The following is a 144,179-nucleotide window of genomic DNA, read 5'->3' as shown; positions in this document are numbered from 1 at the left end:
GGTTCACTGATGGAGCGAAATGAACGCTAAATTAAACAACACTACTGATTCATTAAAGTAAAAATGAACTGCATATGTCATTTAATGGGTGGATTATGTAAATGTATACGTACATGTATTGAAAGGTCTTGCAGGTTCTCAATTCTAAGTTTTGTATATCTTCTGCCAGATGTTAATTGATGCATGTAGCATTACAGATAAGCTACAGATACACAAGTAGGATGGGACTGGAATCAAATGATTGATTCTCTTTAATGCTGAAATTAAAAGTCGATTAGTCAGAGCCGACAGAAAATAAGACAGTTCTGATAACTATCTCTAAGAATTGTCATTTATTAGGAAAAAAATTACAAACTGATTCCAGCTTCTCAAATGTGATGATTTTCTGGGAAGTCTGTGATAGCCACTTTTCCCCAGTTTATAGACTGAACGATTAATCAATTATTGAAAACAATTATAAAGATCAATTGTAAATTAAAAAAACATTTGTAGCCCCAATAATCCAGTCATTTTTGCTCAATAGTTCAACTGGAAGCCTGGAAGAACTAGTCCCCTACTGCCAAGCAGTCTGTTGTTGGGTTTGACGTTTTATAGATATCAAATGCTGTTTCACTTCTAAGGCTCATTCTCTTTGTTTTATATCTCTGTTTGTCTGCTATAATCAACAAACCATAAACTCCACATGTTTATGGAGAGTAGGAAACCCACCCACCACCCACACAGCCAGCCACCCAGCCACCCAGCCTCCCAGCCTCCAAGCCTGTACATGTACTGTAGGGCCTGGGGCAAGTGGCGTGTGAGTTGGCATTTTTTCCAGGCGCATGTATGTGTTTGCTTACATTACATTTGTTCATTAGGAATGCATGTTCATCATTTTCTTTTGTGTTTTCTGTGTGTGTGTGTGTGATTGTGAATGATCCCTTGTGGATCGTCATGGTGCTGGGGTCTAGTTAAGCCCTTTTTTAGACAGCTGCGCTATCTGTCTTGTCTCGGTGGATTCCACCCCTGATTTCTGTGAAATGAGACAATATGAGGGACCAGCCGACATCTCATTTGAAGACTAATTAGGTTATTTGGAGGGCGGGGGCGAGGGCGTGCATTGCATTAATGGTTTAATATGTGCTCTTTGAGACAATGAATATTGAGTCACATTTATGCTGCATGGGTGAGTGAAAATACACATGTTCCATTCAGGTCCTGGTGGAAGCAGTCTGCATATCTCAGCTCTAAAATTCTCACAGTATAATTGGTGGGATAGACAGTATATTACACAGCACCGTGTTTGCTGACACACAGTTGAGTTCTCAAAGACAAAACTAAAAACTGTTAAGACAACAGAGGCAGAAACATCTGAAGTCAGGAGTGTGAAGATGAGATGTCTCTCCTTTCCAGCCCCTCTCACATATACACATGACAAAAAAAGCTGTACTATAATGTGATGGCTGACATGAATATGTGACATGCTGGTGAAGTTTTTTCCAGTTGATGCGTGGGGTGTTAAAATGGCAGCCACATGAGGGACCATGCCATACATGTTATCCCCACTCAGCATGCCCCTTTACCACAGATTTTCTCTTCTCCAAAGAAGCAGCACTAGAGGGGGCTTGACTTGTGTCAACACATAGAGAAAGATAGAGAGAGAGCATAAATCAAAAAGATAGAGAGAAAGAAAGAAACCCCTGAAGAGGAAGAAGGGTAGCGGGAGAGAAGGCAGATCCTTCACATGACCTCCATGTACATCCTATGGTGCTACCTGGAGCACAAACATTGGCATGGCATTCGGGGGATATGGAAATTCACTCATGTCAGCCATTATCATTTATGGCAGCCCATTGATTCGATATTTCGTGGCAGCTGAGTTGGTCTACTCATCCATGAGCACCCTGTGGAGAAGCCGAAAAAAGCCTGAAATAAAGACAAAAAGGGAAAAAGTGGGGGAATAATGGATAAAGAGAGAGAGTCGGACAGTGTTAACCTCATCTTATAACCTTCTCTGTTAAGCCATCAGTCTTTCTGATCCTTGTAATTAGCACACAAAGCACAGGGATGGAAAGAGCTAGCTTCAATTGGTCCCTGTGAGACTCTACAAATAAGATATTGCCGCATAGACAGTATTTTACTGAAAGCAGAGAATAGATTTGTCTCCTGGCAGACACAGCAAATATTTCATCCAGGGTATGCCTGCGGCTTGGAGCCTTGTTGGTATTAGTGCACCTAAAAGTTGTTGGGAGCTTAAAGTCCACATAGGAATACTTTCACAATATCAATTACTTCAAACACACACAGGCACTCACAGGGATTTACACACATTCACCGCAAGACACCAGAAGACAAATAAACAGAGAAAACAGGTTGGCGGCATGAAATTAGGCAAATGAGATGACACCTGAGTCTTGTTTATCTAATTGGCTAAATCGGAGCTAACTCTGTTCTATTGGTGTGGGAAATGAGCATGATTCTGTAGGGTGTCCTCCCGCTCCCCCGCAGGGAGCAGGCAGCTCCACACAGGACAGCACACCCAGTACCCCCCACCAGCAGCCCCTGGGCGTGGAGGCCGGCCGGGTGAAATAATTGAATAACTAACAGCAGATCACTATTTGGCTGACTCCAGCTCATTGGATAGGCAGAAATGCTTAGACAGCGCTGCCTGGCAGGCTGGCAAACAGCGGAATGTATGGAAGCTCACTGGCGAAAGCCGGAGCTGAAGACTGGAGCAGACTGTGGGTCGTACTTGTAGACTAAGCTACAGTACAGACAGTATAAGAGCAGCGGATAAGGCAAGAGGCGGTATAATCTCGCAGAGGGGCCGATTTACCACCATTTCTGAGTTCTTCTTATCGTGTAGCTTAATGACTTTAATGACTTGTAGAAAAAATTCTGAAAGCAGTTAAAAGGCTTTGAGAATCAAAGAGGTCAGGGAATATTTTTTTATGGGGCAAGAGAAGTGAAAGCCTGTTCAGTCTGGTTTTTGTGGAGTCCACTCAGGGCTGTGACTGCAGCACTGCATCCAAGCGCTTTGTCTTTGTTCCTGTGAAAAGGACAGGAAGTGTGTGGCAGCGTGGAGGAACTAGTTTACTTATTCATCAGGTTTTCAAGTCCTAACGGACGCAGGGTTTCTCAGGGATGATAAATGGCATCCGATGGCCCAGGTGGAGGGGGAAGAGGAGGAGGTAAATAATGGAACAGACTGACAAACAAAAGAGGCTCCATGATGCATTGTCTGAATGTAAAACAAAGCCACAGGTGTGTGTGTGTGTGTGTGTGTGTGTGTGTGTGTGTGTGTGTGTGTGTGTGTGTGTGTGTGTGTGTGTGTGTGTGTGCGCGCGTGCGTGTGCGTGAGAGCAGGGCTGATGGTTGCTGAAACTTTCCTTGTCTCTCCATCGTTGCCAAACCCATTGCAGGAGTGTTTAGGTGGCTTTTGAAGTGAGCCTTGCAGCACCACCTCTGTGAAGTGACTGCGTGGAAGGAGCCATTGCATTCGGACAGAGATAGAAAATAGAATAAATAAATATATAAAAGAAGGAACGTCCCCCCAGAGTGGAAATGTAACTCTAATGCAGCAGGAGGTGGACAGGAAAGCTATTAAGGCTAAGCGAGGGCCTGGGGTCCACTCAAGTTTAACACTCCTACTCAGGGCTGCACAAAATGTATCCCTGATACACACTCACCCACACACACACACACATACATCCTCTCAACCTCCTGTTCCAGCTCCGTTCCGTCTGAACTCTCTCTCAGCGCTGAGCTGAGCAGACTCAAGGAAACGGTTCATTTAAATGTACATAATTTGCTCTCGGAGGCTCACTCTTGGTCTCACTGTTCCCCTGTGGCGCCAGAGAGAAACAGCCCAGGAGAGACAGACAGAGAGAAAAGATTTTATCCTGGAAAAATCCAGTGGCCTGGACAGAAACACAGGCTGGTAAAAGCCAGGCAGAGTGAGAGCTTCAGGTACACTGGACATTTATCCCCTAGAGACTTTGATGCCAACACGCTTTCATCTTGTTTCTCTACCAGATTCCTTATACTGGATAAGCCCATACAAAGCTGTGCATTGACCACAGTAAGGTGCAAAGATATAAGGATCTAATAAGAAAATATAGCATCTAATATACATCGCCCCTATTTATTTTTTTTAAACCTTTTTATGACAATACATTAGAGCTGTAACATTTACCAACAATTTTGATAATTGATTAATGATTTAGGTAATTTTTCAACCAAAAACGCAAAAGCATAGCTCTTTTCAGCTTTTAAAATATGAAAATGTCTTTACTAGGGTTGTCCTTGACTAAAAAACATTCTTAGCCGACTAACACTCTTGATTTTGTCGACTAATCAATAGTTGATTTCATCAACAGATGTGTAAAACTGAGTTTCTCCACAAAGAATCATGCAAAAGCACCACTTTAAATATTGTGTTTACCAGAGATGTGCTCATAAGTTTCTTGGAAATAAGTCATTCAGCTTGAAAAAGCATAAAAAATGACTATCTGATTAAAGGTCCCATGACATGGTGCTCTTTGGATGCTTTTATATAGACCTTAGTTGTCCCCTAATACTGTATCTGAAGTCTCTTTCCCGAAATTCAGCCTTGGTGCAGAATTACAGCCACTAGAGCCAGTCCCACAATGAGCTTTCCTTAGTATGTGCCATTTCTGTGTCTGTAGCTATTGAGGAGGAGAGAGGGGGGAGCAAGGTGGAGGGTGGGGGTGTGGCTTTGACCAACTGCCACTTTGCTCGTTTGAAAGCCATGATGTCTCTCTCTCATGGGTGGGCCAAATTCTCTGTGTGGGCAAAGCAGAGAAAGGGGAGGTAACCTTGCTCCTTATGACCTCATAAGGAGAAGATTCCAGATCGGCCCATCTGAGCTTTCATTTTCTCAAAGGCAGAGCAGGATACCCAGGACTCGGTTTACACCTATCACCATTTCTAGCCACTGGGGGACCATAGGCAGGCTGGGGGAATGCATATTAATGTTAAAAAACCTCATGAAGTGAAATTTTCATGCCATGGGACCTTTGAAGAAATCTAAGTCCAAAACGACAGATTATTTGACTAATCGGCTAAAAGGGGGCAGCCCTATGCTTTTCTCTGTTATATATCTGTTATGTCATTATGAATGAAGATATTTGGGACGTGACTTTGGTCTCCTGGGAACTGAAATGGACATTTTTCACAATTTTTTGACATTTTATAAAGTGAATGATTAATCGACTAAATGAGTAAATAATCTAAAATGAATTGACAATTGTTAGTTTCAGCCTTACATTACACCATCGGGAATTAGCACATTTGCACACACACTTATACAAATGAAAAAGGAAAACCCAATAGGTTATACAGGGAACAAGGTTAAAAGAGGAAGACAGGAAAGAGGGGAATTAGAAGAGCGTGAGAAGCGATTTGGCCTTTGTCAAAGTCAACACTTGGCCTTTTGCGGATCAGGAGGTGATTGCGTTGACTGTGTTGCACAAGCTAATGTGTTGTCAGAGTGTGTGAGACGCTGTGTCAGAACTACTGCTAGACGTCAGAATATCAGTCGTCTGTTTGCTTGTTTCTGTGTGTGAGGGTTTTCGTAACCTCTGGATTTATACAGGCTCAGTCTTTACACTAACACTGACCCGCATTAGCAAGGGGAGTGGAGGAGCTTCAAGCATTTGTCTGTTCTCCAAGAACGAAGTAAACAAAGCAAATCCTCATAATTGATTCTATTTGGGCTGAGTCAACTTATATGAAATAATGAGTAAAAACAAACAAGAGGAATTTGAGGGATAAAAGACATGCTTTTTGTACATTTTGTCAGCATGACTTTGTGTCATTGTGATAGGATATAAAAAAAAAAATCCAACGATACAAGCAAAATTGTGGCCAAATGAACTGGTGGAAATGGACCACACCAAGTAGGTTTGTGGGACTTAAGAACCAAGGAAGTGAGGGTAAAAAATACACGTTTGCTTAAGGGAAAAGGTTCAAGAGTTAATGTGCTGGTTCGTTGCTCACAACTTTGCAAGGTATGACCGAAATCAAAACAGGAGAAAAATAACCTCCCTTTTCTGTCAAACATTCAGACTTCTCTCCCCTGAGCAGAAAGAAAAATATATAGCCCACTCTCTCTGTTTGGACTAGTGAGAGGTTGCTATTTAAAAAGGAAAACTCACTGTGGTTTTCTATCGCTCCTATGTAACGTACCTATCACTGTTCCATGCTATACTTTAGCTGTAAGGAAGTGTTGATGTGCTGACTGTGCAAACTCATCACCTCCTGAGGATGCTTATTACTAAACGTCTTCAGAACGACTTTTCATATGAAGCCCCTGAATGGTAAATGTTGACTGAATCATGGAGCAGCAACTGGGCTACATTTGTTTTGGATATTTCAATGAAGAAATTTAAATAAGGTACTTATTCCAGTTTGGACCACAAACCCTTTTAACATGCGTTAACCTGAATATAAATGTCCCTTGATTGCAGAGTGAGGAGTGTTTTTAAAAATGATTAAAGAAATAACTGCTCCATTACGTCTTTCATTGAACGCCTTACATTTTTAAGCTGTTTACATTATTTATTGCAAATTTTTGAAAAAGCTTGTGGTTAGCTGCAGAACGAGGTTAGTCCACACTCTCTCAGGACTTACTTGTACCTGAACAATAAAGGAGCAAATAAGTTACAGAGTGGGGCTTTGATAGTGTTATCACTTGATCTTTATGCAAACAAAGAGGACAGTGCAAAAGCGGTAACCTTTTCTACATGTGCAGATAATTTTGTGACACACAGTATACTACTGTAAAAGACGTTTGGCCAATTAATGAAGATTCATTACCTGCAGCTTTAGGCCCCCACTTCTGAGAAACATGGCTGTTCTCTCTGTAATGATGATACATGATAATAATAAAAATTTTGACGTAATTGAACCAAGCTCTCTTTATTATTAAATTGGTGGAGGTAAAAAGTAAAAGTTCACACATCAGTGTTGAAGAGCATACATTGGGTGAGAGGTGGGGTATCCTCTGGACAGGTCTATTACAGTACTAACACATATAGAAAGATAACAGACACACAGAAAAATCCCACAGCTTTCCACTGAGCCACCGTGCCGCTCGCATTAAAGACTATGACTAAGAATGTTTATGAAGCATTCCTTAAGCAACCAGATGGCGTACATGTGTAAATGTGTGATACAGTTAAGGGCTCAGTTTTAATCAAAGCTGCAATAAGCAAATCGGACTACAAAGCAGCTCTGATGTTCATCCATCTATTATGACCGTTTTACCTGATTGCTGTTGCTATGACCTCCCTGCAGTTTGACTATTGACTTGTCTTTGATATCGCATTAATACACTCATTACTGTAAATGGTATAGGTCGCTTAAAAACTCTTAACTATCACGTATTGTGTATGTTGACCTTAACCTAAAACACAACAGCAAATGAATACCCAAAACTAAGCTTCAGCATTTTAAAAACTTGTCTTTATGCTTTCAAATTATGGAAGTGATATCACTTTTAAGTACACTGACTTTAACATTTGTAACTTTGGCAACTGCAAGGTTTTAGCCAAGTATAGTCATTTATAAGACAAGAAACTTTGTCATTATATTGCTTTGCAACACAACAATACACTTAAATGATCAGATTTCCATAATAATTAGTCAACTGTTCATACTGTACCCGCCTCCAGGAACACAGACAGCAGCTGCTTCACACAGCCAGAGAGCACCAGAAAAACAATGGCGATTGTGACTTCAAAGTACAACTTATCATTTGGAAAAAGAAAGATTATAAGAGTTATACAATATCATCATTTCTATTTTTATTTACAACAGATTCTCCTTTTTTTGTAATACTCAGGAAAGAAATAGACAGGTGTCCGTTCCTGCAGTTCAAATTTTGCATGATCACTTAGAGTTGATATGTTCATACATTGTGTACATTTGGCTGCAATTGCACACAGCGTTTATGAATGATTTGGCAACAAGTTATCTGAAAACCATATTCAGATAGGGTGAAGATGAAATTTGTCTTGTGAGTGTCTTGTTTTGCAAAGAATGTATAATTTTTTATGTATGTATGTATGTGTGTATGTGTGTGTGTGTGTGTGTGTGTGTGTGTGTGTGTATATATATATATATATATATATATATATATATATATATATATATATATATATATACACACACATACATACATACATACATATATATATGGAGTTATATTCCTATCTTTAATCAAGAGCGCATTCTTTCAATTTGAGAGCATTTCTCACTGATATTACGTTCAGATTTTGTAATAATTTCCCTCAAAACCTTGCTCTCACACTCAAATAGTCACTGCTGGCGCTTGGATTTGCTCTGCTTGTGCTCAAAGTTTGTGCTCGCGCTTGGATTTTCTCTGCTTGTGCTCAAAGTTTGTGCTTTCAGCGCTTGGATTTGCTCTGCTTGCACTCAAACTTTCTGCTTGGACTCAGATATGTTGTTGTTTGGACAGATTTCCTGCTCTCAGCTTTGAACCTTCTCCTCGCACTCAGGCTGATTCTGCTCACTTGCAAAGTTTCTGTCTCCGAGTTTCTCCTGCGCGCTTGGATTTTTTGTGTGTTATAACCCTATCAAAAGTCAACAACCAATAGAATGCCAGCTGTAGTGTTGACCAATGAAATGATCCCAACCCTGTTGAGGGTGCGTTCACTTTACTTTAGAACGTCTGTTGAGGCGGCTGCACTGTAACCTGACTGTAACCAAGTTTATATATCCCGCGCCCGTTTATAGCTTTATTATAAGTATATGTCAACAATGTGCACAGAATGGTCGGCGCCTTTCACCTGCACCCGTAGGAAGCGGGAGAAAGCTTTGAAGTGGGACGTATGAAGTTATGTCCACAACTTCGAGGGTGAGTAACATAGCAAGAACCTAGCTAGCTAGCTAGCATATGGCGCTAGCATATAGCCTAGCTTGATGTCCAGAAACAAATATATGTTCTTTATTGTATAGCTAGCTAGATTGAACGACATATGACGGACAGTGTGTGTATATGTGATGACCCTACTTTGTATTTTTTCCTCGTTTGGTTAACCATTGTTCCTGGGATTTGGCTAATTTCATGTTAGAGCCAGTAGTAAAACATAAACTGTAATATAACTGAAAGAACACAAGAAACTGGATTGTTTGTGTCAGTTTTTGCATCACTGTTGTTTGTTGTTCATCAGAATTTAGTCTTCATTCCTTCATATAACATTAGTTTGAAAATAGATTCATAGCAATCTGTATAAAACGTAATGTTAAGTTCAATTTTATCACTATAATAAAAACAGATCTAGAAATGATATGGTTTCTTATTTGCTCCTTAAATAGCAGTTATTTGTTTAATTGATACAAAGCAAACTGAACTGAAAAAACAAAGTATTTTGTTTTACTTTCTTTTCATCCAGGTGGGGCTGAGGGGTTTGACCCCTGTTGATCTGTGTGTCATATCACCAACCCATGATAGCTAGAATTCACCCTGCTACTCCAGATCTACCTGCTGTATGTCTGGCTACAGACTACAACCATCTGCTCCTGATCTACCTACTTATGCGACTGGCTACAGACTACAACCATCTGCTCCAGATCTACCTACTGTATGACTGGCTACAGACTACAACCATCTGCAAGTTTTGTTTGTAGTGAACATCATCAACAGCTGCACTTAAAGTCTCTTGGGTTCATATGGGACTTGGTTGTTCTCCATACTGCATCAAACACTGTATTATTTTTTGTGTTATATTAGTACAGACAACAGTAAGTATCATTACTTAATCACAGTATATATTATTCTGGTGTACACTGTTGACTTGACTCCATGCTATTGACTATACTTTAGCTTGCCACCTCAAAACTTTACCTTAATTGCTCTTGTATAGTTAATTTATCTTCTACTAGTTGTACATACCTCCTATTTAATTGAATTATTCTTAATTTGTGTTGCCATACCTGAATCATCCCTCTTGTGAACACTAGGCCTATCTTATCTTTATTCATAACCCTGCTCACAAACTCACCTGAACCTGGGTCATCTGTTTGCCAATATCAATGTTCCTGCTACAGTAAATCCTATAGGCACATTGTACTGCTTCACCGTAGTATGAACCATATACTTTTAAGGTTTTTGTGTCAAATATTGTGCAATTTGTTATGAATTACTCATTGTTTTGACAAGGTAAATTAAAGCTATTTACCAAGTGTCAGCTCTGGTAAATTATTTACTGTATTTTTTTTTTATAAATGTTATGGAACATGAAAAAACAATTTGCCTTGATCAGGGTTTTAATTTGTTGCAAATGTGAACATGGTTTTAATAATCTGTATCTTATTGCTCTGGAAAAACTACAATGATTTAAGAAATAGCAGTGATACTTATCAACATTTATTGAATTGATTGAATATATGGACAGACATTACAGGCACCTATTCATGTCAACAGAGAAAACAATAATTTGTTCTCTCTTTTATCACTTTGATTATACGCTGATGGTGCAGAAAGAGTGGAAGTCCTTGTAGATCTCTGGCACTTTGAGGACAGACCGATCCAGGAACTCTCCACTGTTGTCTTTGTATAGTATGCTCCTATTAAAGACAGATTCATAGACATCAACAGCATAATATATTAGGTGTACATAGCTTGCTTTAACATCATTACTATCTTACCTTACCTTCTCTGATTTGGTTTTGTGGACATCAGTAATTTTTCTCTCCCAGGCCTGGTTGTGCACCCTGTGAATTTAAGCAAGAAACATAAGTGTATGTAACATGATTTTACTATTATATTATTATTATTTTTACAATTGCATTATTATCAGACTTGCCAACCTTCTTGGTTTGTGCTACTGCTGCCTGTCCTCTGCACACAGGTGAGTGATGTGCTGACTGGCACAGGTCCATGCACATAGTGCAGCTGTGATGCAGCTCAACGGGTACTTAAGTCACACCTGGAAGAAGAGAAACAAACCAACAAAATACTTGTTCTTTCTGCTCAGTTTGCTTTGTATTAATTAAAAAATTACATTTAAGTTGCAAATAAAGCATATCATCTCTAGATCTGTTTTATTAGTGGTGAAATTGTACTTAACAGACTGGGTCCGTGTACTTTTCGTTCATTTGATTTTCATTTCATAAACAGGTATTAAAAACAAATGGTTATTTGATTTTTCGTTTTAAATCATGGGGATCAGACCTCCGGTGCTGGGTCTAATATTCTAATATTAGCTGCTGCAGCTAGCTAGCAGCTAGCTACCAGCCCTGTAAGCTTGGTCCCGCGGTTCCTCCCGGTGCTGACTGACTCTGGTCCGTCTGCAGAGCTGCGTTACCCGCTCTAGCTGACCTGGGAATCTACCGCGCTCGTGATTTATTCATATTTTATTTACTTTGCAGTGATATGCTATGCACTGATGTCAGGCAGGCTTGCTGCTGCTTTTAGTCTGAGCCTGTGAGATAACTAAACTTCCTTTGAATATAACGTGCATATAAATAGGCCGGAATAAATAAAAGTCCCGGAAATAAATATAAAGTAAAACATATGTATTTAGGCTATTGAACTATAATGACTAATGCCTATATATGTATTGCCTCATTTATGTATTTCATGTTCCATTTCATAGCCATATTTATTATGTAAAGGGGCAAAAATGGACGATCAGTCGCTCAGGAAGTTATAGACTACAGTTTCCCTCAACAGCAGCCGGGACATTCTAAGCGCTTAACGTTGAAAAGCTTAGACGTGGTAACTTAATGTACCTAAACAATGATCAATCAGATATCAATCAGTTATCAGTCACATAACGTCCATAATAATTGGACTTTGGGTTAGATTTTTTGACAGTTTTCAGTGGTTATGAGGAGCAATATGAGAGAAATTTGGTAATCATTGATCATTGTTTAGGTACATTAAACCACCTCTATTTGTTTCTGGACATCAAGCTAGGCCATATGCTAGCTAGCTAGCTAGGTGCTTATAGTTATGTTACTCACCCTGGTAGTTGTGGACATAACTTCATACGTCCACTTCAAAGCTTTCTCCCGTTTCCTGGCCGGGTGCAGGTGAAAGTGCGTCGACCATTCTGTGCACATTGTTGACATATACTTATAATAAAGCTATAAGCGGCGGGGATATATAAACTTGGTTACAGTCAGGTTACAGTGCAGCCGCCCTCAACAGACGTTCTAAAGTAAAGTGACGCCACCCTCAACGGGGTTGGGATCATTTCATTGGTCAACACTACAGCTGGCATTCTATTGGTTGTTGACTTTTGATAGGGTTATAACACAAAAAATCCAAGCGCAGGAGAAATCCGAGAGCAGAAACTTTGCAAGTGAGCAGAATCAGCCTGAGTGCGAGGAGAAGGTTCAAAGCTGAGAGCAGGAAATCTGTCAAACAACAACATATCTGAGTCAAGCAGAAAGTTTGAGTGCAAGCAGAGCAAATCAAACAAGCTTGAGCACAAACTTTGAGCACAAGCAGAGCAAATCCAAGCGCGAGCAGTGACTATTTGAGTGTGAGAGCAAGGTTTTGAGGGAAATTATTACAAAATCTGAACGTAATATCAGTGAGAAATGCTCTCAAATTGAAAGAATGCGCTCTTGATTAAAGATAGGAATATAACTCCATATATATATGTGTGTGTGTATATATGTATATATATGTATATATGTATATATATATGTATTTATGTGTATATATATATATGTGTGTATATATATATATGTGTATATATATATGTTTGGACAATTTATCCAGAAAAATAAATGAAAACCTTCTACATGTAATTTAATTCGTAATTAATTCTTGATTGATTGACATCTGTTGGTGGAGAGCATGATATATTGTCATAAGCTCCAGAACAAGCAAGTAAGTGGACACTTAGTTAAGATAGTTTTGTCAACTAATCAATTGGCTTCTTACCTATAACTTTTCACCAAATGTCACTAAAATCTGTTTTTGAGATATCCTGCAAACTAGAAACCCCCTTACATTAAACAGTATTTTTAACAAAACCTCAAGCTAGTAGTTCTTGGCTCTTGTATTGCATAATATCATACACATGTTTCTATAATTCTGGTCACTCAGCATATGAGGTATTATACTGTACAATGTCATGAACTTAACTGCACCAGGTTTAAGTAGTTTCAACTTTTCTACAGTTTCAATAGTACTTCTTTGTTTGACCACCAAGCTGCATTAAAAGGTTTAACATGTAACGGCAGCCTTAGGGTGGGCTTACTGATGACTGATCAACAGTAAGGACCACAGAGACCTCACATGTTCCCTTATAGCTTTCACGTCCTTCCATCTGCCCACTTCCCTCAGTTTACTTTCTAAACAACTCTTGAATCCTCACCAGCAGCACCATGGTTCTGAAGTAGGTTTCAGACTGTTTGCTTAGTTTGGTGTCTCTGACTCATATTTTCTGAATGATAACTGTCACTGGCAGAGTCTAATTAAGTGTTCTTTTCTTAGTTTTTATTTGTATAAATACAGAAAAGGGCATATGTTTGCTTGTTTCTGTGTGTGAGGGTTTTCGTAACCTCTGGATTTATACAGGCTCAGTCTTTACACTAACACTGACCCGCATTAGCAAGGGGAGTGGAGGAGCTTCAAGCATTTGTCTGTTCTCCAAGAACGAAGTAAACAAAGCCTCATAATTGATTCTATTTGGGCTGAGTCAACTTATATGAAATAATGAGGGATTTAAGGGATAAAAGACATGCATTTTCCAGCATTTGTTTTCCAGCACACACCTGTATATATTCATACTAGAAATCACAGGCTCACTTAAGCAATATTACCTCTAGTGTAAGATTGTGGTTATACATACAATGTTTACCAACAAAATAAAAGAAATAATCAAACTGCATTCATATTGTGGGGCAATTTGCTCACAAACAAACAAAAAAAAGAACAGAGAGGATTTGTAGTCCTTGCTTAGTCAACCTTAGCCAGCTTACTTAAGCTAACGTTATCTTTTTAGAGATCGTAGGATTTCCTAAGCTGAATAAATACTGCACATAAAAACATAAAACTGCTTTGCATTGCTTTGTGTTAACTATATATCTGCTGAAATTGGATGGATTGTTTGCGAACTTCACATGTAGGCTATACTGTGTCACCTACTCACCGGCACAGCTGATTTGATCCAAATATTTTCAATAACTCCAAAGCATTGTATAATAAGACTCATTTATTGAATCCAATGAATCACGTTATATAAATATGTTGGAACGCTTCTGTGTGTTCCACTGTGTTTTGTGATGTATTTCCATGGATACAAATGTTTCAAAAACAGTTTGGAATTTATTTCTGGGATGTTGACATTAAAATGGCGGCCTAATATTTTTAGTGATGGGCATGGTGTGCTATCATGCTGATTTGAACTCGTTCTGAATGTCTAGTTGGCCAATCAGGTTGCCTGGTTGAATCTACTTGTTGTTTAATTAGCTGTAGCAAATAATCTGGCCTTTGGCTGAAGTACTCTAGTCCTTGCCAAACTTTGCCGGCTGTCATGGCAACGGGTGACACTCTGACATTTTCAGTCGGGTGCGTTTATCACCTCACACCCTTTCTGTTATGTACGTCTCTGACATTTTAGAAGGGATGTAGCTGGCACTAGTTACTGAAGCAGCTCTGCTGCTGGCTTAAAAGTCTCTGTTGGTTTCTTTATGTGTTTGTTAATTAACAGAACTTAATATATGTTTGTTTGCTCATGTATATGCATGTATGTATATCAATGTGTGTTTTCCCTTCAGGAGCTGATTTCTCACTTAAGCTGTTGCATCTCAACACTGTGCATCTCCATGCCAAATGTTGAATAAAAAAAAAATCCAAACAAGTAGTTGTACCATGTAAGTTATCCATTATGGAAACATTATGAATAACTCAGCCTTGTTTGCATGATTCATCTTATCTCATATTGGATGCATGTGTGAAAGAAATATATTTTCTATTAATATGTCTATGTGTTCAAATGCATGTATACAGACCTTGTGCTTAAGCCTCTAGCCCAGTAATTGAAAATTGAATAGAACAGTGAAGTTGTGGGCTCATGGCTCATGGCCTAATTTGGCAGATGGCTCACTGAATCTCTCCGTGGAACCATTCCTGCGTGTGTGTGTGTGTGTGTGTGTGTGTGTATTTCTGCTTGTGTAACTCCTCTGAGACAAAAACTCCTCAAAGCGTCCTCTTAACGATTCAAGTTTACATCAGGACCAGCACTGGAAGTTGGAAGCGAGATACAGGTGAGGGGTTGTTGTTGGTTTAGTTTCTTGTTCCTCTGTCCTCCCTTGTGGTCTCCTTCACCTTGCAGGAGCTCATTACCTCGTCTGTTTATCTGAAATGTTATCTTATTCCCAGCCAATCACCAGGTTAATGTATTCAGTTAAGGAGATGCCATCTTTAACACGTGTTGTTGCCTCTGCAATTGTACATGTGTTTAGTGTCTGTGCATCCAGCAGCCATCGAGTCAGATTATCCCCAGTTAGCAAGTAGTTCAACCTTGTCCACTTGTACAGGTGTGCTTTGGTATTTATTGTATTGTGAATCAGAGTTTTAGACCTTGTGAGGTCAGAATTACTGTAGGTTTGGGTTAGGCATGTAACTGGAATAATTTTGGTATATTACAACTTGGTTCTTTGTTTTGTAGTCTTGGTCATCATTTCTATTGGTTATTAATGCACGTGCTGAGACCTGGAACATGCTGACAACATAGTCCTACAGGGAAGGAAACATGAGCCATCAGATGATCAGACAGGTTTTAAACGAGCCAACAACTTGGCCAGATTATCTAAACCGCTTTATTTGGAGGTCAAACCGAAAGTTAATGAAATGTCTGTGATAGATGGATGTTTACAGCTGACATTTTGGGGCAATAATTGTACCATTCACCCTACTTTTTCACTTCGAAATGGGGTTTGTCTAAAACCCGTGTGCTCATCTGACTGCTTGTTTTTCTTCTTGCCGTCGCTTTTCCAGAACTCAGCAATTAACTTGTTGAGAGAGAGAGAGAGAAAGAGAGAGAGATAGAGCACAGTGTGTAATCTGAACATATGGTATTAGAAAAGAATAATGGAATTGTCGTTCCAAACCCCCAAACCGTCTTAAGTTGGCACATCTCCAGAGGCTCTTTCATGTCTCTAAATAACACTACAAACAGTTCATTGTAATAGCACATGCCAAATGAAGGTGTGTGTGTGTGTGTGTGTGTGTGTGTGTGTGTGTGTGTGTGTGTGTGTGTGTGTGTGTGTGTGTGTGTGTGTGTGTGTGTGTGTGTGTGTACGAGTGAATGTTTGTACACATGCACCTGTGGAGACAGCTGCCTTTCACTTCAGCCTGAAATTTTTTTTTTTAAAAAAAAATTATTTTTTTTTTTTTTTTTTTTTTTTTGTTGTTTTTTTTTATGTGAATGTGTTGGAGGGCTCATAGCAGCCTCCCCACATTTTCTCCTCCTCTTATCTGTGTCTTTATTTAGGCAAACGTCTGCTGTGTGGAGCAGGTTGTGTGTGAGCGTCTCCCAGCGCGCCTCCCAGCGAATGCTCCACACTGACACGTTTCTGTATGTGTTAATCACAGATGTCTGTTTCTCCCCCTCTCTGGCCTCCTCCAGACCTCCCATGGCTCTCTCCCTGTCTCCCTGCCCGGAGCGAGCGCCACACAGGTGACACAAGGCGGCATGACTAGCATGCCACTCATCCATCAGGCTGCAAGAAGCAGCAGGAGAGAGCAAACTGAGCTAAATTTGGGGAGTTATTACTCAGTACAAGCAGACTGCACAAAGTTATGCAGGAATCTGGTGGCTTTTATATTTCATCAGAAGTTTGGCATGATTATTTATTTCCTGGTTGCACTTCTCCCTCAGACATCTTAGAGAGGTTTTTGTGTATTATTCACAATATCTTAATTTTCCATCTAAGGTGACTACTTCTCTTGCTTGTCAATATCTATTTTATCTGCATGCTAATGTTTGAAATGCACCATGTAATGGCCTATCCTGGTTGAGTGGGTATGTGGAGGGTAATATCTCCTCTTTGACATCTGCCCTCTGCATTTCTGACCTCATCCACCTCCCACCAGTGCTGTAGGCCTTGTAGCTCTGTCTGATGTCCGCTCACGCAAACACCACTGCACTTAACACACATAAGCACAAACGCGCACAGATACAGATTCACTGCAATTAGAGTCATATGGTGTGAGCTTACTGCCTCCCACGATTATAACCAATAAGGTCATTCTGTAGATGAAGAAAACAAATACTTCAATTTCTACGAGTTGCCTATTTCGAGTGCACTCCACAACCCTGTCTTTTCCTTGAAACAAACAGTGAATTTAATCAGTTTTATACTTTTGTCGCTCTTGTTTCTTCAGAATCCTGGCCTTTTATTTCCCATTTGTATGAGAAATGAAATGTGAAGCAGGTGAATGCAAAGACATGGATGTTGTTGGAGTTGAGATGGTGGAATAGATCTACACAGCAGCACTTAATACTGTATATAAAAAGCAAAACAGCATTTTTACATATTTGTGCTCCTCATTCTGCACAAACTTTTATCCATTTGGCTGTTTGCCTACAAAGATGTTTGTTTGTCTTGGCCACATTTTTGAATACCATTAATGTAGCAAGCACTGCCTCACAGCCAAGAAATGGTTTGATCTTTTTTTAAAGTGTGTCAGTTTTTTAGCCCTATTAGTAGTTTGTTCTTCTTTGGGGTGTGTGCAAAGCACCAGGGAGGCAGCACTTTTAAAGGTCACTAATGCACTTCGCCTGCTGAAGGGAAAAAAGCCATGTTGGATGTTTGTTTGTGCTTTTTTTTATCTATCTTTACAGTGAGTTCTCTGGAGATGCGGCACTACAACATGAGGATACCATTGGTGTTTTGACTGTGAGGGAGGAGGAGATGGAGAATGTGAGAAACATTTACCGCATTGCATCCTGTCTGTTCCTGCCTGCAGTGTGTAAGGGCCAGTGCAGGCCGTGATCAGACATTTACAAAACAACAAGCACAAGTCGCGTAGAGCGCGAAACCGCAGTTGTGGCGAGTTAAAGTCAGAAAAAAAGAATGAGTGTCAGAGGTGTCTGAAGTTCTGTGAGTTAACTTTCATTTTGTTGTGGCCAGGAATATGTTGTTGCGGTGTTAAACAAGTGTATACAAGGCAGTGGAGCGGCGAGGCGGGGTCACTGTGTCACACAGTCCGAGTCAGAGCCTGCAGATCGGAGCCTGGGCGCTCGGCTCGGCCGGCTCCCCCGGCACAGGGAGTGACTGCAGAGTACACCTGGCCTGGCAGCTTCAGACCATCCAGGGACAACTGGGAAAGGCTTCCTCCTCAGCCGCAACCCAAACTGACAGAGGGAATCGTGTGCGACCGTAGAAGCAAACAGAGCGAGGTTGACAGTGTTAATGTGTGACTGTGCTATCATGCAGAGGTTTTCTGTGTGTATATACGCTCTATACGCTTATGCTTGTGTTTGTGCGTATAGGAGAGGCTCTGGGGCGGCAGGAGGAGGTCGGTCTACTAACAGCTGTCTGCTTTTCTAACCTTTGTGTTTGTCATACCAGGTTAAAGGCAGGGCACGGTAAGGAGAAAAGAAAATAGGTGAAAAAAAAGTGAGAGGACAAAAGGTCAGGCTTGAACATAGAAAGAAAATAATAGTGCTAGAGTGCATGCTTTAATTATAAAGTTATCACTGTTGATGGAAATTGGCTGCCAAAGTACTCTTAAGCAAAGCCACTCCAACATTTTCTGCCCACACGGACATTTTTAACAGTAGGGGAAACCTTGCTGTTAAAGATGCGTAATAAAATATAACCATCAAGATCACATTAATCAACACCTTAATTTGAATTAGCATAACAAATGAGATACCAGAATGGAGAGGTTTTTTTTTCTTCTCACACCTCACTTGATTTAACTAAGAATACAGAACAGAATAAGACATGCAGTGTGTTAAAAATAAAAAATAAATAAGTACATTATATTGAGCATTAAATTGAGATTTTAGGCACTCAGAATCATCATTTCAAGGTGATATCATGACTTCGCATAAACATACACGCCCACTTTCTTAAGCCAAGTGGCGTGTTATCTGTACGCATTTTGAGCTATCCGCGTGTATGTCTATGCTGTATACAGCGGACGTAAACATACGCAAAAGAAAGCGACGGTTGAGTTTAGGAAACGTCACACACGGGTTGGGTTGGGTTTAGGAAAAGAATAATGGTTGAGTTTAGGAAAAGAACAACGGGGTTGGATTTACTAAAAGAACAAAGCGACAGTTGAGTTAAGGAACCGTGACACGCGGATTTTCGCACTTTCATCGCAAGGTAATGTAAGTCAATGGAGACCAAACGGCATTGATATAAGCGCCAAAAAGCTAGTATGCACCTTTATAACACGCCAATAATGGCATACAAATTGGCGTGTCATACATATGCCATTTCATGAGACCCAGTCTGATCATTTTGTTTCATCAGTAACAGGTCTAGAGTTCACACACCTGCGCCCAGTTTTCTATCATAAGGATATGCAGGTGACATAAATACCCAGATGTCACCACAGTTGCTCCTTTCTTGAGTGGCAAACAGGCAAACGTTCAACATCTGCCAGGTGCATTCACAGGAAAAACACTGCCAAAAATGTTCTGGAGCTGTTGTGCAATTGGCTGCACAAATAGCATTAGAAAGAATTTAGGCATGAGGTTTGATTGACTGCCAAAGGTTTAAAGACAAGAAAAGCAAATGGATCACCCCATTAGTGAGACAATTCTGTCCTTCCGTTACATAAACTTGTCAGGGATGAATACCCTTTTGGAATACGCCAGCCTCTGTATTGGATGCCTTTAAACTCTTCCTTGGCTTTTTTGTGATAGGAAAGTTGTTTCATTTCAACTTCTACAGACCACCAACTGCCATCCTGATCATAATCAATTGTGTTTTACTTTTCCTCATTACATCCATTGTGAGTTTGCTTTGCCACACAGTGGTGTCAAGGGGGGTTGTACTGCATGAACATGTAATGTCAACTCATAAACTTTGTGTAAGACTGGGTCAGCATTCAGGTCAATACAGATCTCCTCTCGACACACACTCATGAGTACTTGTGTCTGGTCATTTTGGCACTGCTAAGACCACAGCACATTCTTACATATACACACACACTCTTTATTCAAAGAGCCGAGGCTGCGACAATGCAAGACCCACAGCTGATTTTTTTTTTTTTTGCCAAAAGACTAAGATTAACAGGAAATACATTTTCCTTTTGCCCCTTCTTTTACCATCTGTGTTTGCAAGCTCTGAGCTCTGACAGGTCTGTTTGTGTTGAGGAGCAGCCACTTCCCACGTTGTGCTGGTTTGTGTAAAGCAGAACATTTCAAACAGATTCTGACCTTATGTCAAATACTCAGAGCTGGTAGATGCTTCTTTTCAGCGATGGTCCTTTTTTTTATAATGTCTTCAAAATGAACATGTGGAAACGATTTACAGATGTTAGTGCCATTAAACCAGACGTTCTCATTCTCACCAGCGCGCGTTAGCTTGTTATATGCTAGAGGGAAATGGATGAAATGATACAGAGTGGGGCGACTGGCTCTCTTAAGAGCAAAGTAGTGCAGACCAACATAGCAGCTGGTGTCACATCCCATTCCTGCCAGGTCTGAGGAATGTCCAATCCTTGACACTTGTCCAATCCGAGCTATCTCAAGCTTTCTCCTGCAGCTTCAAGCCGGCTAATCTATCCTGACACCTCGCACAGCCCCGACAGGGAATCACTCTACCCAGAAAACAATCCATCCCTCCTCTCTCTCCACCCCAAATCGGCACCAGCCCCCCTCTCCTTCTGTCTGTCTTCCTTATATTTCTCTTTACCCTCTCCCTCCCTATCTATCCCTTCCACATTACTTCTCTTCATGGGCCTACTCTTTCTCTCTTGTCTCCATCTGTCTTTGTCTAACCATATACTCCTCTTCTATCACGCTCAATCCCCCCTCCCTGCCTGTTCTCCTCCGTCCACACTTGCTTGCTGGGTATATCATGCCTCTGTTGATGAGAATCTGTGAAAAGATGCTGTGATTGCCGATTGAGAAATAGCCTGCATTTCCTTAAGGACTCATCAGCATTCAAGAACGGCGTTTTACTCCACTGGTGGATGTTGCTAAAGTTGGAGGGTCTTTATCTCCGAGCGCACCTTTACAGATGGAGAGAAGCTCCACAGGATCACTTTAGGATGGGACGGAAGAAGCGTAAACACAGACATCCTTCCCTCTACACCCATCTCCCTAAATATACTTTAGTTTTTGGAGAGAAAAGAGAGATGAGGGACTTGCTGATAAAAAATATTTTTTAATGTTTGCACTAACAGGCCATTGTTAAAATTCAGAACAGAACAAGAAACACACATTTCCAGTCATGTTGTTTGCACGGTAGTTAGTTATTCTCACAGAACAAATGACATCTTTAACAGATCTTTTTCCCTAATTAGCGTATTTGGGATTCAAGAATTCTCGTGAGACAAGTCACTCAAAAAATCCCATTTATTATTTAAATGTATTCAACAATTCCAAAAGATAAGATAGACAAACATGTCATAGATTTCATTTACAAGCTGTTTGTACTCCTCTTCGTATCTAGAGAGGCTCCCCACCCTACAGAGCACAATCTCATTGGCTGCTGAGGAAAATATCTGTCATTGGCTGTGGCACATAATAACTCTGAAAAAGAACGATGTAGCTATGGCACGGCACATGCTAAAATGCAGACACTCAATAGTATGCACAGATACATACATACTCACATGTCAAACGCACACACCACACACACATACACACAAACAAACGTGCAGTCATGATTGACCAAGTCACTCACCCAATCAATTTCATTCTCAAGCAAGCTGTCAGGCCGCCATGTTGAGTAAATATTACCATAATGCCTGTGTGACAGTGAGTATGCAGCTAATGAATGGATGACATCCAGTGAATCTCAGACACACTGAAACAGAACAATTGCCCACTCACTGTTACTGTGCCTAAACGCCCCCTCCACCTCCCCACCATCTCACTCACTTCTGACTTTCTCTCTCCGTCTTTGTAACTTTCTACCCCCCCCTCGCCCTCCTCTTCATAAGCCACTTTTTGTTTTCTTACAGTGCAAGAAGGTTTGGAGGTCAGCACAGCAAAGAAGAAGAAAGAACTCTTCAACTAGGTTACCTGTGAATCTGAAGATTTGAGTAGAGCATCTACATAAAACATTGAGGAGACGATTTGACAACTTTTAATCCAAAGAGCAGCAGGACATTGTGTGTGTGCGAACAGTGTGAGGTGGTTCATGGTAAGGATATTGTCTCTATGAGATGTTTCCTTTTTCAGATTCATTGGAAGGTACAGTGCAGAATGCATTGCTATTCTCCACATGCACAATATTTAGTTACCTTGCTGTACCCAATGATGAAGAAAAACACCCACTGCCATGAAATACTGATTTAAAGATTTCTTTTCCAGCTGTTAGATGTCTGAACTGCATCACAAATAACATCTCACAAACCCGTTCTCTCAGTCAAACAGGATATCTTCACAAGGAACAAATATATTCTTTTTTTTCCCTTAAATCTCATTTGTGTAGAATATTATGCATGTCTACAAAATAAAAACACACTAAGAAAAAATTGCACGGAACAACACTACGGGGTTTCAGTCAATTGAGTCCACTGACAGCACAGGCGACTGTTGCCATGGTGGAGAGAAGAGGTGAGATCATCAGGGTTTTAATTTTGGTTGTTGATCATTTCTGTGCAATGGAGCAGGGCTGAAGAGGAGAGACACTGAAAGCAAGGAGCTTCTGACACGTCGGCATTGTGGCGAGGAGTGTAGAGAAACCAGCCCACCTCCACCCCACGTCCCACTCCTCCCGCCCGGCCCCTCTCAGTGTGTCCTCAGGAGCTTTGCATCCAGGCGCGGCTACAGAGCCTGGATGTCTTGGCTGATGGGTACGAAGCAGAGGTGTCTGTGATGATGGAGAGAATTAGGAAAACTAGAAAGCATTCCAGCTTTTAACACACACGCGCGCACACACACACACACACACACCACCCCCATCTCTTTCTCTCACTCTCTTCCTGTCTGACTGTCTCTGTGTCTGTCTGTTCTCAGTCTGCGTAGAGGATAAAGCCAGAGAAGGTGCTGTACTTGTTGTTGTTTCCTCCATGGGCTTTGCCTCCGTCCAGTTTGATGTAAACCTCGTCCCCCGCGTCCAGATGGAGGATGACGCTGTTGGAGGCGTAGTCATAGTTCTGGTCAGCGTCTTGGGCAATGGCGCTGGCCCGAACCTGGAAGGACATGGACAGACGAACATGTAGGAGAACGGGTAGGCTTGTTAGCTACAGTACACATTAAGATGTTGCCTTTACTCATTTAGAAAATTCCCCAAATAGGTTGTCATTTTCTCATACTACTTACACAGCTAGACTGATATTGTATTCACCGTTGCCAGTCTCCATTATTGTAAATCAGAAGTTAAAACACTCACAACTTGCAAAACTCAAACTCACAAAATTTGTTATTTTAATGACAAAAAATTATCAGATTTTTCTAACATCACGATCTGCAGGAAAATACAATGGTTGGAAATCATGACATATAAGTGACAGAGTTTTTATTGATTGATTTTGTCTGTTCAAGAAAGTGCAGGAGTTTATGGTAAAACGGTAAAAGTATTCGATAATGCCCTATTTTACAATGATTTAAAAAAAAAAATGTCTTTCGTGGCCTAAATATCACCACATTTGTATTGATATCTATTGATAAGGTTTTGAGATATTCTGCAAATTAACTAGCAAACATCCAAACAAGACCAAAATGGTTTAAACAAAATGTAAAACCGTAATTTCTTCTGGCAGTAATAAAGAGGAAACAAAGAAAAGATCTAAAAAACTCACTAGTCTGAAAAACCACTGTGCTGCTGCTCGACCAGAGAGTAACATTTGTTGCACAAAGAATGTACCACTTACCCAAATAAAACAAACAAACAAAATAAAAACATATTTCAGTTATTTTTTGAAATACTAACAAAAGTTTATCATTTTGAAGTTCAATTATTACTGGACACAACAATGGCAAAAAAACAGTTGTTCATATTGATATTAAACCTACAGGACCCAACAGGGGGTCAGGCAGACCTCAGGCCTTTCTGTCAAGCAGATTTATGGCTTCAATCAAGCCAGTGTTCTTCCACAGAAGACCTAACATTGAACCTTGGAACAAAATGTCCACAGAAAGAGAAAGTTTCAGAAACTCAACCACAAGGCTGGCTCTATGGGCTTGTCACTGTGGTGGAAATTACTGAGAAATATAATAAAAGAGACATGAAGGATGCCCACTGAATGTACGCAGAAATATTTCATTACGCATAGAGAGTGAGGACAAGAAACTTTGGAATGAGTTCATATATCACACAGGAATTTTTATCACTATATTTGCGTGTGTTGTGTGTGTGTGTGTGTGTGTGTGTGTGTGTGTGTGTGTGTGTGTGTGTGTGTGTGTGTGTGTGTGTGTGTGTGCACACGCAGTAGTCTTGCTATTGGACATTTGGAGAGGTTTCTAAATAACCTTTCCTGGCTAATTAATACCTCCACCACAAACATGCTCTCTCTCTGGGGAGGAAAGTGTAGCAGCAGTGCCAAACAATAGCTGTGCTTTCAAGCGTGAGTGTGTTAGTGTGACAGAGAGACTAAAATTGTAATGTTATCATTAGGAATGAATGAGTACAATAACATGCTGTATCTCAAGTTGCAATCAAGTTGCAGAGAAACTAGCAAGGACATACAATGAAGGTCAAAGACTGGACGTTTTGTGTTTTGTGTGGTGTGTGCCTTTGTCTGCTGAGGTCTAATTAATTATAATCCTCCACAACATGTAAACCTTATTCTGTAAAGTGCGGCGTTTAGTATTTAAGCAGGCACAAAGAATACTGAAAATGATCCATTTATAGAGCAGAACCAGAGATATCGTCTGTAGTCAAATTGTTAGGAGGGTCCGTAACTGAGGGAAATGACCCGGAAGGATCTACTGTAAGTGGCAGCCTTGATAAGAGCTGGTCAAATTCTCTAAATGATAAGGAAAGGTGCTTCAATGTTTCCTTACTTCTCTCCTATAGCATAGGGTACACTGGACCATCCTTCACGAAAGGTAAGGAGATCATGCCGTCCCACAATTCCTTGCAGCAGCAACATTTAAAGTGATGCACCATTTGGCCGATAACCAAACAAATGATTAACATGACCGACAAGGGACGTAGATCATCTTGTAAGTTACCGTTGCTTATTAAGCATTTTCCATCTTGTCATAACTGGTAGCCTATATTCCTTTTTCCTTTCACCACGGCAGACCCACGTCAATAACATCCGCTGTCGCATAATTACGGAGGTAAGTGCGGTCAGATTCTCTTAGCCCTGCAGTTCTCTTTTCTTAAGTTCTTATGAATTCTCCTTCTCATCCTTTCTTGACCTCATAACGTTTTCCATCGTGGTCAAGGAAATGCGGTTAGGAAAAGGTCTTCATTTTTTTTTTTTTACTATTCAACCTTTTTTATTCCATTCATTCTCCTTCCTTGTCAAAACCTTGTGCCTACATTACCCACAATACAACAAAACCTCAGCAGCGGGCTACATACAGTGCCTTCGAAAGTATTCGCCCCTTGAACTTTTCGCCTTTTGCCACATTTCAGGCCTCAAACATAAAGATATAAAACTGTAATTTTTGTGAAGAATCAACAACAAGTGGGACACAATCATGAAGTGGAACGAAATTTCTTTGATATTTCAACCTTTTAAACAAATAAAAACTGAAATATTGGGCGTGCAAAATTATTCAGCCCCTAGTTAATACTTTGTAGCGCCACCTTTGCTGCGATTACAGCTGTAAGTCGCTTGGGTATGTCTCTATCAGTTTGCACATCGAGAGACTGACATTTTTGCCCATTCCTCCTTGCAAAACAGTCTGGAGCTCAGTGAGGTTGGATGGAGAGCATTTGTGAACAGCAGTTCAGTTCTTTCCACAGATTCTCGATTGGATTCAGGTCTGGACTTTGACTTGGCCATTCTAACACCTGGATATGTTTATTTGTGAACCATTCCATTGTAGATTTTGCTTTATGTTTTGGATCATTGTCTTGTTGGAAGACAAAGCTCCGTCCCAGTCTCAGGTCTTTTGCAGACTCCATCAGGTTTTCTTCCAGAATGGTCCTGTATTTGGCTCCATCCATCTCCCATCAATTTTAACCATCTTCCCTGTCCCTGCTGAAGAAAAGCAGGCCCAAACCATGATGCTGCCACCACCATGTTTGACAGTGGGGATGGTGTGTTCAGGGTGATGAGCTGTGTTGCCTTTACGCCAAACATAACGTTTTGCATTGTTGCCAAAAGTTTGATTTTGGTTTCATCTGACCACAGCACCTTCTTCCACATGTTTGGTGTGTCTCCCAGGTGGCTTTTGGCAAACTTTAAACGACACTTTTAATGGATATCTTTAAGAAATGGCTTTCTTCTTGCCACTCTTCCATAAAGGCCAGATTTGTACAGTATACAACTGATTGTTGTCCTATGGACAGAGTCTCCCACCTCAGCTGTAGATCTCTGAGTTCATCCAGAGTGATCATGGGCCTCTTGGCTGCATCTCTGATCAGTCTTCTCCTTGTATGAGCTGAAAGTTTAGAGGGATGGCCGGGTCTTCGTGAGATTTGCAGTGGTCTGACACTCCTTCCATTTCAATATTATCGCTTGCACAGTGCTCCTTGGGATGTTTAAAACTTGGGAAATCTTTTTGTATCCAAATCCGCTTTAAACTTCCACAACAGTATCTCGGACCTGCCTGGTGTGTTCCTTGTTCTTCATGATGCTCTCTGCTTTACACGGCCTCTGAGACTATCACAGAACAGATGCATTTATACGGAGATTGATTACACACAGCTGGATTCTATTTATCATCATTAGTCATTTAGGTCAACATTGGATCACAGAGATCCTCACTGAACTTCTGAGAGAGTTTGCTGCACTGAAAGTAAGGGGCTGAATAATTTTGCACGCCCACTTTTTCATTTTATTTGTTAAAAAAGTTTGAAATAGCCAATGAATTTCGTTCCACTTCATAATTGGGACCCACTTGTTGTTGATTCTTCACAAAAAATTACAGTTTTATATCTTTATGTTTGAGGCCTGAAATGTGGCAAAAGGTCGAAACGTTCAAGGGGCGAATACTTTGCAAGGACTGTAGGTTTGGTAACCTCACTTCCTTCCCTCAACTGACCTCACTAGAGGCAATTTATCAGATTGTGTGCAGCTCCATGTGGAGCATTAATGGCTTTATACAACTTTTTTATCATATGTAGTAGTACTCCCCAAGACCTGAAAATAGAACCCCCAAGCAGGGGATGACCCTAAACATTAGACAACCAACGTGTTTTATGGCCAGTGTTCTTTATCAACTTGATACCAATCCAACTTATCATGTGCATCAGTGGGCAGGGACCATACATAAAGCAAAAGCCCCCAAAACATTACTCATAGTAATGGACTTCATTGTCTTTATTTACATTAATGTTAATCTGTCAGGTAACTTTGGTCAACTAAACTGACTATAAAAAGGGTCATAATTCCTAAACTGTCCACCCAATATAGATGCTAAATTAAAACTTAAAGTTGGTACTTTAACCTAATACAGTAGACATTGTTTCAGAGCAAAACAACTGACAATGTCCCACTCTCCAAATGCTTACAGTCTGCACAGTATCTCAGTGCTATTGAACAGTTACTAACAAGGAGAACTGCATCAATTGTAACTTAAATAGTTTAGAATCGAACAAAAAGATCATTATTCTCTCTTGAGATGAAAAAAGAAAGCACTGTACATCTTTTAAAGTATCCATTGGTTAAATAAGCCAATTAGTCACTTAGATTGGTCAGTAAGGTTGAATCAAAATCAATAGTTTACGTGCATTTGAAGTATTTTCTTGTGGCTCATTATCAGGTCTCCAGAGATCACGCTGTCCCCTACTTTGACTCAGTGTTTGTCCACGCAGCTTTAAATCATGGTTTTTCGAGCAGGTTTCGACAAGCTGGCCCAACAGGCGGCATACAGGATGCCCAATAATTAGTGGCCCTATTTAAGGAGTACACACAACAGGCGTATTGACAAATGTTAGAAGAGGCCAGCTACTGACCGAGATCTCCTGCACAGAAAGCATCATTGCCAAACCTAACAGGGAACTTGGAACAGGTTCCCCTGACATTTAGATATAGTACAATCCTAAATTATATATATTTTTGTGCAATTCAAATGAGTGATTTAAAGATTTATTTAAAAAATCCAAAGGTTTGTTTGTTTTTTAATTATTTTGGGGTTTTTACACTTCCCAGATGTGACTCTTCAGTCAATCACTGTGTTTAGTCTTTTTTCTATGGATTCTGTTCATGAAGCTTAGTTTCATTAAGGACGTTCTTCATATTGTCTTTTCTGTCATAATACTGTAGCTATCACTGTTAATGCTAAACCCTCAGCTCGTACTCGAGCGATTTTTAACAACCTGCTGTTGGAAACATACAGTAAGTGTGCAAAGGTGTGCAAAGTCTTATTAAAATAGAAAATGTAAAGCTTGAACTGGATATTTAGTAGTTGAGTCACTGTTGCAGTACATGGAGACTAAACAGAACATTATTCCTTTCATTTGTATATTTTCAAGCTGTAAATAATACAATAATTAAAAGCTTGTGATAGAAACTACAGCATTTCATAAGAGAAGTATGTAAGACTTGCAGTGAATGCTTTTCTCCTGAGAAACACAACAGCAAACAGAGGAGGTTAGAGTGAGTCTATCCTGCACCACTAAAGTATTTAAGTGGTAAAGTGCCATATCTGTGACACCTTATATTGAACCTGGCCAAACCAGGCTGCCTGCTCCGGTATGTTGGTAACGTGTACAAAACATCTCTTCACAACACTCCATCTTAAGGCGCTGACACACCAACCCGATTATCGGCCGTCGGGCAGTCTGGCGAGGTCAGTGACTCGAGTCTGTTCGGTGTGTTCCATGCCATCGTCAGTCGGAGAATCAATGATCAATTATTGGTGGTGCATTCAACTTACTAATTCGAATCAGTGCAAAAAAACTAACACCAGTATCTTTTTATTACTAGCCATCATATTTTCTTCCATACAGCGAGTAATGATGACAATGATCCTTCTTGACTACTATCAACGCTCTCTGATGAAAACAATGACTGATGACCGTGTGCTCTGTGTTTACTTTAGAGAGATGTTCCGTCATTTCCGGTTTTCATTTTTTGTGCGACAATACAGATTAGCGCCGCCTGCTGTTATGGAGACGTATTGCGTCTCGCGCACGTGCAGAACGTACGCTCAAGACGGCGTCGCTTCGGTGTGTTCCGAGGCACTTTTTTGAGAGACGGGAGACGACTGATCAGTCCGACGGTCGGCCGTCGGGTTGGTGTGTCAGAGCCTTTAGGTACAGTAGGACTGAGTGGGACAACATATCTGCTAATATCCCCACCTAAATCAACATTGTTAGTGCTGCCACAGTGTTTCTCTGTGTCGCTGGGTGAACTATTTTATAAAAATAAAAATATTTCTCAAAAGTTTCACCGGAATAAAAATGTACAATTTGAATTACTTGCAGATAGCTGTGCCCTCAAATCATCAATACTTTTTTTAGTCATAGGCTGGATATTGGCTGAACATTCTGCTGGATTTCTTGTGAAGTCCTCTTGCAATCCTTCAGACATTCTCTGAATGATTTTCAAAGATTATTTTTGCGTCGCCTTCAGTTCACCACATTGAGTTGTGAAGAAGAGGGGAGCAAGGTTGAAACCCTCAATGTATAATGGAAGGTGACCAAGAAAAGGGATGCGCAAAACTTTTAAAGTGAGCCAGATTAATTTAAAAGAGGATCAAGCGTTGGCACAGCACTTCAATCATTTGTTTACAGCTACATTTCAGTCCTAATGACCTTCCTCAGGCTGCATAAGACAAAGACTTTATCTTCCAAATCACCTCTTTATTTTTAAAGAAGGTTAGGAAGGTGCCTTAAACTTTTTAACAACATGCCATGGACAGTGAAAGTCACGTTGTATAAAATGTATAAAATGTATGTGTTCTGAGGAGAGGTTTTAAGATGCATGAGTAATATATGGAATATTGTACTTTTTTTATTGTTTATCCTCCTGATTAAATCTGGCACAGCTCATATCGATGTGCAAACAAAGCCCCCTGTTCTGATTCTGAGATGCCGGCGTCCAGAGCATATTAATATGATATGATGTGCCCTGAGCGTGCAAAGTCAACACCATCCTATTAGAGGGTTACCGCCTTGGAAGGGTGAGGGAGCGAGTGATGATGGCTCAGGAAGATTTGTCAGTTGGGATTTTAATTAAACTTTATCAAAATATTTGCTTTCCAGGTGTTCACACAGAACCTGGGGACAGCTGGCAATGTCCCAGATGTGTAATACCTTTAAATTATTCTCTTCATTTGCTCTTTAAGGAGTTACATTTTAGTCATCTTCATGTGCATGATTTCTGGTTTTTGTGGAGAGGAGAGGGACAATATAAATGTAACGTTTTCCTTCAGCAGAGACGGAATGAGGAAAGCCCTGGTGAAAGCAAACTTCCCTAAAATCTCTCTAGTTCTTCCACGATTATATTTTTATTTTTTTTGCTCTAATGGTTTTTATCCCCTTCTGAGACAAACTGCTGCAGTCTTTCAATGATAAGCACGCATTAATAAAGCCTCTCACTACTTTTGAAATAATGATCAGGGAGCTCCTATTGGAGCTATTTTTCTTTCTGTCTTCAGTGCACAGATGAACTTGTTAGGGATATGAGGTTTAAATGCAGGGTATGGCAGATATAGTATATCGAGAGATGAGCAGGACAAACAGCCAACTGGCAGTGCGTGACCTTGGCGCGGAATATGTAGAGGAACTCTGACAAGACAAACAAAGCATGAGGCTGTAAGCCCCGGCTCCAGCGATGGTAAATGAGGTGTCAGGCGATGTTGTCTTCCTTGTGGCTGCTCGTGCGTGTTTGCATCCGTCATATCTTCAACGTGATGGCCTTGATTGAATAATATTCTGAGTGGAGACACAGAAAATTCCAGGCCTAATAGATAATGCGTGCAGGGAAGAGTGAAGCGTGGATTCTCTTAACTTGTGCGCTACTGTATGTAACTGTAATTATGAACATTACATTTATCAATAATACAGGTGTTTACTAGGGGTGGGAATCACTAGAGGCCTCACAATACGATATTATTGCGATTTTAAACATATTGCATTATTCTGCGATATATTGCAATTTGTTACCTTTTTTCCAACTTCAAATTATGTCCCCAAAAGGAAACTTTGTCAACATATATTTGATCTAAAAAGATACATTTCTCTGTTTGTTCATCTCACTTCAATTTTATTGCTGAAAATTGGGATTGTCAAGCAGAAAATCTGACCAACGCATATTAATAAAAGTTCGATACTTAGCGATTTTTTTTCCCCCACCCCTAGTGTTTATGTGAGGAATTGGAGATGAATTTGTGGCACATTTTAAAATACTGTCATTGCTCCACAATGAAGTGGTATGTCTTTTACAGTCAGCCTCTATTGAAAAGGCATTTTACATTTTTTTCATTCAGCATCTGTATTGTGCTTCTATTCTAAACCCTCATTAGAATACTGTTCCTAAAAATCATGACAACTTGAAGTTTTATCTGTTGTGTCTGTTGCAGGAGGGGCCAGTAAAGTACCACTGGGACGTCTTACGAGAGGCTTTCTCACTTTGACAAGGACATGTCTCGTGGATTCTCTGACACGGATTTGTTGACTTGATGTTGAGCCCCCATTTTGGATCAACGAGTCTATTGGTCCTTCTTAAATCAAAGTGTACTGCCGTCTAATTGTGTTTGAACATTCCAGCCGTGAACTGCATGCTTAATAGCAGCTTAGATACCTCGCCACCGCTATTGAGCCAGGTCCAACATTTCACTGCACCGCACACACAAACACACACAGAGTGAAGGAGAGACACTAACACACACACACAAGATGCAATTTTACTGAAATAATGAGAACAGGAAATTACGATGGTTTGCAAGAGAATTGTGGTGTCAGAAAACGCCGGGTCTCCCATGTGTTACAGGTTTATTTGTCTAAGGAACCTAAGTGAAAACATGATAAGAGGAATAAAATGGTAAAAGGAGATTTGCCATCTGTCAGACGAGAGAAGGAAAAAGCATCCTGAATTAATTTCACCAGCTGTTCTCTTTGTACCTGGTCGCCTCCTTTGAAACAGAATGACTTTGCTGCACAAACCTCTCGCTGTTTATGAAATTGCTTAAGCTAATGCCCAAGGTGAGTCTGGTGTCAGGCATTAGTTCATTAGTTTATCCAGCCCTGTCCCTTAAAAATTACCTTCCCCTACAACTAATTTGCATTCTCAATTACACTTTGAGGGAATTGTATTTTCTCCTGGATTAGGTTTATATTTGATGTAGGCTATCACAAATTATACGTTTCCAATCAAAGTCCATGAAAGGAGGAGATCGGGCTGGAGGTATGAGTCAAACTAAAACAGCACTTTCACCCAGGAGGCCGCTGTTCGTACCCTGTGTCAAACCAAAAGTCAACGTTGGCTTATTTTATGTTACGTACTTAAATTACGTCACAAACATAATTTAAGTCACGTAACAAATGTACTTGTTTTAACCATGCATGATCTTTTTTCTGAACCTAACCAAGTAGTTTTGTTTCAATACACAACGTTAACCATGTGTTTAAAACTGCAACCAGTCTGGTACGAGGATTTGACACAAACATAATCCGGGAGAAAATAAGGTTCCCCCCCCGAAACCTAATTGAGAATGCAGTTTAGTTGTATGGGAATGCAACTTTTAGGAGAGACACGGTTGCACCACTGATATGTGATCCAAATGTTGTAGAAACATTCTAGAGGCCAGAATAACAGTATCACAATTGTAGCTGTGGTGACAAAGAGGATGAAATCAAGACCGCTTCTGTTGAAAGAGCCACTGAAACAGGCTTGTCTAAGGAAACCGTGGTGGGACGAAGAGGCATCAACTTTGACCTGCAATCCAGCCACTCTTTTCTCTCCGGTGTCTGACTCATCACACTCAGTTAATTACTGAGATAGGCCGCACTGTCTGCCTCTCGCCCCAACACCGAAACCACAATCACTGCTCCAAGCATTGTCTGAAAAGAGACTTTTACTGCAACATTTTCAACCTTTGTTCACACTAAGCCTATTTTTCCAGTGTGCTTCCTAGTAACCCTGAGGCACTGAGATTTTCCCTTTTTTCTTAAATGAAAAACAACTCCTCTAAAATGAGGCAGAGTTTCTCTGTAAGTGTTGGATGAGAGGCAGACTGACAGCTTTGCTATGACATGCATTTTTCATACAGTAGCCGTTTTATCCTCTCTTACTGGGCAATTGTTGATGTCTTACCCATATTCATTTTAAGGGGGGGGGCAGAATGTGTTAAACACACCGATTTATGTAGCAGACTGTGAGTCATTTGAGCCATTGACTTGCTGCAATCCCGTGAAGAGGGAAAGGATAATTGTGGGTATCACTGAAGACTGAATTCGGGGGGGGCGGCTAAATGTCAGGGGCGTGGGGAGAGACGGAGAGAGAGATGTTTGCATAAGAGGGCCAGGGGCACTTGTCTATCTCCCATATGGCCCTCATTATAATGAACAAGTCTTGTGAGTCAACACCATACTGTAGCATCCTTGAGTCAGCCAGCCACAGGAGACAATCCATAGCCTTTTTTAGACCGTATGTTTTTGCCTTTTACGGATACATGAGACATAGCAGTATTTCATGAGTTATTCAATCTGAGATGCCAGCCCAGCGAGTGTGTGCACTGCTGTGCTCTAATGGCTCTCTATTTAAGGAGCTCAGTGTAAAATGTTTTAGTAATAAAATTATTACAGACAAGAGGTGGGCAGTTTTCGAGCAAGTTTTGAAACTTCACCAATAAATGAAAGATTTTCTTCCCAGTGCTTGCAGATGACAGCCCGATGTCATCTTGACATTTCCAATCTGTGTGGTATTTCCTAACAACATGGGCCAATCTTCATTTGATAGCCCTCACACATAATTAGACCTGCTCTAATGTTCCACTCGGCAGAGTGTCAAATCCAATGTCCAATTACACAGCAGATCAAGGCCAAAGGTCCGCCTCCACTACCTCTCTGGCTGATTATAAAAGATATTCCATGGTATACATCACACAGAAAGAAATGGATCTGTCAGAAGAAGGAAAGAGACACGTACATGCATGCATGCACACACACACACACACACACACACACACACACACACACACACACACACACACACACACAGGGATCAATACCACAGGCAAAGACTCTTAGGGACTGAGGGTGGCTCTCTCAAACCCTGTCTGTCTATTTCAGACAGAGTCTCTCTGTTACACCAGGCAGACACACAGAGGCCTCTCAGTGCTGAAGTCAGACCACGATGAAGAATAGCAGGTCTGAACATTACCAGAATGTTAAAATCAATGAAGTCTAAGTATTGCGGTATGTGTGTGTGTAGATAACTTAGGTGTCTAGTGGTTGCAATCACATGTTTTCTTTAATTTTTGTACGGAAAAAAACAAAACATTTAACCTTGTAAAAAAAAAGATTAAAGACCCCTACCCATCTTGAGTGACAAGCTATTGAATGGAATCTCTTTTTATTATTCACACCTTTCTTGCATGTAACCTAATCAAACCAGACCCTCATCCAGATGACCCAGCTCCTATGTTTAATGTCGGGATTGGCACCACGTGCTAAACACAATTCGTGGGTTTCACCTGAATACACAACAACAGGATAAACAGGCCAGGATGTGTTCATGTGAAGCAGAGCTGGAGCCCCCCCCCCTTGGAGGTGTCAATGATGGACTGAGGGGAATGGTGTGAGAGGGAAATGACACACGACTGAATTTAAGCAACACTTTGAGGTAAAAAAAAAAAAAAAAGAATCTCTTTCCTTTGAAGCGAGCACAAAAACAAAATCTAAGAAAAGGATGGTACACTCTTGCTTATATTGCTATAGTGCAATGCATCACTTGAGAGCAAAGAAGAATATTGATGGCATTGTGTGTTAGCAAATCGATTCTGTGATGCCGCAATCTGGATTCTGTTTTGCTGCTTTTTTTAAAAGAAGTTTTCCTTTTAAGATGAAAACTTTCTGCTTCTTTGGAAAAGTAAGTTCCTGTAGACCTGACATAGAGGAGAGATGGAGGGCAGTGCACAGTTGGGGTGGGTTGAGGCAGTGGGTTATGAGGGTGGGGTGGAGAAGACGGTGGGGGGGGGGGCAAACATACGCGTAAATGTGTGTGTGTGTGTGCGCATGCATGTGTGTGAGCATGTGTGAATGTGAGGAGGAGACTGCAGCGGTAATTGCTAAGGAAGAGCAATGTGCACGAAAGGACGTTGAAGCTTATTAAAGGAGGAGACAGAATGATTATTCACTATGGTCCTCTTGAGAGACTGATGCTGAAGTCATTGCTTTTAATTAACTCTGAAACGGTTTTGCGGATTAATAACAATATTAAGAAGGGAATGGAGAGGAGAAGCGCAAACACATCCTGGATCTAGTTCAAGCTTTTTAATTACAACTAAATAGACTCAATAGCACAATAACGATGTCTTTTCTGTCCTCCTGTCTTTCTCCCCCTTCAACTGCATTCATTGTATTTGCCTTCATTGTCACTTCTGGGTCTCTTAGGATGTGTCCAAGACAAGTAATATAGAAGAGCATTGATTTACTAGAGAGAGTTTAGGATTGGCTGGAATATTTGGCACTTGAGTAAAAGAACAAGCGATGAAAAAGCCAAAAGAGTGCGGCGCGGAGAGAAACTTGCAAAGCGGATAAAGTGTGCTGTGCTGAAAATAGATTTCTTATTTGTTTGTTTACCAGGAAGCTCACTTTTTGGTCTAGCTTGAAATGTGTCTAAGTTGGGGGGACAGTGTTGGGATTCTTGTGTTGAACTCTGGAAGTGGAAGAAGAGGAGAAAAATAAAGTAACCCATAGATGCTGATGTTAGACACAGCTTGTAAGAACCCCTGGAGTGGGAGGAGCACATGCTGGAATGAAACAGCACTGCAGGGCCTGGGAACCCGCTGCTTCACTAAAGCCAAAAGATGATAAAATACTAGCATTGTCTGCAATTCCCTGGCCTCCCCTGTCCCAACTCACAGTGTAGCATTTTGCAGCCTTAATGAGCTGAGGAAAGCACCATTGTGACTGTAGGAGCTTCAGTTTGACTCTCAGCGCTTCATCAATGATGTAGCATAACTTGGCCCAACATTTACAGTATAACCATTCACAGTCATTTACAGAGAGTAAGGCTCTGGGGTCTTCTCCATCAGCCAAACACACAACCTAATAAAAACCACAGCAAGAGGACAGCGTGTTTTATGTATACGCTGTGCATAGGACAGGGGAAGACAGAGAAAGAAACGCACGTACCACTTTATAAACATAACGCGGGTCTCTGGAGATGCACACTGTGCGTCTAACTTAAGTACCTCCACACCCTCCTCTTGGGAGCACAACGAAGCGAGAACAGAAGGCGTTTTATAGGAACATATGTTCTTCTTCCCCTATTATATATCAATGCTTTTACACCCACCCATAAACATTACTGTTGAGTGAGACATTATATATAGAAGGCGAATTGCTGTAACTCTTTTTATTTCTTGCTGGGTGTGAACTTGGCGAGGGTAAAGGAATTAACCTCTGGCTACCTTGGTGAGACTGCAGGTTCACCCTAGAGCGATGCCAGCTGTTATTTTAGCTCCATGCTTCACTTATAAACGTATACTGTACTGTATTGTACTGTACTCATAATGTGAGACCCCAATAGATTTCTGCTTTAATCTTACTTCATTATTTGAACATGATTTTTTTTTTATATTCCACTTGGCAGAAATGATTAAAAATTTAAGAAAATAAAATGATTTCACAGTCAGCAGACGTGAAACAGGTCAGAGGCTGCTAGGAAATGATGTACAATGACAGTTGGAGGATCAGATTTGGTGTACTTTAACTTATATTTATTATTTATCTCATCTTATTGCAGGGCTCTGTGTTTCTGACTGCTGACAGTAACTCAGAAGCTCCAAATGTTCGTGAAAAAGACTACACATTATGCATTTCCTATGCCCTGTGGTAAGTGTGATCTTGTTTATTGTGTGTACAATAAGAAAAATGTCTGTCACTAGCTGCATATCTGCATCCATGTGTACAATTCACTTTGAGTACAAAGTTATGGTGGGAGGAACTAAAGTGCAGCTTAGCATGCAGTTAAAAGAGACTCATGACAATGTGTGAAATGTAATGCAGGCCACCTCTTAACTTCTACTTTTTCTAATGATTTCTCCTAATTGTGTATGTTTTTGTCACTGAAATTGTTTTTGCAGGACCAAATGTGAAAGGATAAAACCGTCTTTTTTACATGACAGGTTGCTTCTTAGCAGATTTTTGAATAACTTTTCCTTTTTCGTGTTTGTTATAATACTGGCAACAAACTTTATGAACGAGACGCAGTTGCAGCCTGAGCAAACAAAGCAAACAATATCTGCAATATCTGCAGCCTAACATCTATCTTTTTACAGGCAAAACGTATTACAGAGCCACTTTGAAGATAAGGGATCTGACAGCTGATCGGAAGGCTGCAAACTACACTGGCACACACGCAAGATCCTCCGGGGCGCAAAATAAAATTAGAGCCCCATTAAAATGATGCATCAAGAAGCCGAGAATAGATCATGGAGACGTCCTAATGCATTTAACACGACTGCAAAGACAGATGGGTGCAGCGGTGGACAGACTGCACAATCTGGTAGGCTTGCACAGGTATGTGGTTCAAATATTGTAAGCGAATTTTCTAATATTCCCCCTCCCCTCTTTACACTTACAGCGCAAACAAGCCACTATAAAGCCCACATAGTTTAAAAGTTATATGAGACATTTGTAATAAAAGAACCGTCTTTTAATAATAATAATAATAATAATAATAAAGACGTGACTATAATATAACTCGAAATACAGAATAATTACCAATAAAATACACGAAACCCCTGATGATCAAATTAAATGCCAGGTTACCACATCAAACATTTCCAACTCCAGCAAATACGTTTTCATGATCACTCCAGCTCTAAAACACTGTAAATGCCAACACTCCCACACAAACTGCAATTGAATTCCTCCAGATATTAATCCTAATTGACAAAAAGCAGAATGCCTAAAATGTCCAAATTTGACTGTGTAAAAGCAAAAAGATCGGCGCGCTCTCGCGTTCAGCCCAAGCTGTGACCGTCCTTTGGATCGCGGGACGCGGCAATGTCAGGAAGCATCATGCAAAGAGGGGACGCGGGTTGCAACCAGTCGACACATATTTATCTCCAGGCGCGCTGGGTGCCACAGCTGTGCGCTCGGGGCTTTGGAGGCGCACGGCAGTTGCGCACGCTTGCCTTAGCCTACAAAATTTCACATTTTATTCACTGGCTTTTTGAAAAATAAGTTTCCTACAATGAAGAGAGAACACCGTAGAGGAGGCAGCGAGGGAGAGGAGGAGAGTGAACATCAGGGGAGCAGGTACACTGAGGAAAGGAAACTTAGAAAAAGTTTCAAAGCACTAACCTGGCCATTCTTGCAGAGGTCTGCCCACATGCTGGTGCCGTCCCCTCCTCTCATCAGCACATGGTAGATGAAGAAATATGTGCCTGGTATGCTGCAGATGAACTTGCCCGAAATGCCATCATAGTTGTTGCCTAGGTTGGTGACCACGTCGTCAAACTTGAGGATCTCGTAGCCTTCGTGGGGGTTCTTAAGCCCTGCATAGAAGGCCACCCGAGGCACCGTGCTGTAGGTTGCTGTGCTGATAGCTCCGTCCCCCCCCAGACCCAAAATCCCAGTCCTTCCCTGATCCCCTCTGTCACCAGGAGGCCCAGCAGGTCCTGGTGGCCCTGGTTCTCCCGGTGGTCCGGGTGGACCGGGCTTGCCTGGCCTGCCAGGCTTCCCCTGTGGGCCGTGCTGTAAGGTGGAGGGTGGAAGCACGTTGCTATGGTCGCTTAACGCCTCTGCTTCAGCCTGGAGACCGGTGGAACTGGTGCTGCTGGCCGGAGTACCCTTGTTCAGGTAGGGGTCGCACACCATACGACAGGTGCCCAGCATCTCATAGTGGCTGGCGTCTGTACCCACAGAGCTGACGAGCACAGGGATGAGGACCACCAGCACCAGGACCAGCATAACCCCTACGGCAGCCGCCACCAGGGTCTTCCTCCCGATGCTGAGTCGGGGAAGGGGCTGCGCTGCCAGCGTGGGTCTCCCGGGGGCAGAAATGGTGACTGCTTGGTGTGGGGAGCCTGTCACCGTCGAAAGGGATCCAGAGATCCCGAGAAGAGTTGCAAGAGTACCGGCGAGTGTGTGAGGGTGAGACAGAGAGCCACATACACTTGATACTCCTCACTGCTCTGCTCAGTCACACTAAAGTAGGCAACCAGTCACTCACACATCCAAAAAGACCTAAGGAAACCCAAGCATACACAGGGAGACATTCAGCCCGTACTTACAAACACAATCTGACTTGTGAGAAGAAGCAAGAAGGATGCAGATCCCAGAGGAATGGAGTGAGAGACAGAGGGAGCGAGAGAGAGAGAGAGAGAGAGAGAGAGAGAGAGAGAGAGAGAGAGAGAGAGAGAAAAGGATGAGAGTGGGTGAGTGTGAGAGATACAGAGCAGCCACTGGATCTGTGTGTGCATGTGTGTGTATGTGTGTGTGTGTATGTGTGGTGAGTTTGTGGTGCCGGATTCTCAGGCTTGGCTTTTTATACGGCAGTAGCAGCCGAGCCTTCCCCCATCCCCTCCACTCCCCCATCTAGTGAGAGGTTGGTGTGGTTACGTCCCCTTCTCTCTCTCCGGCTCACTCAGAGGAAGGACGTTGTATTTGTTTCTACCACTCTCCTGAACCACTGAGGAACTGGCACAACCCCCCTGACCATCTTGCTCCCCCTCTTTCATCCCTCTCTTTTCTTCTCCCCATCCTTTCCCTCCGTCTCCTCACTTTTGATGCTGTTTCTCACTCCCTTGCTTTCTCCTCTCTCTCATCAGCATCCAGACTCTAAAAATAAAGATGGAGCTGTGGAAAGACAATCTTTTTCTTTTTTTCTTTTCCTGGAGGTGGGTTCTAGAGATTCATGCATACAGTATGTGCACATACACAAGACAACACTTAAATCTGCTGCCAGGAAATGCTAGCAGCTTCACAAAAAAGGTGCTAATTACAAAAGTTAATGCCAAGAAATTATTCATAAGCCAAGAGCTTGAACTGTATAATACAATTTAAACATTAACAACACACAGTTTGAAAACTTTTTTTAAAATGATCTTAGTAGCGTCACATAGGGCCACTTTTAAGGGTATAAGCAGCCAATATATCCTTCCGCTGAGGGCCACCGACATTGACGCTCCCCTCCTTGCCTTTTCCCCGTGTCAATAACCCTGTTTCTCCACCTGAATGCGCTGACACCGTTTCTTATTGCTGTCTTTTTTTAGGTATTGATTTCATGGTTTTTATCAAATCAAGGGTCCTGGTTGGGAGAAAAAAAATCTATATGCAGCAGTGATGTCATTTGTTTGACATTTTCGTCCCATAAAGTGATGAATGGTAAAGTAAGAAAGCAAATGACAAAGTCTGTAGATGGCAAACAGACATAGTCATCATGTGAAATATGTGTTATGTTTGCAGAGAGGTCGGTCTTAAGTGTTTTTGGTCTTAATACTGTATAGGAATGTATTCCGAACACAAAATTGACACATAAATCAAGTTGGATGGAGAGAATATGCCACATCCATGTCAATATGAACTGCAATTGGAAAAATAGTGTTCATGTCAAGCTCACAAAGGCAACAGTAAAAACAGCAGAGGCGGATTTGCACTGATATCTCTGACTTTGAATCGCACAACTGAAGCCAATACAGCTGGTAGTTCAACGCCACACACAATCTAGTGATGGAGAGATCAAGGTCACAAAAATCAAAATGATCACTTTCAATAAACAGTCTGTTGCAATCTAAGTATCTGGTGCTGTTTTTCATAGTATATTTGAAATGCATTAGAAAATGTATATTTAAGATGTGGCTGTTTCAATAAGTCAACATGTGAATGCTTTGAAAGTGTTGTTTCTCTTTTCAGATTTTACATCAGAACATTTTTGGATAAATGGAACGTTGTGCTGACAGGTTTTTAGTCCACCGGGTGTTTTCACTGATCAGTTCCACTTCTTTATTTAAACATGTGCTAATCAGTGAAATCAGCTGGTGTAGTCATTGGTTAGAATACATTTCTGCATATTCTTGGCTCTCACATGGTTGCCCATTCTTGGCTTCAATAGGACTGTTTGTGCCTGAGCTGGACCGAGCTCTTGTGACGGATTGAGATGGATCAATGAGCAGGATGCCTGACTATTTGTCACCACTACACATGACATAACACCAGTTATTTTTGCTGCATCTCTATCTCTTCATCATCATTAAACTTTAATTGCAAACTTCTGGCATCACCAGTTGGTTGTCTAATTTATCACTGAACAGAGTTGTGAGACATACCCAAATAACTGGTACACCAGGTGTGCCTGCAATGCATATTTGCCTATTTTGTTTTATTCCTTACAACGGACATTGAGTTTGCCTATATGAGGAAGCACACACGCCCTAAATTGGTTTTGGGGTTTGTTTAGGGGGCCGTTGTTTGTTCTTCACACCTGTCGGCTGTAACTGCCAGGGAGATCGCTGTGCCCCAAATCTTTAAATCTCTGAACCACAGAGATCAATGCACACCAGAGAGGACAAACAGAGAGCGATAGAGATGAAAGAGAGATGAGAAAGATGGAGAGACAAGCAATAGAGAGGGAGCAAGAGGTGCAACATGGAGAGGGAGTTAACTGCTGTGACAGCTGAGCTGCATATCAGTGGAGTTGGTTTGTTTTGCTTGATTTGTTGGAGCACATAGGGAGAGAATCCATGAGTGTCAGTGACAGTCGTGGTAACACATATTTTAATGGAAGTGACATGGTATGAAACCCTGCATTGCTGCATGTGGTCGAGACTTCAGAGTTGCATTTTCTGTGATGTCTTATGTCAGATATTTTTTTTGTTAGGGGATCACATAAATTTTGCAAAGTTAAAGTTCCTGTCCACCACAGAGTTGTGGCACCTTGGGCATGATGCGCTCCAGCGAACACATTTGGCATTGTTTTCGGAACAGGGACGATAGTTGACACAATCGTGTGTTCAGGGATTATTCATTACAAAGTAGAAGAAACAAAGGAAGGACATTTTATAATACATAAATAATTTGGCCTTTTATGGTGTTAACTTTGCAAGTGTGGTCATTGCTTTGGGAATTGATTCTATTGCAATGCTTTAAACTGATTTTTGGCCACAACCTGAAATCACATTGACATATCATCACCTTTTAAGGTGATATGGTGAGCAAAGAGTTTCTTATTTAGAGATAGATAGATAGATAGATAGATAGATAGATAGATAGATAGATAGATAGATAGATAGATAGATAGATAGATAGATAGATAGATAGATAGATAGATAGATAGATAGATACTTTATTCATCCAGAGGGAAATTTTAGGCATCCAGTAGCTTAGACAACCATAACACAACAAACACACATACACACATATATCTCACATACATAAAAATCACTAACAGAAATTTAAAGAGTTAACAATTTGTGAAGTGATAACAAAGGTCTGGTCTGATATGGAGTGACCATCTGATGCAATGACCATGATAAGGTACTATGGTAGAGTGTGTGCAATGGTGGTAGTGCAAAAGTGAACAGTGCAGGGATTAAACAGTGCAATAGCTTATTATTAAATATTAACTATGACTATGAAAAGACAAGAATGTAAACATAATATAATTGCTTGACAAACAAGAAAAGAAATAATATACCTTAAGAACAATATATAACGGGGAATAAGTTATAAGATGTAGATGTTATGACCACCGTTCAGATTGTGTAGGAGGGCTAATATAGCCTATAAGACAGTCAGGTGTACAGCAGACAAAGTGGTATAATGGTAGGGGCTGAGAGAGACAGGCTCATGCTGAAAAGTCCATTTCTCCCCTCCCCCTTTGTGTGGTATTGAAGAGTTGGATGGCCCTGGGGACAAAGGACCTCCTCAACCTGTCTGTTGAGCATGACAGTGACAAGTGAGAAGTCTGCTACTGAACATGCTCCTTTGTTTAATGAATGTTTTTGTTTTTATTTACACATCAACTGTCAATCTTACATAGCAAAATTTGCTTTTATTTTGAGTGATATTTCAGGCCACCTGATTAATCTAAGAGTAATGTTCACACTCCTTTCAGCTCTGTTTTTGGTCTCCACCAAATGTTGAGGGAAATATCTGGCTCTTTAGCTGCTAATTGCTTCACTCTGTCCACCAGCTAGTCGCTAACTTTGTCCGTCTGCTGTTTTTGCACTGAACAGGAGTGCAGTCTAGTTGAATCAAAACAATTGAATCCTAAAAGTTCAGTATTCTTCTCACATATATGTTCATGATTTGAAACAAATAATTAAATAGGTGCATTTTATTTAAGTAAACTAACAGTATGCTACTAAATCTTAAATTACAGCATGCCCACTATCTTGAAATAGACTACACCACTGATGTTCGCTTCTTTCTGCCACCTCTAACCCAATCTGAAATAATTGAAAATCTATACTTCAGGAAAGCATGCAAGGAAGTAGAATAGATTTTGTTAGTCTTCTTCTACGATTGTTTCAATCCCATTTTAACTAATCATTCACTCAAACTCAACCATTAACCAGAACAGCATTTAATACATGTCAAGCTTTCTCTACATGTCTTGGTCAGAGTATGGTGAAGACATGTTAGGGTAAAATATATAATCATGTAGAAATATGACTTTAAAATGTTATTGTAACTGCTAAAAATTATGGGAAATCCTACAAAAATAAGAAGCATGGGATTTTTATTAGGCGTTTACTCTTACTGTTAATTTTTATTAAAAGAGAGCTCAGATAGGTTCTGTACAGCACAGCTGATCGGACTGTGATAAAAGAGAACACTTTTGAGATACAATAAGTGAGCGGATGCGAGGACAAGGCAAGAACAGGAAACCCCAACCTCAGTAGCACTGTGTCCAGACATCAGCCACATCCAAACACACCTCAAAAGCTTTTAATCACTTTGTTGTTCTCCCTGGTTACAAAGAGATGGGGAGGCAGAACAAATGTGTTTTTCAAGTGTTTCAGAAGTGCACAAGGGAAAACCACAAAACATGGAAGAGGAAAAAAAAAGATTTTTTTTTTCTCAAGAGAAAAGTTTAACAGGTCAAAGAGACAAAACAACATCACAAACACACAAGCAAACACAGTAGATGCCTCATCTCTAGTTGAGTTTGTGTCTCTGATTGCTTCCCTTGTGTTACTCCTGGCCGAGGCTTATCAAAGAGCTCCTTTCATAAGTGCCAGGATCAAGCCACTGCTGTGACTGCTTGGCACCCACTGAGGTGGTTTGGGGATGGGAGTGGAGAAGGGGGAGGGGGGCTTCAAAACAAAGAAAGCACGGCAGAGGAAGTCAAAAATTGAAGATGGTGAGTGAAGGGGAGATGGTGCATTTGTGCATTTAAAGGAAAATGGGAAAAGAAAAAGGCGGAGTTCGTAGACGGTTTCTGCAAAGTGTCTGTGGAATGAGGGTGTGTGTGTGTGTGTGTGTGTGTGTGTGTGTGTGTGTGTGTGTGTGTGTGTGTGTGTGTGTTTGTTCATGACAGAGAGAAAATGGAGAAAGGGCATTCTGTGAGTCTGGGGAGGAGAGTCTGGGGAGGAGTTGTTTTATATATGTGTGGAGAAAATGAATATGTATTTGCTTTAAGCCTTCTCTGCCTCAGTGATTTCCTGCTGACGCGCTCTATAATGCACAGAATATCCAGGTGAAGGCAGAAACAGTGAAGGACATGACTCCAGAGGAAGCGAGCAACAAACACACACACACACACACACACACACACACACACACACACACACACACACACACACACACACACACACACACACACACACACACACACACACAGTATACCCTGAGGCCAAGTGTTCCTCCTCACTACAGCAGCCATGGTTCTATCAAGCCTGACATCTGCCCTGTTTACTAAAGCATGTGACAGCGTTGCATTTTTACAAGACATAATAACTCTGACTTTGCTGACCAGAGCTCATCCACTTAAAGGTGATTCAGCTTAGTGTTCCTTCATGGTCAGGGGTTCACTTTTGCACGGTAGATCCTGATACCAAAGCGATTACGACACGTAACCACTTTGCATGTCATGTTACGTGCAGTCAAATCAGCCTTATTGCATGCACTTTTCACTGCAATGAGCCAATAGTAGTTGCATGCTGTGTATGCAAGATTATGAAATTTTTCTTAGCTGATTACACAGACATGCTATCAGCATCAGCCAAGAGTTGGATGCTGTACGCACTATTTAGTGAAGATGTTCAGGATAGCTGCATTTTGTCACCCGTGAACATGGCTTGATCTTTAGTCTCTGTTTACACGTTGTTTTTCCTCGACTGAGCAGCAGAGCTCCAGGGAAATTGTTGTTTAACTCTTTGTCCTTCAATCTGCAGAATGAAGAGAAGTGAGAAAACGCAGACTTGCTCTTTGACTGACCGGCTGCAGGGCTGGCTAATATATCCAGGTATCATAATGAATGTGGTGATGTGGTGTGTGTGTGTGTGTCTCTGTGTGTGTGGGGGGGGGGGTGATTCATGTGTGTGCTCCTCAGTCTGTCTTGCCTGCGGCGAGCTAGTTGTGGCTTCACTCGGTCTTGACTCCTCTCCCTCCAGGCTCCCAAATGATGGAATGACCTTTCCACCTTGGCCAGGACTGCAGCGTCACTCACAGCATGAACTAAAAACTCATCTCCTCGCTAAACACTTCTTATCGCTCTCCACCATAGACTGTAACAGTCTATGCTCTCCACTCTACCTTCCTTCTCCACTTGCATTTGAGTCCTGCTTTACAAGACAGGTCAGAATTCTATAGTCTTGGGATATATCATATTTGCAATATTTATAGCACGATACACAACCATTTTTCATGTAGCAGTGTAAGATAATTAGGAATTTAATTTTAATTTACACTTCTTTTCTACTTATTCTTTAACTAGAAAATAGAGGCGACTATAAATTGTAAATAAATAGTTCTGGCAATGAAACCTCAATTTGTTCCCCTTTACTATTATTTCAGCAAGGGATTTTGTTGCTTTATAAAGAGTGAAACAAATGTAGCTATGTGTCAATGGCTTAACAAATGTAGTAATACATGTATTTTGATTCTAACCTTTCCCTTGCTTCTCTTTGGTCAATCATCCATATTTCTTCAAGGTCATGAAAATCAAAGTTTGTGTTTATGAGTGATGACCCAGGTGGCCCCAAATGTGTCCGGTAGGAACATCTGTCAGGTGTTACTAGTGCTTTCATTTTAGTTGTGAAAGTAAATTGTTGTAAATTGCATTGAAATGTAGAACACACAAATAGCATCATTAAATTATGATGTCAACACTGAGAGTATGAAAGCTATGTGTTTTAAGAACTCCACACTCATCAGAGTTAATTGAACATGTTATGATCCCTCTGATAAGCTATGAATAAACAACTTGCTAAATGACTGTGACTGATTTGTGTTAAAACCTGAGTGATGTAAATATTTCTGTCTTGGAGCGATATTTGGTGGAGATAAGTGAGGATTTTTTTGTCTTACTCTTTCTCTGTGTTTCTTCTACTTCTTGTCTAACCCAGGGTAAGTCCCAGGGTGGTTTCCTTCATCTAGGTGTTAAAGACAAGAGCCTGTCAAAACCTCAGCTGGAGTCCAGTGAAGGCTCTCTGTGGCCTGCTCTTGCTCCCAGCATGGCAGGGCTGCCGCAGAGAAACCACAGAGGAACTTTCTGTCCTCGGGGAAGGGGATCAAGTTTATGTGAAATAGACAACTCCCCCAGAGGTGAGATGAAGGGAGAAAATATCAAGTATTATGAGTGAAGTGTTAATTCCCAGATGTTCTATGCAGTTATCAAATGAAAAACATACTTACATGTATAACTTGTTTTTAAGAAGGTGAAGGAAAAGGTTTATTACTGTTAATAGCATAACTAGAAGGGCACTCGGAGAGTGCAGACCTCCACCAAGGTATGCCCTATAACTCACAATGTTAATGCAGTGTGAATTAGGGCTATCAATCAGTTAAAATATTTCATCGCGATTAATCACATGATTGTCCATAGTTAACTAGAGATTAAGTTTACATTAATCACACATTGTTTTAACTGCTCTAAATGTACTTTAAAATGATATTTTTCAAGTTTTTAATGCTTTTATCAACATGGGAGTGGACAAACATGCTCGCTTAATGCAAATGTTTATTATTGCAACAGTCCAAAACAATGACTAATACTATTTGGAATATTCTCCAGAATAACCTCAAAGGTACTGTATGCTCAAAAAATATGCTGAAAGCCTAATATGGCAAACTCAAGCCCATCAGGCAACAACAGATGGTCATATTGACCTCAATGTAACATTTCTTGGTGATACTAACACAATGTAGAGTCCCACTTTACATTTGTACTTCTTACAATTTCTTACATCTCCGTTGCAAACTACCCAGCGTGGCCTGCCTTTGGGAGGGTCTCTGCATCAGCCGTATGCTTGGCCACCAAGTGGTATTTGAGACTCAACGTAATCACATCGACAGTGCATGCAAATAACTTTAGTCTTGTCCAGAGAACCATCTGGAAGGGCTTTGAAACTAAACTTGCCATTCAAAAGACCCTTTTCTTTATCCATTTCTGCTAGCCCTCTACAACTTTACTACGTCATTGTTTCCTGATTTCCCAAACTACAGAGCGGAAATACACTATTCTTACTGAGAGCTACATGAAAAAATCAATACCTGTTATCTTGTTTGTTTAATCCATACAATTGCATGTAAAAAATTACCATTCTCTGTTTACTTGGATTTTGTACTAAACAATTTCTTGGCCAGGACCAGTCGCCTTGCAACTAGTGGTGAATTGTCATTTTTAACTTTATGGTTTTGTACGCATTGAAACAAGATACCACATGCTAATTATTGAGCTCCCAACATGCTGGAAGGCAGACTGTAACTTATGCAGAATGATGAATGTATTGCCTTGTAGTGTTATTAATATTTAAAATCACTAAGTTATAAGGTAATAATTGCATACCTCTTTTAGCTCCACAGCAACAAAATTGTACAAGTACACAAAAGGTGCATAATGAACTCATCACAAATTTCACTGTGAGCCCAGTGAGCCTGCAGGAGGAAATCGGGAGGTGTGTGTTAGTGCAGTATGTGTGTATTGGGGGTAGAAAGCAATAAAGCTACTGGTAAAGCATCTTCTAATTAGCAAAGAGTTATAAATACAGCAAAAGTAAATGTTGACTCTATCTACATATCTATCCAGAAAATAAACTAAAAATAAAATGGGTATGAATCTATATTCACAGCACTAATATGTCATATAAAACTCGCTATGGGCTTTACAGTGTGATGTCATTTGGAGTCATCCTCACCCCCTTCTCCACCATCCACCCTCTCACTGCCAGGCACCCATGGGCCCCAGACCTCCAACCTCTGACCCCTGCCAGCTACTCTCCCCACCCTGCAGACTACGTCCCACAGCACGGTCCTATCCACACAGCATTAAATATTATGCAATATTTATTTATGTGTATGATAAATGCCAATGAATCCTGCAACATGGAGGGACCTTCTGATGAACTCTGATGAAGTTGCTGTCCCTTAAGCCCCCATGTCACACTCCAGGCCTGGCTCCCAGCTCAGTTATATATCATTAAGCCATCAGGGAGGAGAGAGTACAGTACAAAACATCATTGATACGGAAGTCATTCAAATGGATCTGGGAGCAGGGATTAGTAATGCTGTATCTCCACATTTGGGCACAATTTATTATTAATTACTCAACAATATGTGTGGGAAATGTGTATATGTTAACAACATTTACTTTAAAATATGTATGTATTTGAGCTTTTACTGCAGCCTCTGGGCAGCTTTATCAGGAATATCAAGCTTGTCCACAAGACACAGCACCTGCTGACCATGACCTTGTATGTATCTTTTTATGATTCAGATTTCTGCTTATTATTTTCCTTGAAAAACAATTTTCATTTAGCCTGGCTGAGCATATTTTCCAGTGAAATCTTATGAGATCCATAAGTGAGCTGACCACCTGACAACACACCTGGATCCAAAAACGTTCCAAATTTCTCCTGTGAGATTGAGAGATTGAGAGAGAGAGAGAGAGAGAGAAAGAGAGAGAGAGAGAGAGAGAGAGAGAGAGACAGAGGTGAAGTGCAAAAGGGGAGCAACCCAAAAAGCAGTGGTAACATTCCTCCTCCCTCCATACAGCATGGCTGTTAATTTAAATTCTGCAAGGAGACAACCCATAAATCACCTCCATTCTGACTAATGGCTCCTGCACTGAGGGAAAACTCTTGCCTCTCTACCTGGAGACATTCTGCACAGCAAAAAATATAGGCTACACTTAGTTTGTGTGTATAGAGTGTGTATATATACTGTATATATGAGTTCTCACTCAGACAGACAGTTTTTGAAAGAGTCAGCAGCACGACTAACCCCTCTACGTGAGCGGCTTTCACTGGAGGCAGAAATTCCCCTGTGTTGGTCCATAATTAGCCCCCATATAACTGCAACAGTCTGACGTCAGGAGTGTGTGACACAAAACTAACCTTGGAACGGATTCCAAAAAATCACCCTGGGTTAACGCACAAGCACAGCTCACACAGTTTTGTGAGTAATGTGAGTCATAAAAGCTTCTGTGTATTTTTTTTCTCAGACTCAAAGTGGTCATACCTCAGGGAGTTTACAGTATTTTTTTCTGATTATTTCACAGCAAATGTTCTCTTTGTATGTGTGTGTGTGTGTTTTGCAGTAATATTCAAAGTTCTTGTTTCAAAGAAAGTAAAACTGGAATTATTTAAAGTCCAGCAGTAAGTAAAAATGACAACCATGGATTATTTATTTGCATTTGACTATGAGAAAACATTACATCTACAATACGATTTTAAGACAGTCTTAACATCTAGCAATCTAGCTAGAACTCTCCTTTTCCTTAAACTTCCATCCTTGCTCATTTTGTTATTATTTACTTGTTCATGACAGTAAACACACTATGAACAACAGTTTGAACAAAACAACAACCCAAACACTTGTTTGTGTCAAAGTTTAAACAGTTTAAGGTTATTTAGTGAGAGATTTCTATATTTCCATTTTTCTCTGCGCTCTTCTTACTGGTTTAAAGTGGGTGGGGCTCAGTTGGAAAACAGTGATGTCACACAGTGTGGCAATCACGAGTTAGCATTATTTGAATCAGAATCTGATAACAGTTGGTTGATTATTTGATATCTATGGTTTGATCACTGTCATGAAATCAGTTTTTGAGTTTTTTAATGTAAAATATATATATATATATATATATATATATATATATATATATATTTTTTTTTACTTTGATTGTTACTTATTTGGTGTAATATTAGAAAATAGGCTTCTTATTATTTGAAGCGTTTTCACAGGCTTCAAGTGCAGGTACTTTACAAGTGGAGCATTAATAGGGCATTGGATTGACATAACCAGCCTGCCCATTTAAAAACTTTAAGTGTAGTTTAACAAGTAGACCAGGAGTTTTAAGTTTAAAGTCTGACACTGTGCCCCCTCAGACAAATCTGAGCTAGACTCTGAGCCCTTTTTTGTTGATATTTGCTTACATTTTAGCAAATTGACACCATTGAAAGTATATCGAATTGGCTATTAGCCATTCTTGTTTGCAAAGTAGCCATGGATGTACAAACAACTACCACTGGATTACTTCATACTGAAGAAAATGTAAAAACATGATGATTTTCAGGCAAGTTTGGGAGTTTCTATAATATCTAAGTGGATTTATGGAGGATTATTCACGATGGACAGAAATAATAAAATCCTTGGAAAGCCTAAGAATCTAAAAATATGTGTATCATATCTTTGTGTTTGGATTTGAGTTTGAGTTATGACTTCAAGAAGAAGGACGAATTCTGACGCAAATTGCTGCTCAAGTCCCCCTGGGGAGGTGCGCCTCACAGTTTGAAAACCTCTGAAGTAGACCATCAGTGAGGACATCACTGTGTGGAGCACACGCCTACACACAGTGATGTCCCCCAGTTATGTTGGGGGTATCCTGGTTAGGCTGCAGCAGACTGGATGGGTTGGGGACAGTATGTGACTCCTTGCTGAGGGCACCCAGTCGTTGTTTGCTTTTTTAGTTGGTTTACAATTTCCTGTCAGCCTCGCCCTTTGCTCTTGGATGAGACATATCTCCTCAGGGCCCTGTTTCCTTCTTCATTGCCCCCTCGTGACCTGTCACTACTCATTTGGGAACAGTGGTATGACCGATATGAAACATGCATCGAAGTCTCGCCCAATAAATTTTCCCTATGATCTGTCCAGATAGCTCATGCGCATAAATAGACAAGCAATCTTGCCTTGTGGAAATACAGTACTTGTGCATGTGTGTACTGAAGTGTATTTTGTTGACGTTTCCAACAAGTATTAACCAAGTATACAATCTTTGGGATTTGATTTATTTATTACCTATTTCTAACAAATATTGTGTTACAAACCGCTTCCTGTGTTGTTCAGTGTTGAGTGATACCTATCTTGTAACAAGCTGTTGTGTTTATGAAAAACAGCAAATACTCTATACAGACACACACGCACCATTTTGTCAGACCTATAGATCCATTGAGAGACCAGGGAAGATTAAAGAATGTGCTTTCCACTCTGTAATCTGTCACACTCTGTGGGCATTTACTCTATACACTCCCGATCAAATGGGGCTATCGCTTGTGCGGTGACCTGGAGTAACTGGCTTCAGCCAGCTTCGCCTCTTATCCCTCCCAGTAACACGGATGACCCCTAGCTGTGATTGGGGCCTCTGATCCCCCCTGCGGGTCATACATGTGTTTTAAAACTCAACGACACGCTTTCCTCCTCCACCTTCTCCTCTAGTCCATCCACCTCATGCCTCCCCTTTTCAACCCCAGCTTTAGAGGAGGTTTGAAGCTGTGGGGCGTGACACAGATCGTCATGCTGACGGAGAGTTCCAGTCCTCTGGACCACAAGAGTCACAGCTTCCACTCTTGCTTCCATGTCCAGCTGTGGAGGACAGATATGAGCCTCTGAATATAAGGCCCCACCCACTGTCACCAACATCCAAACCCCCTCACTGCCCCAGCATCACCAGCTCCCTCCAGCCTTAAACAGCTGGGCTATGTGGGACACCCATATTCTGTGTGTAGCAGCTGCAGTGGCTCGCTGCAATGATCCCTTGCACTGCTCACCCATCCCACTGACTAATAATGACTATGATCAATCATATGTGAGACTTCACTGTGATAATATCACACGAGATAACCCCCACCAGCCAAGCAGGTGTTGAGTTTTTTAGTCCAAGTCAGAAAAATGGCAAGAAGGATCACTCGGACAGCACACCAGACAAGGTCATTTTTTGCATGTGACTCTTTGCACCAAGATGTTTCTCATCATAAAACCCTTTTTCTGTTTTCCTAACTTTTTATCCCATTGGATATGAGTTTCCTCTTGTGAGTCTTCCCTCTCATCTCTGAAGCCCTGGTCCGGTAATCCAATCTCATTAGTTCTATGAATGGAAGGCTCTCTGTGTGAATCCATTAAGAAGGCTTCTCTGTTGCTCCCTCTCTGTAATCTCTCCAACCCTGGGGGATTTATCACCTACAGAGAACAGAAATCGATCCATTTAATCACTAAAAGATGTGACAAAAACGCTGCAACTGGGGGATATGGTGGAAAATTATTGGCCAATTGAAATTCATTGGAGAGAGGGAAGAGAAAGAGAGAGAGGGCGAGTAAAACACTACTCTGCAGCACCTTAATGAGGCAATCATTCCAGTTATTTGTGCTATGTATTTGCCCGTAGAAAGGAGGCTTTTTATTTGTTCAGGAAACTTGCAGTGTAGAAAGTAATAGACAAAACAAATCAATAATTAAGAAGACAGAGTTTGACCAAGACAATCCTGTCATGTATTACAAACAAACTTCAAACAAAGGCTTTCTTGTGCCAGTATATTATGTTTAGTGCCACTCACTTTGTTTGTGTATCTGCATGTTCAGCAAAGGTGTGTATTTGAGAAACGAGGCCAGGGTCCGCTGAGAAGTGTTGTAACGTTTAAGATTTGATGATGCCTCCATGATTCCATAATGAGAAGGAATGAGGGTCGCCCGGCGACGTTAACCCACTAATAAAATCTGCCTCCTGTTAAAGGGTGTTCGAAAACCACAATTACCCCCCTGACATTTTTTTACTGCATGATTTATGAACTGAATATTGCATATCCCTATTTAACCCTTATTCTGCCTGGGGAGTAATAAAGGGAAGTTAAGAGGCAGTATTGATCAGCTAAAAAGTATCTTTGATTTGCCACAGACCTGCGGATGAAACCGGAGAGGAGAGGAGAGGAGAGGAGAGGAGAGGAGAGGAGAGGAGAGGAGAGGAGAGGAGAGGAGAGAGAGAAGGAGGAGATCTATTGTTAAGTTTTTCTCTCCCACGGCCCTCCACCATGCAGCCACTGGCCGTCTGGACACCCGCCACGTGTGAACAAGCTTTCAGCTCACATCATCTTCTCCACTTCCACCTATAATTGGCCATATGTGTCATCAGCACCCTACTGCTGCTGCTGCTGCTGCTGCTGCTGCTGGAGGGAAGGAAAGTGAGATCACAGCTTTGACAAGGTGATTGTTGGATGGCTCTTCCTTTGACATGTCAGGTAAGCCTTATCTTGGCAAGCACTTCTGAATTTTTGAGCCCTTCTACCACTTAAATTAGTGGTAACCTGTTGTGTAACGATTGATTATAACTTTAACTGCTCTGGCAGTAAAGTTGTTGTTAGAACATAGCAAAGAAAGAACACCCTAAACTTTAAGCTTTTGTCCTTCACATATAGTCTGGACATAATGAGATATTTATACCATCTCGAGAGGATATTTCTAGTAGCTCTGCTAAGGACAGAAAATGTACAGTAGATCATCAGTAGGCCAACCACTGAATAAACTGAATACATAATGCCCCAAAGCAGCTCATGGCATGTGGCATTCAATGAGCATTCATTAACCTTTACTGCTGCTGCAGAAGTTACCTGCATTAAGTGAGGCAGTTAGTGTTCAGACAGGTTATCAGGTAAATATCACTGGATAGAGAAACTCAGCTGAAACCAATCCAAAACACAACCAAATTACATACAATAGAGGGAATCAGGCGTTATCTTGAATTTTATTTTTAGTCTCTGAACTTCATTGGCAGTGAAATTGGCAGTGGATGCATCAGTGATGCCAGAGAGGGACAGAGGGGGAAAGGTCAAAAATTGGATAAGGGTTCGTCCCTCTTCCCTCGTCTAAATGTCAAATGTCACAGCAGCCAGTAGAGAGGCGGCTGCAGAGTGCAAGAGAAGGGTGAGTGGAGGGGCGGGTAAAGTGAGAGGGGAGGGGAGGGGAGGAGAAGGTGGATAAGTGGGGAGGATGTGGAATTTCTGCTGAGATGCTACTGGGCAGATGCTAAGTGTCGAGTGGTAACAGTGATCTTGCCAAGCAGAATAGTAGAGCAGCAAGGCAGCCGGGGGGTGTTCCCACGGGGGAGTTGGGAGGCAAAATACATGTGAAGCAATGACATGCACATACAGCACACTTAATGTGCTTTCCCTGATGAGGACCACTGGTGTCATTTATCCAAAGTGCATATAAACAACTTTCATGCTAGAGATGTTTAGAAAAAATTGACAGTGTCAAAAATATAAATTTTTCATGACTATCTTTGGTATTGAAGTAAAATAAAGTGATCATTATCAGAGTTATGGATCATGAAGATATACACTCTTTGCTGTTTTAATTGTTTTGTTAGTAGTAGATGTAGTTATATGATTGGATAAGAGTCAGTGCAGATTTCTGAACCACACAGATTACATCTCAAATGAAGAATTGTGATTGTGCATAACCATTTAGGATAAACACTGCTTTTTAAAAGTGGTGACAGATCCCAGTAATAACCTTGCTAATTCAGTACTTCCACAAACTTCTGCGGCTGCAATATTAAATTCAGATTCCTTTATTTTTCAGAAGATTAGGAGAACAAAAAGTAAAAACCATGTGGCCAAGATAACAGGTTCTACGTGGAAAAACTAAAAGCAGCAGGACAAACTGTCAGGGAAGTGAGGTGATTTGATGGTTTGACACTGTTTATTTGTGACATCAATGGCCTATGATCACAGAGTGCACAGAAAGTCCTGTCAGGATGATGAGGTGCTTTTTGTGCCAAAGGAATACATCATGTCTCTTCATCCGACACATCAAGAAGGCCTGTGTTATGAGGGATGTTGTGATGGCGTGCTTGTTCTGTCCCTCGCTGCTTCTAATCTAGTGATTATCTTACAGGCTGGTGCCATGCGTTGTGACTATCACAGTTAACAATGTTAATGAGACATTTCGCTGAAGGATATTAAGATTGTATCTTCACCTTCTGACACAGGATGTCAACGGCACAGTGTGTGATGACCTGGTGTGTACCGGTGTATAATTGTGGATTCCGGCATCCTGATGGCCCATCTATTTGAGGAACATGCCACATACTCATGTGACTGTGTAGCTTTGAAATCCAGTGCACTGCCACCTTATTTTACTCTCCTAGTTTTCCAAGTAGTTTCTTTACACTCAAATAATACTTCACACAAATTATTCTGTGAAAGTTTATGCTGTTTTAGTGGCATTAATTCACAGCCTTATGTTTTCTGCCCCAAAAGACAGCAAGAATAAAAAAAAAACAATAAATTACACAACGCACACACACTTCTCACAATATGAATGGAACAAAAAAGCCTCAGCACATCTTTGTGACTCCAGCATCTTTAAATGTAATGCTTACTGGGGCAAGTTGGGGCAGTTTGTTTACTGGATGACTCTTTTTCAGTCTGTCACCTCTTGTGAGTGGAGAAGAAACCCTCCCTCACTAAAATGTCTCAAATCTCTGAGGTCTTTGTTGGTGATAAAGTTGTTTAAATATTCATTAATTTGTTCATTAATTCACATACAGTAGGCTACCTGCCCCCCTAGCAATCAAGCGAGCCCTTAGCTGCATGTTATCCCCTCTTTCTCCCCTGCCTTTCCTGTCTCTCCCCAAGCTATTACCATCCAATAAAGCAGAAATGCTGAACACTGAACAGGGATCAGTGTGAACGTTTTTGTCTTGCATTTGCAGGTAGTGTGTTTCTCCCAAGTTGTGTAAATGATGATGAGTCAGTGTCTGGTGTGCGAGGGCAGATTCACTGTGCAACCCTTGAACATGATAAATTAAAGCCAATATGTTTCCTTTTTCTGACATGAAGACGGACGATTTCGGGGAGTTAAACCTATAGTTTTTTTCTTCTTCTGATGAACAATTTCAGTTTAGTTAAAACAGTTTTGTTTTTAAAAGTTGCATATTTGCCTCTTTTCACCCCCTCTCAGTTTCTCTGATAAAGCAAACAGCACCTGAGAGTGTCCAGCAGCGTCAGGAGTGGAACCAGGCCGAGGCATCAGGGAGGCTGAATGAGCTGGCTCCATCCCCTTCTAAAAGAATGGTAGAGGAGGGCACTGGCACAGTGTCTGGCCTCATGACTTAGTGAGACACATGGGACCTCTGGAGACAGGCCACCATCTGGTGTCTGTCATTGAACTAGCTTGACACCATGATGAGAAACACGGAGGCTTTACAATGTATGTCTGCCTCTCCCTTTTGCGTCAATGATTTGGACTCACAAAGAATGGCAGCCACCACCCCTCCCTCCTCTCCTGCTATCCAACCACCCCCCTATTCTCACTCCTCATCTCTCTCTCTATATCTCAGTCTGGTCTGAAGATAGACGAGAATCTGCTGTGGGATTATGTACTGTGAGCTGCTAATAATGTTGAAGAGCCTCCTGGGCTCCCACTCCCGAAGCAACGGTGCAATAAAGCCAGGAGCTTGGAAATACATGGCTATTTAATGGAAGCCGAAGCTTCTGAGCTGCTGTGCTATATTTACAGGTAGCCTCTCTGCCTCAGCTTTTTGCATCCTGTGCTTGTCTGCCTCTGCCTGCCTGCCCGTCGTCAGCCACCTTGGCGGAGACCTGGCATCTGCTGCTACCTGTGACTCCCCTACAGCCTCCCACGCCACTGCCACACACTCTGCTTGCACAGGCAGAAAACAAAAACTAGTGCGGGCGCAGTCATTCTGATTGCTGTTAGAAATGACACCTGGTTATGCAGCACAAAACAGGTGACAAAGAAAGACAATTATGGTGTTATTCTCAAAATGTGGAGAAAAGGGGGAGAATCGAATGCTCCCTTCATCGCAGTTTGTTGTTTGTAGTGCTAAGTGCTGCGGCCCAGTTTCCCAACTATTCAAATCTTGCCATTTAGTTTGTACCATCTGTCTCACACCGAAGTCAGAATGGGTATGACACAACAGGGCCACTGTTTTGTTGTCTTGTTCTATTTATTCCTCGATAATGAGAAATCAGCAGAGGGACTGGCAGGGTGCTTGCTGTCACACACATACACCCATGAAACTTCCTAGGCCATATGGCTTGTCTACAGGGGGCTACTTGACTCTTCTGACTCTGTGGCACCAGAAGCACAGATCTTGATCTCTCTTCTTCAGAGAGTTGTCTATGCATCTACACCACCATGCATCCTGGTTGAAACAGAATTACTTTTTTTGCAGGGTCTCTACTGGATACTGTGTCATCTGTTTTTACATCAATTGACAGCTGGCTTGATTGTAGAAAAACAGTGGCAACAAGTGATGGCGGCCATGGAGACATACTGTGGGATTTAAGATGTCGTAATTGTCCTTTCTCTTTGTGGGACACTTTGTCCATATGCGGTAATTTTAGCCTTGTGTGTTCAGTGTGTCGTGTCTCCAAAAGAGAGGACAGCACTATGTGACTAATTACGCACTCTTGGATTGTTTGAAGGGGTGCAGATTGAGGATGGCATGCATCCCATGTTTAATTCAGCATCCCTGCATGAAGACTTTAAAGTCTAGTGTCGGCCCTGCTCTGCAGCAGCAGGCTCTGGCACAGACAAGACTTACTTGTAATCCCCAGTGTCGCAAACAATAATACATGCTCCCTCCAACAGTGCAGTACAGTAGTTTGAAAGTGTTGAACATGAAGCAAAGCACACTCCAGTACACTGTAATAATTACACATTTAATTTGACAAACCCTCCAGGAATCAGTTATCTCACAGTTACATTTACTAACATATAACATGTAATATTTGTAAAGGTTTGTGGGTAGAATGTCAAATGTTTTTGAGGTTACACTATGTGTGTGTAAATGCATGAACGTGTGGATGCATGCGTGTACGTGGTCACAGCTATTCCGAATTCACGCTTAAACAGTAAATTAGGTCACAAAGTCCAACCCATTTTGTTCTTTTGAAAGGTATAATATGCAGTGTTATCCTAATTAAACAATGTATAGACTAATACAAAATGAATCCCTCTCAATCATCACTTATGACCCACCCTCTGCCCTCTGCCTGTATTGTCTCTTCTTATTTTTCTGTGTGCAGCACGTTTATGGGTATCAGCAAAGAGCTTTTGGGCAAAACGTGGGTGAGTAATCTCTAACCAATAACAGTGTACATAAACAGACAGGATGAAGCTCTGCATTCACTCCTAACCCAGCACCTTTCCGCAAAGATGTGGGTGTGTTTGTTTGGGCTGTAGAACATAACCGCCGTAAAACAATCAGAGAATAAAGTTTTATTCCTCTGATTCACTGCTTTGTTTGGCGCTCCTTCTCTTCATTAACTCTCTAGCTTGCTCGACCACCGCTGCTCTCTCTCTGGCTGTTGAGCCTGTGGAGGAGGGGCAAACTTTGAACTCTGTGTTTACGAACAGTAAGCGATACTTACTACATATTATACCTTTAAAGCCTTTGCAAATAAAGTCATTTTAAGGACACTATGCAAAAACCTCCCTAAATCACGGATCTAACAATTCAAAGTAAACTAAACTCGTCATGAAACTTGACCATGAAAGCCTTAACATGTGTTTCAGCAGCCTAAAATGTGCCAACTTTACTCAGCACAAAGCCAGATTTGAACGATGGCTGTCACAATCAAACAACTTTGGTTTTTGCAACCTTGAGCCAATAGAGGACAGTCGAGAGGAAAATGAAGGGTTATTGAACAAGATAAGATATGCTAAAATATGTACTGCTATACTGCCATACTGCCAGGAATTAGACATTGCCATTTTTTAACCACAAACCTTTCTAAATACCCAGGTGGTCAGTGCCATTTGAATATATTTTTGTAAATAATTAGGCCTACTACATGTACATTATGCTTTCTACATGTATTATCATCAGCTTTCTTCATAGAAAAAAATAGGTTTGTCCACTGGATTGTGTTTTGAAATGTGGCTTGTATCTCTAATCTATTCCCATTCCCCATTTTTTTTAAATATAGTCATGAGCCCAACCCTATTTATAACCACTCCATGCAAACATGCATTCATCCACGTAGCTAGATCAGAATTTAAATTCAACAGCATCACGCAAATGCGACTAGACAAAACAGTGCATAGATAATCTCATCTTTCAGTGCTCAACCAATGGTGGAAAATGAAAAAGAAGAGAAAATGAGTTGGGTTTAGCTTAACGAACATTCATTTCACTCTCTCACATCTGAAAGAGTTCAAATCCCAGCAGGTAGCCACCTCAGGCAAAGACGCGCTGAGCAGCACACCCCAGCAAGACCAATAACCATCACCAACATAGAGTGAGGGCCTATGGAGCACACATGTGGAGAGAAGGTCACAGACCGCGCTGAACCAGCTGCACACAAACAGCATCATCCACCCTGTCTGAGACCACATCTTGTAGACCTGCCCCTGGTTCACATTCTGGACGTCCCCTGGTTGCTCTGTGCCTGTCTGGGTATATTACAGTCATCCTAGCACTGTGTGGTCTTACGCTCACTTTAATGAAAATGTATGAAGACATTTAAGTCACATGAAATCTATTATTCTAATAAGCCTTGAGAGCATGCGTCCATATCCCATCCATACTTATCAGCAGTGTTTTCTCTGAATCTGATATGTTAATCCTGATTATCTCAGATGTACTTCAGGGAAGATACTTGGATTACAACCCTACTCAGACACATCACGAGGCTCAATGACTTCAAGTATGGCTCAGTATCCTCAAGTATAGAAGCCTTGAGCTGTTGACATTGAGTCATTACAGCTTTGAGCCACATTGAAACCTTGAACTCAATGGAGCAATCTGTTTTCTGTAATTTTCCTCACTGTAAATTACCACTTCAGAGTTCTCCTTAAATAATATCCCTAACGTCTCTCACATAAAAAGGTATGGCAGATGGCTCAAAACTTCCACCACGGCCTCTATATTAACATCACCTTACTTCCTATTTTGCTGACGTTTTTTTTTTTAATCGCAGAATTCTTTCATCTTTTCGATTCATCTGAGAGTTTTCAAGCCTCTCCAGGCCTTGGAATTTCATCCAACAGTCATCTATGCAGAAAATGAATGGTCCAGAACCCTGGACCCCCAAAATAACTCATCCGGTATTATGCTCATTTCAGTTTTGTACCACATTCATGTGATATTCATTCCACATGCACTGTAAGAAATTGCTGCGTGAGTGTGTCAGCATGTGAGCAAACACTGTGTGTGTGTGTGTGTGTGTGTGTGTGTGTGTGTGTGTGTGTGTGTGTGTGTGTGTGTGTGTGTGTGTGTGTGTGTGTGTGTGTGTGTGTGTGTGTGTGTGTGTGTGTGTGTGTGTGTGTGTGCAGCAGCACTGAGCACATCTAAGCAGGTTCTCAGGAAACATCAAAGGTGTTGTGGGTATATGTTCAACCCACATCCCTGAAGAGCTCAACAGATTTTTCTTGCGGGCAAAGCACTTGACAAGTTGCCAGTTTGTTTTTTATCAAAAGAGGTTAAACTTTGAGGTCAGTTGGTTTCTTTTTTTGTTGTATGCAAATGTGAAAAAGCCCCTCTCATTCCAAAGTGCAGGTGTTTAACAAAGTGTCAGGATCCTGCAGCCTGACAGCAAAGAGATGAATATCCCACTCACACGTAAACCGTGCTGGTGTGTGATTGTTATACACCCAATCAGCCGTCCTTCCTTTTTTCCTCTGCCATGTGAGACAGGTGCTGCTGTGTGCGGTGTAGTGGGACTGAGTGGCATTTTAAACTGAACTCACCATTCCTACCTGCACCTGCATTGTGTCTCCAGAGCAACTGCTTTCCGATTTAGCGACTGACAATATCCAAGCTTTCTATTCATTTCCCGTCTTTCAGGCAGAAGGAAATGAATCACAGGGCTGTCAAGGAGAGGCACAGGAGCAATAACAGGAGTGTGAAAGAAAAGAAACTTTGATATGTGAGGTTTACTTACTCTTTATTCCTTACGGACCCTTGGGGTATGTTATGGGACACCATACTGCTAGACTCTGGCTGCTAAAGCTAACAGACCTGCAGGTGTAATTTCATCTGTCCATCTTTTTCTTTCCTGCCTCGCCTGCCTCCCGCTTTCTTTCTCACTTTCTGTATTTGGCATCCTCTACCTCTCTTTTTTGTCTTTCACACAGGCTGTCTGACTGTTTGTCCTGTGTCACTTTCATTTAAATCACAACCGCCATGCTGCTGATGCTCAGTTCAGGCTTTTTAAGAAAATACTCTCAGACAAAAATGACCTTAATAATCAAAGCATCATTACCTCTGCAGACCTAAATCCCACGTACAGCTATGCACACATGAGTATAAGAGTACTAAATAATAACTTACTGATATATTCACACTCGCATATACACACAAGAATGTGTGATGTAATGTCACATTAAAATCGGAAGTAGTATGTTTTGAAAGAAATGCCCAAATTGAGTGCGAGATGTTAGGTAACCTGTCCTGAAATTAAGCGTTTGACAAGTATAAATGATGACTTGTTAGTGGCCCTAGCTAATAAATCAGAGGATCACAAAAATGAATAGGATTCTTTACTCTGAGAACCGAATGACTGCAACAAATTGCAATTATTAATCGATCAAATAGTTATCGCGATATTTCACTCTGTACCAAAGTGTTGGACCGACTAACTGAGCGACATTGCTGTCCCCAGAGCTGCTTCGTGCTTCCTTGGCTAAAAACACAACACATAGGCAAAGGGGTGGAAGGTGGAAGAATTTGAAAAAAAAACAGCACTGCACAATTGTGATTAATTAGCTGCCCATCACAGAGGTGAAGAAAGTAGGGACAGACATATTGCCTATTAGACCTGAATAGGAAAGATGGAGTGCGAGCCAAGTAAGGTGTCTGAGGCTGATGGCAGAGGACAATTCACAGCAATGTATCTCTGATGTCAAACACAGGCCAGGGTCTGCAGCACTGTCCCATCCTCCAATACTACCACACGGCTGAGTACAGAGCAGAGACTTCACTAGCATGTATATTTACTCCTAATGCTCCACATGAAAATATTTGGTAAATGGGTTGAAGACTGAGTTTCCATTAAACACAATCTTTTTATTACGACTCTGCCGTGAAACACCGTTGTGTCTTGCTTAATATAAATAATGCAACAGAACTGCTTTGAAGATTTCTCTTTATGGTAGCTTGAACATAATGAAGAATGTATACAGTAGATGTATGTATGATGTATGAAATAAATAATAAAAGATACAAAGTGAAGAGTCTTACAGTACCAGCAGAAAAACGTTAGTAAAGTATTGTCAATGATGAAAATATATAACAGTAATGAAGTATGTATTTAGGATGGATAATTATCTCTATTTTCCAACTATGTATATGATGATTCTGTTTATACTTTGTCCGCACAATCAAAGATCTCCAACAATGTCATGCCTGCAGTACCTTGGCACCACATTGCACATTGTTCTCGCTCTCCTTTGACAATGTGTTAGTGTGAGTTTTATTATAGAGCCTGATGCTTCACTCTCTCTCTCTCTCTCTCTCACCTCAGTCACGATACTGATACTGATATTTTAAGGTCTGCCATCTGCACAGGTGCCAAAACAGCCTGGGAGTTCTACTGGATCAATCTGAGATTATTCCCCAGGTTCCTTTGGCTTTCAGGATGGCCAGTCCCCTCTCTCTCACTCTCTCTCTCTCTCTCTCTCTCTCACACACACACACACACACACACACACACACACACACACACACACACACACACACACACACACACACACACACACACACACACACACACACACACACATTTAATGATTTTTCTGAAGTGAACAAAACAATTAAGTAAAGCCTGCAGCATCAAAGTCCTTCAGTTAGAGCTCAGAAGCCTGTGGAGACTGAAGACAATCAAAGAAATCAAAAGGCAAGTGAGTAAAAAGGCATTGTGTATTTATTCTCTAGCCTCAGGCATTTCAGTAGAGGTTACCTCTGAGGGATCTCCTCACGTTCTTTGTTGAACACCTTTGTTCTCCAGCACAAGCTGTGGATAGCGGCTAAAGAGCAGTGAAAACCTCTCAATATTAATCATCCGTGAAAGTGATTGCACACAGTTTGTGTCCCAAAAACACTTACGTTTCTGGATCCTTTTTGTTTCTCTTTTCTAGAAAGGAGTTCATAATTTGATTTATTTCATCCAAGATTTCCTGGAAAAGGGCTAAATATGTACTAATTGTTGTGAAAATGGAGAAAGGTAAGATTGACGAGAACGTAAGCAAAAAACGCAATTATTATTCTGTATTGTAGTCCTATGACAGTACAATGAATGTTTTTATAGTGCCAATGACACATTCATTCCCAGCATGCCAGATATGTTCTGATTTTGTTTGTGTCACCATCACTGTAAATCCAGATTTAGTTTTAATTAAACTTTTTAGTGGTTACTACTTATTCTTTCATGTTTTGTTAAAAAACCTATTCATTACTAAATCACATTAGTTGTTTGTAATAATCAGCTTAAGTATGCAGTGCACAGATCATATTAGTAAGCAGAGATAACTAAGGATGTTAAGTTTCTGTATGGGAAGGGCGGGGTCATTTGAACTGTTCTGCGCTGAAATGATGCAAAGGCTCATGGGAAATAAATATATGTTCTGAATGGTTTCCGTCGTAGTTAAAGTGTGTTTAATAATGTTCTGTTAATGTTTTGGGTGTGCATTTATGTTATCTGGGTTTTAGTTTTGTATGGTTAATTTAGTGTTCATATTTATCTACATTTATTGTTGCACCATGACCGAGACCCGGGTGGGGACTGATGGTGTCTGGGCAGTGAGGGAATGTTTAAAGGAGTGTATGCAGGTCAGAACATGTAATTCTAATTCTTGAGGGAAATTTTTCCTCTACAATACATTGCAATATTGCATTGTTGTATATTGGTCATCTTTTCTGTTTATGGATCGAATGTGTTGAAGACATTGTTCTTAAAGTTAAAAGGAAAAACCATAATTATATGTACAACTTATTTCTTTAGTAATAATAAGTAGCCTAATGTTATAGATTTAGCTTCTTTGCATGTTTAAAGCTATAGTGCATGTAGTTTCAGTCTACCCCATGAGGAATTTTAAGTAATGACAACAAAACTGTTGGCGCATCCAGGGGCGCAACTACCCAGTGTTAGAGGGGTATGCAGCAACAATTTTGGCACAAAAAAATAAATAAATAAGTGTGCCGGACAAAATCATGTATGGGCTTTAAATAATAAAGGTTTATTTTAAAGTATATCAGCCACTGTATATATAAATACGGGCTCAAGATTAACAGCAACCAAATTGTGACAAGTGGCAACCCAATCATCAATCAAATTTTTGGCTACTCTACCCACCTCTGATGGTTCTAAAGTCGCCCCAAGCACTTCAGACAATACATAAAATATAGTTGACCAGTATCGTGCTAGTTTATGGCATGACCAAAACATGTGTCAAGTCTGCTACATTAACATGACATCTTACACATTTACTATCAACATTAGGATAGAATGAGGATATCTTAGCTCTACACCAGTGTAGGCGGTGAACAACCTTGAATTGAATTAGACCCAGTCTTGCACAGGAAGTGTTATTGTTCACTCTTGTTAGAGCTTTAGTCCAAACGTCTTCTGAGATTTCCGTTCCGAGTTCCTTTTCCCACGCAGTTTTGATCTTGTCTATCTTAACATCATCAAGTAACATAATCATTGAATAGGAATGTGCTGTGAAACCTTTCAACCCAGAAGGAACTTCCAAAAGTGATCCCACTAGGGACTTCTCCGGAAAAAATAGGAAATTGTGAACTATGGCTCTTAGCAAATTGGCGGGCTTGAAAGTAACGGAATAAGTTTGTTGAAGGTCATATTTGGAACTCAAGTCATCGAAACTAGAAAATATGCCATTCCTGTAAAGATCACCAAATCTGGGAGCCATCTCCATCTTCGTCCGCTTATCCGGTGTCGGGTCGCGGGGGGAGCAGCTCCAGCAGGGGACCCCAAACTTCCCTTTCCCGAGCAACATTAACCAGCTCCGACTGGGGGATCCCGAGGCGTTCCCAGGCCAGGTTGGAGATATAATCCCTCCACCTAGTCCTGGGTCTTCCCCGAGGCCTCCTCCCAGCTGGACGTGCCTGGAACACCTCCCTAGGGAGGCGCCCAGGGGGCATCCTCACCAGATGCCCGAACCACCTCAACTGGCTCCTTTCGGACGCAAAGGAGCAGTGGCTCTCACTCGAGCTCCTCACGGATGACTGAGCTTCTCACCCTATCTCTAAAGGGAGACGCCAGCCACCCTCCTGAGGGAAACCCATTTCGGCCGCTTGCACCCTGGATCTCGTTCTTTCGGTCATGACCCAGCCTTCATGACCATAGGTGAGGGTAGGAACGAAAACTGACCGGTAGATCGAGAGCTTTGCCTTCTGGCTCAGCTCTCTTTTCGTCACAACGGTGCGATAGATGGAATGTAATATCGCACCCGCTGCGCCGATTCTCCGACCAATCTCCCGCTCCATTGTCCCCTGACTCGCGAACAAAACCCCAAGGTACTTGAACTCCTTCACTTGGGGTAAGGACTCATTCCCTACCTGGAGAAGGCATTCCATCGGTTTCCTGCTGAGAACCATGGCCTCCGATTTAGAGGTGCTGATCCTCATCCCAACCGCTTCACACTCGGCTGCGAACCGATCCAGTGAGTGCTGACGGTGCGAGGCCGATGATGCCATCAGGACCACATCATCTGCAAAAGCAGCGATGAGATCCCCAGCCCACCGAACCGCAACCCCTCCCCACCCCGACTACGCCTCGATATCCTGTCCATAAATATTACAAACAGGATTGGTGACAAAAGCGCAGCGTGCGCCCGGGCGGAGGCCAACCCTCACCTGAAACGAGTCCGACTTACTGCCGAGAACCCGGACACAGCTCTCACTTTGGTCGTACAGAGATTGGATGGCCCTGAGTAGAGACCCCCTCACCCCATACTCCCGCAGCACCTCCCACAGTATCTCCCGGGGGACCCGGTCATACTTCTCCAAATCCACAAAACACATGTAGACCGGTTGGGCATACTCCCAGGCCCCCTCCAGGATCCTTGCGAGAGTGAAGAGCTGGTCCGTTGTTCAAATCTGGGAGCTGATAGTCTTAATTAGCTTTGTAGCAACTTATTTGGCAATGGCTTGAATGTAACGGACGTTTATTAATATAAAAAAGTTGCGCACTAAAGCTTTAAGTTAACATGCTTATTTTAGACAACATGACTACAGAAAAAAATAATTAATGTACACTAATGATTTTTAGTAATTACTACTAATGTAAACTTGAATTTGTCTACTGCATAAACTTACCGCTCTGTTTTAGTACAACTTGACCTGTTAAGTTTCACTTTGTGTAAAAACTTAAATGGTTTAAGGCAATGGGTTTCCACGCAAATGTCTAGGAAAGTCAACTAATTAGGGATAACAGTGTGTGGCTGTTGTGCTGGCAGATCCAGAACTTCTACTCTAATCAATAGCCAATGGATCACTAACAGCAACAGCAGTGTCTCAGCAATGCTGTTTTTGTCCTCCTTTTGGAAATACCTTTATACTTAAATTTATTGCAGCAATACTCAAGTCAATCATGTCTGAAGGCACAGTAAAGTAGAGAAACCGATGCAGATGTTTGTCAAAAGACGTTGGTAGATGTAGTTTTCTGTCCTTCATCTGAGAACTCAGAACCCAGATTTAAATAGCTTTCCTCACCATGTCTGCATCAGCAACTGAGCTAAGAGTCATCACAGTACCAGCCTGTTTGTTAGTTGATGGTTGAAAATACTAGAATAACACATATCCAGTTCAAACCACATACCCACCAATTAAAATGTATAAATATTGCATGATTTTTGATTCTTGGCCCAGCCATCTGTCTCCTCACTAAGTTGACTTTTGGGTCTGCATGGCAGTTTGAAGGAACACGCCGACTTATTGGGACAGTTAATAAGTTTAGCTTATTCACCGTAACCCCCAGAGTTAGACAAGTCGATACGTACCCTTCTCATCTCCATGCGTGTTGTAACTCCGTCTGACGCCCCCAGCGCTAGCTAAGCCTAGCACAGATCCTGGAGGTAACCGGTTCCAACTAGCCTACTGCTCTGAATAAGTGACAAAATAACGCTTGACTCTATTACTCCAACTCTGAGCAAACTCCAGGCAAACTCTCTGCTCGTCACCACAGGGCTTCAGGTGCTGCTAGAAAATCACTCCGCAGAAGTAGCAGTGCTTTGCCTTTCTGAGAATATAGTTCCCAGTTTGTATACGGTTAGAAGACGGCTGTGTCTTATATGACCTTGTTATTTGTACACCCTGTGACTATACAAATCACAACATGTAAACAGGAACATGTTGCCATTATTTTGTCACTTATTCAGAGCAGTAGGCTATTTAGCAGTAGCAATGTACCTGATGAAAGTCTGAGACCGAAACGTATTTTTCTTCTAAATAAATTATTGCTTGCGTAATGGTCAGTGTGCAGGATTTTCTCTAAACTTTTTGGTGCAATATCAAGAAAGTATATTGTTGTTGACAAACCTCAATTGACTGGAATTGACCAGATTAATTACACTCGACATCACCATGGGAAATAAAAGTTTAGGTACAGTATATATCGATTACTCTTGAGATGAATCCCAGGACCAACACTTGGCCAAAGCATGCCTTAGTGCTGCTTACTGCAGCTGATTCTCAGCTCAAATAGACCCAAATCTGCACCACCAAATCCTACCAGCAAAATCGGCAGATTTAAAAAGAATCTAAAAGGCTGTTGCATGCCCATGCTTGCATTTTTGGACTGATAACCATTGTGTTGATTTGAGTTAAGTATATGAAAGAAGGAGAAAAGGGAATATGTTTGCTCCCAAAATAAACTAAAAAGAAAAAGACTGAAAGACAAACAAAAGGTAGTCAAATGGACTGATTTCCACACATGGCAGGACAGCCAGACACCTATACGTCACACTAGTGAGAGCAGAAAAACAATATTTTTCAGGACAGAACAATAAACAGCAATAAAAGCGGGTTACAGCTAGCTCAACACCCACAATAATAAAATATCCAAATTGACCTCAGATTTGGGAGAAAATCTGTTAATTATTATTTTCTTTTATTTTTTTGGCTTCTGCTTTTATGTGAGATAATCCTTTCTGGACAACTTACATGTTTAGCTAAACACTAATCATTTTCCAAACAAACAAAACACATGTTTGATAAACCTCTCACATTAAATGATAATTTGTTGTTCTAATTATGTGATAATTACTGAACTTGATTTATAGGATGTAGTATGTTTGCTGCCCCTGGGCCTTTTTTATTTCCCCCCACCTGATTATTGCTGACTGGGAACATTGGTCAATCAATGGCTTGACTGGTCATGTTGGTATCTGATGGATGGCTTGCCACTTTGATTGTCCATTAATTCAATTGACAGAAACTATTCTTGCATACAATTTGCATTCTGTGTATAGCATGTGTATACCAAGGGAGATTGTTTTTGTCTCTGCTTAATTATGAATCAAAAAGCTTATTCTCGCCCATTGTGTGTCGCGTCATGGATCAACCTGAAAACAATAACTGTCCATGTGTGCACTGCATGCACCTTGGACCACAGCTAACCCCATTTTAGAGCAAAATAAGACCAGCTGATCTCTGTGTATGCATTATGTGTGGCTTATTTGTGACATTTCGAGAAGCAGTGAGCCAAAGTAGGACTGGTAGGAAGAGTTTGGCTGAATGTGTGGATTGGCTGTTGGCACACTTAAAGCAAGAATGCACACTGTACACGCTCACTCTTTAAATACCAGTCCAACAGATGTAGAGAGAGGTATGCAGATAGGAACAGAGCTTCTCTCATGTACCTTGTCTTCTTGTAGCTGCCTGAGTTTCATTGTAATGATGTTTTCAAGCAGCACTTTGCATTCTGCACACACCTGATTCACATGGTTACTGCACATGGTGTGATTGGTTTTGGATTAAAGAATCCAGAGATGGAGAGTTTTCATGTGGGCGCACACTTTGTTAGGAACCTGTGTTAGAAGAGTTCGTCAGTATTGACGCCACCTTTAAACTGTACACTTTGTTTTACGGGTCATTAGCAAGAGCCTTTGACCTAAGGCCTCTGTTGGTTCTGTGGACTCTTCCAATCAATACTGTGGGCTGTCCGTTAATGTGCCGACATCTGAGTATAGATCAGAGCATAGATCAGCCTGCACTTTTTTCCTGCAGATTTGTGGTTGTTTTAATAAATTAATAAAAATAAACTTTCCAGATTGTTTGTCAAAATAGTATGGTTACATTAGAATTGCTACACCACTGTACCTATTACCACTACTATAATTGTAAATATTTATTTTTTATCCATGGCCTTAACATCTCAGTCTTGATTGATCATTAGAAAATGTTAACAAGGTCAACAAGGTGTTTGTCTGATGGCTCTTTAGTGAGGAAATAAAATGTGTGCATTTGTGAATTTGCAGTCAAAAAATGCACAAATAATATGATATGACAGCAGTTTTTGACTATGAATACATTTAATGTTAATGCACAATTAGTATGCAAATAATCGTGTTAGTTCTGGGAATTTTGAAGTTGGGACTCACTTGAATGTCAGCCTTATTCTACAGTATTTTACGGTCATTCTTGAATGTTTCCATTTTTTGGAAGTGACGCTTTGAAACATCCTCTAAAGCTAGGTATGCTCAAGATCAATAGCCTGACCACAAAAAGCCATTACTGCATAGGAGTACCCCACATGTGGCTAGAGGTGGTCTGGGTTAACCCAAGTACAGTTTAGATGGAAGAGGTAAATGGCAGATGAGCAGGAGGAAAGTTCTTGTATGTTTGAGAAGTAAGTGAAATATGGTTCCTTACTAATAATGATTACCGTCACTATGTGATTGTCACAAATAAGCAATGTTGTTCAATATCTTTGTATTTTCATATGTATGTACTCTTTGTTGTGTTTGAATTTGATTGTATGTATGGCTATGGTAGAATTATACTTTGGTGACTAAAAATATAAAAAATATATATTAGTTTTATCTATGGCATTGTGGCTTTACCCAACAAATACAAAGCCTGATGACTTTCCGTCAGTGTATTTCCATGGTTTGGTAGGTCATGACAGCTTAAATGATTAACATATTTTTGTTAATGCTCTGTAATATTGACTGTAATATTAAAAATATGATATAATAATGAATTCAAAAAGGCAATGTATGCTTATGAGCTGTATGTTAACCCTTTGTCTCATTTGTGCTACTAGACTGCCACACAAACTACCTACCAAGTACTATATTAATCTTGGGCTTTCAGGCAGTGGGACAGTCTGTACCATGGCTGGAGTGGCAGACATCTACAAAGAAAAAACATAACAAAAATGCAATAAATACCTTATATAACAACCCCAACACACACACACACACACACACACACACACGAAGAATAGACACACTCTGCTGTAAGCTATATCCTGTTATAAATATTATCTCACTAATTATTAGCTGCTAATCACACATTTGTTTTCCCTTAAAGCATAATTTGGAAAGAGTAGCAACAGCGAAATGTGCTGCATGTCTTAATAGATAGTGAGAAAAATAGTGTAGCTAATTCCCGCTTTTTTCTTTATTTTCCCGAGATGCACTGCGATTAACAGTAAATACCTGTAATCTGCAACATTCTGCAGATAGTGCTGTCATATCATTATTTCTTCCCAAAATCCATTGCCACTTACAGTATGATCCCGTATAACATTAAAACAGTAAGATACTGTGAGATTTTAGCTGTAAATTTACTTCAAAGGTTTACAGTTTTGCGTTTGTGTTGTAGCTTTTGTGTTTGTGTTTTAACCATCTTGGCCACCGTAGAAAAGACACCTCTGACTGTACTAAAAATGTAAAATGTAAAACAATCCTAATTTTGCACTACTCACACATCACCCAGCGAAAAACCCTCCATCTGGCTAGGGAGTCTGTGCCTCACTCTCTCAGTGACAAATGACCTTGATACACAGAAGCACACATGGACCCACTCACTTAATCAAAGGCAAAAAAGAGAAAGGGTTAAAAAAAAGAAAATAACCATGGAAACAGAGTAAAAAGTCATCCATTGCTTTGTGCCCTTTTAAACTGTCATGTAATGATTTAGGATGAGGTGGGGTGTGAGGCACACTCCCATACACCTCGGCCCCATCACCTCAGAAAGAGGCAAAATAAGACAGCATGAAAGGCAGGAGGAGGGCGCAGAGGAGGGTTTGTGGGGAGTGTGGAAACATAAGGGGGAAAAAATAAATCCATATCCGTGCTTGGATGCTTCTGTCCGGCTCGTCACTCTGAATTCATCGTCAGTCAAAAGCAAAATGTCACACCTTTCATCTGTTCACCCTGAGCTGCGGACTTTTAATTGCATGGGTAGAACATAGTTTGATCGAAGTGAGGCTGCGGCGAGGATGTGAGCGAGGTTTACCGTGAAAAGGAGGGCCAGGTGAGGGGTGATGGCAGCCAGCAACAAGACAAGAAAGCAATAAAACTGATAATTGATGCCAAGACACACATATACTAAAACCCCGCCGCCACCACCACTTTCTCTCCTCTCACAGCAGCGCAGCCCTTCTCACAAGCACACCTCTCCAGTACCAGCTGCAGCTAGAACCCCCCCTCCCCTCCCCGACACCCAACACCCACCATCCCTCCATCTCCTCTCTAGAGGACTGGGCAGCTCTTATTGAGCATTCGTCTGTTTACAGATCAACGATTCCCATCGGGTTTTGGATCAATGGGATTATATTTCTTAAAAAGCAGGTTGTGGGTGTGTGAGTGAAAGGCAGATGATCGAGCCGTCAGAGAGGCTGCACGAGGGCTGTTGGAGGATGTGATGACAGAGCGACGATTTGGGGAAAGAGGGGGTGAACAGAAGAAAAGCCAATGCCTGCAGATGGGATGGAGGGTGGGAGCTTATTGATCTCTTGTCCGTTTTCTCTTCAAAAGATCAGTAGCAAACAGAGGCCCTGGTGTTGATCATTTAGTCAATGCGAGAATGAGGACGTTCTGTCTGGGGATGTGGAAATGTATGGCAAACTCGATACATGCGATACAGCATGTTTGCATGATGCAGATATTGTCCCAAACGTGGCCGCAAAGGGCAAAAGTCAAGATGTTTTTCAGAAAACATAGCAAGCTGTTGAAGGACAGAAAAAGCATTAAATATTCACATTTAGCAGAATTGTGGTCTTTTGACATGCTGTTGAGAAAATAAAAACAACGCACACTGGGTTTCTCCCAGTGGAATTTCAGTTTGTGTTTGAAATCAGAATGTTTTCATTCTGTGCAGGTGTAAACTGCAGCTCTCCAACAGCGGCTTGTGTTTACAGGCATCCGCGTGTCATAAAAAGCGCTCCACAAATGATTATAAATCAAGCAAAATAGCCCGTCTATGTTTTAAATAGATTACTGATACAATGGCCGACTGTAAGGGATTGCATGACAAAAATGAGATGGAAAGTGCTTACTTGAACCATGAATGATGAATATATTTACATATTTTGAGTTATCAAATGCGGAAGCTTCAAAAGTTAAAGATTACACAATTGCTATTTTAGAGAAAAGTATTTAATTCCTGTTGAGCTGTGATGGAGAGGGATACTGAGAGAGAAGGCGAGAGAGTCCTTAATTACTGGCGGCTCTCCAGAATGAGCCTCCTAGCCAGTTTAGTTGTTAGCTGGTTTTTAGTCATTTTTATGTGTATTGTCTAAATCTTCTGAGCTGTTTTCACTTCCCTGTCCCCATGAGGTGACACAAATGTATTCCTGTTGCACACGTTGCTATTGATTTTTCTTAAGCGGGAGAATTAATCCTCAGTGAGCACAAATCATCTTTGAAGCAGGCGTTTATTCCCACTCTCACCTCCAGTGCAATACCCCGGATGCATTTCATTGCGCGTGGTAATTTGAGCGGGTGGATGCACTGGCATGCTCTGTCAACTTAAAGCCCCTATCTTCAGTCCTTGCCCTCTTGGAAACACACACCAGCCTACATAAACATACACACTTGGGCACATGCATGCACAGACACTCGCGGACACACAGATTAATGTCAAGGACTTTCCTATTTAGAATTCTAAAACATTAAACATGCAGATTAAAAGCACATTTCTCCATGTACCTACTCTGCTGTGGGATATTCTGCGGGCTTGTCCCTTTTATTTCCTCCCCTCTTCAAAGTGGCACCAAATGTAATCCTCCTTAATGGATGTGTAATATTTACACTTATACCATAATCGCTTAAACATTCATTTACGGAGCCATATTTGGTTGTTCGTGTCCCTGACAGCCTATTCATCAAAAAGTAAATGTGCAGAACCTCGCGCCTCCTGCAGCAATCAATCAATATGCTCCTCTCCCGGCTACCATCAGTGGAGATACGTCTCAGGCCAAAATTAATCACTGTGAAGTTTGCATAATCCCCGTCCGCTTCCCCCCACCCATTACCCCACGTTTGAGAACCTTTACCTTTGAAGACCATTTGATGACTGAAGGAATTAATCAGAATCTTCCATTCTCAAGGCTGATGAAATTGTAAGACTTTATGCTGCGGTAATATGATATATAAAAAAAGAGGTATTTATATTCAGTGATTGGATCTAGCTTACAGTATCTGATTGTCTGGCACTTTACATTTCTACTTTTGAGAAACTGTACATGGCTCATAAAATCCAGAGCATTGCTGCCTTGAACCATGACATTTCTAGAGGGTTTCACCAGAAAATCTGAAGTGGTCATCTTGTATGTAGGAAATAAATAAAAGTATCCAATTGAATAAAATTAATTTCTCTTCTTCTGATTATTGTATGCATGTTCAAACTCAAAAGAACCTGCTAAAATGAAATGTTCACATGGAAAATGTGCAGCTGTTAAATATGCAATGCCAAATACATACATCATTGGATCTTTTTGTTTGCATGCTTGTTTGTTCCAGACATAGTTAAAATTAAAGGTAAAATTTGCACTTTGCACATAGGCAAATAGGGCCTTGTGGACCAAATCCTGCCCCCAACAAAAATATGTGATCCACTGCTAAAGACTTTTCTATTTCATAGTTTACATTAAAATGTTTACATGCCTTTCTCATAAAGCTACTATAAATAACGATATAACTGCAAGGCTCCAGTAAATCACAATAAATATAACCTTGTAACACTTTATTCTGTCGCCACATGAAGAGAGGCATGCAAACAGCAGGCATTGCTATGAGAACAGAGCGTGGTGCTCAAATGAAGTCTAAATAACTTACCAGATGGATAACACAAATAAAACACAATGAAAGAAATAATATGAAATATAATATAATGGACTTTATTGAAACGAAAAAAGAGATTTGTCTCTCACAAATGCAAATACAGTACGATAGATAACAGAGCAGATTTAACCATTTTATTGAACCATAAATGAAGTGCGATGCTGTTTATTGTGTATAGGTTACCTATAAATGACATTTCTAGTCTTGATGTGCATACGGTCACATATATGAGTCATTCATTTGCCAAATGAGTATTAACATAACTTAAACTTAACTTAAAATAACTGCTGCTCCCACTTACTAATTTAATCTGGCCTTAGCTAAAGTAATTAATAAACAAATAAAACATATTGAAAACATTCAGGCCTCCATTTTCACAGCACCTGAACAACATTGGCCATCCCAATGAACAACTTTAAGTCTCCCTATTTAATACGGGTGTACAGCACACTATTTAGGTCTAAGCAGCAGGAGAAGTCTTTCTGTGGGCACCCGTGGAGGCTGGTGTATGAACAGATAATGAATGACAATAGCAAAACATAATTGTAATAATATAAAATATGTCTTCATAGGAGAAGTTATAATTGTTGACAAATACTGTACATTAATAAACATTTGGAATATTATTATAGCTGCATACAACTGCATTAAAAACAATTTACTAAATGTGTACATACTCCCCTAAATAGGGGGAATCAAAGTAAATCATCTTCATCATCTTCATGTATCATCTTCTACCTTTTAAATTTTTTTAGTCGAGATAAATATCTCCCGGTCTTTTCAGAGAGTTAATGGAGTAACCGTATCTCAATTTTATACTGATTAACCTGGCAAAGTTATTATTAGCAACAACATTACACAATATTGTTCATTCTAATAATGACTGAGTATATATGATGTCTCCCTCAGACCTTTGAAATTAAAATATAATGAAATACAGCGTTCCTGCGGCAAACAAACCACAGTGCCTTGACCTTTTCATCAGATATTACAGCATATGTTCTTTTCATAAATGCCATACCATTATGCAAATGGTATGAAAATAATTCCAAAGCAGTGAACAGTATTGTGATCAAGACCACAGCTGTGTTGTTATGTACATCATGCTGTGTTTTCCATGTTGTATATTGGACACAACTTAAATTCTTAACCAAACATACAAAATGTGGTAAAACAGTGGACAGCTAATGTGCTGGAGAGTGTTTCTTAAAGAAGAGAACATTTTTAATACAATACAAATGACCCAGATATGAAGCTTGGGCTGGCACTGTTTTATAGAATGATTGGTCTTAAGCAGAGGTGTCAAACTTATTTTCACTAAGGGCCACACTGGAAAAAGAGAATCACACCAAGAGCCAGACATGTAGAGTTCATTGACATGCTTTTGTTACTGCATGTCACTTTTTTTAACATTTTGGTAGCTTTTTTCCTAATTTTTGTTGGGTTTTTTTCCAACTTTTTTTGTGGTTTTCTCAGTCATTTGTCACCTTTTTGTAAATTTGTTGCTTTTTACCACATTTTTGTACACTTTTTCTTGACATGAAGCCCTACAAAAGTCATCAAGAGAGTTCCTTAGCCAACACAGAATTTAGCAAATCAAGCAAAAACAATGATAAATTTTTTTTAACAACAACCTGTTTCTCAGCCTGAATATGAAAACTCTCTGCTTCTTTTGGGGGAATTTCTGAGTCTCAGAGTCGGCAAATCTGCAATATTCTGCTTTGAATGTCAGGTAGTTGCAGTTTAAAAAAACACTTTCCTGTGTTTTTAGTTTGGCGCACAACTAGGCAGGCCAAAATTTATTGTGAACCCAAATTGATATACGGGCCGGATTTAAATCTGCAAGGGCCTTGAGTTTGACACATGTGGTCTAAAGAGTGGAAACTATAAAAGCAATGCCTCAGGATAACAAACAATTACCAGGCGTTACAGCAGAATTAAAGAGATTAAGGACAGGAAGTGTGCTTTTTAAGCAAGAGAGATGTCAGTAATGTTACACATCATTGGAGCTGCAAAGTTGTTGACTATATACGCAGTGCAGAAAAAAGGTTTGATGGAACATGAACATGTCCGTGAATCATGTGGCATTAGTGTTTAACAAAAGCAAAACTCACTTTTCATACTTGATTTAAAAAGAAAAAAGCATTTAAATCTGTAAGGTTATGAATGTCTGCTGTGTAAACCTTGTGCAATGTCTCCACACAATCATAGAGCAGCACAAATACAATGACCAGTGCATGCTGTAGTACAAAGTCATATCAATCTAAAATCGGTCTGCCACATCTGCCTAAGCTAGCGCCACAGGAGCAATTTACGATCATGGTTGTTTTCAAACATCCTAAGTGGCCAATTCTACATCCCAGAGCTACATAATGTCGATATTACATTTGGTAGTAAACGAGTGTTTCTGGGAAAAGGGAAAAAAGAAATCAGACATCAAGCATTGGATGACAAGGCTTTACTGTGTATCTGATAATGGACGGAGGAGCTGGGAGGCATCTACTACTAGCAGACTTCCTTATTATACTGCCTCCTATCTAGAATAAGCAGGGCATTCCTGCAGATTGGTGGTATTTCTGTTTGTGTGTTTTATTGTTTTGATATGCTAAATTGAAAATTGAGAACAATAAAATAATTTTGTTACACTGAATCAGTGTGGTTGCAAATTATCACCTTTGGGTATTAAAATACAGATTCTCTAAAATCCACCATTTTTTAAGTGGTATATTAGGTACACATATTTGACGTACCTGATACAAATGAGTGAAGGAGCCTGTCCTCATGTTTTTGTTGAGGCTACTTCTTTGTGCTGTGAATCAGTCATGAAAATTGCACCTGATCTGAGGACAAATAAACATAAACCAGATTAGAAAGCCTGTGACAGTCTCATATTTCTACACATATTATTACATGCTATCATAATCATTTGTGAATGATTTAGTGACGTTGTCATAGCAACAGCTGCTTCATCCTCCTCATCCCTGCTACTCTTCATCTGCTTCATTTAGCTTTACTAACATCTCCTGCTGTTTCAATGCTATTCCATACATGCCCACTAGGTGTCCCCAGTCTGTCACCTGATAGATCACCTGTCGGCACACCTGCCTTTCATTGCCTATTAAAAACAAGAGTTGAGAAGTTTTGTGAGTTTAGTCACAATAGCTCCCGGAGCTTCTCTCAATTTTCTCTCTATTGTTTAGTTTATTTCCCCTTGGTATTTTGTTCACAATTGCACACCATTTAATGTAATTAAAGTTATTAAAGAGAGAAAATAAAACAATCTTACTAACAGTCAGTTAGCAAATTAATGCTAACTGGATAATCTGGATAATCTCCATATATAATCGGATATCTGCATATGAATTATGAATTTCCTTATTGCACAATTCAAATATTCATAAAAACTTGCCATTTTTTCCGTGTAACGTTAGCTTGCTAGCTCTGAGGTTGTTCTTGTTGTTTCCCATAGCAAAGGGATTTTGCCACAGAGATAGCAGCAGGCACGGGTCTGACAATGTGCTCCGTTGATCCAGACTAATTGAGACTAAGATCAGGCATCCTGAACTGTTTATCAGGTCAATCAACTATAGGTTGCTTTATTTGTATACAGCTCTCTGAACAAGATTCTTCCTTCATTCTATAATGAACTCTATTGTTACTGTTACCAACTTTATAATGATGCCACTCGAAATAACTACAAACTCAGGCCTCCTATCTGTCAAACATCTGAACGTCAGTTTGGTTTAAATTACAGAGGTTCATATGGAATGCTTTGCCATCAGATCTGTTATTGCTAACACCTGTAAGAAAGTTGTTGAAGGTTTGTTTTTGTCTGTGCAGTAGATATCCTTATGGAATGTCTTTGTACACAACCCATGTAATTCCATGTAATAGTTATTTTACTTTTTGCATTTCTCTGTTGATTTGATATTGTGTCTAATTTGAGTCTTGGGTTTTTTTTCTCTCTTTCTTTTCTTTTCAGTATTTTAGTTTATCTTTATACTGTATTTTAATTGGATTATGCATTGGAGAGTGCCCTGATAAAGCCCCTCTGAGCTGAGCTTTTTACCACATCTTTCCATCACATCTTTTACTGATTATTTGTATACTAATCTGTATTATTTATATATGTGTAAACCAATGAAATAACAAAAGAACATATATATTGCTACCTTTAAGCTTGCATTTGACCCTAGCTGTTTTCACCCTACCAGCCCTTTCCACAATGAATGCTTGTGGGTTCAAGCCTTGTCTTTTATTGTAACAGAAGTGTACTGTATTTATTACACATAGTAAAGCCAACAAAAAGGTGTTGATTGTGATGCAATCTTTGCTGTTGTGCTGATTAACTTGCAGTCCATGGCACAGCTATTTTCAGTGCACTAAAGCCTTCACAGGTGACATCATGCTGATATAACATTTTACTTTACAGTTTATTCAAAGCTGAATAGATACAAAAAAAAGTGTAAACAATCAGTCTAATGGAAACAGTGTTCAGTGATATTAAATATTGTATTTGTTCAGCTTTATTTTTAATGTAGGGTTAATGGTAGCTGCTACAATCTATCTACAATAATCCACATGATTCTGACAGAAGGAATGTAGGGTCTATAGTGTCAGTTTCAGACCATAAACCATTAACCTGTCAGTTACTTTTTCACATAAAACAGGGTGTCTAACAGACTAGAAAAGCGACGTGAGTGACATGAGGTTGAGATACTGTACTGATAACCGCAGCCTCTATAATTAAATACGGTTTCATCTTTAGCATACATTTATCTTTGTCACCATAACACTTCAAAGCCACAGTAACCTACGTATAGAGATTACTGACATTCTGTCTTTGTGTCACTTTTAATTGCCTCTTACCAACTGTTCTCAGAAACTGCAAAGATAACTCTACCTCTACAGCGTGATTAAACTAAACACACTTGCTTAATGAAAATGAGGAGGGAATTTAATTCCATTCTAACATAAATCAGTTGATGATGGTTGCATGTGTGACTGAATAGGTGACTTTGTGTTACAGAATAGAAGATGCCCACTTATTGTATTAAGTAGAAAGTTTTTTTTGCATTTCAAATACATTAAAGTGTAGTTCAAAAAATACAACCCAAGACCTGTGGATCTAGGGGCCTGTGGTGCTGTGATGTGAAAATCTGTCAAGAATTCTGAATTTTTACTGCTAATGATGCAAAAAATGGAAATTTGAGCATAAACATTGATATTTGACCAACTATTATGAGTCTGTTTATATCAGCTCTATTTCATTCTTTTCCAGTAGACTTATAAAGCTCTTGATATATAGTATTGGCACCTACGACTATTTAAATGCATGTCCTTCCACAAGACATAATGAAGAGCATGCTGAATATGTAATGTTTGTCAGCGATTTCCTTCCACAGACACTGGCTAACCATCAGAAAGCAAACATTAACTGACAAAGTCTGTGTAATAACATGTAAGTGCATGTTTGGTGCCATCTGGTGACTTCAAGCATTGGAGTTAAAGGATTTAAATCAAGTTCCAGGCGCCTGATGCGTGATATAGAACAGTTACCATAATGGTTGGTTGGTGGAATAATGAACACATCTCAAAACACACTAAGTTTGCGAAGCATACTTAATTAGAAAGGTCCTATAATTGTATGGATACATATAACATTGTAGTATGCCATGACGTGTTACATAATGCATTGCTTTTGGAAGCTGATCCTTCATGGAAGAAGGGAGTATCTCCTCTTCTACTCTACACTCCAGTAGGAGCAGAGTTGGCAGTAAAATATGTGTGTGTTGAAATTTGTGGCTGATGCAGGGAGGTTCCCGCAGGAATCTGTCACTAGCCATCACCTGCAACAACAAGTAATCAGTTAAGCAATACCTGAGGGATTGAGGTTACATTCTAAGCAAGTCAGAATATGAAATATTATACTATATTAAATATTATACTTAAGGAACTTTATGAAATATACTGAACTGAGCTGCAAAGGGTCCAATAAGAGCAAAAAGTGGAGTTCATTGAAACATTTTATGAAATCAGTTAAATTAATAAAATAACTAAAGAATAACAATTGGAATAAGGTTTAAACTACAACAATCTGATACGATTTTACAACAATGGGCTGCATTAAGTTATACTTTTGTAAAGTAAAATACATTTTCCTAAACTCACCATAAGCCATTAATCGTTCAACATACAGAGGTGATGTCAATACCACCCATGTCTGATGTGAAGGCAAATGCTGACACACACATTACTAGTTAATATATGAATTAGTTTGATGATTCACCTAATTAGCATTATTAAAACTCATTGATTTATATTGTGATCACGGGATCACAGGTGGCCCAACTGCCTCTTTTTGAGATATAATTTTCCATAAGGAATGTTGGATGCTGCTCACTTCACTGTGGACACGCCTGTGTTTGTGTTGGAACAAGCTCTGTGGAGGTGTAATCACACATGGGAGGATCTACACCTCTCTGCAGGACCTGGGAAAAAGGAAACTTGACTCTGCTGCCTAACACAACTAGTGCATTTACCTCCAAAAGGTGAATATAATTTCTTCTATTTATAGCAAGATTATAATTGACAGTACGTGTAATCTGTGTCTTGGTTATCCTGTACTCTCACTTAATAACATTTCTCATATAAGCTATATTCACATTTTATTTGCACCTTACTGCCGAATGTGTTCTGATAAATTCAGTAGTTTTGTAATCCAGAGTAAAGAAAATTAGCTTAGTTTGGTTATAAAAGGGTAATTTGTTTTTACAAGAATAAAAGATTTATATATTTCTTTTGACCTGCCATGACTTAAGAACTAAAAACTTGTCTTTATTTCTTTTATAAAAAAAGAAAAGTATCCATTTCTATACTGCACAATACCTGCTGAATGGTGACCTGTTTGCGACTATACTGTTCTAAGCTTTCAGTCCTGCAGCCAAGATGCCAGAAACAGCAGAAGCTGTGTCAGCCACTCTTACCACCAACAGAAACTGCACCATAGAAATAACCAATGTCAGCGGTAGCTTCTGCCTCATCAACCCCAAGTAAGTCTGTAACTGTATTTACCAATTTAATACATGCAAAAGTGATTAAATAAACATAACTTCGTAGAGCAAAGTGGATTGGATGAATACGAAAATGACTTTTTTTAAGTAGAAATTATTGAATGACCTCATGCAGAGATATGTTATGAAAAACTTTAAAAACAAAATTCATTTTCTTTTTTTCTTTTAGATGAAACACTCTAAATTAGAGTTCAGTGCAGGTTACCTTAGTCTTTTAGTCACCTGCATGAACATTGTTTTCTGCACTTAGAGATAAGGTTCTGCAATCGGCCTGTGTGTACTCAAGTTCGATTGGTTCCAGGGAGAAGTATTCATTTTCAAAAGGCTTAATGCATTGCTTTGAAGTGCTTTGAGATTGCAATGCCTGTTTACAGCATTAGTATGCAGTCATTTCAAATAAATGAAGTTTCCACAACTTTTTTCTCTCTAATAGTCTTAGAAAACGCACAGATCGCATAAGCATAAGACGTCTGTTTATGGTTATACTGTACTTCATTCAAAGTAAAGCTCAATGATATTGCAAGTGAAATGTCAGTATACTATCTATTTAACATACATTATACATTATTAGATTTGGTCGCTGCCTATGCTATATAATAAAACAAAACAATAAAATAAATACAAAAGACCCACGTCTATTGGAATTTCAACCACACTTCTACATTTATCTAGCTGTGACAGGACAGACCATATCTTGGATGGGTGGTTTTCATGTGTGACATCACTTTGCTAAAAACATCCACCTATCCATCATGTGGTGACACACACTGCCTCATTGCACATCACATGCAGGTACACTCACTGTTGCTTAGAAGTCCACAGCAGTACTTGAACAGTCACACTCCATCCATCAGTATGAGGTAGTTCTGGTACCCTGGAAAGCACAACACTCGAGAAGTACACTGACAATCTCCAACAAAACTTGCAAAACTCTGTTTTTTTCATCAAAAGTCTGGGAAGTGTGACAGGTGTTTGGAAGTGGTGGTAAGGATTTGTCTCCTGCTCTCTTATATAGGGTATACATGTCAAGTGGCTTCTGTCACCACCCGCCCCAGCCTACGGTTCGCACCACCAAGACCGAAGTGTGCTCCTTTACCAAGGATGACAACACTGCCACAGGCTCTGTTGGCCTGCTGACCTACGACCTGTTCCATATGCAGAGCCGAGTTTGCTCCGAGCGCTTGGTCATCATGTTCTCTGTGCCCTATGACCACAACCTGTACAAGAACAAGCTGGCTGTGGGTGTGGTTGAGCATTCCCGTGCCTGCGACAAACATCTGTACAACCAGCTGTATGATGGGAAAGATCTCAGTAGCTTCACCCGCTCTGAGACACACGGCTGTGGGCTGCAATATAAAGCTACATATGTCGATTTGAGAGCCACAATGTCTTCTATTGGCAAAGCCATTGTTAAAGTGGAGCTGTATGATAAAATGGGTCGCTAATGGTGTTCTGCGTTTTTGTTTTGTTTTTACTTTTGTACCCAACAAAATAAATAAACTTCATTTGATTTGACTACTGCTGCATTTTGCCATCCAGAGGAGAGGAAGACTGATTTTGCTGTCATCTGTATTTTGTGTCCACTGAAAGATATCAATATCTGACAGCCAGCTCATGGATTTCCCATTAGCTATTTCTTGGGCTAATGTATATTGTACACTCCCTTTGTCTTTGATAATGGTAATAAAACATTCAAACCCAATGTTTGTGTTGTGTGTGTTGTTATGTTTTCACTCAGTATGCTTTCATTATTACTGATGAACAGTAATCATGTTTTAATCTCTTAGCTGGATCCATCCAATTCTAATGAGTAGCAACAGATGGAATATGTCTATAGATGTTTTTTTAATTGGCATGATAATATTGTTCTTCACTGACTGTCACACTCTCCATCTTGCTCTAATGTGTGCGGATCTTGTGTGGTATTTGAAATGCAAGAGTTTCAACCAAAGAAAGAAGCAGCACCGATGTCTGTCTCAACTTGTTCAGTTTGCTTTTGTCTCTGTTGCACAATACCACAGGAATGAGATATTTCAAACCACCTCAATCTATGTAGCCACAATCCTGTAGGAGAAAATAAGTGTTCTGAGTGAATGATCCCGGCTTACCTAAGAGGTCAGTATCCAATAGGAAACCGCTGCAAACTATTCAACTCTGCCACGGGCTAGGGTGTGGCAGTTTTATTACACAGGAGAAAACACAGGAACATTTGTTCTCCTGTGTTAAAAGAGGGTGCGTGCTGTCCAACTGGGGTTGTGTTACAAGTGGGAGGGTTTCCTGGGTGATGGCATACATCCTTGTTTATAAAAAAAAAGAAAAGAAAATACAGGCGCCTCCCTTCTAGGTAACTTTTCCCATTTCGGGACTTGGTAGCATCAACAGAAGTTCTCAGCAGGTAGGTCACTTAGAACATTTGGGGAAAAAGACTTGAGACAAAATAAATATGTTAATTTATGCCTGATGGGGCATTTGTTTGATGTGTTATATCTGTTGATGAAAAGGGTGATCATTTTCTCTAGAATTTTTACTCTAACTTCATTACTGCACGCGCCTTAGTGCTGCAATAACTCTAATGAGGCAACAGGAGTCTAAGGTTATTGTCTGATTGTTCACAAATGCTTTTGAAATCTCTTTAGCCTTTTTGAAATGCATCATTCATACCCAGTGCCCGTTCATGTTCACTTTTGAAGGTCAGTGTAATGCCAATACAGCAAGTCAGCAGAGCAGAGGGAATTGTCATGATTCCCAGTGTGTTTAGGAGTGGAGGGAAGTGCTTGTCACAGCTGCTATGTCGTTTGGTTCAGATGGTTAACACCTAAATTACCTTTGTTTTACAAGCCGATCTCACACCCATTCCAACATGACGGAGTCAGCTGAAGCTGTAGCAGCCGATGTGAACAGCAAGAGAAGCGTTACCATTGAAATTATAAATGTCACTACCAACTACTGCCTCATCAACCCCAGGTAAGCCCTGCCTGTTTTGTCCTTTATTTTTCGGGCTTGTTAGAAATGTATTACATAGATGCAAAAGAAAATGTGTAATATACAGTATGTGTCTATTTGTGTAGGGTGTACCTTGAGAATGGGGAGACATACAACCCACCTCAACCCACAGTGCGCCCACTAAAGACAGAGGTCTGCACTTTCACCAAGTCCAGCGGCAAAGCAACCGGCAGCATTGGTGTGCTGACCTACGACCTTTTCGAGAGAACTCAGAACGACCACATTGAGACTCTGGCCATCATGTTCTCAGTTCCATGGGACTACAACCTGTACAAGAACTGGTTTTCAGTGGGTATCTATCAAAAGGGACGTAACTGTGATAAGGATTTGTACAAAGAAATGTACTACGAGAAAAACCAGCAGGAGCATGGGTTTGTCAGGGAGGAAGCCATTGGATCAGGAATCAATTATGTGGGAAACTACCTAGATATCAAGGCCACAATGAGTCCCCTGGGCAATGCCATCATGAAGGTAGAGGTGTGGGATAAGCTTTTCACACCCCTGGGCCAGCAGGCTCACTAGAGACCCCTCCAAACCAGTATTTCTGTCATGTGTCCCAGCAGCAGAATTCATCCCTCCACCTCAAGCGTTTACTGTTTTAAATACAGTCAACACACATGATTTAACAGTTGTGTTGTTGCTGACATGTGTCTGTATACCTGGGTATTACCCCTCAGTAAATCTGCTTAGGAGTTCAGTTTGTTTATAAATCCATGCAGCAATAACCCCCCTTTATAGCCAAAGCCTCTGTCTGTTTCTACAGCATCCGGTTTTAAAATGGCATCTTTAGAAATGAAAATCAAAGCATGACTCACCCGGAGGACGAGGGCACGCAAGCTTAATAAAACACACTAAGAGTCTGTCTGTGTTTACCTTGACACTGTATTCTGAGGAATAAAATAAACCTTTTTTGATGAAGCTATTTGTGTATGTGTGTCTGTGTGTGTATGTGTGTGTGTGTGTGTGTGTGTGTGTGTGTGTGTGTGTGTGAGTGTGCTGATTGAGTTCAGACAAGTATTGTTTTTAATACGAAATTATGTTTTTTGTGCATGTGTACAATCCAAGGCATGCTCTATTTGCAGTGGATTTGGGAGGTTCATTTTGAAGCAAAATTAAGATTTGAACAGAGACAAAAGTGAGCAGTTTTTTTTCTCGCAGGGGCTGTATGAGAGCAGCATAGGGACACACCCTGTCTCATGTTGCCCAACATCAAAGCATATCAATCATTGCTGATACTGTATTCACAGTACACCAAACATCAGGTGAAAATCTAACTAATTGGTTTAACATGCATCATATTTAAATTGTTTATCTAATGCAAAAAGTTAATAACATGGTTGGCATTTTGTTCAAAATTAACACATTCTGTATAATTTTTCAGAGCATATGATCATGAAATATTTTGCACCTTTTTTGTTGTGGATTTCTATTACATAAATTATTCCATTGATTCCTCTCATTTTCTTAATCAACCTACAGCTTAAAATTACAATTTTGTGAATGATCAGAGCAGCAGACTGATAACAGACTGATCTTTACAAATTAGTTTTAATAATAATTACTATTATCATTATAAATATATCCTAAATAATGTCTCAACAAACACCTGCATGACAACAAATAATAAATTCTTGACTAAATATAACCTTGTGTCATTAAAATCTGTTTTTAGGAGACTCAGAAGAACAGTAATTGCACCCAAATGTTTGAGATTAAGAGTCTTTTAATTGCCTGCTTTGCCATCCTGGCAGAACTAGAGGGAACACTAAAACGTCTGCAGTTATGTGGTTATCGTTCAAAACACATTCACTGGTTCATTTTTATGAACCAGTAAACTCAATGAGAAAATGAAGAGATACATTTGCTTTTTTTTGCAATTATGATTTTGGCAGAGACTATGAGTGGTGAATGAGACAGGAATGGCTTTAGATGAAGACTCCCTATTATTATGACTGCTCAGTAACTCATCACACTTACTAAAAGCTTTATAATTCTTTAATTGGTGATAAATGACAATCTTGACGTGTTATCTCATCATCTAACAATGTGTTTTGCGGTAATGGCACAGCCAATTCTGTATAGATACAGTCATTAACCTTAGGAAAAATATGTGTTTCTAAGGCAGGAGGCAGTATCAGCTCTTCATTTACATTGCAGGCGAAGTTATCAGGTTCCCTTGATTCTGTTTAGAATCTCATCACTGCATTCCTGAATCTGTTTTCCCATTGGATTCATGATGCTTTTGCAGCATTAACTGTAGAAGCAACAAAGGAAGCCCAGATCAAAGGTTTTTGCTCACTGTCACTGTTGCATTTACATAAAAGCCATAAATAATATAGAGCCATATACTAGGCCTGTTTAGGCTCAATCCCTGAATCATTGTTGAGTAGTGTACTGGAGAAATGTCACATGGGGCCTATAAACAGATGAGGGACACTAAGCAGAAACTTTTGTTTGTCACAGCTTTAAAATGGGGATAAATTCCCACACATTCCTTTCATATTTTTCCTTTCAACATCTCCTCTATTTTTACTATACCTGCACGTAAGTCTTCTTTCAGGTTTTGTATTATCTTTTTCATTGTGTGTGTTTGTGAGTGAGTGCTTATGTGTTTGTACGTACAGTAAATGTGTTTGTACATTTTTGTGATCTCTGAGCATCTCTGAGTGTAGGTGCACGTGCACCTGCACATGCAGAGAAGGATGTTTTATATCAAATGCAATATTTTGTGCATTATGTAATTTTTATTAAGCAAGTCTGAAAAGATCTTTCAAGAACAGAGTGGGATTAGACTTCTTAAACGGGAAACAATACATGTATTTTCCTGTGTAGATAAGAAGCTCAGCAATGGTGGATTGAATCTGATGCTATTTGCCACTAAACAGGAGTGAATCTAGCTGTTTGTCATGGTAAACGCTTCTGTCAAAATCCTACCAGGATGTTCAGAGGAAAGGGAAGTGGATGTGTGCAGGCACACCATCGAAATGTTGTCTTTTCATAAGACAGAAATCAGCTGATCACACTAAAACAACAAAGGTTCCAGCTAAAGCCACTGCAAGAAGATGAGCAGAGGTGAGACAAAAAACAAAGCCTGGAAAATGTTACCATGGCAAAAAAAAATCCTCTAACTGCCTGTTACAGCCTTTTAAAACAGTGCAAGCATTTTCCCTTGGTATTTTCTATATTTTGACAACACACTGTTGAACTGATCTGTAGTTTTCATGCTATGAATAGGAAAAGGCTGAAGAGTGAAGTAAACACAGAATGCATATCCTCTGTCATTGTACTCAACGTCTCTATTTACTTCCCCTGTTATCATCCCCACCTGTTATCAAGACTGTACAGTGACTGTGTCTCTTCAGAGCATGAACAAATGTATAAAAGAATAATATTTGAATTTGTCAGACTCTCAACAAAGCTGGGCTGATCAACACAAAGCTCAGAGTGCATTAACTGGGTGAGTCCCATCATAATCTATCTACATTAAAGTTTCAGCTTGCAAGTATAGTATTTGCTTTAAAACTAAGCCTACAAAGATGAGAACTAACTTGTATATTGACTCAAACTGGGAGTGTCCAAACAGAAGCATACAATTATTGAATTCCAATGACTTGAGGGTATGGGTGTAACCTGCAGCCCTTTTTAACAGCCTAAAACAAAGATACAATCAGTAATATAAAACAGGGTTCTTTTCTCGTCAAAGAGAATAGAAGTTTACTTAAAAGGTGCCATTTCTGAGTGCCTTCAACTACTAAATATGCTCTCAAAGACTGCCATCTAGAGGCCCCCTCTGATATCGAGTGTACTCACACAATTGGCACCTTAAATGCTCTAAACACTCTAGGCAAGTCTTTTTTAAAACACTATACATGATACTACAGTGACAAAGAATGTTCAATGATTGGTTGATAAGCAGAAAAGTTGTCTGTGTTCCTAGAAACCTCATCATTAGTAGCAGACAGGGCTTTATTATGTCTCACCCGCTTCTCCTGCTAATCCTGGCTCCAAACAGGTCTTGACATCCAGCAGGGCCTGGCACTTGAATAGTTTACTCTGTGTTAGCTCTGATGTGTGTCAGGCTGGCTACAGGCGCCTGCAGTCCCATCATCGGATCTCGATCACAGGCCTCAATCTCAGTCAGGTTCCCCTCTAGAGTGTCTACAAGGGTAAGACAATGAAGTCAAATATTTTTAAACTAAGCTGGAGTTGCATTGTTCTGTATGTTTGTTTTTTCTTTGGGTCATATTTCGCAGACTGTTCATAATTCCTTTGGATAAGATGTGAGGGTCTAAGGTCACGTTATTCGTGGCAGGCTTTGGAAATTGTCTCATGTTAGTTTGTTAGTTTGGAACTTCTTATCATGCAGATGTGTTATCATGTAACAATACAGGGAACCTGAGGGACAACACACAATACTCTTACATTATTATAAAAAATCTGAACTGCCATGATGCTTCTTTCTTAATGTGTCTAAGGCTGTAAAGTTGGTGAATCTTGTAATCAATATTGTTTTAAAATGTCAGTTTGTTACATGACACAAACCTAATTTACTTCCATTTCCTAGCCTGTATTAATCAATCAAAAAATGTTGGCAGTTCTGTTATCACCCCTATACTATAACCCCACATTTTGTCATACTTTGAGACTGTACTTAATTTGACCAGGGCGAACACACACACGCACACACACACACACACACACATACACACACAAGTTTAAGTATGTTAACATGAGCAGTGATCGTCACCTACCGTATATTTCATGGAAATTGAGCTGCAAACACCCACACAATGTTACTACAGTACTTCAAGTGTCTATAATCAATATTTTATGTTAGTTATGAATCACAATACGCTCACAGTTACAAACTTGCAGAAAATTATGACCTGACTCTGCTGTTCCCCTCAGAGCTTTATAGCAACTTTCAGCTCATCGTTTCCGTATTCCAACTTTACTGTTTTTGGTTCACTCTCATGCTCTTACAGTATCGTTTTCAGCTTTTTATACAGCAATGAGAAGCACTAAAATCCAGCTGTATGCTACATGCTACATTAACAAACCGCAGAAGTTAGGGACTAGCTGGTGAATATAGTGTAGCATTCAGCAGCTAAAGAGTCTTGCATTTCCCTAAAGAGTTAGAGACAGAGACAAAAACATCTAAAAGGGAATGATGGATTTACAGTACATTCATCAGGTGGCAGAAACACAACTCCAACTGAATGCTAATGTTGGCCTGTAGTTTGCTTGATGTGTCAAATACAATAGGCAACTTTTTGCAACCAAGTTGCCAACTTAAAGTGTATTGTAATATGTCAGTTTTGTGTTCACAGCTTGTTTCCACTGCCCCCAACTGGCAACAAAATTAGTTATTGAAGATGTATTATAATATTGAATACATACAAAGTTATCCATAAGTAAATTACTTTCTAGAAACTTTTCATAATGCTGAGTGTCTACGAACCCAGGTTCAAGTCTTCAGTGGTGATGTGAATGCTGGTAAAACACTGCAATTTAACTCTTACTACCATTGCCACTATTGCATTTTTGTACAGTACATGCTTTTTTGCTGTTATGAATCACAGTTCTTAGGTAAACTGTCAGAGCTGGCAATACCTTGCAATTGTTTTAATTTCCTGATTCTGATTATCCCAAGTCCCTCTGGTTGTTTTTCAGGTACAGTAGCTATTCCTTTACGTTATTCAGCTGCAGCTCTATGTCTTGTTTTTTCAGGGATTGACCTTCACAGGTTGGTGCAGGCGCTGCTCCTTCCATCATCTTTGAAGAACTGAAGAATTTTGCTTCTTCCTGTCACTCAGATTTTCAGCTGGCAGTGGAAAATGGTTGTTCATTCTGACTGATCGAGCAGCAGTTTTGATGTCAAACCTACTTGAATCCGCTGCCAGCTTGGTGTCATCCAGCTGTAGGGTCAGCTCTGACACAGCCGTGCCAGCTGCCTGGATCTCGCACAACAAAGTAATTACTCATGTCACACTGAATGACACGCATCAATGGGTGCAATCTTTTAATTTTCGTCAAGTCTGACAAAGCTCCAGTCTGCAAGTGCTCAAATAAACTAGAGAATGTGTAATGCAAATAGCTTTTTATGAAAATTGGCATCTATAAATCCACTGAAATATCAATAACTCATCAATAACTTGGCATAGACTCCAGGATGCTGACCATTTCACCAGCTGTCATTGATGCTGTCAGCTACCTCTGTTGTTTCCACTGCCAAAGTCCCCAGCCACACTATTAAGTCTGCCAAAGGAACCAGCAGCTGATGTACAGATGCCCTTACCCGCTGTCCTTCCAACCACTCTGCCAGACTCTGGGACATAACAGTCATTGGCTCCCACGGTGAGAAGACCCAGAGGCCCTGATAGAGGCTCCAGAGCCAAAACCTGCAACTGGAGACGCAGCTGCGGCTCTTGGGTGTGATCACTACTGCAGAGAAAGGAAGGTCTCTGGTCTTGTCTGAAAACACAGTCTCAGTTCTAGAACTATATATTAATGTATCCATGGATGTGCCATATATTTTTTCTTACATCTAAGCTAACTATAGCTAACGTAGCATTTTCATTGTGGCATTGGTAGTTTGTAGGTTCTCTGTAAATTATAGTGTTGTCTAAACCTACTCTGTAAAGTGTCCTAGAGATAACATCTGTTATGATTTGACATTATAAATAAAATTGAATTGAAATTGAATTATTTTGGACCAACATGAGTAATGAGTTAAGTAAATAGTGAAAAAAGTGTTAAGCCTCAGTTCTACTTCTATTTTCATTTTGATCATTGTGATATCATTAAACTATAATAAAATCGGTGTATGCCTTGTGATTTTGCAATGTACAACAAACTTTGTACAATAGAACAAAATGTATTTCCATTTTTCATGTTGTTGTGTTGTGTTTTCTTTTTTCGTTTTTAATATTTAAAATCTTGTCATTAATTTGGTGTCAATGAAAGTCTAAAGTTCCAAAGTATTCCTGGTTCCTTTACCCAATCTATATAACTTGTCAATCAAAACTATCTAGTAACTAACTACTGTCAGATTTGAAATAACACAATATAGCTGGAGGACTGCAGGCATGCTCCATTTCAGAGAGCAATTCCAACCCCACAGCATCAAGTCATCTCACTTCAGTGTCAGCACAGATCATTGTGTTCGGATCAGCTGATTTATATACGAGTTAAGGCATCTCAAAATGTTATGTAATTGTGATGTGGCATAGCTGAGGGACTGGAGAATAACCTTATGGCCTCATGTACTCCCTGAAGGATCCCTAGTGATAGCATACCTCCAAGTATTGTTGCGAGAAGATTCCTAGATCTACCCAAGAACACTCATTTTGCATTGTAAGCTTTTACAGTAGGTGACATTATTTGTTTGTCATTATTTTTTCATATTTCTGAAAAGCTCCAGAACTTGCCTGAGAATCATCAAGTTTTTAGGTTTTCTTCAGAATCATAGTAATCCAGTGATAGTTGTCTGTACATCATGCACACAGTGCAAACAGGAACTGCTATTGGAAATTCGGCATACTCTGAATGGTGCCAGTTTGACAAAATTTAAACAAATTTGGAAGAAAAAAAACTTTGCAGCCCAGTTAACTCACTCTCTCCATGGCAATGATACTTTTTTAGTACCACCTCGGTCAAGGTTCCAAGCAGGCTGAGTCGATACTAGAAGAAGGTGGAGTTAAAACAATGCAGACCACTGATTGGTCAGAGAGAATCGTCACTAGCACAAAATCGTGCAAAAACCTGCCATTTTGAAGTAGCCAAGCAATATTTGTAATCACTTGACCTGGATGTAAAAAATGGCAGCCTGCAAAATAGTACAAGTGACACAGTGCAGACGTTACTCTGTTTAAAAGGATTCAGTGAATGTTGAATTGAAGATGATGTCACGGCAGTTTCATGCAGCGGTGCTACGATGATAAGCTGAGAGTCCCGCCTACACTGAGGGAGTACAGTGTAGTGGAAAACGAAATAGAGAAAAGGACCTGGTACGAAAGGTGAGTTGCGTCGATCCAAACCATGCAGTGGGAATAAGGCATTAGTCTGAGGGGGACGGCACAGTGTCAGACAATGAAAACCCCTGGTCCATATTTCAATGATGAAGATTCAATGGGCCAAGAATGACTTGACATACTACAGAACATACAGAGTCTAGGTAAGTTAATTCTCCACTTTCTTCACTAGTTGCTCCCGATTTCTATCTCTAGACTATGCATGTACACTTATACAGATAAGCCTTTTGTCTGTACACAAAGATTAACAGCTAGGGGTTTTGGTGACACCACTGTTGCTCATTAAAAAAGGAAATTTTGAGTTAACCTTTTTTAACATTTAACTCTTTTATAGATGACAGTCATGTTGGTAAGTGCTGGTATGAAATGTCACTGTATCACATAAAACCTAAAACCACTAGAGGGCAGGGTTTCACCAACCCATGTACTGTAAATTGACCATGAGTATTTGACTTGAGTACTGAAAACACAAACATATTGTTTGCTGAAACAATTGCTGTAACGTGACTACAAATATATAATTAATACTGTTTCACAATCACATGTTGCATATTGGCAGCAGAAATTGTTTCTGGCTTGCTGTAACAATAAGGAGTAACACCGAATTGGATGAGATCAGAAGGGGGTGGGGACGAGGATGACCCGACATCTAGAGAGGAAGAAGGTCATCAAACACACTTTCCCACCCAGCCCAGCCCAGCCAGACGCACACATACACACTCAAACACAGGCCCACCCTGCAGTGCTGTGTTTGCCAGATGAGGGTGTGATACATGACTGCTGTCACGGCTTCTTTCACTACAGTACATTAGCACTTGCACGGCATAGCAACTGCACCACAATATGCTCACTGAAGATACAGTGAAACCCTACCTGAGGCAGAAAGCAATGCCATCTGCACTGCACTCAAGGGAAACAGGTGTCTAATCAAATACTGACAAAGGTTAAAGAGTACCTTTGCCAGAATTGCCGCAACTCTGTTAATGTATCTTAATGTATCAGTGAACATGAGCTGAACTGAATACAGTCTGCTTCTTTCATGTTATGATTGGCTAGAAAAGAACCGGTTTTGATGGGGTTTTGAGTAAAAAATAAGCAACAGCCAACAATCAAACTGTAGATTTAATTGTATAAAATATTTTTTTTTAAGTATATCAAAATACATACAGTAAATGGTGTGAGATCAGGCAGAATGTGTTATCACTCAGATGATACAGTAAGTCCACTAAGCCCTGACAATGGCAGTAATATAACACAGTATATAAATACACATTTTTTTCCAAATCTGAAAGCACTTACAATGGCTTTATCGTCATCCAAGACTAAACAATACATATACCACATTATCATGATTCAGGTGAAAGATAAAATGTTATCTTTGTGTCGTTGCTCAGTGTTTATCGCTATGCTGCACAGACAATTGTTTGTCTGTCCATCTGTGGTGTTTTGTCTGATCTGGATGGAGATGTTCGACAAACTTTACTTTTAGCTTATTGAGGATTGCCGTTGTTTGGACAGGAAAAAGTGCTAAAGGGTTTCTTACTGTTCAAAAATAGACAATACCAGGAAAGAAATCTCCGTTTCTGGGTATACCCACTCATTGTGTTCCATCTGTAACCTCTGACCTCAAACCTTACACACACTATGACACACATAACCAGATCCATGCATCACACCATACTAATTTTCCTGTCCTTTCTTTACACATACAGATAACTTTTTCTAGATCAAATGTGGACATATACCTTATCTAATCCAGACTTAAAATCAGTTTAGGTTGAACATGTCCTCCGCATACATATTGTACATTGTTGAATCGGTGGCTCAAAGCAGAGTTAAGTTTGATTGGCAGAAAAATAAAATTGCATTAGAAGAGTTCAGGAGTTCAGTTATAAAAAAATTACCTTGTCTTTTATCAACACAACTGCTTTCCAACATGTAGAGGAGCGTCAACACAAATACGTCTGACTTTACTTTTGCAAGCTCCAGAGCTTTTGTCATCATAACCCTGAATACTGGGTTTTCAAGTAGAAAAACAAACTTTGTTTCCTAAATAGCGTATGCAAATTGGATGTAACCACTAGATAAATGTTCAGATCTCGAGTTGGTTGGTTGAAAACCAAACTTTTGTCACAGTATGGTACAGGAATTTATAATTACATAGATTTGTCACAGTGTGTCTCTGTTAGCATTGAGGAGGTTGTTATTAAACAGATGCAATCATTGTGATGCCACTGATTATGACATTGACTCTAAATCTGTGTCATCTTCTCAAAAGGGTTCCTCAATGGCAAATATTTTAGAATTCCTCAGAAATATTCAGTCCTCTTCAAGGTCACTGTTGGGATGAAAGCGCATCTGCGGGGTATGTGTTAACAAGCTGTAGTCCTTAGGTTTGGAAAGGAGGGAGAGCGCAGGTCAAAAACATGATATTCTTGGGAATTGTGAGCAAGGCCAAGATTCAGGATTTTCAGGAGCTACCATCCGCATTCTTGGTCTTAAGCACCACGAGGCTAACCATGACAGGGATCAGGCAGATGGGAGTTATCACCAAGGCAAAGACGATGACTGGGGGTGGGTCGCTTAGCTGCTCTGTGGGACAATCCTTGAAAAACCTGGAGTGAATGTTCACAAAGGTCTGTTCCACCAGCGGGTTGGGCCATGGAATCACTAGACAGTCAGATATCTCCTCTGTGCAATGGCTTAGGTTGCTATATAAACTGCAGTGTGGAGACAGGGACGGTGCAGAAGATGATTCTCACATCAGCAAATATTTTTAACGTTTAGAACAATTGAATTGCAAATATGAACACACATTACTTACACGCTCACATTGCCCCAAGTGCACCAGTCAGTGTTGTTTAGTGATGCCATTGCTTCATCAAATTTGGGGAGACATAGAAGTTCAAGAATGGCGGAAAGGCAATTCATTGTTGGTGCACCATAAAAATCATTACAGATGGTGCAATACCCCTTACAATGGTGAGAATTATTCCCACAAGCTGCATGAGTTAAAGAGTGAGACAAAGAAAAGGAAACACATTGAGACAGATTAGAAAATGACAACAAAGATGTGTTGGAGATTTTTAAAAGATCTCCATTAACTTATTTGTTCACAGAATCATATAAGGTTGAACGACTATATATTAGGTTATAAAGTTATGTCACATACCAAACGGTAGACTCAAGGTAGACTCTCCATAAGTGGCATCTAAAACAGAGTAAAATAAGATTTTTGGATTACAAAACTTGACATCAAACAGTAATGTGGACTATTCCTGCAATAAACACTCATCAAATCTGCCATGTAAAGCCCTTCTAATTTAGTTCATTAAATAAGTTCATCAAAAACATACATCCTAACAAAATTCAATGCAAGAGTATTTTTGTCTATTGTAGCTCATGAGTTCCTTCACATGCCTAGTACTGAGGCAGGCATTTGCAGCTGTAGAAGGGAGACCACACACTCACCGCAGAGAAAGGAGAGGAATACCCCAATGAAACCAAGTGCTCCCTTCATGTCAGAAAAAATGAATAAAAGTACGTTTTCCCCAACCGGTGACCATATATAATAACCCTGAACTTCTTAGACTGTGTACAGCGAGGCATAACAGGAAACCCGACAGGATGGAAGAGACGCAGTGTAACCTTCGGTTACCAGATGTCCAAATAATTTTTCTTTTTTTTTTTTTTTTTTTTTTTTTTCCTTTTTTATTTCCCCCCCCCCCTCCCTTTTTCTTCCCCCCTCCTCCCCCCTTTCTTTTTTTTTTTTCCCCGGAGCACACCCAAGCTGGGCTGGACTCACATCTGAAAACCCTTTACTCTTTAACTCTTGTTCTGCTTTTTAGTCTCAGTTTCTCACAGTCGAAGGCCTGGCCAGCTCACAGCATGTCATTTATTTGCCTTTTGGGCTGCCTCTGCCAAATAGGAAACATAAGTAAACATTTAGGGCTTAGCGTTTTGGGGTGGATGTAATCATGACTCTGCAGGGTGTTTTGTGCAGACAGACATGATTTCATATTTAGGTTAATTTGACCAAACCTGGAAGAAGTTATTAGTCAGAGCTGACCAGCTGTTTAAAAGGCCAGCTAACTGATATTTCCACCAAAAGTGTGGGAAACTTTTAGGTGTTTTATGTCATGAGCAGCTCATGAGTGTGCTACATCTGTAAGGTAGTTTCTCACTGTCTCCCCTCGCCACTTTAAAGAGCAGTGTGAGAGAGGTGGTTTCATTGATTGAAAAATGTAATGGTTTATGTTTTCTCACGACCAACTTGTTAATTTATGTCACTGAATCCACATGTTGGGCCTCTCACAACATCTGTTTGCCGAGCAGAATTTTGATTTAGTAATGACATCAGGAAATGTGTCTTTTCAGCAGAGGAGGAGCTCAGAGTTGGGAGGAGTTGGCAGGGGAAGGAGTGGGGGACAGTGAGGGGAAAGAAAAAAAAGGAAGGCACAGGAGGAGGAACAGTGAAAGGGGCGCTGCTCCAAAGTTCCAGTTGTTTCACAACCCGAAGTTCATGCGTTGATCACAGACGTTGCATGGGGTGAATGACGAACAAATTCAGGAAGTTGAGCCAGGTGGGGTCTGCTCATAATGAGGTTTGAGTTAACCTTTAACCCAAACCACTACGGGCCTTGTGTCTACTGCTGTTGACTTCTCACTGGTAGAGACCTCCCCAGGAGTTTGTCTTGGATTCTCATGATAGTACACGCAAGGAGATCTTGGCAGAAACCAGGATCTCTGTGCTCTGCTTTCTGTTTGTCAGTTCCAGGCCAAGCAAATGAGTTTAAGGAATGGATCCAAAACAATCCCCCATCCACACAAATATATAATTTAATATATAATACACTATTTGTAACTGTAAAATATAGAACATGTAAATAGGATTCATGTATTTCTGCTAAGAGATTAAATCAAAACCTGACCATTTGCAAATTTAATTTGTTAGGGAGACACTGTATTATCAGTTATAAGTGTATAAAAAAAAAAAAATTGTAAACTTACTGGCAACCATCGTTTCTGTTGAGTGATACCCTGTAGAGAAAATAGGTCATGTTAGTCCAAGTAATTGTGGTCATGTATTATTTTTGTTTTATTTTTTTAATTCAAAATACACATAGCCTACCTATCGTAGTGGCCGGTTGTTTCGCTAACTTTACATCAACCAGACAAACCACTGTTGTGCATCCTGCTGTAAGTGAAATTAAATAAAGAAATGATTTAATTGAATTATGATAAATAATCCTGTATATACCAATTTCAGAACTTGTGAAAGTAGAGGAGGTAAAGGAAATAACCAGGAGTAAACTGTAGGGAGTGAACAGGTCAATGCATCCTCCCTTTGTCTGCCATTCCTTTGAGGAAATCTTTCAACTCAAGGACATTTAAACTTACGTTACATTCCCCTTCCACAAAGACCAAAGATCATATTTATTAAATAGGAGCAAAGCATTAGAACAGCATGATTCACAAAATAAACTACAAATATCTCAACAACTATTCTACAGCATCATCTTTTTTTTTAAACAAATGTGTTGCTACTTGGTCACTCTATGACCCTTAAACCAAACTGTTTAAGTGTAAAACTCAACCATGAGACCTGCTAAGCTCCTTTCTAAAAGCCACTCAATCACTGAAAGCCCCTAAGCATTACTCTTGAGAGGTGAGCTAGAGGGCAAATAACGAAGTTATATCACAAGAGTGAAGAAATGAACAGTATAAATCCTCTACTTACCCCAGATGAGAAGAGTCACAAAAGACCAAGAAAACATAAGTGAGAAGCTAGTGGCTGTCATTTTGCCTGACAACGTTCTGCCTGTCTTCCCTGGTGGGTAGGGATTACATATCTCAACCTTTTTGCAGGAAGGCTCTATAAAACAACAGGAAGCCCTCATTTCCTAGGATGGGCGGATTCACACAATGGGACAGAGAGCCTCTGATCAGGTTAGAACTACTGTGGTCCACTGGTGCACCACCATCACTCATTATCTCTCTCTCTCTCTCTCTCTCTCTCTCTCTCTCTCTCTCTCTCTCTCTCTCTCTCTCTCTCTCTCTCTCTCTCTCTCTCTCTTTATTTCTTTCTCTCATCCCACCCTCTGTTAAACAGAAAGAGAGAAGTTGGGGAGAGCCCCACCCTCTCTTTTTGTCTCTCTCTCTGACTCTCTGTCTCTACCTTTGATTCATAATTTAATCAATACAGGCAATATTTAGATGTCAATAATGGGTTCACACACTAAGTGGACTAACAGCGTGTGAGCTGTATTGGACCGAAAGGATTCATGCTGATATTTGAATATCTGACAACTTCTTTTTTATGTTTTGCATGTTTCGCTTGAAATGTAACTTGGAACAGTAATTTTGTGTTGAGTGAATTTTATCACCACGAGCCATGAAGCCAACTCACAGCATAAGAGAAATGCATGGTTGTTAATTACAGTTACTTACCGTTACTGCAAATATGAGATATTGGGTTTTTTTACTCAAAAATAGCAGTTAATGACAAAAAGTACAAACAAGAAGTTGTGCTGCTTTGTATGGTATTTTAAAAGAGTACTCAATCAAAATTGATCCAGCAGAACCAGAGATATTGTCTTTTTTTATTCCACACATTTAATTCCTTGTCAATACCTGGCGCCTACATTACCCACAATGCAACTCAACCACAGAGCATTTGGTTGAAGATTTGGGTGTTATGCTAATAGTAGGAGGAGCTGGAAAGATATCTGGAGATCTGGTAAATTCACTTCTTTTTAACTTCTCACCGCCAGATTTTTAAACTTGCAGGCTTTAGTCCCAACAATCGCTGACTCAAATGACATCACTTAAGGCAACACATTTCGCACGGTTCCCTGAAGCCACAAAAGGCTTTATACAACTTTATTCACATATGCAGTAGTACTCCCCAAGACATATAAACAGACTTTTATGACTTTCTGTTTTTGTTGCTGTTAAGCATGAGACTATAGTATATCACTGCTGGTGAGTGCTGTGCTGTGTTACACCATAAGTGCTGATTACGAGCATCCCCTTCCCACCAACTCTGGGTCTGACGTCACACGGAGCCTCTCTGGTAAAGAGAGGCGGCAGGGATCTCCAGTATGAGACTGATTCACTCATTCACGTCACTGAAGGATGTGCTCTTTCTCAGCTGCTGGACTTGGGAGAGAGCCAGCTAGCTTGGGACCAAAATTGCTTCCATATTTTATTTCATAAAAAGGAGGCCAGTTTTTATATATAACTGACTGCATTTAAAAAAAAATCCCACAAACTAATACATCTGCATCAAACTTTCAGTATGAGTGAGTTAAATAGCTGAATAGATGTACCTGTAAGGAAGAGCTTGACATGTTTAAAATGTTCTGTTAAGGACAGGATGTGAAGAAAGTGAAACGTTTAGTTGGCACATAATAATAATAATAATAATAATAATAATAATAATAATAATAATTAGTATTATTATTATTTATACTTTATTAATCCCGCAAGGGGAAATTACACTCTGTTGTTATTACACACATTACACACAGGCCTGAATTACACACACATGCTCAGTACCTATACATGCACTAATGGAGAGATGTCAGAGTGAGGGGGCTGCCCATGGAAAGGCGCCCCGAGCAGTTGGGGGTTCGGTGCCTTGCTCAAGAGCACTTTGAGCACCATCAATTTTCTATGAATAATAAATATAATAAAAATAAATACTACATACTGTACATATAATATTTGAAATTGTTTGTAGTAAGTATTTTATCATCTCTAAGCCATTCACAGATCATAAAAGCTGCACCTATTTGGAGACATGAGTCCCCACAATGATAGATGCAAAGACCAACACATACTGCTTACATTATACAGAATTAAAAACTTCCTGCTGATAACAGCTCCACGAGTTTATCTTCCTGTGTGTGTTTGCTTTTGTTTGAAAGGTCGGTATCAACATGGCACAAGTTAGGCTACTTCAAATACCACTGTAGACACGCCAAACATGCTGTATCATCTGAGATACTTTTGCTCGCTGAATGCATAATTACTAACCAGGAATTGCACGGCATGAACAGCACCAGAGAACAGAAAAGATCAACAACAGCATGCTGATCAGAGAGACACACACTGAGGCAGTCATGCTGGTATAGCATGATATCAGACCAAACCATGTCAAGCCAGGTTTCTTCATCCAAATTAGACATATGTGTATGAGCACATGTTGTGTTATGGGGTGAAAATTAGCTGAACAGTGCCATCTTGTGTGCCAGAGGAGTAGCATTCATGTGGTTTCCTTTTAACCATTAAGAGTTAATACATACAATAATAAACTACAAATAAACTAAAATTGTTGTGAATATTAACTGAATAATAAGCATCCTTATATTTACAGCCTGTGGGATAGGATGCAGGATTACATTTTAAATCCCTAAATTGATATTTGACATGTTGCCCTTATACTGTACATCCACAACATTGAAACAACCTATTATAAATAAGTAAATAAATAGAGCCATATTTTTTTACTGAATAATTGAAGGGCTAGGTCCTTTTCCACAAGGGCACCAAAGGCTTATATTAAAGATTAAGTTTAATATAGAATAGAATAATAGAAAATGAAACAGAATATTGAGTCAGGTTCCCTGTTTTTAGATCTATCTTCATACCAGAGACCCATTTACCTACCCTTTAACATAGATACATGCATTCACCCCTTTTTTATAGTCATGGAAATAGGAGTCTTGAGGAATAAAAAATAAAACAAAATTCTATATGGCCAAAAATATTGTCAAATCTTATCTTAAACAGCCAAAACGTGTGAGGAGTTCAGAAGAGGCAGCAATACCTCTTCAGTCTTCAGTAGTCATGGACATCTTTTTTTAAATAACATGCATCATTTGAGTTATATGGTAATATCGATAGGCTAATAAAAATATATATACAAATAAAAAAAAAAATAAGTAGGCTATGTCCTGTTTTCACACTGTCACTTTAAATATTTGTATATTGTTATGATGGCTTCAAATGATGCTGCTCCTTCTTCCCATCAGGTCGATCATTTCTATAAATTTAATACAAACAAAAAACGTGCTTTTATCAGTTTTTCAACTGAAGTTGGCTAAATTAGGATTTTCCGTTTAGTAGGCTATGTGATGTCATCAGTGGCCCGAGGTCATTCAGTCCTCTCTCTAAAAACGGAGGATAAAATGCGTCGAGCTCTCCCTGGAGGAGGAGTGCAGAACAACAACTCAACTATTTTCCATCTGATAGAATTCCACTGTAGGAGTTTTCAACTATCGATCATTTTTCATTGCTAATATTTTTGGACTGTTTATTTCATCAACACAATCCGGGGTAATTAGTCCTATTATGTGAATTTATATCCCGGTGTTCCTGTTTATGTGTTTTGCTATTTCAAAAATCACAAAAAAATATGCCTGCGAGATTCGTTTCTTTTTTTTAAACGTTGCATTATTACGCCGATCAAACCCATAGAGCGTCGTGCCCTCGCGCATTTAGATGGCGATCTAGCACTCTTGACTGGACAGTTGCATCAGTTCCTGTGTGTGCGTGTAAATGGCTGTGCTGTGGCTGCTGCTCCACGCTACTATTTATTTCCAGGACGCAGAATAGTAATACATCCTCCTCTGCTAGGAAAGGCAGTGATCATTATAAGACGTCACATTCCTGCTCGGGTTGGTTCGACAAAGCCAAGTACGCATTATTTGTAAGCTATTTGTAAGCTACGACAACAACAACAACCACCAGCACCATGCCCATGGATAACGTAGGGATTTCTCTGAGATTCCCTCGCCGTGCGGAGACGATATCTGCGTCAGATCCATAGGAAAGACAGTCTTTAATTGCTCCGGATCGCTCAACTGTAAAAAACAAAAACAAAAACAGAAAGGGACTTCGCGTTGCATTCTCTTCGCAACAAATAGGACGCAAGCCGTGGATTTGAAGGTATTTAATAACTGCGACACTGGATATAGAGGTAGACGTGCACACGCGTCCGCTGGAATAACGTGCTGTCATTGTGGTGCTCGCGGTGCGCACGTCTTTAAAGTGTTAAACATTTAAATGGATACTGTGTGGCTCTGTCTCATCGGGGTTGCAGCTACAGGACGTTGCGCACTTCATAGCTGTGGCTGAAATGTGCACGACTCATAAACCAGAAAAAATGCACTGTAGCAGTTTCCCGAGCTCAGTTTTGTCTTTGTACTTATTTTTGATTCTGTTTTATCTCAGATAGGGAAGTTGATGTTCACTCAGGTGCTTATGAAACACAGAAAAACTGTACTACGCACTTTTCTGCTACGCTTCATATTGTTTTTCTGAAGAGGCACGCCCACTCCTGAGCAGTGTGTGCCCCGTGCTGTTAAATGATTAGAGACTTATTTGCATTTGTTTGTTTATTATTTGGTCGCTTGCCTTCCATGATTAAAAAAAAGAAGCAACGGCAGTGTTGCACTAAGCAGTTTAAAGCACCAGTGTGGAAGGCATTGCTTTACATTAAATGTCAGTTTTGTTTTGCCAACAGAAGAGGGCACTCTTTCAGATAGACTTCCAGTGAGGGTGAGTGAATGTGGAAGTTTAATGTCTGTGAGGGGCAGAGGGAGAGAGTATGTTGTACTTACTGTAGTAATACATAGTTATTTAACATACATTACAGAAAGCCATTTATAGCTTATTACACCAATATTAGCAATTATGAGTATACCAATACCTATTAGGTGTATTATTGTGATAGAATAGGTGGTGAAAACTGATCAATTCACTATACACTTACTATTGAGTGAGTCCCACAGACACTTTGAAAAGCCTTTTAGGAATATTATTGGAAATTCAAACACAAAATGCAATATTCCTTTTACCTTTTAAACACCTTTTGGGATCTAAAGGCTTAAGTTGACAACATAATCTAGACTGTTCTGTGCCACATAGTATCTCTGTCTTTTTAAAGAGTCATGGAGGAAACAGTTGCTGCAGCTCCAGCCCCTGGCACCGGTGCTGCCCCACCAACCCCAAGACCTCAGTTTCCCTCCTTTGTGCCCTCCCGCAGCCTGCTAGAGTGGAGACGGAGGGTCAAGTCTGAGTATATGCGCCTTCGCCAATTAAAACGCCTTAAAAAAGTAGAGGAGGTCAAGGTGAGTCAACAAAATTATTGACAGTTCTGCTTAAAAAAAACAAGTTCTGCCTATGGACTGTATGCATGGTGTGGGGGACTTGCAGTAGGTGTGTGTTCTACATGCAGCGCTCACTGTGTGTGTCTTACAGTATGTGTAACATGCTCTTTGTTCTGTTTGATTCCAGACCCTGTTCATGTCCAACAGGCAAAAGATTGAACAGCAGACCGATCTCCTGAATGCAGAGTGGTCCAGGCTCAGGATTCAGTCCATCCCTCTGTCAACGTCTGGTGGAGCTCAGGCCAACAAAAAGGTGTGTGTGTGTGTGTGTGTGTGTGTGTGTGTGTGTGTGTGTGTGTGTGTGTGTGTGTGTGTGTGTGTGTGTGTGTGTGTGTGTGTGTGTGTGTGTGTGTGTGTGTGTGTGTGCGTGTGTGCGTGTGTGTGTGTGCGTGTTAATAGTCATTGTAACACATAACTTCACATACTACCCCTGCTTGCACTGTCCTGTGTTCCTATTCCTGCCCAGGCTGCTCTGGCTTAACTTGAAATCCAATCTATTACTATAGTGTGAATGTTTTGTGAGAAAACTCATCTCACCATAATGCTGCGTCCTCTTGACCTCCACCAAGGTTCTGCTCTGATTCCCACCTGGTTGTCAGGTGTTCCTAAAATATCTGAGGACAAAGCAAGGATCATATAGCCTAAAAGTGGTCTCTGGCCCTGTGGGAGCTCATGATACAAACACCTTGAGGGCATGACAGCATTTTCTCTTCCCACGTGCTGTCAGGGTCTGCTTTATTGTGTTTGCTTGGTTTATATTCACTGTTGGGGGTCGAGCAGTATGTTCATTCGATTATATAAAATTGTCCAATAATGCTTAGGACTGTTCTATTGTCTTGTCAACCCCAACCCACCACTGGTTCTCTTGCAGATGTGTACAGTGGAGTTTGGCTTCCCAGAATTCAAAGCTCAAGCCATTGCCATGAGACCCTTGTCAACGGTGGCAGGAATCCCCTTCATGTACTCCTGGTCACCTCTGCAGAACAACTTCATGGTATGACATAAACCACATGTTGTTGTGGGTGATGCAATTACAGTGTTATTACAGGTGCTGAGCACACTATATATCATTTTACTCATTCACCTGATTCCAATTTTAAAGATGTTCATGTGTTCAATGGAAATAGCATAATTCGGAGTTGATTAAATGGATAGAATATGGTGGAGAAACTCAAGAACACGTCATCAAACTGAAAGCACCCAGTGTTTTTTTTTTTTTGAAAATATATAGTTTTTACCTCCAAAAGCTCTCTTGCAACCTAACTTGGTTTACATTTCTTATATTTCCAGTTCATGTGTGTACCTTTGTTCCACTGTGAAATGCCCAGAGGCAGGAACATGTGGACATTTTGTGAACTATTGCTTGTTTGTTATTTTTACGTTTTTGGTTTTAGTTCCTCAAAAGCATCACAGGTGGTGGGTTGACACGCACCATCAGCTGGTCGCATACCTGTCTTGAAGGGAGTTTTTGTTTCTTAGGTGGAGGACGAAACTTTCCTTCACAACATCCCATACATGGGCGACGAGGTGCTGGAACAGGACGAGGCCTTCCTGGAGGAACTCATCGACAACTATGATGGTGTCCATGGTGACAGAGGTGTGTGTTGAATGCTCTGTCCCATTAAGATGTCTGCACAGATCCCATAATCTAAGCCTTTCATACTTTATATCACTGCAAAATTCACTTGGGACTTTGGTGTTGATGATGCAGCTGATGTCATTGTTTCATATACTGACATGTTAATTGTGTCCCAGAGGGGGGGTTTATCAGTGACGAGGTCTTCAAAGAGCTAGTGGAGGCCCTGAGCCAGTACTCTGACCACGAGGAGGAGGAAGAGGAGGAAGCACCGGTGACAGCGGTGACAGCGGTGACAGCGGTGACAGCGGTGACAGCGGTGACAGCAACAACGGCGGAGGTGACGGGAAAGAAGGAGGACGAGAGAGTGATGAGGAGCTCAGTGGAGGGTTCAGAAGAGACCAAACCTGGTACTGTGGCATCCATCAGGAGGAAGAGGAGGAGCACTACGGAGGGTGAGCAAGTCTTCAGCTGTGCATTTGCTCGTTCAGACTTTGTCCTGTAAGAGAACAAGAGGGCTGCAGCATGAACAAGGCTGGTACTGTTCCTCTCATTACACTGTATAGCTGCCACAAGGGCGCCCTGCGACAGCAGCCTGTGTACAGGCATTGTTTACTTTAAAGCTGCCCCTGTGTCCCCTGCATGGGTACTGTGTGTGAGGGAACCTGTTTGTCAATGACGCTGATATGGCCTGGCTCTAATTACAGAACTTAATGACCTTTTGCACCAAGCGTTATGGGAAACTAGGGTGTATACACAATTAGTGATAGTGAAATGGAAGCACACCTGGCCACACAGTCTTTCACAAACACATCAATGAATAAGGGGACCATGACCATGAGTAAAGATACTGAAAAATGAAAATTACATTGTCTGTTTTAGATCATGATTTTCCCTGAAAACTGTTTTCAGAACATATTATTGCTAACTGGCCTTGAGCATTGGGAAAACGTCTGTACCATTGCAAAATGATTAAAAGAACATATTGCATACGCTTTATTTGTGAATCTGTATCAAAACCTGATGCGGGGAAACTGGGATATTTGTATAACAAACTCTCTTTCTGTCTCCCAAAGTGAGGGACTTGTCCAGCAGCAAGAAGGTCCCCAACGATAACATATTTACAGCCATCGCCTCAATGTTCCCTTACAAGGGCACCACGGAGGAGCTGAAGGAAAAGTAAGAGAAGTGCAGTGAAACTTGGAATCTATGTGCACAATGCTGAACATGCCGTTGCTTAGTGTTCACCATGGAGACGCAAGCTGTCAGGACGAAAAGTAATAATGGTGTCTCCCTCTTAGGCTCTCTGACTCAAAGGAGCAGTTGCATCAGCATCTGAAAGAGCTTTACTTAGAAAGAAACACCCACAACTTCACCCAGCACCAACTTCAAATGAGCATGCTAATACTGTGGTAAAAGAACTAAAAACAAGTTATATATGACTACCAAAACTCTCCCTGTCACTTCGACAGGTACAAGGACCTCCTTGAGCCCCCCAGTCCGGTGAAGCTGCCCCCACTCTGCACCCCCAACCTCGACGGACCCTTTGCTAAGTCTGTACAGCGGGAGCAGTCGTTACACTCCTTCCACACGCTCTTCTGCAGACGTTGCTTCAAATACGACTGTTTCCTCCACCGTAATGGCTTTATTTATGTTTATTATTATTATTATTATTTATTATTTATTTTTTATTTTTTATTTCTCCTGTAGGTTCATTTTAGTTTAGGTTTGTTGACTCCCAGTGAGATTGTGATAAATAAATAGCATATGTTCTTTTTACTTATTTGCTTACAGTTGCTAACTACTAACTACCTGATGTACAATAGTGAGTAAAAATATGTTTGTTTCTTTTCACAAAGCTTTCCATGCTACACCCAATGTTTATAAGAGGAAGAGTAAGGAGATCCGCATTGAGACTGAACCATGTGGTGTAGACTGCTTCCTGTTACAGGTTTGCCAAGCTCACAATTATTTAACCTATTCATGAATTATGTAGTACTTGCTCTATCTTGTTGATTGCTGTTTTTCCCATCCCCTGTCCTCTTCTGAAGAAAGGGGCTAAAGAATTTGTGGATCAGAATATGTTACGGTCACAGAGGTCTCGGCGGCGCCGAAGGCAGCAGCGTCCCACCTGCTCCAGCTTTCCTGGACCGTCTGCATCTGCTGAGGAAGGAAAGGAGGGCTACAGTGACCATGAAACCACCTCCTCATCAGGTAGGACTGATCTTACAGGAACTGGGTTTTGAAGCTGCTTTTAAAACCAATTTTTAGATTTTTAATTTTCACTTTGGCTTATTGCTATACATTGCCTATTGTTTTGAGTTTCCATTTTCTCAGCTACTCTAACGTAAATGTACACATCTGGTAATCAACTTACAGCTGTTTTAGAGAATTTGGAGCTGTATGACAAATTTCAGTCAGGTTTTAGGAAGATACACTCTACTGAGACCGCCCTGGTGAGAGTCCATAATGACCTTCAGATGGCCTCAGACGTAGGTCTATTCTCATTGCTAGTACTTCTAGACCTCAGTTCTGCCTTCGATACAGTCAACCACCATATCATGACTAAGAGATTACATGAATGGGTGGGTTTATCAGGAGTGGCCCTAGACTGGTTTACATCCTATCTTTCAGATAGAAGTTTTGATGTCTCTATTGGGGATCCCACTCTGCATTATCGCCCCTGTCTTGTGGTGTTCCACAGGGTTCAGTGTTGGGCCCAATATTGTTTTTTTCCAAACTTACAAGGCTCCTGGATTGCATAAACGTCATAAACAACTGGATGGCAGAAAGCTTTTTGCAGCTGAACCCAGATAAGACGGAGGTTTTAATCATAGCGCCAGACAGCGCTATCCCTCTGATTAAGCAGAACATTGGGCCTTTGTCATCTGCGGTCCAGCCTAGTCTAAAGAACCTTGGGGTGACATTTGACAAATCCCTATCTTTTGAAACTCACATCAAATCATTGCCCTAATCCTGTTTTTTCAATTTTCGCAAAATTAGCAAATTAAGGGCTGTGGTCTCTCAGTCAGAACCGGAGATGCTCATCCATGCCTTCATTTCCTCCCGTATTGACTATTGCAATTCACTCTTCTCCTCACTCAATAAATCTGTTCTTCACCGCCTGCAATCCATTCAAAACGCTGCTGCTAGGCTACTTACTAGATCAAACAGGCGCACCCATATCACCACTCTACTCTGCTCCCTTCACTGGCTTCCTGTAACCTACAGGATCCAATTAAAAATTCTCACCAAAATCTGCTATACACGCCACGCACTCGTCTGAAGACGTGGGGATAGAGCCTTTGCCACTATGGCACCCAGACTCTGGAATGCTCCGCCAACCAGTATTAGGTTTGCTGAGAATGTGGACTGTTTTAAGGGACAAGTGAAGACTTGCTTGTTCAGGCTAGCTTTTGGGTAACCTATGTCTTTTATTTATTGATAATTTTATCTGTTGTATTTGTACTTTATTCTATTCTTAGACTATTTTTCTACTATGTTTTATCGTCTATACACATTGTAAAGCACTTCGTGACCCTGTCTGTGAAAAGCGCTGTATAATTAAATTGTACTTACTTACTTACTTACTTACTTACTTACTTACTTAAACTCTGGTAATGACTGTCTGCTTTGAGGCCTTATACAGCATAGACACAGTTATTTGAATGTTTTTCATTGTATGACTGAGTGGATGCATCATTTACCATAACTTCCCCCCAAATCCCTCCTTTTCTGGAAGCTTGTCTGCCCCGACTGACTGCAGCCCTTCAGAAAAGTGAAATTTGGCCGAAGATGATAGCTTATAAGTCATATCCTACTCTCTCCTCTGTCTCACTCCTTCCATCTCTTCTCAATATCAGCTCTCTTTTGCCAAGTAAAATAAACCAGCCATTAGTTTTGCATGCTTCAGCCCAACATAAACACTTTGTTCCCTCTCCCCCTCCTCCTACTGTAGTTTTTTAGCTTTTTGTTTCTTCATTTCTGTTGACATCTTCATGTGGAGAGCAGCGGGAAGGAAATAGGAGCAATCTCCTCTGTCTCACCCCTCCTCTTAGGTTGTTGTTCATTGCCATCAGTGCCTCACTGTAAGTCTCTGTTAGTTCTGGAAACCACTTGTGCTTAGCCAGTGACACAGCAGATTCTCTCGCACGTGTTGAGATAATAAAAAAAAAAAACAGATTGTTGAGCAGATTAATAAAGATACTCAGTGCTGGAGCATGTGGCCACAGCAATGCTGCATTCAGCCTGTTGCCAAGCAACATTCGGCTCTCTGCCTTAAGCTGTGGGTGTACGAGCATCAGTCTTGAATATCCAAAAAGCTAAATCAAAGTCATGGTCACCTGCATGTGTGCATGCATGCGTGCGTACGTGCGTTTCTGCGTGGGTGCGTGCTTGACACCCAGAAATAGCTGTATGTGTGTCAATGTAGGGTTAAATTACCATGACTGATGTGTGTGGGGGCAGATAAAAAGCTGTCAAAAAACCTTTTGCCAAGACAAAGTAAAAGAAAAGTGTGTGTGCGCAGCTGCATGCTCTGCCAAGAATAGTTGTCAGTGATACTAACGTGTTTTTCTGTGTGTGTCTGTATGTGTGTAACAGAGGGGAATTCGCGATGCCAGACTCCCACAAAGCTGCGTCTAAGGGATGATGAAGGAGAGCAGCAGGCGAGCTGTGTGGTTCAGTGGAGCGGGGCGGAGGAGTCACTCTTCCGGGTGCTACACGGCACCTACTTCAACAACTTCTGCTCCATCGCTCGTCTCATCGGTACAAAGAACTGCAAGGAGGTAAAATGTTCACTCACTTAACACAGTTTTAAATTTGAAGTGTTCAGACATAAACTATGTTGCCTCTGGAGCCACAAAATGCTTCCTAGATCCTATCCAATCCAATCCACTTTATTTATATAGCACAATTTAAGCAAACTACAAGGTTACCAAAGTCCTTTACAGAGATAAAAAATATAAAACAAAACAACAACAAAAAACACATCAACAATGACAGTGACAACAAAGACCACAGTAGCTCTTATGGTGAATCAAAAGCCAGGGAGTAAAAATATGTTTTTAAACGAGATTTAAAGGTGTGGAGGGTGGGCGCAACTTTAATGTGCGGTGGTAAATCATTCCATAATTTGGGAGCAACTGCTGAAAAAGAGTGGTCGCCTCTGGTCTTCAGCCTAGTCCTGGGCATGTTCAGCCGCAGCTGATCCCCCGACCTCAATGACCTTGACAGGGTGTAAATGTGCAGGAGCTCAGAAATATACTGAGGTGCCAACCCATTTAGCGACTTAAAAACAAACATTAAAATCTTAAAATGTATTCTAAAATATACAGGAAGCCAGTGGAGTGAGGCCAAAATGGGAGTAATGTGGTCATTAGATAAAGGCTGGAGATAGATGTCACAATTATAAAGACTTCAGTAGAGCCAAAAAGTCCACACATGAAACAAACCCATAGAAATGACATGGTGACATATAGGAAATAGAAGCAAGAGGATTTATGAAAAATTAGGTCTTAATTCTGTGTATTTTGAGTGTTTAGCTGTCTCATCTGTTACCAGACGTGTATAAAGTACTAGAGACCCATACTTGAGTAAAAGTACAAGTGCTCTATCAAAAAAGTGACTTGAGTAGAAGTAGAAGTGCTCTTTAAGACCACACTTAAGTAGAAGTACTAAAGTATATTCTAAGTATTGCAAGTATTTTTTTTTAAATCTACTACTCTACTACTGAAAGTAAAAGTACAAGTATTGTGTTATTTAGTTGTTAAAGAAAGTCAAGTCACAAGTCAAAAGTTTGAATATCATATTGTTTATATTATTTCAAATGTTTAGCCAAGGCTGTAGCCAAAGGAATTAACAAATATTAAATATATTATATTAAAAATAACAGATATTAACAAATACTGAAATAAAATGTACAATTATCACACTGTGCAAGTAAAATGAACATCCTCTCCAGCACAGTAAGGATTAAAGCCCCCAAAAACGTATCACACACTAACTGGTTACATGTGTGATGTAGTGGAAAGTTAGCAAGCTAGCAACATACAGATAAACTAGCAGCTTCACATCACAGGGTCAAACGGTTAACATTCAGTACTCACTGCAGACTGAAACAACTCAGGAATAGATTAATCTGCTGCAACAATAGCTAAATAGAAAGAGTACAAACTTACATCGTCTCTGACTTCTGAACGGGCAACTGTAATGAAAAGAAACATGATGCGATCTCTGGGATTTCTTACGTAAATTACGTAATTAGCGTACGTAGCCGGAACTACACACACTGTAACCTACACAGTCTCCGTAGTGTGAGGAATTCACAACAGTAACGAGTAACAATGCTGCACATAAAAAATGTATCGGAGTAAAAGTATTTAATTCATCGAAAATATGTACTCAAGTAAAAGTGGAAGTAGGAGAAAAAAATAATACTCCAGTAGAGTACAGATACAGCCTTTTAGTACTTAAGTAGAGTAGTGAAGTAGTTCTACTTCATTACTATACAGCTCTGTCTGTTACTAACCAGATACAATAGCCATGAAATGTAGTTTTACATCTTAAATAATGAACAAACAACTACTTTCTGAAGTAGTTGTTTTGAAATGAAGTAGACAACATACTTGCATTGCTAATTTCTGTTGCATTTGAGTAAGTGCGAGTGTAATAACACATGCATCCTGTGCCTGTGGTTTTATGGTGTGGATAATTGGCCTGACTACAGAGAGAATGGCATGTGACACCATAAACACGAATGCTTACCAGATGTGATGTCTTTTATTTTCTCATGATGCAGTCTTTCAGCCTTAGACATTCCAAGACTTATGTCAATTGAGTGTCATGTGGGCTGTGCATAACAAGGCTTGTGGTAAGAACATATTACAACTTACATCTAAATTAGATTTCAAACCTTTTTACTTACACACACACAATACACAATACACGCATTAAAGAACAGCTGAACAAATATGTTGAAGCAGCCTTGCCCGTTTACATCCACCCTTTTACATCCACCCTTGGAGAGCCTCTCGTCACACGGCTAGACCAGTTCAGTGTCTGTACTGGACTGTCTGTCACGGCCCTGCTGGTATCCAGAGGGCCCCGTCCACTGCTTAACTGAGAGGAAATGCTGTAACCAGCTGCATCATTATGTATGTCTGTGTCCTAGGGAAGAGGCCAAATCTGGGTTTGGCAGCCAGAAGTTGTTGTGTGTGTGTGTGTGTGTGTGTGTGTTTGGCCTCTGTGGTGGAGTTTTGATAACAGAGGATGGAGGGGGCAGGATGTTCTGTGCTGAATCACGACAATGTGTTTTTCAGCTTGAGCAGGCACAACATTACAAAATTTAATTACAATAAAGAGAAAAACATCTCTTCACAGGAGCGTTTGGGGCTAATTAGCAGGATGTGTTGTTTTTAATGTAATTTTTGTTTCCCACAGGTGTACGAGTTTGCAGTAAAGGAGGTCCTGATCCATCGAGTTCCTTTGGTTGATGGAGGCATCGAGCCCCAAAAGAAGAAACGGAAACACAGGCATGATGTCATTAGTTATTCTCCATGTCTTGTCCACCCTTTGCTGAATGACAGAATCATAATCATAACATGATCTCTTGCAAAAAGGAGTTTGGCCCTCAGTGAAACTTCGCTAGATAAAGAATAGATAAAGGTTAAAATAAATAAAGTCATGCAGAGATAAATGTATTCTACACTGTTGCATTAGTATTAAAGTTTAAAGGTCTTCTTGTCACATTTCAATATTTGTCACTTAAAAGTCATGAAAAGTGAATTAACTGAATAGGTGTGGAACAAGTTAGAAGAGTTTTTGACCCTGTCATTGTGTTTGTTTATTGGGGCAGGTTATGGGCAAAGATTCAGCTAAAGAAAGGTATGTTCACCTGAAAATAAAACGTCACAGCACAACTACAACTACCCTATGTCTTCTGAAATACAGCGCAGCTTACTGTGCCTGTCTGAGGGCTTTGTCCTCTGTTGCTCCAGATAATTTGTCCAATCAGGTGTACAACTATCAGCCATGTGATCACCCCGACCATCCATGCGACAGCTCCTGCCCGTGTGTGATGACCCAGAATTTCTGTGAGAAGTTCTGCCAGTGCGCCCATGAGTGTGAGTGTCACATTTCTTTTTCAACTGTGACCGTACTTTCATGTACTGTATGCTTCTTTCTTTCTTACACAGACAAAAAGACATAAGTAGCTTGCTCTGCCTTGTAAAGCTAAAGGGAAATTGTTTGTCATACCACATTTTCCACTGAAAGCTCTCTGTAGCTTTAAAGCCTTTTTTCCAGGCAACAATAGAGCAGGGCAGCAGAATGTAAAACGATTCTGCAGTATTCTGGCAGCGGTCAGAGGAGAAACTGTCCTTTGGCGGAGATAGGTGGGTGTCTGTTTAATACAGAGCTGCGTTCACAATGAAGTATTCGCTGCCGCAGCAATGACCCAGAACTGTGTTTTCTGAAATGGCCACATGGTGGAGGAATGCATTTCGTATGTTGTCCTCTGGAAAGTGTACAACAGAGAAATGGGATTAGACAAAGTAAATATATTGCTGTGGTTTAAAAAAGATAGCTTTGCCTCATTTGTTCATCCGTTGTGGTTCGGTCACCTTTTCTCCCCCCACCCCCACCCCCCCACTTCTCCCTACCCGACAATTACCTCGCCTTTTCCCGTAGTAGAGGAGAGCCCGGGCCAAACAGGAAGCAGCCCCCGGTTGCACATGTGTGTGCTCTAAAGACTCTGAGAGAAATCAAAGGCATGTGACAGGCTCTGTGTCTGATATACAACCTCATTTCCAACATCAGTATGAGTCAGACAGCTCCAGCTTAACAATGCTTGATGATACAGATGCACAAAAATCCACACAGGCTGGGACTGGGAGCTTAAAAACAGCACGACAGAGAAGACAAATGCTGCCTGGAGCTCTTGTTATGGACAGTTTTCCCCAAGCAGAGGCTGCTAAGAAGACGTTCCGGTTATCCTGATCCTTCCGTTTATCTGCCCGGAGGGTGTTGTGTTTCACTCTGCAAAATTGTATTTCAGCATATCTGCCAGCAGAGGTCTCTGAGTGATGGCCTTCTCAGAATTACCCACCCATTGAGGTTCTGTGCTGCAACTGCATTTTTAGATGGAATTATTTATCATAATCATATTGTGTTCTGCCACGTCATATAATGTATTATCTTTCTGTATTGCTGCATGCAGTTTGCTCATAAACCTTCTAAGCACGTCCCCTTTCACAGCAGCTGTGTGTCTAAATATTTTTCAGGCCAGAACCGCTTCCCAGGCTGCAGGTGTAAGACACAGTGTAACACTAAACAGTGTCCCTGCTACCTGGCCGTGAGGGAATGTGACCCAGATCTGTGCATGACCTGCGGCACTGCAGACCACTGGGACAACAAAGCAATCTCCTGCAAGAACTGCAGCATCCAGAGAGGCCTAAAAAAGGTAGATGAGGACGCTTGAAGGTCTAAATGGGTTAAATATATCAAACCTGATATTCTGTTATTCTGGAGACAGGTTAGTGGTGTTTAGATCATATGACTTGTGGTGTCCTAACATACATCTTGACTTCTCTCAGCACCTGCTTTTAGCTCCATCAGATGTCGCCGGATGGGGCACCTTCATCAAAGAGTCAGTTCAGAAGAATGAGTTCATCTCTGAATACTGCGGAGAGGCAAGTCAAGGCAGTTAAGTCAGATAAAAGAATATAGTGTAGAGTATAGAGTAATATAGAGTGTTTATTATTCCTGTGTGTTTGCATGAGCAGCTGATCTCCCAAGATGAGGCAGACCGACGTGGAAGGATCTATGACAAATACATGTCTAGTTTCCTTTTCAACTTGAACAAAGGCAAGTGTTCCCCATTTCTCCTCTGCTCAAAACCATACAACTGCATTTTAAGTAGTCCTTAATGCACTCCATGTCTCTCAGTAGACTTTGTTGTGGATGCCACGCGAAAGGGGAATAAAATCCGCTTTGCAAATCATTCAGTTAATCCCAACTGCTACGCTAAAGGTAAGACGGAATCTGTTGGTTTTGCTATGGAGTCACATGTGAATTTAGAGGATGTTGTGGGATCAAAGCAGTCTTTTGTTGGCTAATACTGTTTGCTGCCATTGCAGTGGTAATGGTGAATGGAGACCACCGCATTGGTATCTTTGCCAAACGAGCTATCCTGCAAGGAGAGGAGCTCTTCTTTGACTACAGGTAGAGTCACGGTCCTTTTAGTGACTCTCCATCTGCTTCAAAGTAAAATAAAAAAAACAGGCCGCTGTACATTATGACTGAATTACTAGTTTCCGCAGATCCTGTGTAATAACTCAAACTCTTCCCTTCATCTTCCCTCCACAGATACAGCCAAGCGGATGCCCTCAAATATGTGGGGATAGAGAGGGAGGTAGATATGACTTAGCTACACCTGCTGCCTACCTCCATAACCTATCCCTAACTCCTCAGCCAGCCACTAATGCTTCTGTCCCTCCCTGTAGCGTCACGTAGCTGATGAGTTTCTATGAGCAGTCATTGTGTCTGCCTTCTCTGCTGCACTTCTAAAAATAGAGAGTCCCTCCCTGCTTTATGCAGATACCATACCACCTCCTTCAGTGACAGCAGTCAGCTCTCCCTCTCATCTGCCCACCCACCCACCTACCTGCAAGAGTGTATACGCCAAGCTTATGAAATTAAACTATTTAAAGTGGAAATACTATTAATCCGTATCGCTTACTGCACCAAGAGGATCACATTTGTTTGTTTTTGTTTCATCTTGTCAAAGCAATGAAGTCGCAATTACTCATCATACAGTGTATTACTCTCTCAGCAATTTTATTACTGTACTTATAGACCGGCTTTTGTTTGACATCTCAATACGTAGTGCAAGCTTTTACATCGTACTTAATGATGATCAGTGAAATGCATGTGCTGTCTCTTGGATAAACAAACCATTAAACATGTTAGCCACAGCATTAGCTTCAGTCAGATGCTGCTCTGTGCAGTCTTTCAGTATTGTAGTGTGATGTTACTGCCTGTTCTTCAGAATAACTTGACTAGGTTTGACAGTGTTGTATGTTCTTCTATGAACCTTTTCAGCGGCTAGCATCACCACCAAATCTTTATGGTAAAATTAGTTATTGTGCATTTATATCATTGTTCGGCAAAAATATAGGCAGCCAGACTAGAAACCGACTGACTGAATGTAACCTGTAGATGATGGTGAAGAGATCTCATCCCTCTTTTCATTTTACACATTAACCCATTCTACTGGTACTCTGAGCAACGTACATGCACATCAAACATTTATCATCATGTTTACATGATCTTGAGGCCTTCACATCTTGTGAAGGAAATAATTAATAAATTAACAAGTCACACAGTAAATGTCTTCCTTTACAAATCGTATAAGTGCCAAATGATTTCACACAGAAAAAGGCTGAAACAGTGTGAATGTGTTGCATAATTAACAGAGATGTGTTTGCAGGGTTTTGACCATGGGAAAAGCAAAATGATCCGTGTTTGACCAAATATTAAAGTCCCCCACATGTGAATGTAAGATATCTTTTATCATCTTTTCTTCATTTTTTTTATATGTCCAGATTTGTTATTCACCCTGTTTTTCATTTACAAAACATTAACACCCACTTTGAAATGAGATCTTTCTCAATAGGGATGAACAAAATGGAGTTTACTGCTTTGTACAGTGTATGCCTATAAAAATAAAAGTTTAACTTTATACAATAAAATATGTTGTCCTAGTCCTTGAGTGTGTTAACTTTCTCTGTGCAAAAAGCATCTCAACTAAAATAATTTCAATTCAGTTACATTTTTATTATGGTATCAAATCATAAGAGTTATCTCAAGTCAGTTTACAGATTAGAGTAGGTGTAGACCACACTATAATTTACACAGACCCAACAATTTCCCATGAGCAAGCATTTGTTGCAACAGTGGTGAGGAAAAACTTCCTTTTAGGCAGAAACCTCGGACAGATCCAGGCAGCATGTGGGCGGCATCTGTCGCTGCCGGTTTGGACACAGACACTAATACAGATATACAGATATATAGAAATATGATTCATAATAATTATAGCAGTTGGGAGTTCAATAACACATTGACAACTTCCTTCAAGCTTCTTTTATTGAGGTGACAGTTTGGCTTTGCCTTGATTTACACAGTAATGGTCATTTACAGTGAAAGTATTACAAAACAAAATCGAGCGGACTGAAGAACAGAAGAAAATCCTAAATTTCAGTATGATCACAGACACAAATGTAATGATCATTTCTGGTACCTGTTGCAGAAGTATTCAGTTTAATGGTGCAGGGAAGTGGTCTAACCTGCCTACTACTCACTCTGGTGCTTTATCGTCAAATTTGCAGTATCTGCAGATTCATATAAAGTATAAAAAGGTCTTAAGGCCTTTATAAGTATTAAAATCTCTAATAAATGTTCATAGAATTCAGAATAGAATTACATGCAAATCATGATTTCTTTGCAACTCCACATTTAACTTTATGCCCCCTTAATCTTTGTTTTGAAGCATTAAGCATTACACATTTGATGAAAACCCTGTTTGAGCTAACAACATCCTTCTGCCATATACTCCCCCTATTGGCCATTTTATCTTAATCCCTTTTATTCACATCCTTGTCTCCATCATAAGGATGCAGGGTGGAACACTTCAGGGTCAATTCAGCACAGAGTCAATGTGCTTGTAATTTACAAACACCTGATACCTGAATATGGGGGAGCCACTCTAAGCTACACTCAGGCCTTGTTTCTGTCTCACTGTACTACTGTTGGTGCACTACAATAAGTGAGTTGGCATCAGTGCACGTTTTTAATGAGTCATTATTTAACATCGGTGATTGTATCTTGGTGGGCAAACTATGAATATACAATACATCTCAAACATCCAGTCAGTCACACATACACACGCTCCAGGGACCACGCATGATTAACTAGTGAGTGGAAATGAAGTGACATTGCTAGGCTGAATGTTTAGAGTCAACCTACCAATGAATACAGTGAGGTGTATACATTTATATAATACATAAGTCGACTCTTTCCTAATAGGCAACAAAGCATATTTGACCCAAGCTTGTTGGCTTGTGCCTAATATGAACTTTGAGTGGTGATTGTCCATTTAACAAAAACACAAACCATTCTATGTGTCGATCACAAATCAACAGTTTCATCTGCTTACTTTTCTGTATCATTTATCTCATTACAGCATTCTTAAAAATATAGCCTTTAAATGCCAGTTTTGGCCAAAACTATACATTTTCATACATTGTTAAGTTGTGCCATTACAGTAATTGCAGTTTTTACATCCTTTCATTTTACAATTTAATATTTTATTTTTATTTGTCAATTTCGCAAAGTCCTGCCCATCTGCAACAGAAGAAGCAAACAATGTTGAGGTGTAGGCTATTTGTGCTACAGAGAGCAAGTACTTTACTTTCTTCATCCTGAGCAATCTAAACAGCTACCATGGATTAGTTTACTTTCAGTGCTAAGCAGCCTACAGTGAAAACATTCGAGCCGGTCTTCACTGTAGTGTCTGCTCATACATTACAGAGTCAGAGGATTTACATTCAAAGCACTCCATTTAACTGTTTTTAACTTGTTTTATATAAACCATAGGAATATAAAAGTCGCTTAACACATTATTCATATATTCACGTATACACTCATTACATCCTAATTGCTATTGTGCATCTGCAAATTAAACATTAACATCATTGGTGGCTGAAAGAAGCTCATATTATTGCATGTTACTGCAAAGTGCGGTCATGCTCTAGCTGATATGTTACAAATGTTTTTTTTTCCTATTTTTTTCACATTAGTGCTTTAGTATCAAGGAGAGCTGCGGTGATAATGACTGAAGCTTTGGTTGCATCACACATCAAACAAAATTTTCATCTTGCCAGAGAAGAACATTTCATTGGACTATATAGGTAGAATTTTCAACTTCCCACTGGAAGCAGCTAAATGAGCAACAACAGTGATGTCAGCGTGGTCGGCTACTGTCCTACAGCGTTATGCAAAAGTATTTGAGCAGTATGAGTTAGAAGTAAAAGATTAACATTTACACTCTTGTGGTCCACTGTACATGTTATTGTGTGTGTGTGTGTGTGTGTGTGTGTGTGTGTGCATGTTTGTTCATCTGTATGCTTCTCCACACGGCCACATGGAGCAGCTGTTTCCTGAAAGATGCTTATTATTGGTGATGGAAGGATTGTGAGATTCTGCCGAGTCAAACTCTCTGTAGCACCGAGCTATTGGCAGCTTGACTATAATATAAGCAACCAGAAGTAAGACAGAAGGAGTAAGGACTTGGATATTTAGGTCACCCTGTCCCTGCTGAGCTTCATCACCTCAACTTTTGTTTTGATTCTGCAGTACACCAACAGCCTGTTAGCTTTTACACCTAGAGGAGTATCTTCATATAATCACACTCTCATTTCTGAAGCCCCATAGTTGAGAATGTGTTTAGGAATCTGAGCATACTGTGATCGGCAAAGCTGCTATCTACTGACACTATGGCAATTCTGAACCACTTATGTGTGCCATTCTGTATAGGTAATGCACTGTTATAGGCTGCAATACAACAAATATAAGCATATATACCTTTTACAATCTTTAAATGTATCATCTCAAAGCTTAACATCTCAAAGCTCCATGCTTGTCCAGTGTGTTCTCTCTTCGGTTGGTTGTTTTTATTCATAAACACCAGTTTTGTTTCGGTGATCTGGATTTTTGTTGCACTGGTTAAGTTCACTAGTTCTCAGATGTGTTTAATGCTCAAACCCAAGACTCCATGAGAGATTGTCACCAAAAGGTATATCTTAGATGGCAATACAGCTATACAGTAGGATATTTGTAGCTTTTATCGGTCTCAAAAATTGATCAGTAAAGAAAAATCAATCAATAAAAGGGTTAGAATACATTTAACTGATGGTCCAACTGTAACTTAACATACTTTAAATCCTGATCCCACAGTGTCTAATCTAAACCCTATCTGAATAAGCTATAATGTTACTTCAGATCAAGCTTGCTCAGATGAGGCACTTCAGTATTTCACCCTGCAATACAGTGTGAGACTTGTTGGCTACTCACGCAACATTGGGCTTGATGTGAACTTTTAACCCTTACCAAAATACGTACTACGTAGAGCACCAGGGGTCTAATTCCACTTTACCCGGGAAAAGGAACACAAACAAAAATATAAAAAAAGAGAATGAAAGAATTAGAAAACCTAATGCAGGTATCTGTGGTTGTTGTAAGTGCTATTTCCCTCTCCCCAAACCCCAGTCAAACCCCACCCACTGTCCCAAAGGTCCTGTGATGCTAGTCACTCCTGAACTCCTCTTCAATTTCCGGGAGGTGCTTTTTTTCTCTCCTCAAGGTCTCAGTCAGCGGCCTGGAGCTGCTGGGGGACTCCAGGTTCTTGGGTTCATTGGTTCGGTAGCTGCCTTTCTGCTGATACGCATAGACATAGATGCTGTACAGGCCTCCAAAGAGCAGCAGCAGCGCCAGGATGACAATGACTAAAGGATAAAAATAGCACAGTCAGAGTTAATCTGCAACACACTGAGGAAAGAGGTGCTTCTAAGAATACTGATGAGGAGCAGGCACTGTTTTGCTGCTATATTATTACATTGTATCAGCCTTGTTGTGTGAATGTAGGTCTGATATTATTTATAATGACAATAAGATGCCAATGCCAGAACCATCCGAGTCAGGTTTCTAATAGGTAGTCAGTCCAAACTGCAAACACAGCAGTGTCTACTGTGACTGAATCCTGCGATTTGTATTTCTGCAACATCTTTGGTGCTTTGTATTTAGTTTGTTTATGCACCTCACATCCCAAAATCCACCTTCTTTTGACACAGATTGACCAGTACTAGTACTTCCTTTGTTATTTTTGTTTCATTCTTTATCATTCTTTTTGTTCAAGTTTATTTGTATAGCACCTTTTCATACTGTACAAATGCAGTTTAAAGTGTTTTCCATGGGGAAAGAAAGCACAGCATACTGTATATCAATGGAACAGAAAGAAACATTTAATTTAGAGATGTATTTGGAAAAATGTATACGTAATAGTAATGATAAAAGACAGAAACACATTTAATGAGAATGCTAAACTGAGTAAACACATACTGAGTTTGATTATAAATTAACTCTGTATGAGTCTGGTGTCAACCAGGCTAGTAAGCCTTGGCACCTACGACCAGAATTATTGTTTAGTAGATCAAGCTTTTGATTCACAGCTAAAGTTTCAAACTTCAGCCCTTGTGTAGTTTTAATGTTCCCCCTGCGTTTGCTTGGGTTTCCTGTCACAGTCCAAAGAAATGCAGGTCAGCTGAACTGGAGACACTAAATTGCCTGTAGGTGTGTGTTTGTTTGTCAGTCAGTGTGTTCACTGTGTAATGGACTGGCCAAATGTCGACAGCGTCTCCCAGCCTTTCTGCCAATGTGTGCTGGGAAAGGCTTCAGTCCCTCAGGGTCATACCCTCAATAAATGGATATAGAGAATGGCTCAGTGCTGTTGAAAATATTTACTGCACCCAACACAGAGCTTAGAGAAGCAATAAAAGCAAGAATTGTATTTAAAGTGACGTTGCATCAGGACGAATGAAGGAAATATATGTCTTCAATATCGTTTCGAATGACTTTGTTCACCAGCAGTTTTGTTTTATCAAGTACATTTAAAACAAGTGGTGTCGTTTCTTAGTCATAACCATTTTATCCTGAGCAGTACATCAGACAGGGATGATGTCTGATAACCAGGGGGGGACCATTGTTGGGATGATTGAATCTTTAATGACATGCTGATGTACTGCATTAGCATAATACCTCTAAATCTGAATGATATATGGAACTGAAGCATCTATCAATGATGAACAGTAAGCTGGGCCCATGCAGACTAAATATAGCTGATCCGGTGAAGGTCTCAGACAGCGATGGAGTTTAATCCTGAGACTCCAGCCTCTCCTGCTCATCAGGGAGACCTGCTCTAATTTTGTCTATCATCTGTAATACTGTGCTGAAAACCTCTCATCTGGTCTCACCACTTATCTTGTAACAGGGTGCAGAACTATGGGGGATTAAATAGGTAAAAAAAGTAAATTAAATATTGATGTTTTCCAGAAATCCATATATACAGGCTCAGTTTCACGCTTTTGTTTTAATGTACTAATTTCTGTGTTGACAGATTTAAATTGTGTTATTTTTTAATATATTCACTCTATTGTTTCATATCAAAATGATGAATTACTGCAGAATGAATTAACATAATATCTATGATGAAACATTTACTACCATTACTAACTGTCTCATAGCATTCTTTAAATGTAATCATAAAAAAATATTTGTAGACTGTCAAATATAATTATGTTTTACTCCATTTTAACTACACTTTACCTATTCAAATTCCTGTCCCAGGTCATGATATTTATCTTTTTCGTTGCCTGTTGCTTTTACATGATTGTTCTATTGTCTTGCATTTAGGAAATGTCTATTATGGTGATAATGGAATAGAGGCTGAATGTACTGTTAAAGTTATTGTACTCATTGTAAGTGATCTGGATAATTATTGTATAGAAGTCTAAGTGTGTAATAGATATTTAAAAGTGACTGATAATTTCTAATATTTGTTTAAAAATCTCTTGCAAAGACAAAGATCTATTTTACTTAAATTCATTTCATTCACACACTCATGTAGATTAAAAGATAATTAGACCTCAACTGAATAAAATCAAATATAATCTCAGGTATGATAATAATGCACTATAATAATGTCTGCCTTTTGTATGTTTTTCATTTTATTTTGTCCCACATGTAATACATTTGAGACTGAAGTCAGACGCTTGAATAAACACTCAAAAGCCCACGCTGACAACCCTGCTCTAATTACGGATTAGAGGATTTTAGGAAAAAAGAAATGAAAATTTCAAACTGCTGATTTGTGTCATCTGCAAGAGGAGGGAAACAGTGAGTAAAACAGAAATGAAGGAGGGAAGCGGTGCTTAATTTCACATCACCGACATTTCTTTTTAATTGCAGCAATTCAGTAACGAGGCAGATATGCCGTATTTGTGTAGATAGGGCAACGTCTCATCAGAGATTTTTAAAGAATAGAAAAATAAATAATCATACCTGTTATCCAAAACAGGCCTAGGTCATCATGGATATAAAAATATTCTGAAAAAGAGAGATACACAAATAAGTGGATGAACACAAAATAATATTCTTTTTTTGTATGGATGCATTATGGGACATATAAACTCACCTATGGTGGTAAACCAGGGGTCTACTTCCCATGGTACATAGCCCAGGATAGGAGGGAAGGCGCCACAGTTGGACTCAGACACGTAGCCTTGTGTCGTTACCGGAGGGTCTGTTTCATTTGGACGGAATAAGGCCTTTAAAGGGGCGTAGACGTTGTATCTTACCCCAGATATGCAGCCTATGAAGCCGGGAGCATTATGCCTCTGGATCTCATAGTCAATGTCGCCAACCTCTGAAAGAGCAGATGGAAACATCAAGACAGTTCCACTTAAAATAATGAATGTTTTAATTATACTGGCAGCAAGATGAAAACCTGACATGTTCTCATCAACAAGTGGTAAATTAAATATTTACCCATTACTCTGCCCAGGAACATGGACTTTGGAGAGTCAAATCTGGCGTCCTCCACTAAGGTTATCTTTTCTACTATGGGCTCCATGTAATCCACCTGTGGGCAAAATAAAGGGGTTTATTACCTTTAGAGCAATGCTAGCTGTTTCCCCATTTCCAGTCTTTATGCTTAGCTAAGGTGGGTGCCCAACGGTCTATGATTTTTTCCAGGAATAATACATAATTTCTTAGAACCATAAACCACAGATCAGGATTGACACAGTAACAGCAGTAGCAGCATGAACCTGTGTTTTGATGGTTCTGTTGTGTCTAGTTATGTTGACATAGTGGGGGTATCCATCCGCCAGGTTTCGATGAGTCAACTGGTACTTGTGTGTTATGAGCCCCAGCTTATATCTCAGATCTACACTACCTATAGCAAGAAAGGAAACAAAAGACATTAATAGCATCTACTCTTTTGATAAATAACTGCATTACATCAACTCCTGGGGTAGTTTTGCAAGAGTCTTTAATCTGTGAATGAAATCAATCTGCTGCTCTACATATGTAATTGTACTTTAAAAAAATTCCAGCTTTTACATTCTCAGACAACTTTCAGACAACGATTCTGAGCTTCTCCTACCGTCAGTCTTGAGGATGATAGCAATGTAGTCTTGGACAAAGGAGCTGATGTAGAGCAACACAGCCGGCGTGTGAACAGTGCTGAAACTGAACTCTATGTCATCTGCTGTGTCATTGTAGCCCAGGCTGAAGTTGTCGTAATGCGGGTCAATCCAGTTGGCCCATGCTGCTTCGTCTGATATAGGTTTCTTTCGTATGTTGTATCTCAGCCACGAGCCAATCTCAAAGTGGGCTCCGATGTCTTCAGAAAAGATCATTGTGGAATTAGATATCTGTTGCAAAGTACTGCGGCAGATGATGTCAGTTTCTATATGTGAAGATTTTGTCAGAGCTCTAGACAAACATGTACACTGTAAATCCAGATTTAGTTGTAATTTAAACGTTTTAGTGGTCACTCCTTATTCTTTCATGTTTTGTTAAAAAACATATTCATTACTAAATCACATTAGTTATGCAGTGCACAGATCACGTTAAGCAGAGATAACTAAGGATGTTAAGTTTCTGTATGGGAGGGGTGGGGTCATTTAAACTGTTCTGCGCTGAAGCGATGCAAAAGCTCATGAGAAAAGAAAATATGTTCTGAACAGTTTCTGTCCTAGTTAAAGTGTGTTTTAATAATGTTCTGTTAATGTTTGGGTGTGCATTTGTGTTATCTGGGTTTTAGTTTTGTATGGTTGATTCAATGTTTATGTTTATCTATATTTCTTGTTGTACCATGACCGAGACCCGGGTGGGGACTGATGGCCTCTGGGCCGTGGCAGTTAAGGTGGAACATACACAGATTGGAAATTAATAGCTCTTCTTCCTGGGTGAAACTTTGTACAGTACAATGCATTGCAAAATTGCAATGTTAAAGTGCCCATATTATGAAAAAATCACTTTTTCTGGGATTTGGGGTGTTCTTTTGTGTCTCTGGTGCTTCCACACACATACAAACTTTGAAAAAAATCCATCCATGCTGTTTTGAGTGAGATACGGTTTCTGAATGTGTCCTGCCTTCAGTCTCCTGGTGAGCTGGTCAAAATCGGCTCGGACTGTGACGTCACAGTCTGAAATGAGCTGGCTAACCACAACCGTTAGCTCGTAGCGTTAGCATTAGCATGCTAACGCTAGCATGCTACGTCGTTCTCAATAGCAAAGCACTGCTACAACACACAAGTTCATCATAATCTCCAAAAGAACTACTTACATGTGTGCCCTCATTTAGAAGTCTCCCAGCTAATCCTGCCTTGTAACTGACCAAAGTTGGAGAAACAGGCTTTCTTTTACTGTCTCTAGAGTTAGCTAGCTGACATGCTCTACATCTGAGCTACTGAGCATGTGCGAGTGCAATCAAAGATAGTAGTGAAGAAGAAGATGAAAAGAGGTCTCACTCTGTAGCTAAAACAGAAACCAGGTGAAAAGAGGATCTGCAGCAGTGAGAGAGAGCTGTGCAGTACAACTAAAATATGGTGTTTTTTGAAAATTAAACCATGTAAACCTATTCTGGTACAACCTTAAAATACAGTTATGAACCTGAAAATGAGCATAATATGGGCGCTTTAAATCTGTGTTGTTATCTATCTTTATATTGACGAATGCTTTCCTTTTTTTATTGTAAGTGGCCTTATGTTTTATATTTGTAATGTTTCTTTGCATGTTTAAAGCTATATTGCATAGATCCTGTCTCCCCCATGAGGAATTCTTAGTAACAAAACTGATGGCGCATCCACATGATACAAGCCTTCTGTGATCGTGCACCACCCCCATCTCTCCGCCACGCAGTTGCTAGTAGCCAAGGAGGACACAAAGCATTAAAGAAACATGATGGACTCTTCAGAAGAGGTAATTATCTTCACTCAATTTTGATGAGTAATACAGAGAGAGTTTTGTATCAACTCATTTGGCAATGGCTTGAATGTAACGGACGTTCTAAAAATATAAAAAAGTTACACACTAAAGCTTTAACTTAACATTCTTATTTTGGACAACAGGACTCCAGAAAGATGTTTACTTATGATTTTTAGTAATGACTAATGTAACTTACTAATGTAAACTTGATTTACTCTTCTGCAACAACTTACCGCTCTGTGTCAATAAAACTTGACCTGTTAAGTTTCACCTTGTGTAAAAACTTAAATGGTTTAAGGCAACCGGTTTCCACACAAATTTCTAGTCAAGTCAACTAATTCGGGATAACAGTGAAACTCACCTTTATGGCAATAGAAACCATCAAAAGCTGTGTTGTTACAGTCACAAGTGTAGCAAGCATAGCCTTCAATACACTGGCCGCCGTTTCGGCATGGTATGGTAGCATTGAGACATTCTCCAGTACAGTTCCTCCTTATACCCTGTTCTTCATTTACTTTCCCCTCTAAATCAAGAGGAACACCGTTCATCCGCAACCCTCGAAGACACCCCAAGAAAGGTCTCAGGGTGCGGTTGGCTGCACCTAATACACAGAATACTTTTATCAGTCGTTATTCATATTTCCTTAATGTTTAGAGAGCATACATTAAGTGCACTGTATGTCATGTTCACCTCAGGCAACCTACCTACTAGGACAGGATGCGTAAACTTCATGGTGACGAAAGTCTGACCTGGAAAACGTGTGACAGCCCAAGGCTGATAATCAACCTTGATGCGGGCCAGCTTCACGTTAAGCTCAGCCTGAACAAAGTGCCACTCGTTGTCATTGAGTGGCACCGGGGAGCGTAGAGTCACATTAAGGATGCCATCACCAACCATAAATATAAACACAAGGTTATGGGTGGCTGGAAGAGAAAAGAAGACATAGAAATAAAAAATACAAAATTGCAGTAATTATTAGATACATCTTTCAGTTGTATGAGGTGAATATCTCCCTGCTAGCAGATGAGTCAACTCACTATTCAGCTCTAATCGTATGAAGTTTCGAAGTTGGTCATCAGAGTTCTCCAAGAAGACGCCGTGGTCCCGATAGGTTTTGAAGTGGAAGGAGATGTCAGCGCTGGAGCCTGGCCTGAAGGTAGGGAAGGTTATGTAGGTGGGCTTGGTGAAGGCTATGGTGTTCCAGATGTTTCCTATGGAAAACAAAAAAAAACACCTCTCAAGTTTTCAGCAAAGCTGAACATCACTGTGTGAGTACAACCAATAATATTTAAGCTTACTGTCGCCATGGCAGCGGAGGGGCCCGACGGTAAATTGTGCTTCGGAGCCGGTCCTGTTGGTGTCCCCGACTACCACCTTCTTCACAGGCAGATGGTCTCTAAAGTCCAAGTAGCCCTTATCTGAGTACCTGAAAAGCCACAGTGGAGATGTTAAGACTTCATCGTCAGTGTCACAGATAAAAGCTAAACCTGCACAATGTACAGTATCCCTCGCTCACCATTGTCTATAGTCAGCATCACAGTTACATTGAAACTTGGGATCGGTGCAGGTTTGGTTGATAGCGCAGCCACACTTTTGGACCTCTCTGAATGTTCCACCCCAGTAATAGTGACTCTCATTGTTACGACCAATCCAGTAACCAAAAGGTCTTCCATCTATTTTGATAAAGAAATGGTGTGTTAGTTTACTATCTTTCTTGTTTTCCATGAGCACACTACCAAATTAATAAACTGACTAATCCCACTTACTGGGGGTGTTGAGGAGACGGGACTTGTAGCAGGAGTAGTCGATCCACTGCTCACAGTACACAGAGGTGTTGGCTAGAGCAGTGACTTCATCCCAGGAGGCGTTCCAGTAGTTGACATCTCCTATATACGGCCGGTCTATTGAACTCCCAGTCACCTTGGTACCGTCCACACGGTCATTCAGAATCACTGTCCAAGCTTTATATGCTGTGACAGATATAGGTCATAGCGATTAAATGTTAAACGAGAATGAAGGATGAAGGATATTAATCTAAGAAGAATGAAAAGCAAGTGAATGTCTTATAAGAATAGAATAGAAAATGCACATTTTGCTAACATGCACACATGGAAACAACTAGACCTGTCTTGTTTTTCCAACTCATTTAATTTCCGATGAAATTTCAGTACACATTTTTCATAACAGGAACACGATAATCTGACTCTCCAACTTTTCATTATAACAACCCAAAGAGGATCCAGCAAACACTGAACACAGTGCTAATGAAGCTGTTTTTTTTTTTTATAAGAGACAATGATTACTTACACTTCATTTTGCAGTACACTTCAAATGGTTTCAGCGGTCCACTGAGATCAGGATCGATGGTGTAGTTTCCAGACCAATACTTGCCACTGAGTCTGTAGGCCTCGCATGACTCTTTATAAACCGCTGTTCGAGAAGGGACGTGATCAATTTGTTATTATTAGGACGAAATATGGTACGGGTCAAATGTAATCTAAAGAAATACTTATTACACTGATAGGATTGTCAGCCAGCACTTACACATGTGACACACTTCTCCTTTATAGCCTGTGTTCTCACACAGACAGATAAAGTCATCCCAGGACTGGATGCATCTGCCTTCATGTTCGCATGGATTTGGACTACATCTATAAACAAAAAGATATGCTTATACTGAGTATTTTGATGTTACAAAAGTGAGACTTACACAAGTGTGTCATTTTCTTTATTTCTCAGTGTTCTCTGTAAGTTGTTTCTTGTAAGGTTTAGGAGGTGAACCTTACCATGAGATGATGCCATCAGCTCTAAAAAAGTGATGTCTCACTCTAAAGACTAACCATTCAGTGCCAAATGCTTCACAAACATCTTGAATGAGATCACATTACTTTGACAACACCATAAAAGAGCCAAGACAATAATTCCTATAGTTCTCCTAATGAATCATTATAGGAATGTGTGTATTTTATAGTACGATGAGGGTACATAATGTGTAACTTTACGACTCAAATAACATGATAAGATAGTTTTGTCTGTTTCCTTTTGCAATTTCCCTCCTATTAATGAAATGATATGCTTTATGCTACATATTGTAAATTAGGTGACATTTCCCACCTGTCAGTGATGCCACAGGTGCCCAACAACAGCTCAGCATAGCGACCCCATTGTCGTTGCAGAATAATGTCAATATCAAGCTGTTCGTTGTCTATGAAGATATGCTGCATGCAACCATGAAAGCGGTTCAGCTTAGTCTCGCACTTCCTTATTGTGTTATTGGTTTTCGGACAACCTGAGCGCAGGAAAGTAAATGTATGAATTGGACAGTACAGATTTTAATTTTAATTTTGGAGTTGTTGAAAATTGTTTGAAGTCATCCCCTCACCTCCAAAAAAGTAGCGGTCTCCCGTACGAATTGTGAAAGGGTTGGTGATCTTTAGTGGAGAGCCCTCCTCCTCATCGATTGTGAGAGTCAGCAGGCTGTCTCTGGCTGCCAAATCCACTGAATGCCAGTAACCATCATTTAGCCGGTATCCTAGAGATTTTGAGATTGGAGAAATGCCTGTCATGCTACTTTATGTTTCTACAATCAGATTCAGTATAGAGATCAGATGCGCCCATTGCTTCAAAAAAGATTATGAATTTCAAGTAGTAAATCTGCCACCTTTATCACTATAACTGTATGTGAAGGGAAAGCTTGACAGGCATAGCAACAGTAACTAAGGGGCGGTGCTTAGCGAACTGTCAATAACATGAAGCATTAGGCATCGTATGTTAAAAAAATCTTTAAATGTTATCTTTTCTGTTGTATCTGACAAGGCCAAACAATTGCATGAGCCCACCTGCAGCAAACTGGAGTTTCTTCTTCCCAGGCTGGAATATAGTGACGTTGATCTGTCCCTCGCTTAGGCCCAGCTCAAGGGCACCCAGGTCATCAGCAAATCGTGTGAACATTAGCAGCCCAGTGTAGTCCCATGAGCGGAACTTAAACTTCACAAACATACGTGGCCTCCTAAAGAAGCCCGGTACCTGCAGATAGTTGTTGGGCCCAGCAAAAGTCATTGGTTTGAGCAGAATGTCCCTGCAGGCATAATGCATCTTTTTCTGAAGGGAAGAAAGAGAAATCAGACCTCAGTTACGGTGAAAACCTTTCCACTGATTGTTATTGCATTGTCAGCATGGAACAGATAAAGTCATGTTGTTTAATTACAATGGATGGCGATCATCAGTAACAGTGTACTAGAATGCAGTATAATGGTTTGTATAAAGCCCTACCTTTCGTGGGATTCGGATGTCAGGTTCCTCTCTCTGAGCCTTGTCAATGATGTTGACGCCATTGATGAAGACGTTCTCCAGGCAGCCCCGGAAATTTGGTGTACTGGGCAGGTGAGGCATATTTTGTTCTATGACACCTCCTACATATAACTAGGAAAAGGGTATAAATAAAATAGTTTACAAGTTGCCTTCAAGTTGTAAGTGAAATGCATTTGGAAGTATCCTTATAAGAAGCATCAGGGAATGTATTCAGCATACAGCTTAGTGATCTTTTCATTTAATTATCACAGCTTTCAGTTTATATTTTATGTTGTAATACAAATACATATGAGGTACCTGCGTATCCAGATCCAGGTGTGTAAACTCTCCTTTACAGATGGCTGTGACTGTGTGACTGTCCACTGTGAAGTTCACCTGTCGACCATAGCGCTTGATGGTGACATAGTGCCAGTGTAGATTATCAAGAAGGCTGCCAGCAGTTAGGGTAGTTCGGCCATCAACTTTGTGTATTACACTGCTTCCTGAAAAACAGAGGGCAAGGACAGGGGGAACTAAACATGAAAACAAATCGGCTCAAATCAGCTCTAAGTAATGTAACACTGATAGAAAATGCTGAGCTGCAGGGCTCTAGTCAACAATCTAACCAGCAATATTAAGCTCTCTAACCCCAGACAACTCAGCTTTTTGTTAGGATTGAGGAAGAGCCCATTTCTTTATGAGATGGATGAAATGGTCACAAATGCCAATATTTTATTCACCCATAACTCTACAACATGATCTCTTTCGTAAATTGCAACTTTATGGGGCGCCCCTGTAGGCATAATAAAAACAATGTCCACTATATTTATCCAACAAACAACTCAAGCTGTACCTAGGCTGATGTGCAGGTAAAGACGGCCTCTCTTCAGCTCCAAGGTGAACAGGTCTCCTTGAATCCCCTCACTGTGTAACAGCAGACCATCCTGCTCCAGAGTCTTAAAGTTTATGGCGATATGGTCTTGTAGTGTACGAGACCTCTTCTCTGGGTACATGTAGACCACTGAGTCATCCCCGTTGTACTGTAGCACATAAGAATCTGCAGACAAAATTTCAAAATGTATTTCTAAAATCACTACAGAGGATGTGACATGCATTTTAGGTTAAAGTCTTATGTAGCATTTTTTGAGGGTTGTAAGGATTATCTAGGTAAATGCTACATGGCACATTTCCTGGAGCTCGTCAGATGTGTGTATGATGTTCCTGAGCATGAATCTGGGGATACTGAGCTTAGTCATCTATTAACTAGGAACAAATTGTATCATATTTGGCACTTAGATTTAGTGACATATTATCAAATGATTAAGCACTGGGATTGTAGAATTTCCCTGGATGTGAATCAGAGACAGTAAATCCCTGGCTAGCGTCCATCAGTCATTTTTACCATAAGGGCAGCCAAACAGCTCCAGCCTCACACCAATCTTCCCTCCATTCTCTGTGTTCCACGCCAGAGGCAGCAGGCGTATGTGTTTAGCAGTAAAGGCGTAATGGAAGACATTCCTCTTTATCTGATAATAATTCCAGTTTGCAGGCAGCGTCTGCAAACAGATGAAAGAGGGAAATAGGGAAAAGAGTTATTGAGACACTGCAATGGTGTTAAGGCCTTATTAAGGGACTGGAGATGAACTGATGATGAGATTAGCTTTGTCAGTGTTGAGAGCGAGAATATGCTGTGCTGTCTTTGTTTCAGTGCCAGTGACAATGAATTTAATAGAACACCCATTTACTGCAGAATCGGCTGTAAAGATTACATTTGACTATAATCCTCGCCTCATCCCTGTTATGGCCCTCATCCCACCTCAACCACCCGGTCTCAGTGACACCTACAGAGTTTCCTCCATCCATGATGTACGGTGTCCAGGAGTCTGGTCGGTCTCCATAGAGCAGGGTGTACTTGGTGATCCAGTCATATGAGTTAAAGGTCCCCTGGGTGGCAATGGCCACCAGTCGATACTTCCTGCCCAGGTCTACCTGCAGCCATGGCTGTCTGTCCCTGGGGGATGGGGACCAGCCACTGCTGCCTAAGGAGGTGAAAGAGAAATATGAGTGTTTGACTAGAGGGGTCACAGACACAGTTTGACTGGGATGAAATCATGTCCAAAGCATTTGTGATATCAACTGAATTTGTAATTTATGGCAGCCATTTTAAACTTCTGTCAAATTTGGGGTGGAGAACTTGAATGAGCTGGTAAAGTTCAGCTACTGTACTGTTTTAGCCTTTAGTATTTTGCAGATTACACAATATACCACTAATCTATTTAGCTAATTGTAGCCCATTACTTATACTGTTGGCCTCTATCTGTTGGCTAACAAGCAAATTCCAACAGCCATTATGATTGTTCCTTCAATTGCTAGATTTTGTAATCTGAGGTCCTTATTTCTGTACTAAAATGACAGTAGATTATATACATAGTGTTTAGGATCCCCAAGGAGTTTAAGGAGTCTCCGCCTGTGGCATACTGATACTGCAGTATCTGGAAGTTGTTGCTTTTTGCCACTGTGAGAATAACCCTTTGTTACACAGGTGGAACTAATAACATTAATGTGCCTGCACACTGCGACTTGTTATATTAGTTAGATTTGTGCTTTTCCTGCGGTCATAAATTAAAACTGCCATGAGAAAGGTCTGTAAAGTGAATGTTTTGAAGTCATGGATGAACTCAACACTACTTACCATACAATTTGGCAAAATTGGCAGAGTAAAGAAAGTTGTATCTGGAGGAGGCCAGGAAGGAAGAGGCATAGAGCCCAGAGATCAGCGGATCAACGCATTCTCCTGCAATGAAAATCAGGAAGACACAAAGGTCACGAGTTATTACACCTTCTCATTATGCAGTTTTGACACATTACTTTCAAAATGATACAGTTATGGGCAACAAATACTGTGCAGCTTGATAAGAAAAAATTGCAGTTTAATGAGAGGCTAGTGCATGCTCCATTAGACATAAAATACAAATGTGGCCGGATCAATCCAATTAAATTCAAAGCACAGCACAAACACATTTAGTCTTTCTTCTGGTAAAGGTATACAGATAGTGAGGTCACAGATTAATATTCCACAGTCGAACACAATCCCTAAATAGCCTGCTTATAAGGTTGTGGACCAAGACTTATAAATCTAACTGTCCTGACATCTATTCTGAGCGTGCATCATCTTTGCATCTTCATTCCTTCACAGGATGGGTGGGACGAGCGGTGAAATATGAGACTGACAGCTACTGATTATGTACACTATCTCTGAGATAAACTATTGTGAATATCATGAGGTTACACAACACCCCCTTACAATTTCAAAAGAGGTCTGGTCTTGTTCTTTTTGGTGTTGCAGAGGCAGAATAAAAATGTTGCTGCGTCACATGATTGTTGCTGTGTGTACGTGCCTGTCAGTGCCTGTATGTGTGTACACATTTTTGTGTAATTTCTTGAAAAAAGTACTTGCAGTGTCATGGGTGGAAAAGTCGAAGGCAAACTGAGAATGTATCTTTGTCTTGTTGAGTTGCTATTCTGCATGTGGTTATGAGACTGATAAGACCATCACCCATCTGCTCAGGCTCGCTCCCCAGGCCACGGCTATTAAAACTGACCATAATTCTACCTAATCTTGCTTGTGTCACTGCTGAGGATAAATGTGCGATGCCCTCACCTCTAGCTGCAAGAGAAACACTGGCCTATTTTAAGTGCCATAGTATGTTCTTTAACAGTCCCAAAAGCTATAATATAGATAGGCTAAAAACTATAGATGGATTGAGTTTTACTAGAATATGAAGGTAGGAAGAAGCAGAGAAATTAGTTTCAATCTCAGTGTGCACAGGACCAACTACTGTAAAATTAAAAAAAGAAAAAAAGGTAAATGAAAGCATTTCCAATCTGACCTTCCTCTTCTTCCTCCCTTATCATTATAATCTCTAAACTTCTGGAGTTGTTAACTTAACAAGAGTTCTGGCATTGTAATTTCTGTTCTTACAATTACAAAGGTCATGAAGAACAGGAGATGCTGTTATCAGAATTAGTATGCAGGCTGCAGATGGAGCAAGATGAGAAAGGGTGCTGCATTGACTCACATTTTAAATAACTTTGTCAAAGAGCAGAAGGCTGAGTGATCACAGCAAATTCAGCAGAAATTAGGAAGTGGAGAACTTCATCATGACACTACCTTAAATAACACATGAAACATCCGTGAGCGATGACACAGCACGAATACACCATTTTCTGCCTCATCTTGTAAGAATGACTTTGTCATATGAGCACGAGTTCTGTCACATGTAATGCAAGGACACGCTGCACATTTAGGTGGAGTAAATGTGCTGAGCAAGTGAAATGTGACCTTGACTTTCTGCCACTGAGTGCCTCTCTAATAGGCTTTCTCACCGTCCTTATCATACAGAATGCCCTGCTATGCTGCAGATGATCGATAACAGATCTCTGCTGCATCGCTCCATTACTAGACTGCAGAGCCAATTCAAATGATCCACTGCTCAAATTGCTATTCAAACAAAAATATTTAAAAGAGTGGCGCAGCATTTACACAGGCAAAGCTTACTTGCTACTAATAGCTTAAGGTGTATTGATTTGTTTTAATTCTTCATTTAGTAGTAGGAGGAGAGTTTGACTTTAAATGTGGAGAGCAGCTCCATCCCAGCCTACAGCAGGTTAACCCAGGCCAATCAGCTCCTCCTTATGACAAGACTGCCACGCGTTCTACACCCCCACCTATTCAACGTCTTGCTTTGTTTCCCTCACTCTGAGTCCTCTATCGTTTTATCTCCATTCCAACTCAAATCATCCACTCTTTCTTGCTCTCACTGCGTCCCATTACCTCATACTCTCTCTCATCATCTTGCTATTTTTTACTTTTCTCTCTGCCTCTCTCTCCCCAAGTGGGCGTTGTCGTGATGCAGTAGCTAAAGTGTACCTGAAGCCTGTGCAGAGCATCCAGTCACCAGGTTTTCACCCCTCTCCTTGTGATCCTGCCCCCCTCCTTCTCTGCACCACACACATTTATCACTAAGGGAGTGGGGAACAGTGTGGCTGTGTAGAGCTCTAGCACCATGCTTGCTGAATCATCAGTTTGCTGTAAGGGTAGACTGGTCTGTCTGGGCTGACACATCATTAATGCTGGTTACATACAGTATGCAAAGAGGCGCCTCCTCTGCCTGTCTCTAGCCTGTGATGTGTGACAGCTGAGGATTCAGACAGCAAACCCTGTATGTGCGCTGATGTCAACTGAATGCAGATAACCAACAATATATCAAAAACTGCTGGGAAAACTGCAACAGAACAGTAGGGGTAGTAAAGTATAGCATGCTCTGTTAAAGGGGTTTTAATAAATCATTCATACCCAGGCAGGCATCACAGTGGGTGGTGTCTGACTACTGCCAGACATAAAAACACAAACCATGAAGCACATCAGAATAAATTAAATTAAATTCAGATCTCAAACTGCTTTATTTGCTGTCTAAAAGAACAAAGCAGTGGCGTTTGCACACATAGCAACATGCGCTTCCTTCTGGATATCACATCCCCTCACATGGACCAAACAGGTTCCTGCTGCCCGGGCTGCTAAACCATGACAGAATGCACAAATCATAAACTTGAGATTGATGCATAAGCATTACACCCTCCTAAATAAAACACACATCTTACTAAGTGAGCCTTGGCCTCACCCTACCCTGGCTCTCTGTGCTCTGGGATCTGAGGCTCCATTTTAATCTAGCAGAGCTGCATTTCCACATAGCAGATACACAGACGGCCTGGCCTTCAATAAAGTACCAGCGGGATCTACAACAAGCTAAACCCACAGGCCCCCACTTACTGGTTAGCATTCAGTGATCTAATGACGTTTACAAACTCCCACTCAATTGCAGACTTTCCCATTCATTCACTTTTAATTCTCTCAACACCATTTACCATCCCAGCCTACCATGTGACAGGGCAGCAGCATGGCGTCTTATGCAAACCATTTTTCAGTAAATGTTATTTCCCTACAATAAGTAACAGAAAGAGCTCCGAAAAGTGCACAATACATATGTAAAGAGGATCCACATTAACACCCAGAACTATATACGGTTGTGTGTATAAGAAGTCAAATGACAACGCATTCCTCCTCCCTGATCTAGAACTAATATCAAAAACTAATGACTCATGCAATGGCTGTTTGGGGTTAATTAACAGTCAAGACCCTGTGAGGTCATCATGACACTGACATCATGCATAAAGCTTATTAGTATGCATACAGGCTCTGTGATAGAAAGGTATCACAATCCAATTTAGCCCCAAACACAGCTCCACCTCTGTTTACGGTCTATGGTCCAACTAAACCCACCTGACTGCCCGACTGATCTGACTGATAGTAATGATTTCCCTGCCGGGTGAATCCACGCTCGTCGTGTGCAAGATGCAGGGATTTATTTTTGGGCTTCCCAAAAAAAAAAGTACTGCAGTGGGCTGGTCCCGCTCAGGACACTGTGCCCTGCGCTCTCAACCGCCACTTTGAAAAGATGTTTAGAGGATTTTCACCCAACAAAAACATACACGTTCAAAGCCATTTGGAGATTATTATATTAGAAACCTAAATAAATAGAAATAGACTTCCGAGCAGCATCGTGCTCTGCAAAGAAGTCGAGAGTTGAAGCCACACGGTGCAGAAACTTGCGTGCTGGCTGAGAGAAAGCACTGCAATGCAGACAGCGATGGGGATAACCATGCGCACCTTCTGCAGGACCGACGCGGTTTGCTCCTACACTTTTTTTTGTGATCCCACTACACAATGCTTTATTGAAATTACATTAGCCAAGACATGCAGTGAAATTTAATGATCTATGTTTTAAGGCTGTCTGATTTTATCGCAACGTGTGTTGTTGCCCTTTAACGATCTCAGCACCTCAGGCTACATTTTGCCCTCCAGTGGTATTTTCCACTTATCAACGAATGTTATAATGCAACTTTTTCAAAGCATATGATCAGATGCTAAACAATATGCAGATAAGGCATGTATACACACTTTGAAATATTTTAATAATATTCTAGCAGCAGATAATAGATGAACAGTTGCTGTTTCACAAGACTTACGTGATGAGCAATGTTGAAAACCCAAAAATAAGAGGCATATGCTCAGTATTTTGCAAGTCATCCTTCACTTAGGACACGTTTCTCCGCATATGCTATGTTAATTAGATCGTAGATTGTTCTGCAGCATCCTCTCACCCCCCTTTAGCCCAACTTTAACTCGCGCAGCTCCAACTCCTCTTCCCGGGATTTCGGGCAGCCTCTACCGGGTCGGGGACGCGCATCGGATGCTGGTGCTGATGCTGCGCTTGGCCGAGAGCGCGCACTTCTTCTTTTATATCCTTTAAATTGTTTCTTTCAAATGACCGTCATGTAATGGTGTGGCTCCTGCATGATATAATTCAACATATTTGTAAACTAGCAGAATGCTTGTAGGCCAGTTGGGAGTGGGGTTCTGTAGCGTCCTTTCCGCAGGAGTCTGGATGCAGAAGAGACTGGAATGGAGGAAGGAAAAAAAAAAACTTTTTTTGTCCGCTGCAGAATGAAAGTATTTTTCCAAAACAATTAAAAATAATGTGATGTTGCTTAAATCTCCAAATAAGTCTTGTGGAACTGGTCAAAAACAACAATATCCATCAAGGATGTGGTAATATCACCAATGCACCAACGATTTATTCCTCTTCTCTTTTTTCATGGCATCTCCTATCATCCTTTGGTACACTTTTCGTGCCTGCCAACTAGAGTGCACTGCCTGCGCTAGTGAGGAGATGGTTAAGTATTTCTCTCGAGGAACACACATCTAAACTTGAACCCCAAAATAGGATGGAAGTCCTTGATATCCTGTGTCAGCAAGATGACTATATAGAATGACAATCACAGCAGGCTGCACAGTTTTGCGGGTTGTCTGTTTGACCTTGTCCAGGTACTCTGCCCATGCCAGTGCATTCACAAACCATGTCCAGAGAAGAACAGGTTACAGGATGATGATGCCAGCTGTGCCTGAACTCAGTCTCATCCCCATGCATACACAGGGGGTGGGGGCAGGGTGAGACTGAGGCAGAGGGGGATTTGTGGCAAAGGGTGGCACATTGACCACAAAATAAAAAAAGGCTTTGGGATTAAGAAGTGGGTTTATGGGACGGCAGTGTGTGAGTGATGATGTGAGATTGAATGCCTGGGCCAGTATGGGATTTACAGTGTTTTCAATCAAATCAGATTGTCAGTTTGTAAGCTCCCTGTCACTGCTTTACCCCTGAAATACCATAAGAGTAGAATTATATTTGCAGAGAGAAGACAATGGCCAAGGGAAGAAAATAACAGGGGAGAGTGAAGTAGGGCATCAAATCAGCAGGGATAACTGGCTGCAGATGTGGCCTAGGCACTACAGAGGCATCTATTTAACTGACAAGAGACAGGTACAAAAATGATTTGTTGAGGTCATTTATCTCAATCGCAGTGGAAATCAATATATTACTCAAAAGTTCTGGATATACAAGAGGTTTTCTTATTGATAGTGAAGTGTGAGCCATACTATTTCACAGATATTCAAACAAGGTGCAATGACATTCATAAGTGTTAAAGTATCCTACACTATACTGCTATGTTTTATGTATGGTTTATCATACACTAATTTGAACTATGTTAAAGGTAAAACAGCAAGCAAAAGCATTATTTTATTTCTTCAGTAAATTGTCTCTGTTAGAATATTAGAAAGTCTAGACTATAAGACTATTAATGTTAGTGAACAAGTTAAAAACCAAGTGTTGTGTTCTGATAACTGCTGTTCTGTTGTCTTCAGATAACATGTGTAGTACACACAAACACAAGCACACCCTGCACATAGGTGCTAAGCTATAGAGCTTATAGATGGTTAGGCTGGATTGCCATCTGTTTCCCCATTGACCTTTAATATTTGACCTTATAGTAACCATAGATACCAGTTCAGAGGAGACCTAATGAGGTCTGGTTGGGGTTAAACCACACATCTAGGGAAAAAAATATAACACAAAGGCTCAAGTGATAAACTGATTAACAAGAGCAACCAGAGGCAGAATTCCCAGCAAATACAATCCAGGCTTTCCAATACTCAACCTCACTCACAAAGTCATTTTGGCATCATGTTTGCTGCAAAATATTGTATACCCAAAATACACAACATCAGTCCTACAATCCTCTTATTTCCATTATGTGAATAGCTCTGCCAATGGGGTGAAATCGTTCCAACTATTCACAATGAAGGCTGACTTCATTGACTTCAATGAAGGCTGAAGGAAGAACATACATACATGTTTTTAAAATCTTAAAATAAGGCAGAACACTAATTTAATTATTTAAATTCAGCTGTCATTTGATATTTAGCTGTCAAGTGATATAAATTACTTCATTTTGAAATATCTATGTTACCTCACTGGTGGACATTTTTAAGAATGCAATTTTAATGCAGGATTAAATATTACTTGTTTAGACCTAAGTTAAATTTTAATGGAAACATATATTCAGTCGCTACGAAATTAAGAGGTAATGTGAATCATAAGAGGAACAACCTTTTTTTGTACAATATGTTTTGAACTAAATTTGCATTTTGTGATTGCAGCAGCAGTTTCAGTCTAATCACAATTGACCACTAGATGTCAGATTAAGCTCAGATTTGGATCTCTGTTTCTCACACATGATGTCAGTTTAACATTATTCTGCAGGTCTTATGTTTTTATATAATGCTTCATGCTGCCAAAATGTTTTGAACCTGTAGGGCCTACATCAATTATAAATGAATGAGCAAATGATCTTTGGGTAATAAAATGAGTCTGGCAGTAAAATATGCCAGATCATTTGCGAGCAGTTACCAAAAGAAAGCCAAAAAATATGCACATGTATCAAGATATATGATCTAATTTCACACTTTTTATCCCACTTTAAACTAATTGAAATACAAATACACACACACACTGTAAACGGCCACGCTGTCTGTGTCTTCTTCTACAGTCTTTAAAACACACACAAATCCACAAACAAACTCACAGGTGGAGGAGACCTGTGATGGTCTTGCTTCTTACAGGGATTTTTTTCCTTTGGGATCAGATTGTACTTTTGTCTACCCCCATGAGCATTGTGTTTATTTTCCATATGGGTGCCACTGTACACTGCATAGACTATGTGCTAAGTGTATAAGCATGAAAACACACATAAACACGCAGACATTCTCACACGTAGACATAAACCACCAACACCACAAACAGGGGCACACAAACACACACACCTACTCACAAACATGGGTCAAGTCATGACTTACACCCAGATGTTTCCAAGAGATAGTGTTGCTGATCTGTTATCATGGCTGGTTGCTACTTGTCATGAAGATGGATAAAGGAATCTGTCAAGCTTTGTATGATGAGCATGGGCATTTATTTCTCTGTATCTGATATGTCAAACACAAAACCGTAGCAAGTAAAGCTGACAATGGTTGGTTTGAAACTGTGTGTCAGAAACTGGGCAATTCAGCAAGATTGTATTCCTGTTGGACTCTAAGACAGGTGTTTATTGGTTTATTTTGGCCACCCCCTATAGGAACCTGCATAATGGCGGGTGAGCTGCTGTAAACAGGGCAATTAAAGCAGCCTGCTCTCAGGCCTGCTGGTAAAGGGCCATGAGCCCAGCTGGGGAAGCCCAGACTGGGATCCCACCTCTGAAGATCTCCCCCCATTGTTAGCTCAAATGCTGTGTCCAGGACAGCTGCTACAACCTGTTCAACCACTCACTATTCAGAGTGGACACACCAACAAACTCAGTTTAGGACACTGACTGATGGAAATGTTACAAAACCAAATGACAGTGGCTTCGGCTGTGGATCTTAACTTAAAGGAATAATTCAACATTTCAGGAAATACGCTTAGTTGCTTTCTTGTGTAGAGGTAAATCATTTATTCCTACCAGCATTACACTACTGAATACGTTAGGGAAAATAACTTTAATAATACTGCACTTTGGTATAATATTAAAATGTCACTGATGATGTTGTACCTTACTATTGATAGCACACTGGTGCTAATGATGCTGCACTTTACTATTTTATAATGTAGAGATATTTGGTGTTGTGTATTGTTGTTGTGCAGGGGGGTTTAGTGGTCCTGTTGTTGTCTGTGGTCTGTCTGTCTATCTGATGAGCTGTATGGTGCAAGATGAATTTCCGAAAGGATCAATAAATGTCTATCTATTTAGGTAGATGAGTAAATTGATACCACTCTCATATCAGCATTTAAATTGAATTTTAGTGTTTTTTACTTTCATATTTTCCCGTCTTGTAATGTTATTATTCAATTCATTTCAATTTTATTTATAGTATCAAATCATAACACGAGTTATCTCGAGACACTTTACAGATAGAGTAGGTCTAAACCACACTCTATAATTTACAAAGCCCCAACAATTACAGTAATTCCCTCAAGAGCAAGCAGTGCGACAGTGGCGAGGAAAACCTCCCTCTTGGGAAGAAACCTCGGACAGACCCAGGCTCTTGGTAGGCGGTGTCTGACCCGGTTGCGGGGTTGGGGATGAACAGTGGCAATAATAGTCACATTAATAATGGAACAGTGACTTCAAATGGTAGTCGTAGTAGTTCATGTCATATCAGCGGCTGCAGGGCGTTACAGGTGTGCGGAGGCCCAGCAGAGCATGGATGGACGTAGCAGGAAACGGCAGGGTTTAGCAGGAAGCAACGCATGCACGGCAGGGGCCGAGCTTAGCAGGGAGTGCAGCAGGAGACCGCGACGCGCTGCAACCAGGATCTTGGTGCACGTTTTCCAAGGAAATACAGCAAGGAAAAAACATAAGGTAAACTGCGGGAGTAAACTCCCCAGAAGCTAGAAATTAACAACATAGGACTTCTGACGAATGCTTACACAAATGGTAATAAAAAGGGAGAGGAGAGAGCAGCTCAGTGTGTCAAAGGAAGGAATTCCCCCGGCAGTCTAGAACTATAACAGCGTAACTAAGAGAGACAGGTCAAAAATTATGTTATTATGTTAGCATTATTGTCTCTCTCTGTTTTAGCCGTTTGTTTGTTTGTTTGTTTGTTTGTTTGTTTGTTTGTTTGTTTGTTTGTTTGTTTGTTTTGTTTGTTTGTTTGTTGAAGCACTTGTCCACTTCAAGGCTGTCAAGAAAGTATAAGTGATGTAGCAGTAAAAGATCTAGTCAGTCTCCTCTATCCATTTTGAAAGGTTATTCCTTTGTGTCTGCCTGGTCAATACAACGGAAGAGTCTGTAAGCCATGTAAGCTCTCATCAGATTCCACTTTACTCTGTTAAAACAAGTGATGAATGAAGTCATGACACCTATTGCTGTGAATGACCTATTTCTATGCACACACACGCTCACATACATATTCAAAGTTGATTAATCTACAGAAGAGACAGAATATATGCACAACTACAGCTCCACAAAGACAACAGCACTGACACCTGCATTAAGTTTAAATACAAAAAACAGCTGCAGCCTAATGGAGATGCATGGAGCTGAGACACTTTTGTTACACACACACACACAGAAGTTCGCACATACACAGATGCAGAGCCAAAGCCAGTGACACACACACACACACACACACACACACACACCACTCGGTTGTGTTTCCCTCACGCAGCAGACAAGCCGCAGTTATTTAGTCTGCCTCCCAGTTTGTTTGCCCACTGTCTTCTCTCTTTTGTTACTCTGCCTTGGACTTTGTTTGATGTGAACTGCTGACTGTAGCAAATGACAGTTGCAGCTGGGAGGATGATGAGTGAGGATGAAAAGGGTCACGCCAAGTGACAAAGTA

At 40.4% G+C, this 144,179-nt stretch overlaps 6 protein-coding genes across 11 annotated transcripts; 3 read left to right on the top strand and 3 right to left on the bottom strand.

Moving 5' to 3' along the window:
- Positions 1-21,325: 21,325 nt before the first annotated feature.
- Positions 21,326-39,969, bottom strand: LOC120574764 (C1q-related factor). The gene is made up of 2 exons (XM_039825203.1): positions 38,737-39,969; positions 21,326-23,323 (listed from the first exon to the last, which is right to left on the bottom strand). Exons 1-2 carry the CDS (start codon positions 39,343-39,345, stop codon positions 23,144-23,146), a joined length of 789 nt encoding a protein of 262 aa, XP_039681137.1. The 5' UTR covers positions 39,346-39,969; the 3' UTR covers positions 21,326-23,143.
- A 41,540-nt stretch (positions 39,970-81,509) lies between these two features.
- On the top strand, positions 81,510-83,865 carry LOC120573969 (bryoporin). Its single transcript, XM_039823896.1, has 3 exons — positions 81,510-81,641; positions 82,019-82,142; positions 83,179-83,865. The coding sequence occupies exons 2-3, from the start codon at positions 82,039-82,041 to the stop codon at positions 83,606-83,608; spliced, it is 534 nt and encodes a 177-aa protein (XP_039679830.1). The 5' UTR covers positions 81,510-81,641; positions 82,019-82,038; the 3' UTR covers positions 83,609-83,865.
- A 539-nt stretch (positions 83,866-84,404) lies between these two features.
- apnl (actinoporin-like protein) lies at positions 84,405-86,084 on the top strand. The gene is made up of 3 exons (XM_039823871.1): positions 84,405-84,558; positions 85,002-85,127; positions 85,232-86,084. Exons 2-3 carry the CDS (start codon positions 85,024-85,026, stop codon positions 85,686-85,688), a joined length of 561 nt encoding a protein of 186 aa, XP_039679805.1. The 5' UTR covers positions 84,405-84,558; positions 85,002-85,023; the 3' UTR covers positions 85,689-86,084.
- An 8,399-nt stretch (positions 86,085-94,483) lies between these two features.
- Positions 94,484-99,173, bottom strand: ramp2 (receptor (G protein-coupled) activity modifying protein 2). 3 transcript variants are annotated; one of them, XM_039826098.1, is made up of 6 exons: positions 98,940-99,173; positions 98,331-98,393; positions 98,210-98,239; positions 96,372-96,410; positions 96,024-96,201; positions 94,484-95,919 (listed from the first exon to the last, which is right to left on the bottom strand). In XM_039826098.1, exons 1-6 carry the CDS (start codon positions 99,097-99,099, stop codon positions 95,670-95,672), a joined length of 720 nt encoding a protein of 239 aa, XP_039682032.1. In that variant the 5' UTR covers positions 99,100-99,173; the 3' UTR covers positions 94,484-95,669. The 3 variants fall into 3 exon arrangements, with proteins under 3 accessions (XP_039682032.1, XP_039682031.1, XP_039682033.1); XM_039826097.1 differs by having other exon boundaries at positions 98,331-98,396; positions 98,940-99,172; XM_039826099.1 differs by lacking the exons at positions 98,210-98,239; positions 98,331-98,393; positions 98,940-99,173 and adding an exon at positions 96,671-96,870.
- Positions 99,174-102,385: 3,212 nt separating this feature from the next.
- ezh1 (enhancer of zeste 1 polycomb repressive complex 2 subunit) lies at positions 102,386-117,702 on the top strand. Of its 4 annotated transcripts, XM_039824466.1 has the most exons (21): positions 102,704-103,153; positions 103,731-103,765; positions 104,154-104,337; positions 104,504-104,629; positions 105,248-105,370; positions 105,856-105,973; positions 106,132-106,407; positions 107,029-107,131; positions 107,425-107,588; positions 107,812-107,903; positions 108,004-108,166; positions 110,555-110,739; positions 113,393-113,484; positions 113,808-113,836; positions 113,950-114,075; positions 115,234-115,412; positions 115,546-115,641; positions 115,735-115,816; positions 115,901-115,981; positions 116,089-116,173; positions 116,318-117,702. In XM_039824466.1, exons 3-21 carry the CDS (start codon positions 104,158-104,160, stop codon positions 116,376-116,378), a joined length of 2,361 nt encoding a protein of 786 aa, XP_039680400.1. In that variant the 5' UTR covers positions 102,704-103,153; positions 103,731-103,765; positions 104,154-104,157; the 3' UTR covers positions 116,379-117,702. The 4 variants fall into 4 exon arrangements, with proteins under 4 accessions (XP_039680401.1, XP_039680400.1, XP_039680399.1 ...); XM_039824467.1 differs by lacking the exons at positions 102,704-103,153; positions 103,731-103,765 and adding an exon at positions 102,386-102,541; XM_039824465.1 differs by lacking the exon at positions 103,731-103,765.
- Positions 117,703-118,078: 376 nt separating this feature from the next.
- On the bottom strand, positions 118,079-139,347 carry cntnap1 (contactin associated protein 1). The gene is made up of 24 exons (XM_039825405.1): positions 138,434-139,347; positions 134,040-134,141; positions 133,193-133,386; positions 132,750-132,903; positions 132,201-132,404; positions 131,666-131,850; positions 131,330-131,479; positions 130,897-131,158; positions 130,440-130,589; positions 130,172-130,346; positions 129,602-129,708; positions 129,365-129,487; positions 128,824-129,027; positions 128,574-128,730; positions 128,356-128,483; positions 128,095-128,268; positions 127,762-127,980; positions 127,419-127,658; positions 125,229-125,468; positions 124,891-125,018; positions 124,610-124,703; positions 124,257-124,487; positions 124,124-124,168; positions 118,079-121,512 (listed from the first exon to the last, which is right to left on the bottom strand). The coding sequence occupies exons 1-24, from the start codon at positions 138,492-138,494 to the stop codon at positions 121,313-121,315; spliced, it is 3,927 nt and encodes a 1,308-aa protein (XP_039681339.1). The 5' UTR covers positions 138,495-139,347; the 3' UTR covers positions 118,079-121,312.
- Between the last annotated feature and the right edge of the window lie 4,832 nt (positions 139,348-144,179).

The sequence above is a fragment of the Perca fluviatilis genome, chromosome 15, assembly GCF_010015445.1.
Source record: "Perca fluviatilis chromosome 15, GENO_Pfluv_1.0, whole genome shotgun sequence".
Taxonomy (NCBI): domain Eukaryota; kingdom Metazoa; phylum Chordata; class Actinopteri; order Perciformes; family Percidae; genus Perca; species Perca fluviatilis.
Note: the sequence above shows the minus strand (reverse complement) of the source record. Positions and strands in the feature narration are given on the sequence as shown.

What these genes read in the sequence shown, in the direction of transcription:
- LOC120574764 (XM_039825203.1), bottom strand. Translation starts at nt 39,345, where the DNA reads ATGCTGGTCCTGGTGCTGGTGGTCCTCATCCCTGTGCTCGTCAGCTCT. An exon ending in ACCTCTGCAAGAATGGCCAG is followed by an intron (nt 23,324 to 38,736) that starts GTTAGTGCTTTG and finishes ATGTCCTTCCAG; the next exon opens with GTTCGGGCCAGCGCCATTGC.
- LOC120573969 (XM_039823896.1), top strand. Translation starts at nt 82,039, where the DNA reads ATGCCAGAAACAGCAGAAGCTGTGTCAGCCACTCTTACCACCAACAGA. An exon ending in TTCTGCCTCATCAACCCCAA is followed by an intron (nt 82,143 to 83,178) that starts GTAAGTCTGTAA and finishes TCTCTTATATAG; the next exon opens with GGTATACATGTCAAGTGGCT.
- ezh1 (XM_039824467.1), top strand. Translation starts at nt 104,158, where the DNA reads ATGGAGGAAACAGTTGCTGCAGCTCCAGCCCCTGGCACCGGTGCTGCC. An exon ending in AAAAAGTAGAGGAGGTCAAG is followed by an intron (nt 104,338 to 104,503) that starts GTGAGTCAACAA and finishes GTTTGATTCCAG; the next exon opens with ACCCTGTTCATGTCCAACAG. An exon ending in AAGAAGAAACGGAAACACAG is followed by an intron (nt 113,485 to 113,807) that starts GCATGATGTCAT and finishes TTATTGGGGCAG; the next exon opens with GTTATGGGCAAAGATTCAGC.
- apnl (XM_039823871.1), top strand. Translation starts at nt 85,024, where the DNA reads ATGACGGAGTCAGCTGAAGCTGTAGCAGCCGATGTGAACAGCAAGAGA. An exon ending in TACTGCCTCATCAACCCCAG is followed by an intron (nt 85,128 to 85,231) that starts GTAAGCCCTGCC and finishes CTATTTGTGTAG; the next exon opens with GGTGTACCTTGAGAATGGGG.
- ramp2 (XM_039826097.1), bottom strand. Translation starts at nt 99,099, where the DNA reads ATGAGGGCTTCCTGTTGTTTTATAGAGCCTTCCTGCAAAAAGGTTGAG. An exon ending in AACAGAAACGATGGTTGCCA is followed by an intron (nt 96,411 to 98,209) that starts GTAAGTTTACAA and finishes ACTCTGTTTTAG; the next exon opens with ATGCCACTTATGGAGAGTCT. An exon ending in ACTTGGGGCAATGTGAGCGT is followed by an intron (nt 95,920 to 96,023) that starts GTAAGTAATGTG and finishes TCCACACTGCAG; the next exon opens with TTTATATAGCAACCTAAGCC.
- cntnap1 (XM_039825405.1), bottom strand. Translation starts at nt 138,494, where the DNA reads ATGACTTGCAAAATACTGAGCATATGCCTCTTATTTTTGGGTTTTCAA. An exon ending in TTTTCAACATTGCTCATCAC is followed by an intron (nt 134,142 to 138,433) that starts GTAAGTCTTGTG and finishes TTTTCATTGCAG; the next exon opens with GAGAATGCGTTGATCCGCTG. An exon ending in CCCCTGGTTTACCACCATAG is followed by an intron (nt 124,169 to 124,256) that starts GTGAGTTTATAT and finishes TCTCTTTTTCAG; the next exon opens with AATATTTTTATATCCATGAT.